Genomic DNA, 143,588 nt, shown 5'->3' on the forward strand with positions numbered 1-143,588 from the left:
ATTTAATAATTTAATAATTTAATAATTTAATTATTTAAAAATTTATTAATTTAATAATTTAAAAATTAAAAATTAAGTAATTTAATAATTTGAAAATTTAAAAATTTAATAATTTAATAATTCAATAATTCAATAATTCAATAATTTAAAAATTTAATAATTTGATAACTTAAGAACTTTCTCATAAAAATAAAAAATAAATAAAAAAAACAATTGTAATATGTTTGTAATTTTTCAACTAAATGATTCGTACTTTTTTACGTTTTTTGAGTCTGTAAGTTTTGGCAATTTCAAATTATGAATTCTATTTTTTTATTATTTGATTATGTAAATTCTGAAATTCCAAATTGCTGGATTCCAGATTTCCTATTTTTTTTAATTTTAACATTACATTTCGCTTTTAGATTTTAGCAGGTTGTTTTTTCAATAAACCAAAAATTTAAAAATTTTAATTTTTATATTGAAAAAACTTAGAAAATCTAAAAAGTTTCATAGCTTAAATTTTTTAAATTCTGTAATTTTTCGAATTTTGTTATTTTGATTTTAATAAAATTGTTATTATTATGAATTTTTAAGCAGATGTTTTAAAAATAATGAGTTGTAATGTTATGTTAAATTTATATAACAAATCTCAATATATTTAATAAAAATCGTTCCTTGAAGATTATTTCAAAGTTTCGTATTGAGAAAAAAAAATCAATAATTTTTAGAAGAAAATTTTCTTCATTAATAACTTTTTAGAGATTGGTGTTTTTGCACTCAACGAAAAAGATTGAATTTATTTAATTCCTAATAATATTTTCCTTTGTAATTTGAAAGAAATTCTATCGTTCTCAATTATGTTGTTTATCAAAATTGCTATCCGCGCGAAATCCGCGCCTAAGCAAAATTAGCCAGCAAATCCGCGCCAGATCCGCGCGATTCGCGCCATCCGCGCCATCCGCGCGATCCGCGCCGTCCGTAACAACCCTGGATGTAATGCTTTGTAAAACTTATGATTTCGTGATAGAAAATACTTGGTGGGACAATTATGCGTAGAAGTTCAACGATGGGACAAACAGACTTGGTGTTGTTTTCAATGATTTTCTGAACAAAGTACTAGATTTTATGTGTTTTTCTGAAAGTATACGAAAAATTAAGCTTAAAAATGATCAAAAGTCAAAATCGTCCAAAAATGACATGGGACAATTATGCGTAGAACAGCAGTACAATACATTGGAGTTTACCAAAAAATCAAGATATTTTAACTCGAGCCTAAATACGCTGAATATGATTTATAATGCAGGAAAATGCATTTAAAATTGTTTTCAGTTGATTGGACTTCTATTTTCATTGAAATTTTGAAGTTTTTCGGAAAAAAATATTTTTTTTGCCTTTGATTTTTTGGGCCGATTTTGAAGGGCAGACCATAAACTTCGAAAAATATTTGCAACGGCCTAAATTGGGAATGAAAAAATCGATTAAAAATAAGACAATATTTTTGAAATATCGAAAATTGGTCATCATTTATAAAAAAATGGTTTTGCTTTAGGAAGATTTATTTTTAGATTTTTTACTTTTGTTACTCAAACAGTGAAATAACACTATTCTAGCAGCTATTTATGTCTTACCGCTAACTTTAAGATTATTCGAAAATACTTTTGCCAACAGTTTGAAAATTTGCGCACGTTTGGAGATTTCTTTTTATTTTAACGTTCGATATTTTTCACAAAAAATAAACCTTTGAGATATTTCATGATATTACTTTAGCTTGATATGGTACGACAAGTTTTCAATTGATTGTGAGTTATTTAAAACAACAGTGTTGAGCAGTCAATTTACACACGTATTTCGGAATGATGCCGATTTTATTTCGATTTTATTGTTCGCACAACACGTGCCATCGAAGAGTAAGAAAAAGTTGCCAATGGCACACAGCTAAAATATTTTAATTTACATCGGAAAAAACGTTTGTTCAAACCTCTTCTAAGGGTAAGTACCTTTTTGGATCTTATCAACTAGCGCTTCAAATATATAAAGTATATAATACTATCAGATCTCTTGTGCACAGAGTTTGCCTTCTTTTTGTTTGTAGGAATCTGTTTCGTTACGCTCTCAGCCTTATACGGTAGGATAGATCAATGTGTGTGTGTGTGTGAGTATTTTCCTTTAGCACAGCTCCTGGTGCTTCCGTTTGACGGAGTTGCTGGTCGAGTGGACCAGCATCGCCGGCGAACCGACAACGGCACCGGTGTCCTTGATGGACCGTCGCTTGAACTCAGTTCCCCTGCTGACCGGGCCCTGCGTTCCGTTTGCCGCGATGGTCGTATCCAGGAGACAACTGCTATCTAACAGATTCCACTGCCGGAACCGGTTGATCAGCAGGGCCGCCTTGTCCTTCTGCAGCTGCAGGTCCTGAATCAGCCCAATCAGGTCCGCGTCGGTCAGCAGGTGTGGCCGCCGTGGCGTCGGAGTGCTCGTACTGGACACCACATTGTGAGCCGCCGCCGCCGCCGGGGGAGTCACTTTGCGCTGCGGCGTCGTCGTCATCTGCTGATGGTGTTGCTGCAGCAGCTGCTGTTGTGAGCGTAGTGCCCCATTCCGGAGTATGGTGGGGACACCATTTGTCCGTGGGGTGGTGGCGGCGGCGGCGTTGAGCTTGTTGGCGACCGACTGCAGTTGTGGCGGAGGCGGCGATGTCACTGGGATGGTTTTGTTCCGTACTTCGGGTTCGTCATCGTCGATCTCGATGGTGATCGGTTCGTTCTGCAGCAGTGTGTAAACTGAAAATGAGAGGGAAAGGAACAAACCATTTTAGAACACTTGCAGAAAGACACGCAGCAAACAAGATGGACAACCTCTGGACAAACGATAGATGTTTTGCTCCAATTTCCGAAGATTTTTCTGCGGCATTTTGTATGAAATATCTTTACACAATTTCAAACGAACCAAACTTGGATACAAGACAAAATTTAGTTTAAAAATACACAATTTAAGAATGCAGAATAATTCAAAACAGCGCGCGTTCGAATGCTTTACACTTGAAAGCCAACACTGAACTGAACCGATCAAACACAATATGGCAAATCATAATAGGACATGGTACAATAGAAGTTAAACAATAGGTTTGGAAACGGTAGAGGCAAAACAAAATATCAAAAGCAAAAGGTTGGCACGACAATGTTGCTTTTGTAGCGATGTTGGCTCATTTTGTTCCATCTACCAAGACTGTTTGACAATCTATCCTTTAATCGCAAATTTTTCTTTTAAATTTCTTATTTTTTAAGAACCTGATTTATATTTTCGCAGATTTTGTCAAGAAATTTTCCTTTTTTGTCAAACGTTTAGACTGATGCAAATATTTTTTTCAAAATACGAGGGTTGAGGGAAGGGAGGCAAAAAAATAAATACATACAAAAAATTAAATTACAAGCCGGAATTTAGACATTTCTATACAAGTGCAGTTTTAAGAATAAGTTTTCGCAATTCGCAATTCGCAATTTTCAGTGTAAGAACGGGCCTTGACCGATCTTATGCACCAGGTTCCCGACGAACTCGCACTGCCCTTACACCTACATCTCACCCTTGCTCTGAGTCAGTACGAGCAACACGCTAGAACACGCTTTGAGTGTTCGTGCCAGGCATGCACACCTTCTTTTCCGGTTACGCATTTTAACTCGGCCGGGGGTGGTACATTACTAGGGTTAGTGAATTTTCACGATTTCGCGGACAGCGTGAAATTCGTGAAATTTTAAGATTTCCGCGAAATCCCGTGAAATTTATCAATTTTCTCAAATTAATTCAAATTTAAGGAACATTTACTAAGAAAGTGAATGCTGCAAAAACATAAAGGATGTTAACAAAAATCATTGAAAGAAAAAAAAAATATTCTCGCATTTGTTTATAAACTTTGTCTTTTTTACCGAAACTTGTTAAATTTGATTGAAGAGGTAAATTGTGATATTTTTTTCAAGATTGCACAGATTTTTTAAAAATATTAATGTTTTTTTTGAGAAATCAATTAAAAGCAAACAATGATTTAACGGAAGAGCAAAAAAAAAATGATCGAAAAATTAAAATTCATTAGAGTAAAGAAAAATATTAAGAAAATAAATTGCTATTTACTTGATACTATTAAAAATATTTTATCAATTTTATTTAGGAAACTAACTTAATTTAGCAATATTTTCATTTGCCGTACTAACAATTTGATCATTATTTTATTTTGAGATTTGAAACATAGAATTTTAAATGAAATAAAAAGATCCATGCTTGGTTTATTGAACATTAAATTAATATTAATTGGTTAGTTTTTTTCGATTTAGTTTTTTATCTTTAAAGTCACTTTTTTAGAAAATTTAACCTGCTTAATTTTTACGACATTTAATTAATCGGGTAAATGGCTCCCGTGGAAATTTAAAAAAATGTTTGTTTTCTGTTCGGATTTTGAATAAAATTTTGAAGATTTTGTTACAGATTAAATTATTTTTGCCTATTGATTTTAAATTTTTGAAAAGTGAGAAAAACTCTAAACATATTTTCAACTGGGCAAAATATCTCAAAAAAGTTATTTTAATTGTTAGGTTTGGGATTGTTTTGATGAGTTTGGATTTGATATGAAATTCAATAAAATTTGAAGAATAAAATAGTAGCAAACTGTTTAGTTATATTATTTGAACATTAAAAAAGCAGTTCAATAAATGACAATACGCATGCCTTACATTTTAGTTTCAAAATAGATATAGAGCCCATCCATAAGTCAAGTGGTTTTTTTTAAATTACTCATAAGTTTTTTTTAGTGCCGCGTTGAAGGTTGAAAGTTAAGATTTTTTTAGGTTTATTGAAAACAATATATAATAAAGCATAAAAAGTAAATTCTAGGTAGGTTCAACATAAGATTTTGATTGTTATTTTAAAATTTTTCACGTTCCGCGAAACTTCCGTGAAATTTGGTGTTTTGATATTAAGGTCCCCGTGAAATTTGCAATTTTTGAGCGTGAAAAATCACTAAGCCTATAACATTACGTAGGTTTTGATGTAAGTATAAGCGCCTAACCATTTATAGTGTGCCTATCAACTTTCATTAAAGCAAAAACTGTTATATTTTTAGTTTGAATTTAAAAACTAATTGTTATTTACTGTGTATTGTTGTCTCCTGAAATCTTTCCTAGTGCTGAATCGTGTTTATATGTAGCTATTTCTTTTGTCGCGGTGTTTTGTTACAATTTTTGGTCCTAAGCATGTTATAAAAGTTTATCAAAAATACAATAGTAATATTTGTGTTAATCCTTTAACCATTCCATAAATTGAGTAAGGGCTCAAACCTCACTTGTTTGAAAAAAGGGTGAAGATTGAAAACAATAGACAGTAAAAGAGAATTTATTTTATAAAAATCAAGTATCAATAGTAAGAGAATGATGAGCGTATTTTGAAGAATAAAAATGAGAAGCTAGATGTATTAGATGTAAAATTAGACAATAGTTAATAAATAGAGATGCAAAACAAGCTTAGATTATGGTAATGATAATTTATAGGACAGATAAAGAATTATTCAAATAAATAAATTCGCAATAAAATCAAAAAAGATTAGGCAAATGAACAATAGACTTGATATTACTAGTACATTAAGGAAAAGTATATTTTTAATGAAAAACACAAAGTTTTTACAGCAGTATCAATTGATAGAAAAGAGTGGAAAAGCATTGAGAGATAAGAGAATCAAAAGTTAGTAACATTAAAATCAAATGTTGGATATTAAATAGAAGAATCAGTGAAGAATTGGGAATCAGAAGAGCAAAACAAAAATAGGAGATAGGTGGTAGCTGAGAATGAAGAGAAGAGAAACCCCGTTGTGCGATGTTTCAGGTACATCCACAGCAGTTGACTCAACATACAGCGAATCAAAACAATACCGTCTACAATCACAAATTACTTCCCTTTCCCACATTGTCGCGCCCCTTTCTTTTAGCCGTCTCGACTCTGACCCGCGGTGGTCAAAGGTTTACGATCCGTTTCCACAGGCCACCAGCTAGGTCATCATGAAAACCAAGCCAACGTGGAGGTAAGAAAATAGGACACTCGCAAGGAACCAGAGCTATACTGTTCTGATCAAGATAGTTCGGATGATCTAACAGAACTACGGATGTAGTTAGTTACGCTCCTTCCAGGATGTTCCTTACGTGGACGTCAACCCAAGAGCACGCAACAAGGTCAGTGCCATTGCATGCTCTTAGGTATCAATCCTTGGCCTGCAAAGTTTTAAGAATAAGTTTTCAAAAAATATACGTTTTGAAATAGTAGTTTATGCAACAAGTTGCAAAAAAGAGGATTTTTTCAGTACGAGTCGTACATTTATCCAACGAGGTTCACCGAGTTGGATAAATACGAAGAGTGCTGAAAAAATCAAGTTTTGCAACGAGTTCCATACAACTGCAATTCCGAAAAACACCCATTGAGTGGAATTATTAGTCAAATTTTCATGTATTCTGTCAATAAATCGTTTAAGGGTGCACAGCAACCAGGGAAGTTGTTGTCTTCTTATTCCAAAATTGTCAATCTTACGGACCCAATCCTGCAAGAATCTGATTGTAAAAATAGTCAAACTTTGTTGTATATAACTACAAAGAAAGTAATTTAGGGGATGAATAAAAAATTATATCGATAGTTCCCGTAGTATTGAAGATACTAAAATGTCTGTAACAGAAATCTGGGTGCAAAAGCTATGGTTGATGTGTACCGTTAAATCAAAAAAAAAAAGTTAAAAAGTGTTACTTTTCGATACAAGTGCTGAAAAGTTCAGCTTTTCAGCACCCATTTCAAGTTCAAATATTTAGCATCCATTTTAGTGCTGAAAATCAAATCTGTTACTATTCGATTCTGTTACGTTTGGTACAGAAAAGTAGGCTTTTTCGTCGTTCGATAATGACAGGAAAAGTAAGTAGTTTCACGACAGAATTGCAAAAAATGCTAGTGTGTGTGTGTGTGTGTGTGTGTGTGTGTGTGTGTGTGTGTGTGTGTGTGTGTGTGTGTGTCCAATCCAATACCCGCTAACCGGTAGCGAAATTATGGGAAAGTTTAATTTGTATCAGACTGTGTATATGCCGAATGCTGATACAACTTATCTCAGTCCCGGGTATTAGGTGGTGATAGCCCTCGCGCTGCCTCCAACGACTCATTTCAGAATGACAGAGCTCCTTGCGGTCCAATTCCGAGGTCGCTGGGCATTGTTCGGCCCCGCCTAAACATAGAAGCAAGCATCTGAAGGAAACTCGATCTATATTTAGACTTCCAATCCCCTCAGGCAAATCAGGGATCAGCGCGTATTTAATATGAGAAGATAACATGTTTCAACACTACGGATCAAATTCACTACTGGAGTGTAAACCATCTGATGGCCGACTGCTTAGCGTCCCAGACCACCAATCCGGAGGTGTGAGTTCGATTCCAACCTGATTCATTTTCGTTTTTGTTCATATTCAAAGTTCAAATTCAGCATTCCAAGTTTCAAAGGTACCTACCGACCGGGATTTGATCCCTGAACCTTCTGCTTGTGAGACAGAAGCCGTAACCATTAAGCCACGGAGCCGGTATAGAATTGCAAAAAATGCTATTGTGTCGTAAAACTACCTACCGTAAACCGGGGTGACATTGGTAGGATTTCAATTTATTTTTGGAATATTTTCCAACTTTTAAGGTTTTTCTCAAGGTTTTTATTTTTAAAACATGTACTAGGGTAGGCCACACAAGGTACATGCAAAAAAGTTTTTTTTTTCAATAATGCTTTAAAAAATAGTTGCGTATAGTCATAGTTTTTCTCGTTAAAATTAAATATAAGGTGTTCAAATTTTATTTCTATGTCAAATTTACTCTCGCTAAGGTGGGTAATATAGTTTTTAAGAAAAAAAAGTTCAAGATGGTATGTCAGAGACATAACCGAAAGACATAGGACCAAACAATTTGAATGTGTTGTTGGATTGCTAGTGAAATCTGGAATAAGATTATTTTATTTTGTTTCATAGATTTGTCGGCAAAATTGTCATAAATGTTCTCCCAAGGTGAACCTTCCATGAGGGCACCGGCAACTCCAGGTTGTGGCCACTACGGTCGAAATGTCAATTTTCATGTTCAGTATCAAAAACCATGAATTTTGATACCCATATTGCCACAACTCGTATGGTTCTGTAAAAGACCCTCTGGGCCCCGGGGGAACCTGCTTTGAGATCACCGGCCACTCCATGTTGTGGCCACTACTGTCGAAATGGCCATTATTATGTTCAGTATCAAAAACCATGAATTTTGATACCCATATTGCCACAACTCGTATGGTTCTGTAAATGTCCCCCAGGCCCCGGGGGAACCTTCTTTGAGGGCACCGGCCACTTCATGTTGTGACCACTACTGTCGAAATGGCCATTATTATGTTCAGTATCAAAAACCATGAATTTTGATACCCATATTGCCACAACTAGTATGGTTCTGTAAATGTCCCCCAGGCCCCGGGGGAACCTACTTCGAGGGCACCGGCCACTCCAGGTTGTGGCCACTACTGTCGAAATGGCCATTATTATGTTCAGTATCAAAAACCATGAATTTTGATACCCATATTGCCACAACTAGTATGGTTCTGTAAATGTCCCCCCAGGCCCCGGGGGAATCTTCTTTGAGGGTACCGGCCACTCCAGGGTGTGGCCAATACTGTCGAAATGGCCATTATTATGTTCAGTATCAAAAACCATGAATTTTGATACCCATATTGCCACAACTCGTATGGTTCTGTAAATGTCCCCCCGGGCCCCGAGGGAACCTTCTTTGAGGGCACCGGCCACTCCAGGTTGTGGCCACTACTGTCGAAATGGCCATTATTATGTTCAGTATCAAAAACCATGAATTTTGATACCCATATTGCCACAACTAGTATGGTTCTGTAAATGTCCCCCCGGGCCCCGAGGGAACCTTCTTTGAGGGCACCGGCCACTCCAGGTTGTGGCCACTACTGTCGAAATGGCCATTATTATGTTCAGTATCAAAAATCATGAATTTTGATACCCATATTGCCACAACTAGTATGGTTCTGTAAATGTCCCCCCAGGCCCCGGGGGAACCTTCTTTGAGGGTACCGGCCACTCCAGGTTGTGGCCAATACTGTCGAAATGGCCATTATTATGTTCAGTATCAAAAACCATGAATTTTGATACCCATATTGCCACAACTCGTATGGTTCTGTAATTGTCCCCCTGGGCCCCGAGGGAACCTTCTTTGAGGCCACCGGCCACTCCAGGTTGTGGCCACTACTGTCGAAATGGCCATTACAGTAGTTGTTCGGTAACTGGGCGTTGTTTAACTGGGCTGCTTTTTAACTGGGCGCTCGATAACTGGGCTGTAGCCCAGTTAAAAAGCAGACAAACGTCAAAAAACCAAAACAAACCAAAATGACCGAGGGGTTAATGGATGCAAAAATCATATTCAATAAATAATAAAACTTTTTTCAAACTTTTGTTTAATTTCAAGTTACAATTAAAGAAATATGAAAAGTAAGCATTGTAAATAAATTTGAATAACTTTTATTTTTATATTTCATCTGGAAAATATTATGCATCGGTGGTCCCCTCGTTATTTTTTGTTCAGCCCAGTTAACGAGCAACATTCGGTGACTGGGCTACGTTCTCAGCCCAGTTACCGAACAACTACTGTATTATGTTCAGTATCAAAAATCATGAATTTTGATACCCATATTGCCAAAACTAGTATGGTTCTGTAAATGTCCCCCCAGGCCCCGGGGGAACCTACTTCGAGGCCACTCCAGGTTTTTTCCACCACCAATTCGACATTTTTCATGAGAACCGCCGCATCATAGTGACTTCAACGCGGTCCGCTTCGCTCGAATTTCCTCCTTCTGCTGCCGGTGGTTCTTCCTTCTGGTTGCTGGTCCTCTTCTTCTATTGGCCGCTGCTGCTGCTCCGCGCCGGCCCGACGTGCACAGTTCGAGTGCTCGTTCCAGTGTGACTTGCTTTTGCTAAATTTTCTGCTTAAATAGCGGCACAGCCGGAGAACGGAACAAAAGGGGCGCGGTCTCGAATGCATACGCTCGCTCTGATTGGTCGTCTGCCCGATTTTTACTGAAAAATTACTCATTTTGATTGCATGTTTTAAGTGCTTTAACTATGTTTAGTCAAACTATCTATGTAGTTAAACAATAGCTGAAGTCTTCCTCTTTCGATTGGTGGTACAACCGTCTGTATTGATTCACAGGGAAAAAAGATATAAGCGTTCAAAATGTCCCCTTTTTTAACGCTTAAAAGTGACGCTTTGGATCGAATTTCTGAACTGGCCCCCCAATATAGTAAGTAGAGACATAGTCCTATGTCAAAAAATCAATGTTTATATTAAGTTAACTTATTAAGTTAACGAATCAAAACTTTTCCCATTATATAAACAAAATTGTTCTACTGAAAATGTCTATACATTTAAAGATTTTTTGAATTATATTTCATAAACACATCAAATTTATTATTCACAAACTTAACTTAACCTTCTCCTAATGGAAAATTGTCCAAAGAATCTCAAAATGCATTCCGTTTTCTGATTCAAAATCATGTTCGTTGAGAAAATCATGACAATTTTAGAATATTTATATCAGATGTAATTTGCCCTTTGGTCAGCAATTGTTTGAAAAAGCCATGGCCCTGGGGAAGGTTCTACCGGGAGGACATTTACGGAACCATACAAAATATGGCAATACGGGTATCAAAATTCATTGTCCGAACAATACTTGTTTTGGCAATATTTTCGTTTTTTGGCAACTTATTTCCACAGAGGTGCCAATGATTGAAAACATTAAATAAGAATTAATTATTAATGATTAAATAAATTGGCCAAGAATTAAAAAAATATAAATAAAAAAATAATACTTTTTAGAGTTTTGTACAAAGTTCTTTGTCATATTGGTCATGTAAAACACCTGAGCGAGTTGTGGCGCTATAACCACGGCAAATAGTGTCCAGGGCATTCGTGGAAATACAATGTCCCATCCCAGAGGGTCCCGGAGTACCAAACCTTCTTAGCATGGTGCTCCCAACGAATACAACCAAATCTCGGAGCGTATGGTGGTGTGTCCCCACGCTTCTTCCTCCCCTGTCGATTCAGAATTGTGTTGTTGTTCGAACACTCAGTGCTCAAACTCAACCCAATTACGAGTCATCTCTGCGATACGGCTTTACGCAGTAGGCCTGGCCGCTTTAACGCTTGTGATGTTTCAATGCATTCGGATGCAATGGCGCACTACAAATGTTAATAAATGACAAGAAGAGTGCTAGGCGTCATCTAACCTAAGGCACTCTCCAGGATCCCTTCGAAAGATTGGCTGCGCTAGGGTCTGATTAGATTAGATTAGATTAGGTATTGGTCATGTAAAACACCTGCACCTTTTTTATTTGAATTTTACATGACATTAGCATGCTAAGTCGCATGGGGTGGATTCATGTGGGATTTAATCGGGCCTAACGTTTAATTTCGTCCGTGGTTTAATATCAGTGAAGCGAAATGTGTTCTGTTATGTGATACAAATATTTAAAAAAATAAAATGTGTAATGAAAGTTGTATTTAAATGAATTCGTGAAATAAATTTATTTGATGAAATTTCCTTTTATTTTTAAAGACACCTAAAAACCACTAGAAAACCATTTGTTTTCCACTAAAAAATCACTGCAAATTTATGAGAAAATCATTCCAAATTCATGTGCGTCGTCACATGAAGCTAACGTGTTTTTCATTTGAATTTACCATGTGGTGCTATGAAAATTTGGTATGTGATTTACACATACCATTCACATGCGAAGTCGAATGGGGCGGATTCATTTGCAAAACATGTGATGTTACTGTGTGCCTTTCTTTCAGTGTACTTTTCAACATTTTTATTTAAACGATTCATTGACGAAATGCCACATTTGTTTCCGGAAAGTCAAATTTTGAAATTTTGAAGTTCAAAGTTTGAAAAAAATAGTGATTCTGAGGGGAGGGGGGGGGGGGGGGTACCAAAAACTTTGAAAAATATTTGCAACAGCCTATTAAAAAAAAGCAATAAGAAGAAAAGTAGATTTCGAGTTCGATTTCGATTCAATATTTGAAATCCAGTATCTTGAGATGGGATTTTCTGATCGATTTGATGACTTCGGTAAAGTTGTAGGTTATAATTAGGATTATTCAGAAAAAAAATTGTTATCTTGTAAAAATGTAACCATTCCATTATTTAACTTTGTGTTTAATAAGCGTTTTATTGCCAAAATAAGAATATTTTAAAATTTTCATTTTTATTATGTTTAATGGTACTCAAAAAAACATCTTTTGTATTTAGAGCCATAGCGCATGATGATGGAAAATCTAGTTCCAGAGATATAAATTTATGAAAACAGGTGGCCAAAAATATTTTTTATAGGCTAAATCACATTTGCAATCGAATAGCACAGAATTGTTGATAAATTGTCCATTTTGAAGTCAGAGCTACTGTTAGTTTATAATTTTAGAAAATTTTACCATCCTAAAAAATGCAAAAAAAAAGTCGCAAAACTCGATTATAATAGCACTTATCGTATTTATCCAATTGCAATTTTAATTGGACGTGCCAAAAAGAAAAACTGGTCACAACTCAAGTTTATGAAATCAATACTTAAATGGTTTGTGAAATTGCTAAAATTTTGAAGCAGACTATCAATAAAATAAAAAAAATACTCACTCGGCACAATCGGCTTCGTCTGCTGTTGCTGCTGTCGATTCTCCAGCTGTGGAATGCCCGCCCCTGCCCCAACTTGCATAACCGTGCCGCCGGCCGTAGGTGTCCGCTGCATTTGCTGCTGCTGCTGCTGTTGTTGTGCCATATGAACCTGCTGCTGCAAAATTCCGACCGCGCGCTGCTGCTGCACCTTCAACGGCTGGGGTGGCGTCCTCGCCGGGGCCATAACCGGCAGCTGCTTCAGCTGGGCATCCGACTTGACCTTGATCTGGCGCTGCTGCTTGACCTGTGGCTGGTGGGTTGCCGCCGCCGCAAGGGGCATTGTCGGGATTTGCTGCTGCTGTTGGCCGTTGAGTTTGACCTTTTTCACGCTGACGGTCCAGTTGGGGGTGGGGAGCGGGGACGGATTGTCTGTGAGGGGGGTGGGTTTTTTGATAAGGAGGGAAGGTGGCGATGTGGGATGGGTAGGGTTGATGTCCGGTTCGCAGGCGATTGGCCGCGTCGCGGATGGCAGAGAGGGTGGGTACTGGGCGAACCGTTTTTTGCCTTCGCCGACGGTTTTCGTGAGGCAAAAGTAGCAATCGGTGGTGTGGTTGCTGGGGGCTTTCCAGATCATCGGAACTATGAACGGGACCGCAGGTTGGCGCGGGTTTTGGCCATTTTTCCACCGCAGCAAACCTTGGTTGCAGTCGTTGCAGACGGAGGCCGGCCCGTGGACATAGTCCTCCTTCTGGGTACGGCCACCTTTGAAGTACGCCTCGTACGCTTCCATGATCGGAATGGTCATGATGGAGCGTTTGTGGTGCGACGGAGTGTAGTTCCCGCACACAAAGCAAAACAGGTTTTTCGGATTGACGCAGGACGACTTGATTGTCACGAACATCTTGCTCGCCGTTGCTGTTGTTGTTTTTGTTATTCTGGATCGAAAGTTTGATCTCACTTCGTTGTCACTCCCCTGTCGTCGTCGCCCTGCCGCAGAATCGATCTTAGTAGTCCACTAGATCTTGTCAGTCTCCGAAAACGAGCTTTCTTTTCAGTGACCACCAGCGGGATCTGTCACACGGAACCACATGCCAGCAGAAATTTTGCACCACCGCACCAGGTAATTTCACTTCAGTCTTCTTCACCTTCCGTTTTTTTTTACTGGAGGAACTTTGTGCGTTTTAGTATAGTAGCAAAATGATGCTACTCGTTCTCTCGCCGTTCTGGATGTCTCTAATACAACACAAAGTTCCAAGTACCAAGTCCTCACTCTCCCGTGTCGTCGTCGTTTTATCCCATCTTTATTCTACATTCTGGAACGAAGGGCAAGGTGAAGGAGAAGAGACGATAAACACACATGGAAAACAGCGGCCACCGTACACACAACACTATTCCCGGTCGCAGGTCCAGTGGTTCTACTATACTGGTCGTAAACGCTAGTGTGGCTAATTTGCAGGACTTGCCAATTTTAGCTTGAAGCTACCGGGAAGATTTTTGAATCCACTCAGGAGATTTAACGAGTTCAATTTCAGCTCTCCAAAAATCAACAACTCTCATACCTGGAGTATTTTTTTGAAAAGGTCCAAAAAACAAAATTATCAGTTCTAGCAAAACAATGCCAAAGGGCCGTTGTGGGTTTGTAAACAAAGAGTGTATCCCTTTCATGCCAGATGTAAACATCCTCTAGCGTGAGCAGGACACACTCTTTGTTTACAAACCCACAACGGCCCTTTGGCATTGTTTTGCTAGAGTTTTTGCTTTTTGGGTGTTTTTTAATACCCCTGACTCAAGGCGGTTTCAAAAACACCCAAAAAGCAAAAACTGGAAATTTGGTTTATTGGACCTTTTCAAAGAAAAAAAAACTCCAGATACACATTTGACTCCAACAACAACTCTCATACAAATTTGTTTACAATCTGCCGGTTTCAACTACGGCTTCTAAAGATTTAGCTAGGGAGCGTTCTTTTATTACGTAACGCAGTAGGGGGGGGAGGGGGGGGTCGGAGGCCGTGTTACGCTCCATACAAAAATTTTAAAATTTGTATGGAAATTTTGTTACGAGGGGGGGGGGGAGGGGGTCTAAAAGTCCGATTTTTCGCGTTACGTAATAAAAGAACGCTCCCCTACAACCTAGGCTACAACAGCATCAGATTCAAGATTCTTTGAATTTTGACACGAATGGAAAAATGTTGTCCTTCGGAAAGTCGCGTATTTGTGTCACCTTTACAAGTGTCCTACAAAGAGTTACAGAGCTCGCGGTCGTGACTGCGTGACTAATTTTCAAAAGGTCCTATCTGCATAGGAAACCCATGACTCATAAGTAGTTTTGAAAATTTACTTTAGATTTTAGCAAGTAATCCACTAGCATAGCATAGCATAGCATAGCATTACGGGTCTGCACCACGCTGTAGGGGGTGCCACAATATTCAATATTCTTAGACAATTTGATTGCTGCCCGGTACAACCAAAAATATCTAAGAACGGAAATTTCCACACTGTGCTCCAAGGCTACGCCCATACAGTCCCGTGGGGATTTGGGAGGGGATGTTTTTGTTCACTAGTGGCAAAAGTGCAGGGAACCCATGCGACTTTTAAAAGTGAACGGAATATTTTTGGGAGGTTTGGAATGGGGGTTAGAGGAATTTCATCGGGCCGATGAAAATGGTTGAATGCGTAATATATTACATGATTTGGATGTTTGTAAGTGTAAATGTTAGTCTTTAGTGTATTATCTAATAAGCATATAGTTTTGTAATAATAATAATAATAAATATTATAAATATAGTAAATAAAATAAATATACATACACTCAACCCCCGGTGGTTGGTCACTTTTTCGTTTGACACTTTTTTAGTTTGTACCCCGTTGGTTGGTCAAAGTCAAACTAAAAAGTGACGAACTGTCACTTTTTACACAGCGCTCACGCACACTATCACAACAATCGTTTGGTAGTGCGTGTGAACTCCGTGTAAAAGGGGTGTCAAACTAAAAAGTGACCCCGTTCGTTTGACAACAGTAGGTGTCAAACCATCGGGGTTTGAGTGTATAATCAAGATGATTCCAGGAAGCTGTAAAAAAATAGCAGTAAATTAAAATCTAAATTCTCCAGATGGTTCCAATGCTGTTTTAGAAAGATTCGTTAATTTAAGCAATTTGATGATATATGGTATGAGGAGATGGTATGTTACAGGAAAGGTATAGGATGAAGAATAATATGAACATGTAAAAAAAATAATCATTAAAAATACAAATGCTCCTGATGGTTCCCTTGCTGTTTTAGTAAGTGTCGTTAGTTTATGTAATATGATCATATATGGTATGAGGAAATGGTGAGATAAAGGAAAGCAATAAGAAAAGAAATAATTTGAACATTCAAATAAATTTACATATCAGCAGCAAAATTGAAATTAATTCCAGGAAGCTGTAAAGAATAGCAATAATTTTAAAACAAATGCTCCAGATCGATCCATTGCTGTTTTTTAAAGCATCGTTAGTTCATGCAATTTTAATGTATATTTTATGGGAAAATAGTATGATAGAGGATTAGAAAAATATAAATAAATCATATAGTGAATGTTAGCAGTTAATGTAAGGAAGCTGTGGAAAATATAAATATATCCCGTGGAAACAACGACGCAGGCCAAACACGATCGAAGCAGGCCTTGCTTCGCAAAGTGCAACGGCGAGACTGGCCAGCTTCTTTCAAATACACTTTTTTCTTCTTTTTCACCCGCGCGAAACAACAACGCAGGCCAAACACGATCGAAGCAGGCCTTGCCTCGCAAAGAGCAACGACGAGACTGGCCAGCTTCTTTCAAATACACTTTTTCTTCTATTTTTCTTTAGATTTTAGCAAGTAATCCACTGATTCAAAAACTATTTTACTTGGATATCTACATATTTTATTAGTAGGGTTAGTGAATTTTTCACGATTTCACGGACAGCGTAAAATTCGTGAAATTTTAAGATTTCCGCTTATAAATAACAATATAATAAATATTTCATCCATTAAGACTTTTTAAGTAAATTTTATCAGTTTTCAATTCAAAAGCCTTTTGAAGAATTGTTAGCAACACATACATTAACATCACATTGTAACAACTTTTACTGAGAAGTGAATACTATGAATACTTAAGTGATGTAGATGAAAATCAGTAAAAGTAAAACATATTTTCTCGTAATCACCAAGTTATCACAAGGATAATATCATCAATCATTTGAAAAGTTTATTTTTTTTTATAAATGTTGGCTTTTTCAAGCAAAACTCATTAAAATTGACTAAACCCTAGACTAAACCAGTATTTTGTGATTAGTTTTTAAATGATCGCACAGAATTTTGAAATTGAATTGTTTTTTTTTTAGAAATCAATTATAAAATTAAATGAATAGTATTTTTGATCTTTAATGAACAAGTCCTGTTAAATTTTCAGGATATTTGTTTATTTGGGTGGATGGATCCTTGGAAGTTAAAAATATCTACATTTTTTTGTTTGTGGTGCTCTGATTTTGAATAACAATTTGAAGGTTTTGTTAATGATTAAATTATTTTTGGTCTTTTTGGAATTTTATTTTAGTTTTTGAAAAGTGAGATGAAACCCTCAAAAAATATTTTAAAATAATTACTTCACTAAAATTAGTTTTGGCTGGTCAAGATTGATAAATCTTGCTTTGATATGAAATTCAATAAAATGTAAAACGTTAAAATAGAAGCAAATTAGCGAAAACTTTTATGCTATATTAGTCAAATATTAAAAAAAAGTATTTTAATAACTGAGAATACGCATGCCATTTCATAATATTTCTAGGGCCCATCCATCAACCAATGGATTTTTTTTTAATCAAGAAAAGTTGATTTTGTGTCACGTTCAAATTAAGTGTAGAATTTTCAACAGTTTATTGAAAAATAAAATACATTGAAGCATAAAAAGTAGTTTCTGTAATTTTAACATAGGATATGCAGGGTTACTATAACATTTTTCACGATCCGCGAAATTTCCGTGAAATTTGGCGTTTTGAAATTAGGATCCCCGTGAAATTTGAAATTTTTAAGCGTGAAAAATCACTAAGCCTATTTATTGGCAACTGGGACCGATTTGCTCTCAACTCCCTTGTAGCTAGTGTATTTATCGCCGATTCAAGCATCAGTCCTGCCTGCGTTAGTAGTTGTGTGCAGCGTCCGACCAAGCTGCCGCTGGCTGGCTGCTAAAACGCGCAAGAGAAAGAACCCAAATCCACGCAAAAGAAGAGGAAGTTCTTCTACCTGCCGGGGACCGTGACATTCACCCTCCTTTTATCCCACGACGATTCCCGTCCAGCAACCCAACCAACTCTCTCGATTAATTCAATTTTCTCTCTCTCTTTCGCGGTACGATAAGTACACTGCTCTCTCTGTATTAGTCGCGTCGTCACTCTTCAATAGTGTGTGTGTGTGTGAGCGGGATGAAACGAGGCAAACGAACTCTCAAGAACCATTACAGATCCATTCTTGGCACAGGCATTAGTGCCATCTGCTGTGCGGGCAGTAGGCTCTGGAACTAAAACATAAACGCACACACACGCGTATCATAGTCAACCGTTTTATGTTGCGAGAGCGCTAAGCAAAACCGGAATACTTACGGCGAAACATGAACGCGTTGGGAAGAGAGTGAGAGAAAGAGACATAAAAATGGCGCGCACGCGACGCAGAGAAGGATGCCATAAAACGACAACATTGAGGCGTGTGCCATACGATGCCATGTGCGCGCAATGCATTTTTTATGGCAACGTATATCGTCGCTTTTGTGTGCCGCTCCGAGCAAGTTCGTTTCACATATAAAAAATCAATTTTTCAACCAATTTTTGACTTTTAAAATGCATTGTAAAGAAGAACTTTTAAAATTTTAGAAAATTTGAGGGTTAGAAGTTTGACTTGTTTTATGTGGCTTTGCCAATGTTTTTAAAAATGTAAATTTTTAGGGGTAAATTTTGGCTGTATTTTTTTGATACATTTCCTATATTTGAATAAAAAAAAAAGAATGCAGTAATTTTTGTAGTACGTCAGACTATGCATCTTTTTACAATTTAAATGATAATGTTGCCATTCTAGAGCAGAAAATGTAAAAAACAAGTAAAAATTGAAAAAGATACTATAAAAACATGAAAAAATTAGAAAGGCAAAATGTAATGATAGGAGGTGGTAGAATAGGCCAAATACTACCAAAAACAAAATAAATAGAGGGTTAACATTCAAGCGGTATACAAAAATGTCATTGAAGGTGCAGGTGCAGATGTTTATGTTACACATTACCAATATGACAAAAACTTTGAAAAAATATATTCATTCAATTTTTTTTATTAAAATATGATTTCGAGGTTTACAATAAAATAAATTGAATTAATTTATTCGTTCAATTTATCCTCATTTCAGTAACAATTCAAAGTGTGTTTTTGCAAACAATGTTGCACTCAACTTATTTTTGAACTTATTTTTTTCAGCACCCGTCTTATTTATTCCACTCGGTAAGCACTTCGCAACTTGTTGCATATACTACTACAGTAGTTGTTCGGTAACTGGGCGTTGTTTAACTGGACTGCTTTTTAACTGGGCGCTCGATAACTGGGCCGTAGCCCAGTTAAAAAGCAGTCAAACGTCAAAAAACCAAAACAAACCGAAATCTCCGAGGGGTTAATGGATGCAAAAATCATGGTCAACAAATAAAAAAAACTTTTTTCAAACTTTTATGTAATTTCAAGTCACAATTAAAGAAATAAGAAAAGTAATCATTGTAAACAAATTTGAGTAACTTTTATTTATATATTGCATCAAATAAATATTATGCATCGGTAGTCCCCTCGTTATTTTTCGTTCAGCCCAGTTAGCGAACAGCATTCGATGACTGGGCTACGTTCTCAGCCCAGTTACCGAACAATTACTGTACCTCGTTGTCCACTATCCAGGTTTTTAAGCGAAGATGGCGTTCGAATTGTGAACGTCCGAATTGTCAAAATCGCTCAGTAGCACCAACATTAGAAAAAAAAATGTGGCTGTCATGCCATAGCACACTTTTTTCATAATGTTGGTACCACTGCGTGACTTTGACATTTCGGGCGTTCACAATTCGATCGCCATCTTCGCTTAAAAATCTGGATAGTGGACATTTATAAATAATATAGCCAAATTCGGAAAACTAAACTTTTATTTGAAAGAATGACTTTGTCCAGTCGGGAATTTGTGTTTTATTGTCAAAAAGTCGGGAAAAGTCGGGAATCCAAGCCATACTTGTTTAAAAATTATTTTGTAACTCTTGAATAATTTTGTTTAATTTTGTAAAATTTAAAAATAATTTCTCTCAATGCAATTTAAATGTAGGCTTCCATTCACTAATTTTGTCGTTTTGAAAATAAAAAGGCTGTTAAAGAAATGATATCCTAATAAATTGTGGGTGATTCTGATGCCATTCATTCATTCATTCATTCATTCAAAATTGTTAGTCAAATGATTTAACAAAAATTATCATCCAACTTCAAGCAACAAATAAGCTAATGAAAAACCAATATAAAATAGAGCTCAATTTGATCGCTTAATTTATGACACTGCTCAAATACCTGGAAAAAACGATTTCAACATGACTTTTAAGTTTTTGTTTGTGGTTCAATCAACATTGATCAAAACAAAAAACAGATTTGCAAAAAATGAAAGGGAACTTGATAAAAAAAATGATTTCTAACGAATTCCCAAATATTTTCAAATGCTTTGTAAGAATAATAACTGTTATCATGTTAAAAGCGTTCCTTGACAAAAAAGTACACTCAACCCACGGTGGTTGGTCACTTTTTCGTTTGACACTTTTTAAGTTTGTATTCCGTTGGTTGGTCAAAGTCAAACTAAAAAGTGACGAACTGTCACTTTTTACACGGCGCTCACGCACACTATCAAAACAAACGTTTTGTAGTGTGTGTGTGAGCTCCGTGTAAAAGGGGTGTCAAACTAAAAAGTGACCCCGTTCGTTTGACAACAGTTGGTGTCAAACCATCGGGGTTTGAGTGTAATAAAATTAAACATTAAATTCAAGATTTAGTTAGTTTTAATTCTTTGCTCTCCCCTTTTCGTTTCCAGTAACATAAAATTGAAATTGTATGTTTCGTCATGTTATTTTTAAAAGACCGATTAGAAATTTTGTTCTGAGTATTGAACATATTGGCGTTGAACATATTTGAACATATTTTGTTCTAAATATTTAACATACACGGCCGGGGCCCGTGGTGCAGGGGTTAGCGTAGTTGCCTCTCACCCAGTCGGCCTGGGTTCGATCCCAGAATTTTTGGCATTTTTCGAGACGAAATTTGTCTGATCACGCCTTCCGTCGGACGGGGAAGTAAATGTTTGCCCTGGTCTAACTTAGAGGGTTAGGTCGGAAGCTCAATCCAGGTGTAGGAGTCGTCTCCCTGGGTCCTGTCTCGGTGGAGTCGCTGGTAGGCAGTTGGACTCACAATCCAAAGGTCGTCAGTTCGAATCCCGGGGTTGATGGAAACTAAGGTGTAAAAAGAGGTTTGCAATTGCCTCAACAATCAAGTCTTCGGACACCTAGTTTCGAGTAGGAATCTCGCCATCGAGAACGCCAAGGCAATGCTGTAGAGCGTAGAGCGAATAATTTGATTTGATTGATTGATTTTTTATAAACAGTTTTTGATTTGAAACCATATTTTAGAAGAAAAAAAATGCCCAATGTTTCATGTTCTTGAAAAATGGGGAATTTGAAAATGGGTTTGCGTGGTCACCCTGCAGTTATGCAGAATGCAGATGGAACATTTTCCATGGAGTGAATTAAAAATTATAACACAAAACAAAGCGCTATTTTAACGTATACGTAGATATAAGCAATTTATCAAACAGTCAATACTCGATATTCCGAAGCCCTTGACAAATTCCGCATAGGATCATCGAATCACGTTTGCATATTATGATCCCACAAATGCTCCAGCGATTCGGCAATTTAAAATCCAAGTTGCCGGGGTAAAATATTAAGAAAATGCCCTCGGCGAGATAGGGGAACAGCATCTAATACAAACGTGCCTCTAATGTTGCCATATCCAGGGTTGTTACGGACGGCGCGGATCGCGCGGATGGCGCGTTTCGCGCGGATTTGGCGCGGATTTGCTGACTAATTTTGCTCAGGTGCGGATTTCGCGCGGATGGAAATTTTGATAAATAAATAGATAAATAGATAGAATCACTTTCAAGTTATTAAGAAAAATATTATCAATAATTACGAGAATTTGTTTTTTTTACATTGAGTGCAATTTCAATTTCTTATTAATAGTTTTTTTCTGAAAATGTTTGTTTTGCTTAAAACGAACCGTCGAAAAATTAAGAGGAAGATTATGTAGATATTATTTTTTAAATGATTGGTTGAGAATTTCTTAAATAAAATTATTACTACAGTTAACTCATTTCTTAATATATCTGGCTCTGAATATGTAATTTCTTTTGAGTTTTGAGTAATGTTTTTTCAACCTTATTTATTTTTAATTTTATAGTGGATATATTCAATTTGCTTTTGAATTTTAGATGGGATTTACCAATAGAATTTTTTTTTTTCTAAATTTAAACATTCTTGGCGAAAAATAAAAAGATCTAAACATTCAAAAATTAATGCTCCATCATTCAAAATTCAAATTTCAAAAATTTTAAACTTTTTTTAACATTCTAATAGTTTTTTAAATTAAATTTTTTTAAATCCAGATTATTTTTTCGAATTTCTAAAATCGTAATTAAAAAAAAACTGAAATTTCGAAATTCAGAATTATAAAAATGTGAAATTCAAAACTACAAAAAACAAAAAAATCAAAACTTCAAAATTTAAAGAAAAAATCCAAATTTAAAATAATAAAAAAATCAAAATTAAAATAAATCTAAAAAATCTCAAATAAAATTTAAATTTTTAGATACTTAAATTCTTAAATTCTTAAATTCTTAAATTCATAAATTCTGAAATTCTTGAATTCTTAAATTCTTAAATTCTTAAATTCTTAAATTCTTAAATTCTTAAATTCTTAAATTCTTAAATTCTTAAATTCTTAAATTCTTAAATTCTTTAATTCCTAAATTCTTAAATTCTTAAATTCTTAAATTCTTAAATTCTTAAATTCTTAAATTCTTAAATTCTTAAATTCTTAAATTCTTAAATTCTTAAATTCTTAAATTCTTAAATTCTTAAATTCTTAAATTCTTAAATTCTTAAATTCTTAAATTCTTAAATTCTTAAATTCTTAAATTCTTAAATTCTTAAATTCTTAAATTCTTAAATTCTTAAATTCTTAAATTCTTAAATTCTTAAATTCTTAAATTCTTAAATTCTTAAATTCTTAAATTCTTAAATTCTTAAATTCTTAAATTCTTAAATTCTTAAATTCTTAAATTCTTAAATTCTTAAATTCTTAAATTCTTAAATTCTTAAATTCTTAAATTCTTAAATTCTTAAATTCTTAAATTCTTAAATTCTTAAATTCTTAAATTCTTAAATTCTTAAATTCTTAAATTCTTAAATTCTTAAATTCTTAAATTCTTAAATTCTTAAATTCTTAAATTCTTAAATTCTTAAATTCTTAAATTCTTAAATTCTTAAATTCTTAAATTCTTAAATTCTTAAATTCTTAAATTCTTAAATTCTTAAATTCTTAAATTCTTAAATTCTTAAATTCTTAAATTCTTAAATTCTTAAATTCTTAAATTCTTAAATTCTTAAATTCTTAAATTCTTAAATTCTTAAATTCTTAAATTCTTAAATTCTTAAATTCTTAAATTCTTAAATTCTTAAATTCTTAAATTCTTAAATTCTTAAATTCTTAAATTCTTAAATTCTTAAATTCTTAAATTCTTAAATTCTTAAATTCTTAAATTCTTAAATTCTTAAATTCTTAAATTCTTAAATTCTTAAATCCTTTGAGTCTTGAATTCTTAGTTTTTTAGAAGAAAATATTTCAAATATTGGAAATGCAATTTGTTTCGGAATGAAATTTTAGTGAGGAATTTGTAATTCAACCGGTATTTAAATTCATAGATTTTGAATTTTTAGAATTTCGAAGTCTAAAATGTAATTTAATTAAAATTTTACATTTTTTTAGCTAATATTTTTGAAGTTAAATTTCATTTATTAGATTTTTAAATTTTGTTTATATTGTTTTATAATTTTCTATTTTGTTTATATTGGTCAAAATTATTGTAGTGTCCCTCTGATTTGCAAAAAGATTATTTTTTTTGTGAAACTTTTTTTGCTTTTATTCCTTCAAACATAAAACGAGTTTAATTTTTTTTATAAAATACTTACTGTATTCGTTTTTTTTTCTTTTGAAATAGCATTTCTTGAATGTTGCTCGCGATTTTTTTTATATGGCGTTAATTGAGATTTCGGTCGGCGCGGTTTTTTTTCGACTTTCCTGTAACAACCCTGCATATCAGCACTATGACAGCACTTAAAAATCATTTTCAACTGAAACATAGTGATAAATAGCTCAATAGGAAGTAAGCAAGTTTCTATCAAAAGTTTTGGGAAATTAGTTTTTTTAAATAGTACAAACATGAAATTAAATAACAGCAAAAAAATAAAATTTTGTTCATTAGACCTTTGAAAAAATAAATAAATAAATAAATAAATAAATAAAACTATTCGTTAGCCCTAACGAATTTTCTGATATTCGAACAAAAAAAAAGCGATTAGGAAGTTTTTTTCTCCGAATCACGAAAAAAAATTTGGATCGTGGAATATTATGGAGTGTTTCGGATATTCATGAAAAGGGAAAAAAAATCGTTAAATTTTTAATGTTTTTTTTTTTGTGTATTTTATATTAGTTTACCTCACAGTACCAAAGTCTGAATAATCAGTGTATCGTTTCTACTAGCTTCTGCTTCCTATATAATGGGGGGGACATATTCAAATTTGAAATTATTTAATATATTGTATGAAAATAAAGAGACAAAAAAAATCATAACGCAACCTCGACGCGCACAACACGATTCTCCCTCACACTCGGTTATTAATTTCCAATTTCCCAGACAGTCTAAAGATTGGTTAGTTTTCGTTATTACAATAACTATTTAAGTAATATTTGAAAAATTATACTTCGATGTAACAACAAAAAATAGTTGAGCCAGATTAACATAAAACCGCATCCAACACAATTTTCACCCGCGGTAGCAGTAGAGAAATTGATTCACAGAGAGAGTTGTTGTAAACTTATGATAAACCAATAAATTAGATATTTTTTTCTGATGATGCTACGGGAATTTCCCTACAGACTACCACTTTTCCCGTACGTTCTGGTAAAAAAAAACATGTTTTACTGCCGTTTTAAAAAGACCAAATTTTCTTACGATAGTTTTACGTGAATCTATTTGCGTTTCATTGTTTTTCTAATATTTATTCCATTAAAGTAGTGAACTTGCTTGTGTAGTTGTTGTTGTTTACCTGTGTCTGCCTGCCGCTGTCTTCGTGGTTGTTGATGAAAAAATGAGGAAATCGGCGGAGTCGACGAGCTCGCGTGCACGCGTTCCGGATGGACCAACTCTCGCTCACTTGATATCGTTAGTTACGAATAGAATTATTATAGTGTTGTGTTTTTTTGTTGTTGGAGAGAATATTGTTTGTTTTTTTTTACGGTAGCAATCTAACTGTAGAGATCGTCATCCCCGTTGTCGCCGGGATTGCTCGTGGGCTGGTTCGAGCCCTGGCCCTGTGAGCTGGAACCGCCCTGACCGCCTGGGAATCTGTTTAAAGGGAAAACTCACTTAGTAAACGATATTTCATACAAGAATCAACCAATCTAACCTGAAGTTGTTTCCGAAGCCACGCGACTGCTGCAGCGTCTGGGCAAACATCTCGTACTTGCGGATGTCGTTGTCCGACACGGAACGGCGCGCAAACTTCATCGCCTCCTCGAAGTGAGCCCGGGTGATTTCCGGCACCGGATCTTCCTCGTCCATCTGGTTTGAAAGGGGGTAAACCAAAATCGAAGTAATAATTTCAGCGTTCGCGATGCGAGACTTTAACCCAGACTACTTACATCCATGGCCGAGCTCTGGTTCTCGGTGCGTTCACGCTCGCGGCGGATTTCGGCCTCGATCGCCTGACGGATGGCCAGCTTGCAGGCACGTTGGCAAATCTCCGTCAGATCGGCACCCGAGAAGCCCTGGGTGACCTTGGCGACGTACGTCAGGTCGACATCACCGGCGACAGGGCTCTTGCGCAGGTTCGCCTTCAGGATGGCCTCGCGGGACTTGTCGTCCGGCAGCGGAATGTAGATCAGCTGATCGAGACGGCCCGGACGCAGGATGGCCGGATCGATAATGTCCGGTCGGTTGGTGGCACCGATGATGAAGACGTTCTTCTTGGCGCCCATGCCGTCCATTTCAGTCAGAATTTGGTTGATGACACGATCGGCCGCACCGCCGGCATCTCCGACGTTGCCACCACGCGACTTGGCGATACTGTCCAGCTCGTCAAAGAACAGCACGCAAGGGGAGGCCGAACGGGCCTTGTCGAAGATGTCACGCACGTTGGCTTCGGACTCACCGAACCACATCGTCAGCAGTTCCGGACCCTTGACGGAGATAAAGTTGGCCTGGCACTCGTTGGCGATGGCCTTGGCCAGCAGGGTCTTACCGCATCCGGGTGGTCCGTAAAACAGCACACCACGCGACGGCTGCATGCCAAACTTCAAGAACTTGTCCGGATGTTCCACCGGATACTGGACCAGCTCCTGCAGCTCGCGCTTGACATTCTCCAGGCCACCAATGTCGGTCCAGGTCGTGTTCGGGACTTCCACGACGGTTTCGCGCAGAGCCGACGGGCTCGACTTGGTCATGGCGTAACGGAAGTTCTCCATCGACACGGCCAGCGAGTTCAACACCTCGGCATCGATCTGATCGTCCTCCAGATCAATCAAGTCCATCTTCTCACGAATCTGTTGCAAGGCGGCTTCCGAACACAGCGAGGCCAAATCGGCACCCACGTGACCGTGCGACTCGGCCGCAATCTGCTCCAGATCGACGTCATCGGCCAGCTTCATGTTCTTGGTGTGGATGCGCAGAACCTCCAACCGTCCGGTGGCGTCCGGAATGCCAATGTCAATCTCACGATCGAAACGTCCAAAACGACGCAGAGCCGGGTCGATCGAGTTGGGTCGGTTGGTGGCGGCCATCACGATCACGTGCGCGCTCTTCTTCATGCCGTCCATCAGCGTCAGCAGCTGGGACACAATACGACGCTCGACCTCTCCGTGGGTCTTCTCACGCTTCGGAGCAATCGCATCGATTTCATCAATAAAGATGATGGCCGGAGAGTTCTTCTCCGCCTCTTCGAACGCCTTACGCAGATTCGATTCCGACTCACCGGCCAGCTTGGACATAATCTCCGGACCGTTGATCAGGAAGAAGAACGCGCCCGTCTCGTTAGCTACAGCCCTGGCAATCAGCGTCTTACCCGTTCCGGGCGGTCCGTACATCAGAATACCACGCGGTGGCTTCACACCGATCGCCTTAAACAGCGACGGATGACGCAACGGCAGCTCAACCATCTCCTTGATCTGGGCCAGCTGCTTGCGGCAACCTCCAATATCATCATAACCGACCGCGTTCAGCGCTTCCTCTTCCTCCTCACGCTTGATCGGATCTCCCTCGCAGTGAATAACCGTGTCCGGGGCCACGATACAGAACGGCGACGGATCCGCTCCGACGACCTTGAACTCAACCGCTCGCATGCCTCCGCGCACGATAAACGTATCGTCCTTGTGGATCGGCCGGTAAGCCTCCAAAAAGTACGGCTTCAGATACACATCGAACAGATTTCCGGTCAGTCCCTCGACCGTGTCGTCGATCGGCAGGATGTGGACCCGCTTGCCGTACTTGACGTCCGGGCAGGACTGAATCGAGACGATGTCCCCGAGCCGGACGCGCAGGTTGTTGCGCACCACGCGGTTCATGCGGATCTTCTCGTCCGGGCAGGCATCGTCGGACAGCACGATGCAGACCGTCTCCTTGCGGCGCTTGCCCTTCAGCAGCACGGTGTCGCCGCGGAACAGCTGCAGCTCGTCCATTTTCGCCTGAGAGATAAGGGGAGATTGTTATTTATCGTTTTTTTAAGTTTCTTTCTTAACTCTCCCCTCAACCTAACCCCGCCTTTAAACGGGCTTCGATCTATAAAATCGCCAAAAATCAATTTGGGCAGTAGAGGCCCTCTACTAGAGGAATCTATGACATTTCCCCGAAACCCACATTCCCGAAGAGACATTTCCCCGAATGCCACATCTCCGAAAAGACACTTTCCCAAAATGTCATTTACCCGAAAATCATTTCCCCGAACGATCCATTTCCCCGAACGGCCACATCCCCGAATGGCGACTTCCCCTAAAAACCATTTTCCCGAATGGCCACTTCCCCTAATTTTCCACATCCCTGAAAATCATTTTCCCGAATGACCATAATCCCGAACGGCCATTTCCCCGAACGCCACTTCCCCGAACCCGGTCAGGCGGGTATGGCCGTTGCCCAGAACCGCGCGCGGTTCTGGACAACGGCCATACCCGCCTGACCGGGTTCGGGGAAGTAGCGATCAATAAAGTATCATGTCCACAATAGACCTTTATGACGTTTCGCGTACGCACACTAGTGCACCATTTGATTTTGCTGGCTGACAAAATTTAACCTCACTTAATTTTTGTGTACGTACACGCAATACAAACGAACGTAGATTACTCTTTTGAACGTTCAAAAAATTCCGAGTTTCACTTGAATTTTGAATATTCAAATTGATGTAAGTGCGACAACTGGCCAAAGGGATTTCAGGTCAGAACGTGTTTGACAGACGTTCAGGCCCGACTACCGCAAAAATTTGTAATTGTTACTCGGGACCTTGGCAACCAAAATCAGCTGTCGAGCTTAAGTATAGCTCCTAAACTACTTTAAAGTGATTTAGTAATTTTAAATATAAAATGGCGGTGATGAAATATTCAAAAAATGCTTTTTGTAATTCAATAATCAACTATTTAGATAAGATTTAAAGGGTTGGTCGCAGAACTCGAATTGGGCGTAAAAAAATAAAAATTAATTGTTCAAAGCCTTCATCCAGCCAAAATTGATAAAGACAAATTAGTTCAGTTAAACAAAATCTAGAACAAACTGAATCCTGCGCATCGAGTCGTCGCATAAAGCTATCGTTGCTGTTCTATCCTTACCACGTAGATACCGTTTTGGAAAATTGTCCTTTGCTGAAAATGGCCTCTACAAAAAAAAATCTTTTTTTATGGAACGTGGATGATCTCAATACCCCGCACTCTTGAAGTATCCGCGTGGTTTATTAATGGCCTTCTACGGCTATTTGTTTTTTTTAATCTTACAAAACACGTAGGAGAATTTAATATTAATGTCATACCTTTTTAAAAAAAATCCCTAAATAACAATTTAGTTTATATTTAGGAAAAAAAAAATGATTTTTTGGTGAAGTAACCATTCGGGTATATTTAAATTCGGGAAAACAGCAGTTCGGTAAAATGGCCATTCAGGTAAATGACATTCGGAGATGTGGAATTTTCGGGAAAACGATTTTCGGGGATGTGGAATTTTCGGGAAAATGATTTTCGGGGATGTGGAATTTTCGGGAAAATGATTTTCGGGGAAGTGGCACTTTCGGGAAAATGATTTTCGGGGATGTGGAATTTTCGGGGAAATGATTTTATGGGATTCGGGAAAGTGGGATTCGGGGATAAGGGATAAAACCCTACTAGAGGGTTAACATGCATTTTTTTCTTTCTTAAATAGATTTTTTTTTGACAGGAGCCAAAAATGCTATTTTTTTTATTTAGTGCCGAATTTGAATTTTTATTTCTTTTATTTTTTTCCAGGAAAAAACCACATTTTATCAATTAAATATTTAAATTCCAACAGTTTTTGTTATAGGGGAAATAAACCCATTTTATGCCTAATAAGCCGTCGTGTTAGAATGATGCTGGATAATCTGGAGTGTTCCTTGAAATTACTAAAACCAAGTACACCAACGAGTAGAGCAACTTAACGTGTACATTTCTGTTTATTTTCACTTTTATTAAAAGTTATGCTATTCCTATTACAACCATTTAAAAAAAAATATTTCCCAAATGTATACTAATAAGTCGAGTATTTTCAGCTTAATTCTTTTTTCTTCCAGCGCTCTTCTGGGACTGCTTAGTGCTGCCAAAATTGATGAAATTTTAAGCGAACACTCACGAAAAGTAGCATTTATAGAGAAAATTTCCTGGCATCACTGGCTCACTCCAACAGGCGCTGCTGATGGTGTTGGTGGCCACCCTTTGTTCTTCGTCTCTCGCTCGGCCTTCGATTGGAATGGGTCGTCACAATTCAAACGTCAAAAGACTTGGCGCGTTTGTTTTTTTATGGCGCTTGCTAATTATTTACATGTTTCGGGATTATTTTTCAAGTGAGTGACTAACTAATGTACGAAAGAACATGTTCTTGCTTGTGGATGTGTGTGCTAAGAAAATTATGGAGATGGTCTCGCCAAATAGAAAATAAGATCAAAAGTGCATTAAATTTAATCTTTTTGGCCAGTAAATGGCATAAATTTGCGTGCTTACTCGAGGCGGTGCTGTTGCTGGTAAGTTCATAGCCTAAATAGCATTTTTGGAGCTTTAATCGAGCATCAAACTCTCCATATGACGAAGAAGGGTTTTTGATTCGAAAGGGTATATTTCCCTTATACACTCAAACCCCGATGGTTTGACATCAACTGTTGTCAAACGAACGGGGTCACTTTTTAGTTTGAAATCCCTTTTACACGGAGTTCACACACACTACCAAACGTTTGTTTTGATAGTGTGCGTGAGCGCCGTGTAAAAAGTGACAGTTCGTCACTTTTTAGTTTGACTTTGACCAACCAACGGGGTACAAACTAAAACAGTGTCAAACGAAAAAGTGACCAACCACCGGGGGTTGAGTGTATCATGATGTTTTCAGGGTTGTTTTGTTACGGAAAAGCCTAGAAAAAAATCAGCGTCGAATTCACACCGATCTAAAAACCAATCAGTGCCACTATTTAAAAAAAAATAGCGGCAAGAGAGTTTCAAAAGAATTATTATTTTCATGAAAAAAATATAGATAAATATAGAAATTCACAATTCTAAAATAAAAATTTTGTAAATTCAAAATATCAAAAAAAAAACATTATAATCCAAAAAACAAAGATATTTTTTCAACATTCCAACGCCCAAGGCTCCGAAAAAGTTGGAACGGTAACTTCAACTCAATGGTTCTTGGGCATAACTCAACCAATCAAGATGATTCTTCTTTCCAGTGATTAGTTAGGATGTCTTGATGATTCTAGAACTTTGCAGAACTTAATTTGGTCAAATGGAGCCTAACATTTCAAAAGGGCACAAAACTTTTGTAAACAATAATGTATCCCTTTTACTAAAATGACAGTTTGCATAAGGTGTGAGAGGGATACACTCCTGTTTACAAAAGTGTTGTGCCCTAATGAAATGGAAAGCACGCAATCTGTTATTTTTGCGATCAAAAACATCGTTCCAACTTTTTTTTTCGCGTGTAAAAAAAATTCGCCAAAAATTCCGCGGAGGCAGTCGTTTAAAAAAAAGGTGGAACGCTGATTTCGGTCGCAAAAATTACAGATTTGCTCAAATCAAGTTCTGCAAAATTTCAGGATCATCTAGACATTCTTACAAATCACTGGCAACAAGAATCGTCCCGATTGGTTGAGTAATGCCCGAGAACCAGCGAGTTGAAGTTACCGTTCCACCTTTTTTGAGAGGCTTGGGCGTTCGTGTAAGTTGGACATGCGTTGGGCGTTCCAGTGTTAATAAAATTCGTACTCGATTACCCGAAATCCCTGCCTAAGTTTCCATTTAAAAAAATCTATACGCGAAATTTATATTTTTTTATTTTTCTGAAATTTTTACATTTAACACATTTTTGACATTTAAGGGGTTACATACATGTAAAAAATCACAAAATTTATATTACAGAAAATTTATTGAACCCACTTAAAAGATGAATTCCAATCACTCCTGAACGTTTCATGAAGATATTACATGATTAAACTGAGTTAGAGACGATTTTTAAACTCAACATTTTGCCGTGCGCAAAGCGGACTGTCAAACTTTCAGAGCGTTTTTTCTCGAAACATCGAGTTGATTTACGGGTGCCACAATATCTCGAGATGGGATGGACCAAATTGGTTGAAATTCGGGGTGAAGACTCTCAAGATAATATTCCGTGTGCATGACGAAGCTCGATTTTGAAATTTTGCTTTTTTTAAATACAAAAATCAAAAACTGACGCTTTTTTATACCAAAACCACAAAAATATTTTAATCTTTTTTAAAATGAGTTTTTTTTTTAAATCGGTTTTCGTCATGCTCACAGGACCGGTTTCACCAAAATTCTGAGCCGATTTGGTCAAGACAGTGTTGAGATATCGTGGCACCCGTTTTTTGAAACTGCCAACTTCAAATAGCTTTATCGCGGGAACGATATAACCAAATATCATCAAATTTGTTTTGGTAATAGATGAAAATGTAAATATTAATGCCCTGAAAACAGATTTTAAATAAAACTAAGTGGGTGCTCACACCAACCTCTGACTTTTTTGTCAATTGAGTGATAAAACCCTATGTAAATTTTTATGTACAACGGTAAAAACAAGATTAAAACCCATTTCCGATCACTTTTTTTTTATTTTAACGCAAAAAAAATGACAAGGCAACATTTTTTCGATGGATCAACTATGGTCCCCTTGGAACGAACTGTCAAGTAGGACCTTTTCTGTCAAGAAGGGCCGTGAAGTAAATTTTTCAAAATTGAATTAAAAATCCATTTTAAATACTTTGCGGTCGCATAAAGAGTCATTGTACTCAGAAAAATAAGCTTTATCGCTGTAATCAATAATATCAGCAATCTTAGCTTTATTTTAGGACCCAATTTACATGTATGTAACCCCTTAATGTATCTAACCTAAAATATGACTCCAAAAATGCTCCACAGCTACAAGTTTTACTGAAATCTAAAACGGAACTAAAGAATTTAAAAATTTTTTTCGATGTTTTATTTCAGAATTTTGATGTTTTGAATTTTATAATATTGTTTTTTTTTTTTAATTTTTAGATTTTGTGATTGTGACTTTGAATTTAAAAATTAATAATTTTTGGGTACCATTGTTTTTTTTTTTTTCAATTTAAAAATCAGAATGTTTAATTTCTGATCCTTTGAATATATTTAAATCTTTGAATTTAGAATATTATAATTTTGTATGCTTCAATCCTTTGATTTTCCCCTACGAATCTCATGCGCACGCACTGTTACATGCGCTCAAACAAGCTGTCAACTATACAAGAAATTCTCAATTACTCAAATACATTAAAAAAAATAAAAATTATTTTGAGTACCAATGTACTTCCTTATAAAGGAAAAAAATAAGCATTTCCAGATTCGCAATTCGCAATTTTCAGTGTAAGAACGGGCCTTGACCGATCTTATGCACTAGGTTCCCGACGAACACGCACTGCCCTTACACCTACATCTCACCCTTGCTCTGAGTCAGTACGAGCAGCACGCTAGAACACGCTTTGAGTGTTCGTGCCAGGCATGCACACCTTCTTTTCCGGTTACGCATTTTAACTCGGCCGGGGGTGGTACATTACGTAGGGTTTGATGTAAGTATAAGCGCCTAACCATTTATAGTGTGCCTATCAACTTTCATTAAAGCAAAAACTGTTTTATTTTTAGTTTGAATTCAAAAACTAATTGTTATTTACTGTGTATTGTTTTCTCCTGAAATCTTCCCTATTGTTGGGTCTGTTTATCTGTTGCTATTTCTTCTGTCGCGGTGTTTTGTTACAATTTTTGGTCCTAAGCATGTTATAAAAGTTTACCAAAAATACAATAGTAATTTTTGTGTAAATCCTTTAACCATTCCATAAATTGAGTAAGGGCTCAAACCTCACTTATTTGAAAAAAAGGGTAAAGATTGAAAACAATTGACAGTAAAAGAGAATTTATTTTATAAAAATCAAGTATCAATAGTAAGAGAATGATGAGCGTATTTTGAAGAATAAAAATGATAAGCTAGATGTATTAAATGTAAAATTAGACAATAGTTAATAAATAGAGATACAAAACAAGCTTAGATTATAGTAATGATAATTTATAGGACCGATAAAGAATTATTCAAATAAATAAATTCGCAATAAAATCAAAAAAGATTAGGCGAATGATAAATAGACTTGATATAACTAGTACATTAAGGAAAAGTATATTTTTAAGGAAAAAAAAAACAAACAAAGTTTGTTACAGCAGTATCAATTGATAGATAAGAGTGGAAAAGCTTTGAGAGATAAGAGAATCAAAAGTTAGTAAAATTAAAATCAAATGTTGGATATTAAATAGAAGAATCAGTGAAGAATTAGGAGTCAGAAGAGCAAAATAAAAATAGGAGATAGGTGGTAGCTGAGAATGAAGAGAAGAGAAACCCCGTTGTGCGATGTTTCAGGTACATCCACAGCAGTTGACTCAACATACTGCGAATCAAAACAATACCGTCTACAATCACAAATTACTTCCCTTTCCCACATTGTCGCGCCCCTTTCTTTTAGCCGTCTCGACTCTGACCCGCGGTGGTCAAAGGTTTACGATCCGTTTCCACAGGCCACCAGCTAGGTCATCATGAAAACCAAGCCAACGTGGAGGTAAGAAAATAGGACACTCGCAAGGAACCAGAGCTATACTGTTCTGATCAAGATAATGCGGATGATCTAACAGAACTACGGATGTAGTTAGTTACGCTCCTTCCAGAATGTTCCTTACGTGGACGTCAACCGAAGAGCACGCAACAAGGTCAGTGCCATTGCATGCTCTTAGGTATCAATCCTTGGCCTGCGAATAGCATAACTATTATTAAAAATTAAAAAAATATTAATTATTATTAAATAAACAGAAATGTTCACAAAAAGTTGCTCTACTCGTTGGTGTACTTGGTTTTAGTAAATTTCAAGGAACACTCCAGATTATCCAGCATCATTCAAACACGACCGCTTATTAGGCCTAAAATGGGTATATTTACCCTATCTGATGAAATTTCAATTTGGCTGATGCTTTGTGAGTACTTTCCCTATAAACAAAAAAAGGTATTTCGCAACATTAGGTCTGTATGAACCATTATCAAAATCAAATCAAATCAAATCAAAGCAAATTATTCGCTCTACAGCATTGCCTTGGCGTTCTCGATTGCGAGATTCCTACTCGAAACTAGGTGTTCGAAGGCTTGATTGTTGAGGCAATTGCAAACCTCTTTTTACACCTTAGCTTCCATCCACCCCGGGAACTGACGACCTTTGGATTGTTAGTCCAACTGCCTACCAGCGTCTCCACCGAGGCAGGACCCAGGGAGACGACTCCTACACCTGGACTGAGCTAACGAACTAACCTTTTTTAGGTTAGTCCGGGACCAACATTTACTTCCCTTCCGACGGAAGGCGTGATCAGACAAATCTCGCCTCGAAAAATGCTACCGGGACCGTCTGGGATCGAACCCAGGCCGACTGGGTGAGAGGCAATCACGCTTACCCCTACACCACGGTCCCGACCATTATACAATGAACCATTATACAATTTTGAAATGTCCATACAAAAAGCTAAACATCAAAATATAAAAAAAAACTTGAACATCTCGAGAACAATTTTATTATCGGTTTCAGCAAGGTTTGAACCAGTATCGTGCCCAGCTCCTTGCGGAAGGTGGGCAATAATATGGACGTTTTGAGCACGTCGTTTGTGGACAACCCCTGACCAAATTTAGTACAAAATAATGGGAATAAAAAAATCAGTTGCATAGATATCGTCATCAGAATTTTTCCCAACAACCGTAAGTAAAATGTACAGCGTAAAAATTAAAAAAAAAATGTAAAAAAAAAATTGGCAGCATTGTCATTTTATATATCTCGAAAATAAATTTTAATATATATTTTTTAAATGGGCATTATGCCCAGTTTTTATTTTACTGATATAAATTGAAGAAAAAAGCTATCGAAACAAATCATTTTTTAAAAAAATGTTGAAAACGCAATGGAATTGCAAGCAATTTCCTGACACCGACGGGAAGTTCAAGTACCTAAAATGCATAAAATTGGCCACCGAAAAAGCGCTTCCCCAACACAGACGTGAACTTCAAGTACCTGAAGTACCTACTTCTCCTACCTAATTCAAGTATCTACATCAGGGGTGACCAAAGTATGGCCCGCGGGCCAAATGTGGGCCGCGAGGTGATTTTTTGTGGCCCGCGGACCCATTTTGAGTGATCATGGAAAATGGCTCTTTGACCAATTTGATAAGTGATTTTATAATTCCTACAATTAGGGTTTAGTTTAAGCTTTTTTTGTGAATCTTTTTTATTTTTTGGTAACAAAACTAATTATTTACCGTCAACGGGGGTGAATCAGAACACATGGGGCGAATTGGGACAGCAGTTTTAACCATGTTGGAGCACAATATTTTGATTTTTCTGATTGGTTTCGATTAGAACAGACTAGAGGTGGGCAAAACCGCTCTTTTTTAGGAGCCGCTCTTTTTCGTTCGCTCATTAAAAAGAGCCGCTCTTTTGAACGGCTCTTTCGTCCTTTTTCAAAATTTGGATGAAAAAGATTTTTTCAAGAATCGTGCGATTTTATTTGGAGAAAATATTCTGTGAACTCTTCTCTACATTCTAATTTAATAGATAAAGTCTATAAACGCTAAAGTTTAATCGGACAAAATGATTAATTTTTTTCCAAAATCTCACAAATATTCAGTAGATTTTTGGTAATATTTGACAAATTATGCTATTTGAAATGCTAAAATTTGTATTCCGGTATTGCATTTTCAATTCCCAAAAACAAATTTAATACTACATTTTTTGGAAATTCAATAAATTATATTTATAACAAAAATCATGCCATATTGAAACGGTTCTTTCAAAAGACCGGAGTTTAAAAAAAACCGCGAACCGCGAATAATTTTTGTTCTATGATATTGAAATGAAGAAAACGTTTAAAAATACATGAATTTTTAAAAACTTCAATTGTCAGATGAATGTTCCATAAAGATCGTTTATTTTATTCAAATAAATAAATTTTCATGTTTGGCCCGCAAGCTCATGTGAGCTTCAAATTTGGCCCGCCATTCAAAAACTTTGGGCACCCCTGATCTACATAAACGTTACGTTATTCAACGCCATTCCGGTTATGTCACGTTAACTACGTTGACCTTTAGAAGATCAATTTCGGTGTTTATGTCTTACCTGCGACAGCGAGATGACCGAGTTGTCATCGTTGACGGCCTCGTCCACGATCAGACGGTTCGGGCGGTCCTTGCGCTTCAGGATCGCGGTCGCCAAATCGTCACTGCGTTGCGTGTGCGTTAATTAACGCCGCCACCATGAAAAAGAGAAGGGAAAGAGAAAGAAAAGGCGATTAGTGAGTTGCCAACATAAGTTTGTTTGCCTTGCTCTTTATTTATGTTGGCCGGCCCTTTTTGAATGCGTTCTGCGAGGGAAATTCTTTCTTTGTTGGAGGTGGCAACTTTTTGTGCACTTGTTAAGCGTTATAAAGTTTAGTTATTTTAAAGCATAGGAAATATAAATTTCAATTTGAATTTTATAAATTTTCAAGAAAAATTTAAATAGGAATTGATTTTTTAAATAATATTAGTTTTTTTTTTTTTTTTGAAAATGTTCAATAAACCAAATTTCCAGTTTTTGCTTTTTGGGTGTTTTTGAAACCGCCTTGAGTCAGGGGTATTGAAAAACACTCAAAAAGCAAAAACTTAAAATTTGGTTCTTTAGACCTTTTCAAAAAAAAACTCGAGAATTGTATCCAATGAAAGTTAGAAAGAGATAGGCGATGTTACCCTATCATTAAATTTACAGGTTAGAATTATCCGGCAAAATATCGGAGAATGTTTTCATTGAATTTTCTGCCAAAATGATATCATTTGGGTAACTTTGTAAAGAATTACAGCAAAAACATGTAAAATTTTGTTATTTTGTTGAAACTTTAAAGATTTTTGAAGACATTTCTCAAACTGAAGTGCCTTCATCTAAACAAAATGGACAGCTTACGTATCATTACGGAAAAGGGAACTTTCTAGACTGAACCCTAATTAACACAAATTGTAATCAATTTCACAATTCTTCCCAACAATCCGGAAGTTCCCCCCGGGGATGTTTACTCATCGTTCACTTCCGACATCGGCACTCGGCCTACTTGTCTTTCGACTTGGTCACATCATGACAAGCGAAAATTGAAGCGAAATGGTGCAACTCCTCCGCCGCTGGGGCAGCACCGTCGTCCCCCTTTGGGCCACCTCAGCGGAACCAGCAAAAACGACAATCTTCCCGACCCAGACTTACTTCTTTCCTTCGGCCATCGTTGAATCCGGCTTATGAACTCTCGCGCGTGGGGACAAAGAAACTCCTGTTTCGACTTTCGAAGCGAAAATTACAACCCAAAGCCGAGAAACCTTTTTTCCTAACTGTTACTTTTTCCTTCAGACAACCAACCAGCAGCAGACACGGGAGACGACGCGACTCTTTTTCTCTTTTCTTCGCAGCACAATGACTCGCCAGCCAACAACGCGACTGACAGAAGGGTCGAGCAAACGTTTGATCGATTTTTTGTTCGTCTTTTGTACGCGATCTCTGCAGCGCGGGGTTGCGTTTTGTCTGTACGGTCAAAGGTGCGCGCGCGGAAAACTCTGCAGTGGGCCACACTGAAATAAATGCCTCGATCGGGGTCATGCATCATGGTCGTAGACTAGTGAGTATTCATGGAATATAGAGAAATTTAATTAAGTCCTCGTAGTTTGAATTTTAGTTTATCATAACATTTCAAAAGTGTAACAAGATTTGAATCTGCACGGAATTCACCTGAACAAAGAAAGCACATTAACATCAGCGTAGTTTACATGTCGGATTCATTATCTGACTCATAATCCCAAAGCGGAACCATCAAATCCAGAAGTTTAACGATGCAGGATAGCAAATCATCACTGATACCTGCTTTGATCTCAATCCCGCGATAGGTAAAACTCTGCAAATGCTTGGAAAAATAAACAAAATCATCCTTCTCCAGGTTCCAGTAAGGACTCTGGAGCGTAAAATGCTTGAGATTGCGGCAGAGCCGTTTCACGTTGTCCGTTGACGCGTGGGTCGTACGTCCGGAAAGCACGGTGAGCCGTTCCAGCTGGGTTAGCGTTTGGCACATCTCCAACACCAGCCCGTCGTCGACGTTCGCTTTGGGGCCAAACCGCAGCTCCGTCAGCCGCGGAAACAGATGGAACAGTTCGTGCACGTGCTCGTTCGCTTGACCCACGTATTCACCAAGCTCGAGGCATCGCAGACTTTCGAGCGGTTGCTGCTGGCAGTGGAACGGTTCATCCTCGAACCAATGCACTTGGAACGAGGTAAGCTTGAGGTTGCGCAACGCGACCGGCTGGGTGATTAAGTGAAGTAGTTGGTGCCAACTCTCGAAATCACACTCATTCAGGGTCATGGAGTGCAGGTGGGGTGAGTTACGCAGAACATCACCCAACGAATCTCCCGCCAGGGTTACAGTCTCGAGGTGCAACTCTCGAAGCATGGGGAATCGAGGAACATTACGGATGCGTAACTTTGGGCCGGAAAGCGGCACGTAGTAGGAAGTATTCCAATCGATTCGCAGGCTCTCCAAGTGGGGCAAAACGTTCGGGATCGCTGGCAACTCTTCGTACTGGGAAATTCCGGATTCATTTAGCTTCAAATTGAATCGCTTGAGCCTTGGCAGGGCTTGAAGTAACTCGTTCAGAAACTGCAATAAAAAAAAAACTTAGCTAAAAGATTGCTTAACAAGATTATTTAAAACTTACTTTATCGTCAAAAACGTTAGGAACGGTAATATCTTCGATGGAAGGATTAAGTCGGGCGAATTGAACCAACATATTCCCGAAATCCGCTTCATTAAAAGCTGGGTTCATGGTCACTCGCTTCAGACCGAGTAAGGTCAATTTCGTAAACTCCTTAAGGTAGATTCGAGGAGCTTCCAGAATCAGATCCTCAATTGTGTTTTTTACCTTGGACTGGACAAACTCAACCATCGTATCGGCAGAACGCTCGCGCGTGTAACACTCGAGGACCTTTAGTTGTGTGATCATGCGACCCAGGTGACCAAGACTTGAATGCTTCAGCGACAACTTCTTCAAGTGGCTCAGCTCAAAATCCAACTCGTCCGGCTCACTGCCGCGTGCCTCCCTTATCTGAGCGACGTTTAGCAGCTCCAGCAACTGCAGGTTCGGCGTGTGGCGCAGCATCGTAACGGGAATCTGGCAATGCGAAAAGCTGAGACAAGTGACCGTCGCCGCGACCTGTGGCCACCACGAGCCGATGTAGCCAATCTTGAGGTAATTATCGCACTTGAAAGCCACGGTCGACGCTGGCACGGCCGGTGGCGGCTTGTAACCGCGGTTGATCACCTTGAACTTGCCGGGGGCAGCACCGTGGGGGTAAACGAGCCGGAACTTGTCCCTGAGCGCAGGGCAGCGGCCGACGGCGTCCCGCCAGAGGTGGCACGTTTCGCGAACGCTGAGCAGATCGTCGAACGAAAGGCGCCCGAAGATTTGCTGCAAAAGCTCCGGTGGCAACGCGCTGATTGTGGTTTCGGTTCGGGCCCGTTTGGCTTGCGACCGGGTCAAGTACTTTCGCTTGGGCATGGTCAACCTGGGTGGGTCAACCAAGAAAAAATCAGAAAACAATGTTTAGCATAGCTTATGGATTATTAAGTAACAAATATTACCTGGCGTGTAGATCTTGACAACTACAAAATTACAGTTACTAACAAATCCAGTAGAAAACGCAACACAAAACACAAAAACTATTCAAAACTTACTTGTTCCTTCCGCCAACGCAAGTTTCGGGCTAAATTTGACCGCTGGCTTCGATGCTGATGACAGTCAAGTCTGCAGGACGAAATCTAGCAACACTGCTAGATCGGCGATCGACGAAGTTGGGGAAAGGGATCATTCAAAAATTCCGTTTTTGTATTTACACTGAGAATCAACATTACACACTGCACAGTTCCCTTTTACACACTTGGGATTCGTGCTCGATCATTGTTTGCATCAGAACACTGTGTCGAGAAGTTCGTCATTTTTTGGTTTAATACATCTGCTGCAACCTTCCATCGGATGAGGAAGTAAAATGTCGGTCCCGGCCTTGGTTGTTAGGCCGTTAAGTCATTCCAGGTGTAGGAGTCGTCTCCATGCCATAAGTACAAACAACACACCAAACCAACCCTACTCCAGTGGAATCGCTGGCGGCGATTGGACTCGCAATCCGAAGGTCGTCAGTTCAAACACTGGGGTGGAAGGTTCCTTGGAGTAGAAAGAGGTTTGGGTGCTCTCCCCATTCAAGCCTTCGGACTCCTAGGTTCGAGCAGAAACTTGCAATAGAGACCACAAAAGACCCGGGGGTCGTTAATGTGGATGGTTCGATTTTTTTTTTTTGGGTTTAATTATATTTTTTTCATTGGGCCATTATTGAAAATTATAAAGTTTAGTTAATTGGGTACTAAAGCCCTATGTCAATTTTTATGTACAACGGTAAAAAACACGATTAAAAACCATTTCTGATCACTTTTTTTCATTTTAATGCAAAATTTTTTTTTGACAAGACAACATTTTTTCGATGGATCAACTATGGTCCCCTTGGAACGAGCTGTCAAGTAGGAGCTTTTCTGTCAAGAAGGATCGCGAGGTTAATTTTTCGAAATTGATTTAAAAATCCATTTTAAACTCTTTGTGGTCGTACAAAGGGTCATTTTACTCAGAAAAATCAGCTTTATCGCTGTAAACAATAATATCAGCAATCTAAGCTTCATTTTAGGACCCAATTGAGCAATTCTCTACGAAATCGGTCTTTTTTCCTAAATTTTAATTTTTGTATTTTTTAAACCCACTGAAACTTTTTTGGTGCCTTCGGTATGCCCAAAGAAGCCATTTTGCATTATTAGTTTGTCCATAAAATTTTCCATACAAATTTGGCAACTGTCCATACAAGAATGATGTATGAAAATTCAAAAATCTGTATTTTTTGAAGGAATTTTTTGATCGATTTGGTGTCTACGGCAAAGTTGTAGGTATGGATACAGACTACACTGAAATAAAATGATACATTGTAAAAAAAAAATTGATGATTTTTTTATTTAACTTTTTATCACTAAAACTTGATTTGCAAAAAAAACACTATTTTTATTTTTTTTATTTTTTGATATGTTTTAGAGGACATAAAATGCCAACTTTTCAGAAATTTCCAGGTTGTGCAAAAAATCTTTGAGCGAGTTATGAATTTTTGAATCAATACTGATTTTTAAAAAAAATTGAAATATTGGTTGCAAAAATTTTTCAACTTCATTTTTCGATGTAAAATCAAATTTGCAATCAAAAAGTACTTTAGTAAAATTTTGATAAAGTGCACCGTTTTCAAGTTAAATCCATTCTAAGGTGACTTTTTTGAAAATAGTCGAAGTTTTTCATTTTTTTAAATTAGTGCACATGTTTGCCCACCTTTGAAAAGAATTTTTTTGAAAAGCGGAGAAAATTCTCTATATTTTGCATTTTTGAACTTTGTTGATACCTGGGTGATGAATAGAGAGAATGCGTAACGTGATTTTCGAATGATCCCACTTTGTTTACATCTACAAAGTAGGAGGTTGTCCAAGCACAAGCATGACTTTTTTTATTATTGATAAATGAGCTGTTTTATAATCAGTAGTGTGTGATTTATTTTGTCTAATTTTTGACATTTTTTGCTGGAAAATTGTGAGGGTTTTCAAGTTTCGATAGGTTAGAAGAGGTTTTTCTTTTTTACGGGTGACGAAGAACTGCGGCGAGAGTGTCATTCTGCGATTTTGCAGATAAATTCCCTGGCTGATTTTGGAATCCTGCAGCACTTCCTGGGCCAGCGATAAAACATCGCTTGTTCTTGTGAGGCTGATCCAACAAACAGAGAAAAATGTCATTAAATTAATAGGTTTTCAAATGGATTGAAACTATAAAGACAGCTTCTGGATAGATACAACCGCATCCACTCCATAATTAACTTCCATTTATGATTATAAAAAATGATATCGACATTAGAAAATGGTGTGTTGTTTGGGTGGGACTTAGAAAACATTAATTTTCCTGTTTCTAAACCTTTGCATGGCAATATCTCAGCAACTAAGGGTCGTATCAACAAAGTTCAAAAATGCAAAATATAGAGAATTTTCTCCGCTTTTCAAAAAAATTATTTTCAAAGGTGGGCAAACATGTGCACTAATTTAAAAAAATGAAAAACTTCGACTATTTTCAAAAAAGTCACCTTAGAATGGATTTAACTTGAAAACGGTGCACTTTATCAGAATTTTACTAAAGTACTTTTTGATTGCAAATTTGATTTTACATCGAAAAATGAAGTTGAAAAATTTTTGCAACCAATATTTCAATTTTTTTAAAAAATCAGTATTGATTCAAAAATTCATAACTCGCTCAAAGATTTTTTGCACAACCTGGAAATTTCTGAAAAGTTGGCATTTTATGTCCTCTAAAACATATCAAAAAATAAAAAAAATTAAAAATAGTGTTTTTTTGCAAATCAAGTTTTAGTGATAAAAAGTTAAATAAAAAAATCACCAAATTTTTTTTACAGTGTATCATTTTTTTTCAGTGTAGTCTGTATCCATACCTACAACTTTGCCGAAGACACCAAATCGATCAAAAAATTCCTTCAAAAAATACAGATTTTTGAATTTTCATACATCATTTTTGTATGGACAGTTGCCAAATTTGTATGGAAAATTTTATGGACAAACTAATGATGCAAAATGGCTTCTTTGGGCATACCGAAGGCACCAAAAAAGTTTCAGTCGGATTAAAAAATACAAAAAAAATCGAATGACCGAAATCCTAGAGAACTGCTCAATTAAAAAACCCACCATGTTACACATTTTTAGAAAGATATTAAAAAGACCATTCCAACGAGTTTAGAAGATTGAAGATCTGACACCGCTATCAAGAGTTATGAGCACTTAAGTGCTATTAATGCACTTTTTGGAGGCCGGATCTCAGATATTTTTCAGAAAACGTTGTCCGGATCTATCATGTGACCTGTCGTTGAATAGGTAATCAAAAGACCCTCTCAACGAGTTCAAAAGATGGAGATCTGACAACCCTATCAAGTTATGAGGATGAAAAGCAAAGCAATCCACTTTAACGACCCCCGGGTCTTTTGTGGGCTCTGTTGCAAGTTTCTACTCATTTCTAGGCGTCCGAAGGTTATGTGTGGTGAGTCACTCAAAACCTCTTTTACGCTAATGGACCGACGTTTTACTTCCCCATCCGATAGAAGGCGAATCATCCGATAGAATTATGAAGATCTGAATCCCAATTTTTTTTTCTAATCTAATGGTATGAATAATGAATCAAATTGATAGAACACTGAAGGTCCGCCCTTTTGTGTCTATTTTGGGTAGCACTACCTAGCAAATCAACGTTTTTAAACTATTAAATCAAGATTATTTTTTTCGAATTTACAAATAAAAACAAAAATTGCATGAATACAGTCAAATATATTTCGAAAAAAAAAAGCCACACAAATTCGGTCCACCCCGCGCTCAATACTTCCTCCGCTTCAGAATCTCCGGCCGCCAGTTGACCGGATGCGACTCCTCCGAGGCTTCGTCGTCTTCCTTGTAGATCTTGATCGTCTTGTCCGCCTCGGTCGTAATGAGTCGCGATCCGGACACGTCGAACGTCATCGAAAAGATGCCCGCCTCGCTGTCCATCGAGCCGGGCTGGACGGCGGCCTGGAATCGCTGGAAGTTGTACCCGGTGCGCCAGTCCCAGAAGAACATGGTCCCGTTGTCGCCTCCGGACACGAGCACACCCTCCGGGTTGACGGCCATCGCGTTAACGATCGCATTGTGGCCGTTCAGGTTCTGGATGAAGTTGCCCTCGGGACAGCGCCACTGCTTGATGTTGTCCGGCGAGGCCGACGCGAACATGTACAGCGACGGATGCAGTACAATGCTGCGGACGCTCTTTTTGTGATTGGTCAGCGTGCCCATGCTTTTACCTGCGGCTAGGTCCCACAGGCGAACCGTCGAGTCGTGGCTTCCGGTGATGACCTGCGGGTTGGCGGCCTGGCAGACCACGCTGGCCACCGTGTTGGTGTGTCCTCCCAGGGTGTGAATGTTGGCCTTGGTGCGCATGTCCCATACGCGAGCGGTAGAGTCACGACCCGCCGTCACGAGGACATCGATCGTGGGATGCAGGGACATCGTGTAGACCGCCGACAAGTGGCCGTGATAATGCCGAATGACCTTGTTGTACTCCAGATCCCAGCACTTGACCTGTCGATCCTCGCCGCAGCTGAACAGGTACGGATGCCGGGGACTCACGCACAGTCCACGAACCGTGCTGACATGACCCGTCAGGGACAGCTTCAACTTGCCGCTTGCCAGGTCCCAAATCTTAATGACCCGATCGGCAGCACCCGTGGCAAACCACTCGTTGCCCGGTTCCACCGCCACGCAGCGAACCCAACCCAAGTGACCGGAAATGACGCGGTACAACTTCCACGGGGCGTGCCACTTGGGCTTCGGAATTGTCGGAGCCTTCTTCGGCAGGATTTGAACCGTGTTGGAGGTTGAGTTTTGTGAACCCGCAGAACTCGTTGGAAGCAGTGCCGTCTGAGTGTTGACTGCGTGATCAGATTCTCCACCGGCGGTGATTGCTAAAACTAAAGAAAGGAATCAAAAAATCGTCTTTCAGGAGATCCCAAAAACGTACCATTGTCCTGCGCGGGATGTTCCGGTCGGCCACTGTCGCCCCGTAAGGCCGCCAAATGTTTGGCCTTCGCGGTCCGGTCAAACACCAGCCCGTACGTGTCGCGTGCCTTAATGTTGAACTTCATCTTTTCCCTAAATAAAAGAAACAATCAAAATTACTTCAATATTTCAAAACTCCAGTTCCTCAAAAAAAAATTAAAAAAAAAACTCACAGCGACTCGTCAATCTCCGGCATCAGCGACTGGTTCGCGACGAAGAAATCGTGGGTTCGCTTGAGCGAACGGAACACCAGCGTGTGCACCGAGTGCCGTTGGACCTCCTCCATCGCGGGGTTGCACTTAAATTAGCACGATTTAGTTAAACTTTAAACGGAATTAAATATTGCGGAAAAACCTGAGAGCCGCGTTTTGGAATCGTTTTTGTGTTTGCGGGGCGCACCGCGAGCAACAACAAAAATGATGCGCGATTCGAGAGAAACGTCAAATGAGTCCGACATTACAGTGGTGCCAGATTTGACAATCATAGAAAGTTAAAAAGGGATATCAGACATCCGAGCAAATTTAAAAAAAAAATCGTTACATAAATAATACCTGGAAATTATTACAGCATTTTCACATAAAATTAAGTCTTGGAAATTTAGTTTTCAGAAACTCCATTCTGGAGTTTTTTTTAAAAGGGTCCAATAAACCAAATTTCCAGTTTTTGCTTTTTGGGTGTTTTTGAAACCGCCTTAAGGGGGGGGGGGGGGGGTATTATTAAAAAAAACTCCAGATTTTTACAATCGAGAAATTTCTTGTTTTCCGTGTAGCACTGTCGGAGTTGAACGAATCGATGCGCTGTCAAAAAGCAACTGTCAAAAAGGAAAACCTGTTTTTTTTTATCAATCGACGACGACAGTCGAGCCAGAGAGTGTCAGTCATCAGTTGCGCGACGACTGTGTGTGTGTGTGGTGCAGCGAAATTTTCATTGATAAAAACAGGATCACTGTCATTCAACAAGGAAACTCCTCTTTTCCAGCCCGAATCGTGCCCATTTTTTTCTCGTGAATCGTGAGTGCGTGTCCGGTGCAGTGACAATGTCCAACAAAATCGAGGAAGCCCAGGAACACATCCGCCAGGCCGAGAAAAGGTAGAGGAGTCCTTTTCACCGAGCCAAAAAAAAGGAGGGTTTGGGGAGGAAAAATCGATGATGTTTTTTTCTGCTTTTCCGTGGAGGCTCTGCCCTGATCAAGATTTAAGGAAATTTTAAATTGTTGGTTGTTTACTGTCTTTGGAGAAAGGCCTAACGAGCTGGGTTTGCCAGTGATACGGCTTGGAAAACAATTAATTTGCATTTTGTTCTATATTTATCATCCACCACACTCTCCGTCCACACCCATCAACCACCATGGACCAACTTTTGTGCCCCAAACAAAAGCCTGAAAACATCACTCCTCAAGTGGAGACCGGATTATGACTTTGCTGCTGACGAGTACGGGAAGGCTGGTAAGTGACAAATAATTGCAGATTCTTTCGAAAGTTGGTTGAAGCCAACATTGAATGTTTTGAGTTTACAGTGCAAATTTACCTAGAAATAACGTCATTATTATCTTATTATAAGATGTGTTGAAATGAAATTTCTTAAAGGAATAAATATATTTTCATCAAGTGCCTAATGTTGAATCATCAGAACTTTGGACGTTCGACTACGCGTTTTCAATCGAATTGTAATTAATCTTATGAAAATTGAAATTAGGACAAGCGATAAACATAAATAAATAGAACAACAGTAACTGCAAATAGAAGTTTTTATCACAGCATTGCATTTTTTTAAAGGAAACTTTAATGTTTGCAAAAGTATCTGTTTTGTGATAATTGTCCGATTGGATGGAAATATGTAAAGATTAATGATCTCCCCAACTTCTCGTGCTGCTACGCAGAAAAAAAAAAGATAGCACATTTACGAATTTTATAAGGTATTTTTTGATTTTAAACTTCAACTAGCTCATTTAGAATCCATTTATCCCTCTTCAACCCGACCCCGCCTCTAGACGATTTTCGATCAATAAATTCACCAAAAATGATTTTTCAACAAATTTTTGATCCTAAAAGTATTACAGTCCAGACTCGATTATCCGAAGCCTCGATTATCCAAAGTTTCGATTATCCGAAGTTCGATTATCCGAAGGTTTATATGAGACTTTGGATAATCGAATAATTTAATTATATATTTTTTTGTTTTTTTCTTGTTTTAAACATAAAATTTGAGTTCTGCGACCCCCCTCTTTATACGCGATGCGTTACGTTTTTTTTCTCTCTTATTTGTCTAATTTCTCTGGAACAACGCAACATTTCTGCAATCTTTTAAATGCAATTTGTAGGTTTTGTTCAGATCTACAAAACGCTTTTTGAAGCTTGTAAACAAGTGTATGGTTTCGGAGAAATCGACGAAATAAAAAGCGTAACGCCACCGCGTAAAAAGAGGTTTCTCTGTTGTTGATTGCCTATTAAATAATAAAATGCATTTTTTCAATATTTCGTCACCGCCATATTTGCCGCCATCTTGGATTTAAAAATTCTAATTCACTTTAACGCAGTTTCCGGCCGACAGTTAAGCCCGACTATCAAAAATTAGACTACCAAAAAATTTTTTTTTCGTGATTTAATGAGGCTGGAACAAATTTTATTTTAAGTTTTTGTCCCCCCCCCCTTCAAAGTTGGCTCAAAAAATCAGGGGGCAAAAAAAATATTTTTTTTTTTAAACTCTAATATTTCAATGAAAATTTAAGTGCAATCAGTTGAAATTAATTTTGAATGTATTCCCCTGCGCTTAAAATCATTTTTAGCATGTTTCGGTTGATTTAAATCATTTGAATTTTTGATGTTTATTATCGCAAAAAGTTTTTTTTTTTGCAAAAATTTTGGTTTTCGTCAAATTTTACATTTTTTGAAAACTAATGATTGCAAAGCAACTGAACTAGTGTAAAATGCATTTTAAAACAACTTTTCCGTGCAAATGTTGAAACTATGGCTGAAATAACATATTTTTGTTTTTTTATTTTTTTGCCCCCCCCTCGAACCCGGCCCGAGCCGAGGGACAAAAACTTTGAAAAATATTTGCATCGGCCTTATCCGAAGTGAATTTTCGAATAATCAAGTCTTTCGGATAATCAAGTCTGGACTGTAGAAAAAAAAACTCTTAAAATATTAGAAAATTCCATGGTTTAAAGATTGACTTGTTTCATGTTACTTTGCCAATGTTTTTATAAATGTTTTTTTTCGGGGGTGAACTTTGGCTGTGTTTTTTTTAATAACATTTCCTAAATTTTCAGTATTTTTTTTGTGTCCCAGACTAATTCCTCTATCCAGGTTTTTAAGCGAAGATGGCGTTCGAATGTTGAACGTCCGAAATGTCAAAATCGCGCAAGAGCACCAACATTAGAAAAAAAATGCGGCTGTCATGCCATGGCACACTTTTTTCGTAATGTTGGTACCACTGCGTGGTTTTGACATTTCGGGCGTTCACCATTCGAACGCCAAAAGCTGGATAGTATACGCGTTTTTTTTACAATTTGAATGACAATGGTATCATTCCATCCAGATATTTAAGGGAAAGACTTCGGATAATCGAATCGCGGTAGTCAAGTCTGGGCTGTACCACCATTAGAAATAATGTGTGGTTGTCATGCCGTGGCACACTTTTTTGTAATGTTGGTACCACTGCGTGATTTTGACATTTCGGGCGTGCACCATCTTCGCTTAAAAATCTGAATAGAAGAAAATGTGAAAAGCAAAAAAAAAAATGATAAATTGTCTCTAAACATATGCACAAAACTAGAAAGTAAAGGGTAATGATAGGATGGGGTAGAATTGGCCAAATACCAAGATAAGTGCAAATTAAATACTAAAAATGAAACAAGAAAAAAATAAAACAAGAGAAGTAATGTTTTTCGTACAACAAAAGTTGCTCAAAATGACTTCCTATAAAAGGGAAAAAATTAAAATTTCGAAAAAAAATTGGCAGTAAAGGGTTATTTTACTTCTAGTTTTCATAAAACCTTAACAAATAGTGGATTCGAAACAAGCCAATGTTCTCCAAACAACCCTAGCTTCAATAAATAAAGAATAATATTTTGTAAAATTTGACGCATTTAACGGAGCTCAAAACTTAAATAAAGCAAAAAATGATTTTTTCGATAATGTTAATATTATTTGTTACATTCATACGAAAAAGAATATTGCGTATATAAGCTATTGTTTCGAAAATTACTAGATTTAACCATTTTTGTCCTCTATTTTTTTTTTGTCATTTTTCACTCAAATGCCGATGGTTTGACACCAACTGTTGTCAAACGAATGGGGCCACATTCTAGTTTGACACCTCTTTTACACGGAGTTCACACACACTATCAAACGTTTGTTTTGTTAGTGTGCATGAGCGCCGTGTAAAAAGTGACAGTTCGTCACTTTTTAGTTTGACTTTGACCAACCAACGGGGTACAAACTAAAAACGTGTCAAACGAAAAAGTGACCACAGGGCCATAGCCAGGATTTTTGTTCGGGGGGGGGCTTGGGTGCAAAAATTCAAGGAGTATAAAAATCAGCAAATCATTTATACCATCACTTGGTTTGTGGTATAATTATTGAGATGAATTGTAAAATTTTAATGTAATGTATGCAAAAAAGTTTTCGAAGATTTTCATATTAAGTTATCAATGTATTTATTGAAGAAACTCGTTCGTCATTTTTTTCTTTATTTTAACAGCTAGTTTGTATTAAAGGAGTAGAGAAAGTGTTTTTTTTTTAACATTTTCTTGAATTGTTTAATTGTAATCCAATTTCGTGATAAACGTCGCTAAATTTAAAATATACTTAACTTGAATCAAATTTTTGAAAGCATAAATTTTTTTTAAAAGAAATATCGATTTATCTAACCATAAGTATTATGTTTTTTGTATTTTATACTGAGAGAAATTTTAAACCGTCTGGATTTACATTTTCAGCTGTGTGATAATTGTGATGGTTTATCTAACATTTTTCATTTTTTCTAGCACAACATAAAACTCATAACTGGAATATTTGTTTTTCTTAAAATTTTATAAACATATTTAAACAATGTTTTATTTTAATTGTTCTAAGCTATTGAACCCATTTCATATTTTGCGAAGCTCCTGGTGCTCTCAAAAATAAATAATTTTAATGAAATACAAAAAAATATAATCGTTGAAATTTCAGCTTCTGAATTGTCTCCATGGCAACAAAAAAAAAAAATACGTCGAATCTCAAGTTTACATCAACTGAGTTTACATGTGATTCATTTTTTCCGTGTCGAGTAAATTCACATTTTTTTTCTGTGTAGGCCTATAATAAATATATATTTGAAGAAAAAAAATCAGTGCCTGTGTTTAATTTGAATGTGTTAAAAAATTTAGATAAAATGTATTAAATTAATTTTTAACGCTAAAATATTCACTGGAAGAGTTGTTAATAATGCATATGTAACCATTTTTAAATGCGTATGTAACCGTTAAAATTTTCCTCGATTGCATCAAACATTAAAACGAATCATGTTTAACTTTAATATTCCGACTAAACGCCATTTTCAAATTCATTACTCATTGTATTCTGAAAATTGGTCCAGAATTTGAGCAAAAATAAAATTTTAAAACATGACAAAAAAATTTAATCAGATCTCAATTCTAAAGATAATTTTTTAATAAAATTTTAATCTATATACATGTTTAATAATTTAGGATTGTAACCATTTATTAAAATCGATGTTTGTTCAAGCAATATCTTGACTCTAGGAACAAAATCCTGCTCATTTTATGGTTTAGAAATTTTATATTTACGAAACGTTGCTAAATTAAAAATAAAGAAAACTTTATGTAAGAATTCATAAATTGATTAGTTTTATCCTGTAAATCAGCGATTCTCAACCTTCTTCTAGGCCGGTACCCCCTGCCATGTAAATCAAGTAGGCCCGGTACCCCCGTTGAGAATCGCTGCTGTAAATCTAATCTTAGTCTGCACTTGAATTCAAACATACCAATATTCGAAGCATCAAAAAAATAAGATTATTAAAACATAATTTATTGAAATGATTGAAAATTATTTTTTGAATATCTTTATTTAAAAATGATAAAAAATGTTTTTTTAAATTTAAGGATTTTTTTAGTTGTAATTATTTTATATTTTTTTATGTATTTGATTTTTTTCATTTTTGGAATTTCTGATTTTTTTGAAATTATCATGTCTAATTATTATCCTAAATTTTTGTTTTAAAAGTAAAGAATAGGGGAAATATGCCCATTTTAATCACTCTAAGCCGTTCGACCAATTGTCATCACTTTTGCCGTTTTCCGCTATTAAATCAACATTTTCAGATGAATCAACCAACAATGGAGAGTTGCTTGCTCACTTTTATTTGAGCTATTTATTACTTTGGAACAGTCAAAAACACATTATGAAAGCTGTAATTCGTGATCAAAGTGCTGATAGGCCGATAATAGAAATAGGCTGAAAAAGGGTATAGTTCCCCTACTTTATGTAAGAATTCTTAAATCAATTACATTTTTCCTGTAAATCAAATCTTAGTCTGAATTTTGCTACAAGAACTATATTTTACTTTCAAACGAAAATTTTAAAAAATGTCCTGTAGTACGGAGACTCTTAAAACTCCATACAAAAAAATCTCAAGGAACGGTCAAGAAAAGGTTTACGAAAAGACTTCTCTTAAGCGGTACGCAGCTGAAAAGAAACAGAAACAAAAAGCGTCGTTTGATATTTCTTCGGGAGCAATATGTGTTGATGAGATTTTGATTTGTTTATTTGGATGCGACTGAAAATAACGTTTGAAAATAATGTATTCGCTTAAATAATATTGAAGAATTGCCTCATGAAGCTGACTATCAAAACGCTGAATCTTAAAATGCTGAAATAAGGGAAAAGCCATTACAAAAATCACTTAATTTTCTGGTAAATATATATTAATTTAGGAATACTAGATTTCAAACATAAAAATATTTAAAGCATCCAAAAATTAAGATTGAAAAAACATAATTTATTGGATTTTGAATAACTTAATTTTAAAATGATATTTTTTTTTAGTTTAGGATTTCTTAAGTATCAATTATTTTATTAATTTTTCAGTTTTAGATTTTTTAATTTTTGGAATTTCAGATTTTTTGATATTATTCTGTTGAATTGTTATCTTAAATTTTTTATGTTTTTATTATTTTTATTTTTGATTTCTGGCATTTCTTTGTCTAATACCAAAAAAATTTAAATCAAAAATTATGAAAATTTAGAAATTTGAAAGTGTAAAATTTTTAAATCTTCAATTAGCCGTTGCGAATATTATTCTGAAGTTTATGTCACTAAACTCTGACCAAAGTTGAGAGGGTTACAAATCAAAACTACAAGCTATGGTTTTATTATTTTAAAAGTGTTCAAAACACACTTTAATTCAGTACAGTTGTTTTGCATCATTAGTTTTCAAAATATCTAGCTGATGGCGAAATCCTTTTTTCGTGAGAAAAAACTTTCCGCGGTTCCGCGACATGTTACAAAAATTCTAAATATTTTTAAACGAGCCCAAACATGTCGTATATGATTATCAAAGCAGGAAAAACATTTCAAATTTGTTTTCCGGACCGACCTGGTCGCTGGTCCTAAAAAGACTTAATCGAAATAAGTTATTTCCATTAAAATTGTGAAGCTATTTTTTTTTAAATCGACGGTAACATTTCAAAAGGCATCATGTACATTTTGACACTTTCTGGGTTATTGTATATTCTAAAAGTACTTCTAATAAGCTACCTCTCCACCAAAAATGAGCAAAAGTTACTTCAGTAAAGTCTGTTTAATCATGATTTTAAATAAAGTAACATAAACAAAATCTCTGCCATCAGCAGTCCCTGTTTATATAGCCCTGTCAACCTGTCAAACAAAAGGCTACATAAACCTCGTGACGAAAAAAAAGCAACAAGAAAAAAGCGCCATGTACATTCGGCGAAGAAAAACGAATCATAACAAAGCGCCCCCCTCAGTGACAGCAGGGTGATATCGACGTTGGTGATTTCAAAAGAAGTTATGTTTGTTTTTCTCAAATAAAATTACGGAAATAATGTTTTATTGAATTTGGATAATCAAGTATCAATAAAAGCAACGTTTTTCATCGTTTGTTATCATTAGAACATCATATTTTGCTTTTATATTAAAATAGGAATTGAAAATGTATGCTCAACATTCAAATGCGTTTTTCTCAAAACGCATGGTTTGTACATGATGCTTTTTGAAATGTTGGCATCGAAATATTGTATTTGCTCTCTGTTTTTTGGTCCATTTTGAAAAGGTGGCAACATAAACTTTGGAAAATATTTACAATTGATATTCAGAAATAAGAAATTATAAAAAATAATAAAGAAATTTTAAAATTTTCAAAATGCAAATTCTAATCTGTAAAATCCAAAAAATAGAAATTAAATAGTTTAAAAATGAATTATTGATCAGAAATTATATAATTTGAAAGTGATGTTTAATTAATCTAATTTCAGAGTTTTTGAATCCAAGCTTAAATTTTTTTAACGTTTTGAATATTTTTATCATTTTATTTCTTCCTTTAAAAATCGCAAGCTCATGCACAAAGTGAAAATTAGTTGATAATAAGTATTCACTTAGTTGATCTTCCGATTTTTGATATATTAAATGAAAATTGGAGATTGGCCACGGTGGAAACTAAAAAATGTGACCAAAAGAAAGCATTTTGGACGAGTGGTTTCGGAAAAAAGGTTTACGAAAAAGTAATAAAAAAATACACACAGATATTTCTCAAGCATTTTTCTCTAAGGTCTTAGATATGTAACTAACCATATTCTTAAAACCAAAACGATAAAATTAGAATTGTATTTCTGATAATAGTCAAAATTCACTCAAATGTTTTTCATATTAAATGCTTTCGTTTTTGAAAACAAAATCTAAATATTTTTGAGAAATTATGATAAATTTTGAAAAATGTAGAGAAAAAACATGTATTAACAGTTTAAAGGTTTTAATGCAAATAAAGGAGGGCTATTAACTTTACAATCCAAATTCGACTAGCCGAAGCCTCGATTATCCAAAGTTTCGATTATCCGAAGTTCGAAGGACTTCGGATATTTATTTGCTTGTTTTTAACATCAAATTCGGCATCTGTTTTTTTAATGGTCCAATACACCAAGTTTTTGCTTTTTGGGTGTTTTTTAATACCCCTGACGGTTTCAAAAGCACCCAAAAAGCAAAAACTGGAAATTTGGTTTATTAGACCTTTAAAAAAAACACCAGAAATATTTCTTGACCTCCATTTTGACCGCCACATTGAATCCAAAAATTCTAAATTATTTTATGGTTCTTCAGGGGTCATACTTAAGTTCTACAATCAAAAATAAGACAACAAGATCTAAGGATTTTTGCTGTCCCTATTCAGACTGTAGTCCCGATTCGCCCCAGATGACGGTAATTATTTCTATGTAGCCCCTTAGAGCAGTCCGCTCGGAAATTGCTATTTTCGAAGGTTAATAACTTTTTAGCAAAAAACCCAAAAAAATAAGGTGTCTTCGGGAAAGTTTTTCCAAATTTAAAGAAGATATTAGTTCTGAAAATTGATAAGAATTAGATAGTTATTGCGCCTTCCATTGGTCAAAAACTGAAACAGTTGCTTTTCTCCATACAATTTGACGATTTTGCCCAAACTGGCTACGGGCCTGGTGACCAACCACCGGGGGTTGAGTGTATTTTTGTAGCGGTTTCAAGTAAAATCTAGGTACGAATCTCGGTTCAAAGTGTTGCAGCATTTTTTTGAGTAATATTTTAGATTAGAGACCAAAATTTTTGAGAAAAAAATAATGTTTGCTCATAAAATTTGCTCATTTTCGATTTTTGATTTCGATTTTATTGATTTTTTTACTCTTTGAATTTTTGAATAATGAAATTTAAGAATGTCTTAATTATTAATTTTTTAAATTCTAAATATTCCAATTCGTATTTTTTTATTTTTGTTTTTTTTTCATTTTCTTATTTTAATACTGTGATTTTTTCTAAATTTAAATTTTAAGGTTTGGTAAATCTACCCTTTCTCGGATATTGCAGAACTTTGCATTAAAGACCGCCAAGACAAAGTTGAAGAACGAACATTTAGATTTTTTTTAAAGTTTTCCATATTTTGTTGTTACTGTAATTTTACATAACTTTTCACCAGCAACCTGCTTCCGAAATGCAAAGGCCCTGGACCAGAGCAAGGAGTGCCTGCTGAAGGCGTCGAACTGCCACCGCCAGAACCGGGCCATCTTCCACGCGGCCAAGTGCCTGGACCAGGTGATTCTGATCTGCAAAGACATGAACGCCCTCACGGAGGTACGGACGTACGCCGAGAAGGCCTGCCACCTGTACCAGCAGCACGGATCACCCGAGTCCGGCGCGGCCACGCTGGACAAGGCGGCCAAAATACTCGAGGGAACCCGGCCGGAGGATGCGCTGGCGCTGTACAAGCAGGCCGTCGATGTGGCCACGGTATGGGAATTGTATTTGTTTGGTTTTGTTTTTTGAGAGCAAATTCATAAATGAAATTATTTAACCTTCCAGATTGAGGACTCCTCCCGACAGGGTGCCGAGTACGCCAGCAAGGTGGCCCGGATCATGGTGAAGCTAAAGTACTACGACGAGGCGGCCGACGCCATCCGGCGCGAGATCGGTCTGCACCAGCAGGTGGGTTCGGACGGGGCCATTGGTCGGTTGGCGGTGGGGCTGGTGCTGGTGCAGCTTGCCCGCGGCGATTACGTGGCCGCCGAGAAGGCATTCAAGGAGTGGGGCAACTGCTGCGACGTGGCCGAGGTTCAAACGCTGGAATCGTTGCTGCAGGTACTGTTTCAAACGTGACAAACGAATAAATGAGCCCAGAAGTGATTAAAACATACAATCTTCCCTCAAATTAGGCCTACGACGACGAGGATCCGGAGCTGGCGGCTCGCGCCCTGGCCTCACCCTTCATCCGGCACATGGACGTTGAGTACGCCCGGTTGGCGCGGGATTTGCCGTTGCCGAAGGGGGCAACGATTGCACCGAAGGCGAACGTGATCGAGAATGCGGCCGCGGAGTACATTTCGCCAAACGCCGGTGGAAGTGGTGCTCAGGTGAGCATTTTCCTTTTTATATATATTTAAAGGTGAAGGCGTTGATCATTTTCGTAAAAAAAACTGATCATCACTTTAAATTTCTGCACAGAAATAGTCCAGCATGTGCCGGTTGTTGCCTTCTTGAAGCCACTGAAGGAAAATAGAAAAAAATAGAAAAATTAAAATTACGAGCCATGCTTTCAACATTTTCATGAAAAAAGTGTTTTAAAATACACCATACACCTGTCCAATTGTTTTGCCATCATTAGTTTCCAAAATATCTAAGCATTGAGAAAATTTTTATTTTTAGCGAAAACTTTGTTTTTTTGCGGTGCTGTACATTGGAATTGCATAGAAATTCTAAACATTTTGAAACAAACCCAAACATGGTATATATGACAATCAATGCAGAAAAATGCATTTTAGATTGTTTTCAATGGAAAGATTTCTATTCTCATGGAAATTTTGAAGTTTTTTGGAATTTTTTTTTGCCCCCAGATTTTTTAGACCAATTTTGACGAGGGGAGGGGGGGGGGTGGGGGGGTGACATCCACTTTGAAAAATATTTGCAACAGCCTAAATAACACAAATTAAAATTTTCAAATTACAACCAACATGATTTGTAGGGTTAATGATAGGGTTTCTCTCATATTCCGGAAGTGTCCCCAAGGGGCCACCGGGAACCAGTTCCAGAATTGCCAGAATGGATAAGCGATCAATGGCATGACCGTTGATAGACATAGCTTTCATTTTCATAAAGTTTGATATGTCGGATGATAGGATTTCTCTCATATTCCGGAAGTGTCCAGAAGGGGCCACCGGTAACCGGCTCCAGATTGGCCAGAATGGGTCAGCGAACAACGGCATTACCGTAACTTGACATATCTTTCAATTTCATGAAGTTTGATATGTCGGATGATAGGGTTTCTCTCATATTCCGGAAGTGTCCCCAAGGGGCCACCGGGAACCAGTTCCAGAATTGCCAGAATGGATAAGCGATCAATGGCATGACCGTTGATAGACATAGCTTTCATTTTCATAAAGTTTGATATGTCGGATGATAGGATTTCTCTCATATTCCGGAAGTGTCCAAAAGGGGCCACCGGTAACCGGCTCCAGATTGGCCAAAATGGGTCAGCGAACAACGGCATGACCGTAACTTGACATATCTCTCAATTTCATAAAGTTTGATATGTCGGATGATAGGGTTTCTCTCATATTCCAGAAGTGTCCCCAAGGGGCCACCGGTAACCAGTTCCAGATTGGCCAGGATGGCTCAGTGAACAACGGCATTACCAAAGATGAACATATCTTTCAATTTCATGGAGTTTGATGTGCAACATGATGACCCATTCACCAAAAAAGTCAAGTTGGCCGTTTATCGGATACCCGGGAACCGGTTCCAGGTTACCCGGAAGTGGCCACTAACACTCCAGAGTGGTTTTGGCAATCGTGTTTTGTGTTTTTAGTAAGTTTTATGGATCAATTTCAACTATCATGAGAGTATTGGTATCACATATGTGTGAAAAACAGTAAAACATAAACTTTTCGGATGTTCCGGATTTCCGGAACCGGTAGGTCACCTGGCCCTGATATTAATATTTGTGGTCAAAGTACAGGTAAATACCTGTTGAATGCAACCCGGAGCATCCTGATTGGTTGAAATTTGCCGGTGATACAGGTCGTCAAATCCGGTTTTCCAGGTCGGTTTCGGAAAAGGGACGTTCTAAGCTTTCATTTGTGACCAAAAGAACCGGAATCGGTCAAAATCTGGATTTTTGACGATGTTTTAAAGTTTGGGGTCGAAAGCTTTAGCAAGGCTTTAGCATGTATGTAGCCAACGTTATGGAAAATTTAATTTTCAAATAGGCCGAAAAGGACCCCAATACCGTAGGAAGGTTAAGGTCGTATCAACAAAGTTCAAAAAAGCAAAATGTAGAGAATTTTCTCAGCTTTTCAAAAATATTTTTTTTATCAATAGTGGGCAAACATGGATACTAATTTTAAAAAATTGAATAAACTTCGACTATTTTTTAACTAACTTGCAAACGGTGCACTTTACTTTTTGATTGTAAATTCAATTTTACATCGAAAAATGAAGTTGAAAAATTTTTGCAACCAATATTTCGATTTTTTGAAAAAAATCTGTATTGATTAAAAAATTCATAACTCGCACAAAGATTTTTTGCACAATCTGGAAATTTCTGAAAAGTTGGCATTTGATGTCCCCTGAAACAAATCAGAAAATAATAAAAATAGTGTTTTTTGCAAATCAAGTTTTAGTTACAAAGAGTGAAATTAAAAATCACCAATTTTTTTTACCGTGTATCATTTTTTTCAGTGTAGTTCTTATCCATACCTACAACTTTGCCGAAGACATCAAATGGGTCCAAAAATTCCTTCAAAAGATGCAGATTTTTGAATTTTCATAAGTCATCTTTGTATGGCTAGCTTTGTAAAGCTTCAGCCGGTTTAAAAAAAATCGAATGACCAAAATCTCAGAGAATTGCTCTATAGCAAAAGTGGTTTGTCAGGCGACTCTTAAGGAGCTATTACACTACGGCAAACGAACAAACAAACTCGCAAACTTGTTGTTTGCGGCAAACAAAGCATGCAAACTGACAATAAGTGCGAGTTTGTTTGTTTGTTTGCCGTAGTCGAAATGTCGCAATGTCAATGTATCTCTCAAGTAGGTATTAGACTATGACAAACTAACTAACGAACAAAAAACTCGTGCTGTTTCGTGTTTGAAAGTTGACTGAAGGATTATTAAGTCCTGTAAATTTTTATGCACAACGTTAAAAAACACGATTTAAAACCATTTCTGATCGCTTTTTTTATTTTAATGCATTTGCTTGCATTTTTTTTAATTGATTTAAAAATCTATTTTGAATTCATTGCGGTTGTATAAAGTCTCATTGTACTCAGAAAAATAAGCTTTTTCGTTGTGAACAATAAAATCACAAAATTGAGCTTAATTTTAGGACTCAATTAAGGATTTCCGTTGCAATTTGAATTTTTTTTTCTGAATATTATATTTTATAACCTTCTACAAACAGGGTGGCAAACCAGCCGCGAATGACGACGACGAGGAGGAGGGCGGTCTGTGTTAGTGTGTCTGCAGCATGGTGTGCGTTTGTTCCGCAGAAGGTGAAGCCGAAGCAGCAGCATCGTGTTGGGTTTTTGGTGTGATAACAGAAGGCGAAGCTACCTATTATTACAATTATTATTGTTATATCGCTAAGTATAAAGTAAAAAATATATATATTTATAGACTTTACGTAGATACAGTATAAATTTTAAATCCAGAGCAAAATATTACGAGAGGCACGGAAGAATGCGTTATGTTTTGCTGAAGAATTTATTTTTTTGGTGCAAATAATTACATTAACGAAAGCTTGAAAGTCTTGCTTGTATCACATCTCCTTGGAAAGAATAAACTTAAGCCTAATGTAAATTATGAATCATTCACTCTCGTATCCAGTCTATCAAATCTTGTGAAGATCTAAAGAAATAAAGAAGTAATTGAAATGCAAGGCGCTCACAAGTTAATTATGTACAAAAAGTCCGCTTAGTTTATTCAGCTTACTCTATCAATTGTCAGAGTGTGTGTGTTATAACTTATTAGAAATACGATTTAACGAAAAAACGGTCCGATAAATGGTGTGAGAGGTAATTTCCTTATGCCCTTTATCGAAACTCTGAAATTGTTCCCCCGTAACTGTTTTGTAAAAAAATAAAGTCTAATTGTTTTCCAAGATATTTCTGTCGTGTTTTGCCAGACATGACAAAAGCAAAAGATTTCCATCTGTTTTTTGCCACAATTAAAAAAGGAGGAATGAGTGTCGTGAAAACTGAGAAGGAAAGGGCAAATGTTAACAACAAATAAAATGAAGAAAAACTTTAAACTTTGTAACGGGTTAACAGAAGCAGATTGATTTGATTGCAAGCAAGCTAAGCTAAAATTTAGTGGCATTTAAAGTCCCCGACACATACACACACATTCACAGAGTTTATATTAGTAAACCAGCGCTAAAACTTAATAAAAAACAAACACAAGCAGAGTGTATTTTAATAGAATTTAAACTAAACAGAAATCGCGCCAACGCAAACAGTTCAGCATTCTAATCAATGAAAACTTAAAAAAATATTAAATAATAAATAAATGAAAAATAACAACTCTAATTCCGCTCGCTTCTCGAGTAAATTGATTGAACTAGTTGCTCTAGCAAAAAAAGTGCAATGCACGCACACACACCGATGATCGAATATCAAAGCAAAAAAAAAACATGAATAGAAAAGGCTAAAATTGACGACTCAAAAAAAAAATCCGTACTCATTAAGCTCGTAACAAGGAAACCATGTTGATACATTCAAATTGTATTGAAAAATAAAATTGATAAACAGTATTAAACCGTTCTTTTCTCTCTTCTGGGTGGCGAAACAGCTGACGCATCTCATTAATGGTCCTTCCTTTCCTCGTCGTGTCGTCATGTTCTTCGACCACTTTTAGGTTCTAATATGCGTTTATTGGTTCATTGCTCGTGTCCGGTTCAGCGTTCACAGGATCACAGAGAGCGGTTGCCGCGGCGGCGGCTTTCGCTCAACCTTTTGAACCTTTTTTTTCGGCGTTCTTTGCTTTGTTACGGGATTTCTTCACTCATTTTTTCAAACTGTCTTTTCATTCTGTGCGTTTGAACTCATCGATAAGTGCAGACGTGAGTAAAGTGACTGACGGTGAGTATTTTGGTGTTAGATTTTGAAATAAATGTAAACCCGATTTTACAAATTTTAATGGTAAACATATTTTGTTTGAATGATAACAATTGATTGTGGATTATATTCTAATAATATTTAAAATATTTAAAACCCAAAATTTAAGTTTTCAGCTAACGGTTATTATAGAAATGTAACTAAATAGTATTAGTACAGCCAAAGTATAAAAATTAATTAAAATCGAAAGCTGACGAATTTTTAAACCTATCTAACATTTTTCTATTATGATATCTAGCATTGGCAAATTCTGATTATTGATTAGAAATCGATTTGAAATTGACAGGAAACTATTTACTCAAAGAGTAATTTTCTACGTGTTCGAAAATCGGTTATTCTTTGTTATTTTTGGTTTGGATGAATTTTTGCATTTTCTAGGTCAGAGAAGCAATTTTTCATGATTAGTTTTTCCATGCAAGTCTCCATAAAAATTGCCGCTCAACAAAGTTAAAATAGGAAAATTGCTATAAATTTTCACAGCTTTTCAGCAATATGTTTTGCAGTGGTTCTATTTCTAAACAAAATATTTATAAATCGTAAAACTTTTTTAAACAAATTAGGAAGAAATGCCTATTATCGCAAAAGCGTACAGCGTAAAAAGTACAGTAATTTTTCAATGGAATACCCGATTCGAGTGGTAGTTTGACAGTTCGCTCCATAAGAAATGCATTGCTCACTACCAATCGCGTCGGGTACTCCATTGCAAATTGAATTTTGCGTCCTTAAATAAATTTTGAAATTTGTTTGACCTTATTTTATCATTTTTTTTTTTTGCAAAAATCAACACTTTTTCGAAAAAAAATATATATATAGCTCCGGTAACGTCCGAATTCCCGGACGCTTCGAAACCCGGACACCTCATCTTGGTTTATCAATTATTTGGATATAAGTTCGCATTATCAATGTAAAAACTGTGTTATTTGATGAATTCTAATATCAACTTTCATTTAAAGTTTGTTTGAACGCTGTAGTTAATGTCAAAACAGTTTAATACAATAAAATTATAAGATTATCAAAACTGCGAAACATTTCACGTGAAATATTTCATAGGCGTCCGATGCACCTGGAAGGCAAAGCAGAAATTTATGGTTTTGATTTCCTTAAATTCAAGCAAATTTTTATATAAAATATCGATTGTTTTAATGTTTACAGCTTATTTGAGACCTAAAGAATGCCATTCACTAACATTTCAGTCCAAATTTGTGCGATTCATTAGCAAAAACGAGTGTCCGGAATTCGAAGCAAAAGTGTCCGGCTTTCGAATCAGCTTTTATCAGTGTCCGGGATTCGAAGCACAACAAGTCATTTTAATGTTCAAATTCTGATGAAAAATTGTTAGAAAAGACATATTTTGCAGGCATTTTCTTAAAACTGACTGTTAATACTACATCCTGATGATATTTCTTCATTTCCAACTTATTACATGATTTTTTGTCAGCTATAACAAAAATGGTATGCTACTAAGTGTCCGGATTTCGAATCATGAGGGCTTTTGTTAATTTGATTTGGTTAACCGTGGTGGATTTTCTTGAAATAATTCGAACTGTCAAAAATCCACCAAAGCATTTACCGGTGGATACTTTTCTACCACAGATTTTTGTGCGATCAATGTAGTAGATGCTTTGGTGGATTTTTGACAGTTCGAATTATTTCAAGAAAATCCACCGCGGTTAACCAAATCAAATTAACAAAAGCCCTATGACGTTATAAGATTACTGAAAAAGCGAAACATTTCACGTGAAATATTTCATTGGCGTCCGAAGCACCGGGAAGGCAAAGCAGAGGGCTTTTGTTAATTTGATTTGGTTAATCGCGGTGGATTTTCATGAAATAATTCGAACTGTCAAAAATCCACCAAAGCATCTACCGGTGGATAGTTTTCTACCACAGATTTTTGTGCGATCAATGTGGTAGATGCTTTGGTGGATTTTTGACAGTACGAATTATTTCAAGAAAATCCACCGCGGTTAACCAAATCAAATTAACAAAAGCCCTCAGAACTTTATGGTTTTGATATCCTTAAATTCTAGCAAATTTTTATATAAAATATCGATTGTTATGATGTTAACAGCTTATTTGAAACCTAAAGAATGCACTAACATATCAGTCCATTTTTTGCGCGTTTTATTAGCAAAAACGAGTGTCCGGAATTCGAATCAGCTTTTATTAGTGTCCGGGATTCGAAGCACAATAAGTCATTTTAATTTTCAAATTCTGATGAAAAATTGTTAGAAAAGACATATTTTGCATGAATTTATTTCAAAACTGACTACATCCTGATGATATTTCTTCACTTCCAACTTATTACATGATTTTTTGTTAGCTATAACGAAAATGATTTCGAATCATGACGTGATATTCACGTTTATTGTGCAAATCTGGAGTTTTTTTTTTAAAAGGTCCAATAAACCAAATTTTCAGTTTTTGCTTTTTGGGTGTTGTTTTTAAAACCCCTTACTCAAAAACACCCAAAAAGCAAAAACTAGAAATTTGGTTTATTGGACCTTTTTTTAAAAAAAACTCCAGAAATGCATTATAGGGTATAGAGTAGTCATCAATGAGACACGGGGAACAATGATAAAATGGCTCTCACAAGTCGTAGTTTCAACCAATCAGGCTCATATTTGGGGGAAAGGTGTGTCTACTGGATACACGTCTGCCATAATAGTGGCTTTGGTTATGGACGCTCCCTTGACAAGTTATTCATAAATGTTAGATTCTGGGGTGTAAAAGTAAATTATGGACAAAACATATTTTTTCGCTCGTAGGCTGCCATTTACACCAAAACTAATATTTCTTCAATTTTTTTTCGACGTTCCATAGGGATTAAGTTGGGCTACAATGTCCTTTCATTAGATTTGGCCAAAATTTAGAATATACCCAGAATCCAGGGCTGTCTCATTGTTCCCCACCCATTTCAGCCCATGGGTAACAATGAGACACTTTGATTTTTCTTCAATAAACTTTTCAAAATCGATGAAAATCTTTCAAAACATGAATTAAAAGTGATTTTTGGCATATTTATAGAGTTTAAACTTCATTTAACCAAAAATACAAAGTTATTTGGTATTAATATATGGATTTTACAAAATTTAAATACTTTTTAGTGTAACTTTTGTTAATAAAAGTTTCATGTTTGCAAAATTGCTCTAAAATGTTCAAGGCAAGTCACCTGCAATGGAACAATACAAAAACATGATGTTTTGCTAGAAAAATGTTGATTTTCGTAGAGTGTCTCATTGTTCCCCAGCTGTCTCATTGTTCCTGCCAAGTGCGTCTACAATGAGACAGTTGAATAACTCTGGCTGTAGACGTCAGATCGATCTCATATTTTGGTCAATATTAGAACACATTAAAAGAAAGATAATGCAACTAAAAGCTCATTAAAACATGCTGATTAAAAAATTAGAAAAATCGTTGAAAGTTGAAAACCAAAAGTGTCTCATTGATGACTACCCTATAGGGTATACCCTACTCATGAATAAATTCCTTCGGGGTTCTCACATTCGTGAACTTTATTCATGATAACGAGAATTGAACATCTATTTCACTACTACTCTTGCAAAATAATTTTTAGTGGAGCTAACAAGCAAAATCATAAAACATCCTTTGCGTGTTTCGCCTCCTCGCTCTATCGTGGGTGAAGAAATTTCCACTGTACCGTTTTGTCCGGGAAGTTCGCAAGTGAAAAAGATATTTTTGCGATGTTCCTATCCCTGTCGGACGCAATTATTTTTGGGGAAAAAAACTTCTTGAAAACATAATTTAGACTAATTCCGTAGTAACAGTTCAGTAGGACGAATCTGCGTTTGTAAACAAGCAGTCTATCCCCCTCTTACTTTACGTGAACTGTCACATGAGCATAAGGGATAGACTGCTTGTTTACAAACGCAGATTCGCCCTATTGAACTGTTACTACAGAATTGTACTGGGGCGTTTACTTAAAAAAATATAAATATAAATAATATCTACCAATATAAGAAACATAATACCAATTTCTTCACCCCGATCAAAGGTTAATTTTCAAAGTGTTTTCAATAAAAAGTATCATAACAATTCTTTCTACATTGTTGCAGATCTGCTATTGCAAAGTTTTAGGAAATTATCAATTAATTCATAACAATACTTTTCTTTTCTAAGTTGTAACGTCTACTTTCTAGGTGTGGTCTATCTGGATCAACTCGGAGTGTTTTGCACCCTTCGACAAAGTGGTAGAAAATAGAATTTCCTACAAGAATTTCACACTTGGAAAATTTTGGGTGAGACCTGCGTAACCTGCCGGCTAAATTATGAAGCGATATTTTTTCTCATTATTTTTTGCAATACAAACTTTAACGATCAACAGTGACCATAGTGACCCCCAAACCTTAACCGATTTGGCTCAAAGTTGGCACAGTTACTAATTTTTGCCTAAGAAATCGAGTCAGGGGGTATCCCTAATGTCGATTTGTTTTATAGTCACCCTAATGATACATTTGTCATACTGTCAAAAATATTGCTGAATTGGTAGGAGTTCGTAAATAACTTTTTTTTCGTTCTATTTTTTATGTTAGTTCCAATGTGATCTCAAAGTTCAAATATAAATTTGTTGAAGAAATTGAATTCGAATTTAAAGAAGAAAAAGACACCAAAATTCAGTAAAAACAGATAACTCTTATACACGCAGAAAAAATTGCATATTTGAATAAACAAATTCAGGATAATTTTAGTTTTATCAAACCATTCAGGCAAGTTATCCGTTTTCAAACGAAAATTTGTAAAATGTGATTAAAAAAAAACCTCCAAATGATCACACCGCAAAGCGGTCTCAAACCTTGGGACACAAAACCGCTTTATCTGTTCTTCTCCTTTCAATGCAGGCAGCTTAATCATTCATCATCATTAGAAATACAACAAGCATGTGCGATGGTAAGTGTGTGCACCGAGGTTCGAATGTTGCCTTAACCCATCTAAACAAGGAACCCCCGACTCATGAATGGAGCTGCACCTTTACAATTGTCCATAAGGCACACACACACGAGAGCAAACGTGATGAGATGACGAATCACTGATGCAGCAAGGAAGGTGGCTTAACGAGTCCGGACTTAAGCCCGACCACCATCGAGTCAATTCGGCTTGGCTTATTATTAATCGGCTTATTAAGCGCTCGTTTAAACGATAATAAGACAAGATTATCTGCGTGTACAAGCCGCGGGTGAGTACATGGTGATGAAACTGGAAGCTTGTCTTTTTGGTGGATTTTATCGAGGTATTTGCCTTTATGACCGAGCCACGTAGCCCAGTGGTAACGCTTCCGCCTCGTAAGCGGTAGATCGGGGTTCAAATCCCGGCTCGGACCAACACAACTGGTGATCTTTTCCCTTCTGGAATCGATTGCTTAGTAAAGGGAAGGTAGTGTATCGTCACAAACTGGACCTTATCACGACACCTTAGGGAGGCGACCTATGGAATGTTAACATTAATCTTAACATGTTAACATTAAGTTGAGAATGAAACTGCCACTGAATCCGCTTTGTAAATGCCGGCCCCGATACTCTTCAAGGGTGTTCCCTTCAGGAACTGGGAAAGATTTACTTTTTTACTACTATTTGCCTTTATGTGGGTAATGACCGCATTTGCATCTCCACCAAACTTAAGGGGCTCGGGAACTTGTTAACTTGTACCAATGGTGAAGGTCTGAGCAAATTTAATCCATGCAGTAGGCTTAAGCCGCTGTGAGTAATTGGTGCCTTATTTGGATGTAATCAAGCATAAGGAGCCCTTTTGTAACGTAATTATCTGGAGTTACATGCTCCAACACATTTGATGATCAAGACTATTTAACTAAATAAGTTTAAAAACTCAAACTGAAGTTAAAGCATATCGTTTCTCGGCCTAATGGCTAAGATCAAAGTGCAGTAAGCATGTAGGTTTATTATATTAGTATAGAACCCATTTGAGTGCTGAAAAGTTAATTTTTTCCGCAATTATCGAAAAGAAAATCGTCATTCAAAATGTAATATGTTTGCATAAATGGCAAAAACTGAGAAACCTTCAGAAGCGTGAGTTCTTTTTTTATCTGAAGGCATCAACCAATACACACCGGTTGCAATCCGGTACACCTTTCTAATGGCAAAGTCTACAAAGCAACTTCTTAAAAGGCATTAGCGAAACCGATCACCGACCGAACTTGTACTGCTCTCTGTAAGTGTTTGTAACGTAATAAAAGGAGCCGATGAAAAATCTCACCTGAAAGGGTCTCAACGATTCTGTGATGGAGAGACCACCTTGCTTAGAGATGGTCAAATTTCTTTTTTTTATCTGGAATTGAAGCTTGAATCGAAAAAAATCCAACTTCCGTGTGAAATTATGTGTTGCCAAAAAAAAAACAAACTGTTATTTTTTGTTAAAAATAAAGATCACCTTTCTCACCAAGATTATTTTTTTACAACCTCAACTAAGCCCTCAGAGCTCAGTGGAAACTTTGGAAGTTCAAGCAAACACCTTCAACATCTTTCATCCACTCGTCAGCAGCATCCAGAGGAGCGAAGAAACATGGCAAAGGAGACACACAACATTATTAGCCAGCTCGTCGTAGGCCGAAATGCCCGACTTCATAAATGCAAAAGATCGACTAAGATTTTTCCCTTCATTCGAGAGAAATCTTTCTCTTCAGCTCTCTTGCCGTTCCGCAGTTGGAGTTTGTGAGCTGATACGGAGAGGCAGGGCACTTGGCTGGAATGGGAAACGGAAGAATAAAAAATGTCAAACCTGAGGTTAAACCATAGAGTTAGATAACGTGCGTATGTATTGCGTGTACGTACACGAAAAAGATTGAGGTTAAATTTTGTACCCGCCAGCAAAACAAATGGTGTGCTAGTGTTCGTGAGAGCAGGCTTAGATAACTCTATCAAAAATGGTCCGTTGACCGTTGGTTAAATGATTTTATACTTTTTAAAATGAAATTTAACTTTTTTATGTTTATCTTTTTTCTTTTGGTAATTATAAAACTAATGATTTATCAATTTTATAAAACCCATCTAAGACACAAATATGTTGTCTAAAAATCTTTCGAATTGAAACAATTTTGCACGTTCCAATGTTAGTGATACGAGAAAATATTATCAAAATTTTCATCAAACATTTTTAGAAATGTTTATGAAACTTTCAAATTTGACTTAGGTAGGAAACTGTGAAAATATTAGTATTATATATTAATTTGAAAGTCATTATGACCCTTTTTATAATCTGAGCCTCAAACTTACTTTGAACTTGGAAACCTCCCACCACGGAATTCGAACTCATGACAATTAGATTACGAATCTTATTAACTACCATCTGATTCAGACAGACAAAATGTTGAATGCGGAGGAATAAGGCTGTTGCAAATATGTTTCAAAGCTTTTGTCACCACCCTTCAATATCGGCTCGAAAAATCAGGAACAAAACATATTTCAAAATAACTTCAACATTTAAATGGAAATTTAAGTGCAGTCAGCTTAAATTCATTTAAAATGCATTCCTGTTCGGGTTTATTCAAAAATTATTTGAATTTTAGTTAATTGAAAAAGTGAAAACAAAAAGGAATTAAATAATGGCATCACTAGTGCGCTGACCACGGCGACGCGCTGTCTTGTTTTTGCATGCTCATTTTCATTTCTTTTGTGCCGCTGTTTGTGTGCTTGGGTGCTTGGTTATTATATATAGGTGAAGGGATTTTATTAAATGATCATTATATTGCATTATTATATTTAATTGATTATATAACCACACTATATTTTACACTTAACACATTATACAAAACACATATGAAACTGTAAACAGGAGCGTTTGGTACGGTATGTCCACGCATCCTTCCTCCCCTGTAGATTCTTTGAAATGTGATCCGTTCTCAGAATCCACTCTGCGGTAAACACACCGTAGTAGGGCTGGCCGCTTTAATTTTTGCCATACACTTTCGGGTGTTCTCGGATGTACTGCAATTATTAATATTGACAAGAAAAGTGCTTGTGGCGTAATCTAGTCACTAGACTTTCCAGCGTGCTTTCATCGGACTGGCTGCGTTTGTGTTAGATTAGATTAGATTAGATTGAAAAAGTGAAAACAAAAAGTGTTATATAGCTAAAATGTTTTTTTTATTTGTCGAATTTTACGTTTTTGAAAATAATGATTGCAAATTAATTGTACGCGTGTACAACATTTTCTAACAATTTTTTCATAGAAATGTTGAACTTCTGGCTGTAACTGTAACTGAAATTTTTATATTTTTTTCAATTTTATTGCCTCTTCTCGACCATGGCCAAAGACAAAAACTTTTATTTATATTTGCAGCGGCCTTATTGTTGGAATATTTTTGATTATTTCGTAACCAATGTTCATTAATAACAATTAATTGACATCAGATAGAGTCGAGAGACATCATAATACAAAATAAAACATATTTTCAACGCCACAAAATTTGATTCATATTTTGTGAAGAAAAATGCTTATTTTATTAACATGACATTACGTTGCGTTCTTCTTTGTTGAACATTTCAAGAATGGAATGTTTTTTTTATTTGTATTTTTTTGTTTTATTTTATTATTTTTTTTATAGTGCTAAATAAAATTTAACATTTCTAGAGTTTTTTTTGAATAGGTCCTATAAACATATGAAAGACAATAGCTTATAGGACCTTTTCAAAAAAAAAAGTCTAGATTTGTACACTGGTAAACATTTAATTCTGGGAGGCATAATATTGTTCGGTGTATATTTACATACATAATTTACCGAAATTTTGGTAACAAGCTCTTATTTTTCAACATTTTATTTGTTTAATTTGTTCTATACGAAACTCGTCAATAATATTCAAATATTTTTCAGTAACAATGCTAAAACAGCTGTCCCAATCTGCCTCAGGTGCCCCGTTTCGCCTCAGATGACGGCAATAAAAACATGTGATTTTTTTGTCACTTGATTTTATTTTGTCATTTGATTTTATTTCAAAAGCTTGTACGACACAAGCTCGAAAGAGGTACGTAAATCTGATTCTATTAAATAAATATAAATTTGACAAAATTCAAAAACTCATGGAATTGGCACTATTAAAAAAAAAATATTTAAAAATTAATGCAAAGACGTTTAAAAATCAGATATGTTTTTAAAATGATTTTTAGATCATTTTTATCATAAAATGAAAACAAAATAGCCGAACCGTTGTTTTTTTACATCCATTTGTTCTATTTTAGATAAAATAATAAAGTTATATAACAATAAGTATGTAATAAAAAGCTTCACTGAATATTGTTATTTTAAAACCGGAGTGACATTGAAAGTTAGGGGAAGGTGGGGCAAGACGACCATATGGGGCAAGAAGAACAATCGCTCGTACGGCCGTAATTTTTACAATTTTGATTATTTCCACTATGAGGAATTGTTGCTAGCAATGCAATTAGCTGATTTTACTACCACATAACCGCCAAAACGACGTAAACGCCACGGGGCATAAGATTAAATGAAGTTTTTTTTCACAACCTGCGTTTTCTTATAATATTTGGAAAGTACAAAATAAGGCTTAGGGTTCGTTTTAAGGCTCATTTTATCAAAATGCTATTTTTCCTAGATCAGTAGTGTCCCTACCAATGACTTGCACCTATTATAAAGTATGATTTAACTTTTGGTTATTTTTGTTGAGAGCTTTTAAAAAATCTTGTTTAGGTGGGGCAAGTATATAATATGGATTTTTAGTATGGAGAAAATTACGAATTGCTGCAACAACATATTTTATTGGGAAATAAATACATCAAAGTACTTAAAAACTGATAAACAATTGTTAAAAAAAAAAATGTCCATAAAAATATAGTGATATTATGAAAATTTACTATTTATCATCTGAGTAATATTTTTTATTCGTAAAAAAAAGATTTTTTTAGTAAAATATTTTTATTTAATCTAAAAATGGAAAAAACCTTTCAAATACATTCTAATCTGATGTATCTAAGTGATAACAGTTCAATTGTTAGCAAATTAACATGTTGTTTCATGCATTGTTCCTCTTGCCCCAACGGGTTGTTCGTCTTGCCCCACTAGTTGAGTAGAACGTACGGAAAATTAAAAATTTTGAAATCCATTTTTTACATTAAAAAACTGGATTTTTTTAAAAACTTGTTTTATCAAAGTCTTAGTTAAGACCGCCTGTGTGCTGTGTGGATCAATCGGACCGCGCACTGGACTCACAATCCAGAGGTCGCCGGTTCGAATCCCGGGGCGGACGCAAAAATTCTAAGTGTAAATATAGGTATTCGGTGCCCTCTCCCCGTGCCCATACCTTCACACTTAGGAGACCCGGGAGGCGGAGTCTTGTCGCAAAAAGAACGATACACGCCTGTGGATCCGTTGACGAAACCGCAAGGTTTAAGAGGGCCACATTATAAGGTGTTACGTTCCGTTTTTTTTTTAGTTAAGACCTGAAAAAAGATGATTATGAAAAAATCCGACAGATTTTTTAACGTTTTCAGTAAGTTATAACGAACATTCCCTTAGCTTGTTACACTTGCCCCACTTTCCCCTACTGTGCTTCTAACAAATTTTTGCCTGAAAGTGTTCAAATTTAATTGATTACCGTCATCAGGAGTAACATTGGGTCTGGGGGTGAAATTGGGTCATACAAATTTCTGGATTTTTATATGACCCAATCTCACCCCCAGACCCAATGTCACCCCTGATGACGGTATGTCGAATTCATCATTAGTAAGGTTAATGTTAATATTTATTTTGGGAAATTCACCATGGAATGTTTAAACTAGAGGTGGTCAAAAAAGAGCCGTTCAAAGAGCCGGTTCACTAAAAGAGTGAACGAGTCATGGCTCCAAAAAAAGAGCCGCGGTTCTTTTTGAAACTTCGGTCTTTTGAAAGATCCGTTTTAAGTTAAAAAGATTTTTAAACTAGGGTATTTTTTAGAGTTTTAAAATATAATTCATTAAATTTCCAACAAATTGTACTATTTAATTTGTTTTTGTGGAATGAAAATTTAATTTTAAATAGGGGGTAGTATATTGCAACTTTCTCATCAATTTATACTGAAAGACTCTCAATAGCACTTGTACCAATAATTGAACACCACATAAATATTTTCAAATCCATATTTTCAGTTTTTCATGTTTACTTTGAATGGTTTTGTAACAAAATAAAAAAAACGTTACTTAATCCACCGGAAGGTGGTTGCTGCCTTCCTCCTAAAAGCCTTGCAACCACACACTACGAAAGCTTTGGCTAACGCTTACTTAGTAAAGACACTATACATCTGAGTGCTGCCATCTAGGTATGATAAATTTAATGAACCATTTGAAAGCACTGCAGTGTTTGTATGCGTGCACTGAGCGTAAAGTTCCGACAGCTATCCGCCGGAGCTTTCAAATTATGTAAATAATGACCCTTTTTAGTATCAACCAAAACAGTTTTTCGAACATATCTTTTAAAGTACTGCACCAAGCCGGATGAAATTTAAAAAAGACTTAAAGAACCTGAAGGCAAATCCAAAAACATAGATCCGGACAAAATCGGTCGAGCCAGTTCCGAGAAAAGTGAGTGAGAAAAAAAATTCTACGTCCATCCACACGCACAGACATTTGCTCAGAATTTGATTCTGAGTCGATATGTATACGTAAAGGTATATCTGGGAGGCTTATTTAAAAAGTTCAATTTTTGAGTGATTTTATAGCCTTGCCTCAGTGAGGTGAGGAAGGCAAAAATACTCTAAGAAATTTAAATATAAATTTGAACAATTCAAAATGCCTAACAACGAAAATTTCCTAGTTCCTATGGTTTGTATGTAAATGTTCACAATTTTAGTAGATTTTTTTCAAATAATTTATGAAAATCAAAGTGGAGTGTCGGAAAGCATAAAAACACACCATGCTATAAAAAAGCTTTTCATTTAAATTTTGAAAAAGGGCGAAAGAGCCGTTCAAAAGAGCCGCTCATTATAATGAGCAAGTGAAAAAGAGCGGCTCCTAAAAATGAGCGGTTTTGCCCGCCTCTAGTTAAAATTAAGCTTTTTAACTTTCTAAATATTATGTATACAAACAAGAAGTGTCAATATTTATTTTAAGAATATTTATTTTAAGGAATTCACTATGAAATATTTAAACTAAATTCCTTATTTTTTATACAATGTATATGAATTAGAGGTTTCAATAAAAAGATTCAAGTTTGATCACAATTCATCTAAATATATTTTTTTCATAAAAATATTAATTTTTTGTTGCCACCATCAAGAATTCATCAAGAAACTTGTTCTAGGTACTAAAAATGCCTATAAATCTGAAGATAACACTCAAAACTCAAGTTAAAACTTGTAGCTTTAAGAATTACCAACTGTTATTAGAGTAGATATGTCCAAAGAAACCGGAAATTCAGTGCATTGTTCGATTTAAATTCATTTCGATTGAGAAAAAACATGAATCTTTGAGTGTATTTCAGTAATAATATTTATCCATGTTTTCATTATTCTAGTTAGCTAACTTTTTATACTTTTTAAAAAAATGTTGAAAGCTTCTTTTTTGGGGTACTTTGTTCACTTCCCCAACAAGGTCAGTATTGTTTAAAAATATTTTGTACAGTATCGTTTGTTTTTAATTCGTATTTTTCATTTTGCCAAAAAATGATCGATGAACATTACTAATATTTACCATAAAAGCTACACTTGTTAGTGTCATTGAATGATTTTTTGGATCACAAATCGCAAACAAAAGTTCAGACCACCTAAAATTCATGGTTTTTTTTAATTTAAGACTGTAGTAATGTATTAAGTATTTTGCGCTGAATATCTGATTAACATTTGAATGACATGATTTAAATGACAACATACCTAATTATTTAGAAAAACTTTTTTGAGCTTGATTATAAACCTAAAATTAAGGTTCACATTTCCACCCAGTGCCATCACGACAACCACTCCGCTGAATGGTGGTCAACGTCGTCGTCACCGATCCGAGCTGCTGAACACCCAACATCGCTTCACCATGATCCAGAGGCCTGGCCGGAGCACAGAGCACATGAACGGCGCGAAGGAACAAACCAAAAGGAATTCCACATCAACATCGCGCGAGAGTAAACTGCTGCTGCTGCTGAACGCCAAGTAAACCAGTTTTCAGTTCAGCTCGGTTCGTTGCTCGAAACGGAACGATCGTCGCGTCGGTTGAGGTCGGCGTTACACCAAGGTGTATCCACCGGAGTGGGTAATAAAAACGGAGTTTATTTCTTGGAGGAAAAAATAATAGCAACAAAAAAATCCTGGTGTAACCTTTGGGTCTCGAGGCTTGAGCGCGACTTGGTTGTTCGGGGTGTTCTAGATTCTCTCGAATCTGCATGACGAAGCTGTTGCTGGAGGTCGGAGGAATATTGTTTTAATTCCCTTTGCCGGACTGGCTGCTGGTGCTGCGGCAGAAGATGGAGTTTCGTTTTAGCATTTTCATTGCTTAATTATAGCTGGCGCTTTTGGGATCAGAGCGAATCTCGGACGGATCGCGGGAACCGACTTCCGGTGGGGCCCAGCTGTAGACCAGAGGGGAGATTTTGAGTTTCAACTCATAAATTCCCATTCTAAACACTGTGCTGAGAGATCTTTGGAAAGATGGCTCGTGCTATTTCGTCGGAGGAAGATCGCACAGGCTGGCCGGGGTCAATTAATTAAGAATCTCTAAGAAGATATTAAATGTGACGAAGAAATGCTCGTGCGGCGCGTGTTTCGAATGGTTATTAAATTACTTAATTAAGAGAGAGATATGTAGTGCAGTGAGCTCAGTGGAGTGTCTAGCAACCGTTCCGAGAAGTCTGAAAATATCTCAGCGCAAGTCACACCGTCATCATCGCCAGCCAGTAGTGAGTGTCCCGAAACCAGTTTTAGTTCAGAAGAGAGGAGAAATTTATCAGTTAAAAATTGCTCAACGGTCAGCCCGAAAAAGAAAAAAAACACCATCGAAACTGCATCCAGCTGTACCGGAATACCCACAGAGCGTACAAAGTTTTGTCATTTTTCTGCCTGATCGGACAGCAATTGTCCACCACCGGCGTGAAGGGACACCCTCGGTGCAGGAGGTCCCTGGTCATCGAAGTCACGTCGCAGCAAGAAGAAGAATCGAGCAAGTAAGTTGGGTCCAAGCAATGCAAAGTAAAACAAAACCGGGAAGAAGATGAGGTCCAAGCTGTGGACGGTTTGGTCCATCTTCATCAAGCTCTCTTTCTCTCCATACACCAAGAAAGGGAATCTCGGGCGAAGGGTCCGATCTTTGGGTTCGGTGCAGGTACTCGTGCGGACTGGGCTTTTTTGTGGGAATGCATGTGAGCAATGCAGGGAAAAATGGGTATTGTTACAGGAGAAATTCGATGGAACGAACTTGGTGCATTCGTCATTTGTACGAGATGCAGTTTTGGTAAAGACGTTTTTGGGTCAGATTTTCTGAACAATCGACTCGTTAACCGAATTTTGAGGAGGTCATTAGGCCAATGCGGGAACGAAGTCATAATTTTTCATTTGGTAACTATTATGTTTATAGATTGATTGCAAATTGTTATCCAAAATTATATAACAGACCTTCTCACAGATAAATTGAGGAAATTTTCCTTTTGGCTATTAATACTATTTATCAGCAATTCCCCACGAAAACAGCATGGAAAAAAACAAAAGTGCTCGGATCGGGCTCAAAATTTTTCTGGGGGTTCCCTGGCCGAAATAATTAGACCCGTATTTTTTTGTTTGGCCATTAGGGTGACCTACGCCGTGTTAGGGTGGTCTAAAAAATGGCCATTTTCGTCGATTTTCGCAAAAACCACTTTTTTCGAAAAATCATAACTCCTCGCCATTTCAACCGATTTCAATTGTCTTATACGCAAATGAAAGGAAAGTTTAAAGTTATCGCAGTTTTTGTGAAAAAAGTTGATTTTTTGCCAATTTCGTCATTCTCCGGTTTTTGCGCGCGGCGCGTCAGAAAACACGGATTTTATTTTCAAAAAATCATATCTCGGAATCCTGTTAATGAACTCCTCCCATTTTTTAGTATGTTATGTAAAAATGTCCGGGTAATCCGATAAAATTATTTCCAGACATAGGCTCTTTGGTCCAGACACTGTCAAAACGACATTTTAAAGTTTCATACGCCCTTTTCATATGTTAGGCTAGATTTTTGAAACTTCTTATTATTTTTCTTTGAAAGGCCAACTTATCACCTTTCATTTGCGTATAAGACAATTGAAATCGGTTGAAATGGCGAGGAGTTATGATTTTTCGAAAAAAGTGGTTTTTGCGAAAATCGACGAAAATGGCCATTTTTCAGACCACCCTAACACGGCGTAGGTCGCCCTAATGGCCAAACAAAAAAATACGGGTCTAATTATTTCGGCCAGGGAACCCCCAGAAAATTTTTGAGCCCGATCCGAGCACTTTTGTTTTTTTTCCATGCTGTTTTCGTGGGGAATTGCTGTATATTTTATTGTATTCCGAAAAAAGTTTCCTGAGTGGTTTCTAATAAAAATCAATGTTTCATTTTAAATTAGTTATGATGTTTATTGCCTTTAGACAGAATTTAATAGAAAAAACACATTTTAAAACAATTTTTAATCATGACAAAGCATTGAAAAAAAGCTCCTAATTTTTTGGAAAAATCTCTGATTAGGTGATTTTACTTGTGAATAATTCCACTTATAGGAAATTTGACGGGCTTTCCGAAAAAAATACACTGAAACAAAAAAACACTCCACCTTTATGATTTTTTTTTTGATTTTTTTGTTTAAAAGCCAAAATTTAAGGTGAGCCCACGATTTTTTTTCGTTAAAAATTTTTGTGAAGATAGCCTGACTTGATACAAAAAGACTCACAAAAAATGCAGGATGGAGCAACTCACCTAAAAAAATACAAAAATCATCTACTAAAACTGTTTTTTGTTTTTCAAAAGTTTTCTAAACATCAAAATTTGCAAAAACCGATAGTGGGAATCGATTCTCCAGACAATTTTACATAAATGTCTCCATATTGACCATTGTCCTAAGTCCAATCCTTGTAAAGTTACATAATAAATAATAAAAATAATAAAAAATGTTTAAAAAATAGGGTTTTTATGGTTTTGGGCAATTTCTAAATGACAGAATTCATTTTTCAGTATCGAAAATATTTTTACCGAAAAGCTCGTCCATTTTCCCATAAGTTTGTCTTTGACCACATTTCAACTGGATGTATGGGCTTACAGATATAAAAGTTTTGCCTTCCTCACCTCAATGAGTAAAGGCTATAAAATCATTCGAAAAATGAACTTCTTTATTTGACCTCGTAGACCCACTTTCACGTATACATATCGACTCAGAATCAAATTCTGAACAATTGTCTGTGCGTGTGTCTGGATGTGAGTCCGTGTACCGAAAAATATGCACACGATTATCTCCGAACTGGCTTAACCGATTTGGACCGTTTTGGTCTCATTCGATCCGTCTTGGGGTCCCACAAGACCCTAGTTAATATTATGAAGTTTAGCACTTCAAAAGTTATGCTAAAAAACGATTTCAGCTAAACTTCCGAAGATTGTAAAAAGGGTGGTTTTTGTAAGAAAACCTGTCATGCTATACATTTTTAGAAAGATCTTTCCAACGCGTTGAAAAGATTGAAGATCTGACAACCCCATCAAAAGTTATGAGCACTTAAGTGTTATTTATACACTTTTTGAGGCCGGATCTCAAATATTTTGATGAAAAAGTTGTCCGGATCTATCATGCGGCCCATCGTTGAATAGGTAATCATAAGACCTTTTCAACGAGCCCAAAATATTGAAGATCTGTCAACCCTATCTAAAGTTATAAGCACTTTAGTGTTTTTAAAACACATTTTTTGGCCGGATCTCAGATATTTTGATAAAAATAAGTGTTATTTATACACTTTCCTGAAGCTGTGTAGTGTATTCAATTTATGAATGCGAGGAAGGCACCAACCACCTAAAGGTGCATTAAGTAACGATTTTTTAACTTAACTTCATCATCCCGGTACGAGAATCGAACTCACGACCTCTGGATCGGAAATCCAGCACGCCGTTAGTCGAAACCCATCCCCTACCGGTCAGTATTCCCAATCAAAAAAATCAAAATCAAACCATCCACATTAACGACCCCCGGGTCTTTTGTGGTCTCTATTGCAAGTTTCTGCTCGAACCTAGGAGTCCGAAGGCTTGAATGGGGAGAGCACCCAAACCTCTTTTTACTCCAAGGAACCTTCCACCCCAGTGTTTGAACTGAAGACCTTTGGATTGCGAGTCCAACCGCCGCCAGCGATTCCACCGGAGTAGGCTTGGTTTGGTGTGTTGTTTGTACTTATGGCATGGAGACGAGACTCCTACACCTGGAATGACTTAACGGCCTAACAACCAAGGCCGGGACCGACATTTTACTTCCTCATCCGATGGAAGGTTGCAGCAGATGGGTCAGTATTCCCAGTGAGCGGATTTACTCTTTGAAGGGATCTGACTTTGCCGAGCCAGACAGGAATCGAACCCATCACCTTCCGCTTACAAGGCGAAACCCGTAACCTCACGGCCACGGAAGCTCGGCCTTTAGAAAAATAGTTACGTTAAAAATTCTTAGTTTAAATTCCGGGGTGACTTTGATAGTCATAGTTTTTCTTGTTAAAATCATATTTAAGATGTTCAAACATTATTTGTACGTTAAATGTACCATCACTAATGTAGCTGATATAGTTTTTAAGAAAAAAATCAATGTTTATATTTAGTTAACTATGTTTATAAGCTTTTTAACAGGTAAAATTGTTAAAAAGTTGGAATTTAATACTAGTATTGTTTATAAAATTATTGATTTACATTGCAATTTATATTGAATTTGAATCACGAATCACAAGTTTTCACATTTGACATGAAACTTGTTCAACTGAAATTGGTTTTAAATTTTGAGATTTTTTTTAATTGTGTTTCAAAAACACATATTATTCATTATTTACAAACTTATTTAACCTTCTCCTAGTGCAAAATTGTCTAAAGAATCCGAAAATGCATTCCGTTTTTCGATTCAAAATCATGTTCATTGTGAAAATAATGACACTTTGAGAAGTTTAAAATAATGACTTTCATCAACAATTCCTTAACTATAGTAAACTAACTTTTTAAACTTTTCAAAATTTTATGAAAAGTTCTTTTTGAGGTACTTTGAACACTTCTCTACCATCGTCAGTATGATTCTAAACCATTCCGTAGGGAAGAGTGGGGAGACTTGATCCCCTTTTTTGTATCGCACATAACTCTGTAAATTTTTCACAAAGCTATAAACTTTTTGCATGAATTGAAAGCTTAAACATTCATCTATGTTTGGCTAATAAGGGTATTTCATCAGATGATCTCTTCAAATCATGCCAAGCGCTTTAAAAAAATATTTTAAACCGGCATTTTAAAAATGTTAGGTGTAACTTGATCCCCCTTTCAACATTTAGAAGAAATCTTAAGCAAAATGTTTCTTATTCATTCAAACTTTTAATTTTCTGTAAGTTACAGCAATCTCACATAAAACCTGTACGTTTGTGTTAAAAATATAACAGGTTTAGTATTTTAAATATTTAAAAATTTAAAATATTATTTTTTAGACCAAAATTAAGCACGTTTACAAAAGCTGGAAATTTTTGTTTACAAAACTTTTGAAAAAAAGGATCAAACTGCAGTTAGTTATGTACAACTATACTAAAGGAAACTATGTATGAAAACCCAGCCCAATCAATTAATCTTGAGGCTGATTCCAGTGACTTTAAAAATGCAGGGATCAAGTCTCCCTAAACGCATTTTTTTAAACAATTGATTGTAAAAATAGTATGACGATAAATTTAACATCAAATGCGTAAGGGTTTTGTAGTTGATAAGTTTATCAAACAATTCATGTATAAAAAATATTTTTTGAATAATTTTTGAGTGTTTTCCATACATATAAAATCAAAGAAAAAAAAGATCTCTTGGAAGTTTTTTGCAGTTCGTTATAGAAAACTGTGTGTAATTCAATCTAAACATTTTTTAATTTTTTTTTCTTTGTTTTCTACAGTGAGTTTTAGTTATTTTCGCATAACTTTCTAGGACAAAGCTAATTGTTTTACCCACATGCTGACGAGATACAGGCTTGGGATCAAGTGTCCCCGGGGATCAAGTCTCCCCACTCTCCCCTACGTATTTTAATTGTACTCTTCATTTTGCGGAAAATCTCAAACCGATAAAAGTCACCCCGGCTATCAAAGTCACCCCGTTTTACGGTACATCAAAAGCTTCGTTTTTGCACCAGGAACAGTAATCCGATGTAAAATCGCACTGCAAGGACCGGAAGATCCGGATTTTTGGAATTAGTATCAGATTTAGGCAATTGTGAACTGATACGCTTTCTTCTTCCATGAATCAAAAACAATAAAAAAAAAACTCTAGGACCCATCGGAACCGGTTCCACCGATCTCTGGTGGCCAAATCCGGAACCGAATTAGGAAACAGCATAAACCAGTCATGCGAAGTATCAAACTTCAAAGTATTCAAACTTCTAACGTTAATAAAGCAATCTTCTTAAAAAACCCTAAATATTAGTTTAAACATAAACATGTACCATTGTTTTATCTTGCCTCTGATCGAGGATTGTTCTGAATTGAACAAACTGAAGAACCAGCACAGCTCTGGCCACCCTAATCTGCCTGCTAACTGAAAAGTAGAAGCTACCAACCAACCACAAGTGGTTCTTGCACTCTCGACAACAAGAACACCAGAGCAGAAAAAAGGCATCAAATTTCAGTGCACTTCTTTTACGCTGAGTTTTTTTTTCTCACTCCGTTTCACCCTTGTCTTGGCTTGATTGTTACTCATAATCAAGAAAGCTACAGTTATCGGAATGATGGCGTTATAGGGCGGCTGATAGTACTATACAAAGCAGATTGACGTAACTGTAAAAACTTAATCGATCTTGGAACTGCATCTGGATATCCTGAAACAGTGCAAGATTGTTTCAATTGTGGATCGTGAGACTTCAAAAAACCTATACAGTCATCCCACAAATTCGGAACGGTTTCCAGATTGGCCAATGTTCAAAAAATCATAGCAAATCGATAATTGAACTTAATGATTCGTTTTTACCTTCATTTGAAAGCTTTTCTTGCGATCTTTCGAATGATGTATCGAACATCAGCATTTTTTTTACTTTTATATGAAGTTTTTGAAAAATTGCTTTGCCCCTCGAAATCCACAAATTCGGAACACTTTTTTCTTACGAATGTAAACAAATTTTGGATCTCTCCAGGAGTACATATTTAATACCAAATAATGATTTCACACACTGAAACCAATGAAACTCAAGCTTAGTAATGTTTTATACATGGTTTGATATCTTTTTTTGTGAAAATATCAGTTAAATTCAGGTGTTCCACATTTGTGGAAGGCACAATAACATCCCACAATTATGAAACAGGCCATTTGGAGGCAGTGTTTTGCTGCTCTGGACAAAATAGTCTTGAAATGAAGTTTTTTGTTCAAAAAGTACATCTTTTACTAGTGAAATAGCAAGATAATGTCCAAATGAAGGTTCTAAAAATAGTTAGGTCGACAGAAAAGCTACTTTTGGCATGCTATTGACAAATTATCATAAAAGTGTTCCGAATTTGTGGGTGTTCCGAATATGTGGGATGACTGTACGTTTAAAAAAAATAGCTGCTCCGAACATGAAGGAATATATAGAACACATTCACGTCCAAAATAAACCGTTAATGACTTTCCACCTGCCAAAATCAGGCAATGAAGTGTAACGACTTTTATTGCTCGTTTTTGTCTAGTCTTGTCTTGCTTCTAACGAACCAGTCGCAATCTTCTATCTAAGGTATGGTCCGCGGCGGGCTACGTCCCGCGTGGTGAAGAGTTAATCAAACAAACAGGTTCTACATCACACCGCCACCGAGGCCATTAACACCGGACTCTCGATGTGCAGAAGGTGTGTAATTTCTCCGGCTAGAACCTGCTCGATCGTTGTCGGATGTGCTTGATTTGCATTATTTCACTTGAATCGGGTTTTCCAGTATGTTACTTTGTCCTTCAGGTGTGTAATTATGTGCGATCTTGAACATTCTTGTAGGTTCTTATTAGGACATGGAATGGCATATTAATGAGGTACAATTATGCAGCTGATTTGCTTGGTTTATGTTTAAAAGAACATTATGATAACTATAAGTGAGAATCTACTGTATTAAGCTATTCTAGAATTTCATCCTATTTCAACAATCGCGTGCAGACTAACCTACGATCATAAATTTTAACGAGGAAGCACGCGACGCACCTCCACGTGATAAACGCTGGTTGGAGCGAGAAGGGGAGATCAAACGCGGAGCTCGTTGGCAGCCGTCTTAACGAAGCAATGCAGTTTTAATTGCTTTCATCAAGAAAACTTGCAACTTCTTCGCCCCAAGAAGGTATTTATAGCCCTGCCAGTTGGATTTGCAGATGCGACTTAACGTGTGTCGGCCTCGATCCCAGAGGGAGGAATTGGACGACGTGCTCTACTCCTAAAGGTATTCAACGCCCAAGAAGTCGTCATATACGCGACGCTTATGCTTGATGGTGGGGCTAGACTGCGTGACGCAATAATTGAATTTTTCCCTCTGCTAATTGTTACACAATTACCACCGCTGTTGTGCATTGTTCACAGTCGATTTAACCGAAATTGCTCCCCCGCCGAGCGCCTTCCCATGTTGAAGGTGTTCTTTCCGGGGGGATCTTTCCGAGAACAATGTTCTTCGTAACAATTTCACCACACAGGTAATGGCAATAATTCGTCACGCAATGCTCCAACATCTGAATGGGGTAATTCTTTTTGTCAAAGACCGCAAATTAGAGAGTCTCGGAACCATTTGCCATTCAAGGCAGGGCAAGAATAAAACCAAAAAGAAAGAAAGATAAAAGTGCATCCAACAGAATAAAGAACACATGTGCGTAACCACCATCTGGAAGTGGGTTCATTTAATTTTTAAATTAATTCCGCCAGACCTTGCGCATTTCAACGGCCGTACGGTTGCGTGATGGGACTGCAGCAGCGCTGGCATTGCAATGGAAGGTAGGGAGCTCCAGAATTCGCAAAGTTGTGCAACTTCGCAGACGATGCATGCAAGCAATGTCTTTTAGTCAGTCAACGGTTCGAATTGGCATTTCTATTTGAATCGGACTAGTAATTATCTAACATTAAATTTGTGCCGTAGAATTCTTATCTTGAAGCTTTGATTAAATTCGTTAGAAAATGCTTAAATACCTATTCTAAATTTTAATAATCCTCGACTATTTTAAGCTCTTGACATTAAAAGTGAAATGTTAATGAAAAACGTGTTTCAAAATGCATTTTACACCATTTCAATTGCTTTGCAATCATTAGTGAAATTTCTAAGAACTGACGCAAACTTGTAACTGTGACTTGGGCGTCATCCATAAAGTACGTACGCTCAAAAATCACTTAAAGAAAAAGTGTTTATTTAATACGTTAAACTGCCTTACCCAAAGCGTTCTCAGTCTCAGATGGTAGTAGTTGAAAATTATGCTATTTTTCACTAAAATGCCAATAACTCCCTTTAGATTCAACCAATTGGGATGCTTTTTCCTGCATTTTGTTGCATTTTTATGCCCTTTCAGATGCATTTTAAATTTTGAAATTAAATTGAATGTTGCCTAAGTTATAGCCTTTTTAAGATTTTTGACGTTTTTGAACCACCAAACTTTGTGTTCCGATTTGCCCCACTTCCCGTTGACCTAGAGTGCTCATATTTTGGCCAGTTGCTAGTTTTATATGTACAAACAACCCCTGAAAATTTCAGGCAGATTGGTGAGGTCGATGCGAGATGGGTATGCTTTGCTCGTGGACTCGCTCATAGGATGCTAAGCTGAGAAAAACATGTTTCTATGATTTTTGAATACTTGAAAGTTATTCCAGGTCTTCTAATTTTTATGAGGTACAAATCTGTTTTTATATTGCTATGTTAATTCTTTAAAAAAATAATTGAGTGTATTTTATTACACAACCTATTATTTTTTCATATTAAAATTGACAAAAATACCAAAATTATGAGAGTTTAAAGAAATAAAATTAAAATAAATTCTATAAAAAAATCCCATCGAAAACAATGTGAAGTACTTTTTGAGGGGGGGTACCTTGCGTGAAAAAGTGTGACATAGGGGGGAGGGGGGTTAATTTTGGCCGATTTTTGCGTGACATACTTTATGGATGACGCCTTGTTACAAAGACGAGCTCATTTATATAAATAAAATCTAGAGTTTTTTTAATAGGTCCTATAAACAAATTAAAGACAGAGATTTCCAATTTTTTTTGCATGGAACTGCTTTATAGACTAAATAAATCAGGCTAGAATTTTTCTGTAAACAATTTTTTCAATATAATTTTCCATACAAATTTTGGCAGCTTTCCATAAAAAAATTACATGTGAAAATACTAAAATCTGCGATTTTGAAAAACAATTTCATCGATTTCGAAAATTCAGTATAGTTGTAGGTATGGATGACGAAGGACTATAATGAAAAACAAATATGCAATGATATTTTTAAGCTGATTTTTAAAATAACTTTTTGCAATTTCGTCGTGAAACTACTAACTTTTCCTGTCATTCTCGGACGATGAAACAGCCTACTTTTCTCTACCAAAAATAACCGCATCAGTGAACCTCATTGGATAAATGTACGACTACGATGCTGAAAAAATATTCTTTTTGCAACTTGTTGCAAATGCTGAGAAGTTGAATTTTCCAGCACTTGTATAAAAAAGTATGACTTTTCAAATTTGTTTGATTAAAACGGTTAATTGATTAAATACGTGAACTCAAAGCGTGTTTTTCGGAGATGCAAAAAAAATGTGTGGCTCTCGTTGCAAACCTTGATTTTTTCAGCATTTCCTCTTTTCAGACAATTACAAATGAGGAAATAGTAGTTTATGCAACAAGTTGCAAAAAGAAGATTTTTTCAGCACGTGTCGTACATTTATCCAACGAGGTTCACCGAGTTGGATAAATACGACAAGTGCTGAAAAAATCAAGGTTTGCAACGAGTTCCATTCATCATTTTTTGCATTTCTGAAAAAACACCCATTGAGTGAATAAGTCGAATGTTCATGTATTTTGTCAATAAATCGTTTAATTAAAAAAAATGTTGAAAAGTATTACTTTTCAAAACTAGTGCTGAAAAGTTCAACTTTTCAGCATCCATTTCAGTGTTGAAAAGTAGAACTTTTCAGCATTTGTTTTGAAATGTGTTTTTCTATTCGATTCTGTTATTTTTAGTAGATAAAAGTAGGCTATTTCGTCACGCGAGAATGACAGGAAAAGTAGAAAGTTTCAAAACGGAATTGCAAAAAATATCTTTTTGTAATTCTAACGTGAAACTACTTACTTTTCCTGTCATTCTTGAACGATGAAAAAGCCTACTTTTCTGTACCAAAAATAATAAAATCGAATAGTAACACTTTTTAATATAAATGCTAAAAAGTTCTACTTTTCATCACTGAAATGGATGCTGAAAAGTTGAACTTTTCAGCACTTGTTTCGAAAATTAATTGACAAAATACTCGGTAACTCGGTGAACCTCGTTGGATTAATGTACGACTCGTGCTGAAAAAGTTTCTTTTTGCAACTTGTTTCAAAAACTACTATTTTTCAATTTTTCAAAAAAATGAGAACGGTTGAAAAATGATTTTGAAGTGTAGTAAAATTCAGTACATTTTGTTTTTTTTTTTTTTGATTTTGTTGATACGGCCTTAGATTACTGAGACTGTTCATACAAAGATAAAAAAATAAACAAAAAAGAATAGATTTTCTATATGTTGTTCCTTCTTGAAGATCACCGATACCTCAAGTCCGTCTCAATTCTCCAATGTTCGATTATCCAATGGTTTGTTTGGGGCTTCGGATAATCGAATCATGAACAACATAATTTTGCTATCATATTTTTTGTATTTTCTTAATTTTAATATTTCATCACTGCCATTGTGGTCGCCATGTTAGTTTAAAAATTCTAAATCACTTAAAGGTGGTTAAGGGGTTAAGCTCAAGCTCAATAAGAAATATAAGATACCGTCAGTAGGGATGACTATGGGTCGACAACGATACACCTCTCGTAATTTCTTAATATCAAAAACAATTTAAATAACAGCGAAAATCCTTCAACGTTGATTTAATTAGATAGTTTACTCAAAGTTTACTAACATTTTCCCAAAATATGGAGGATTTTGATGAATACTACCTTAAATGCCAATAATTTGAAAATTGACCCAATCTCACTCCTTAGAGGGGGTGACATTGAGTCAAATGAAACTAAAATGATGCTCAAATACAACGATATTGTAAAACAAGTCATTCAACAGTGTTTCTTGTTCGAGGGAATCGTATTGACATGCTACAGTGTTTTAAGTAAATATTTACAAACATTTGGGTAGTTTTCGAGCAATTCCAACAAAAATATTAGAAAAAGAGAAAGTGCAGTGCTTCTGGGGACGCGCAGTCCTGTTTTTTCGTGATAATTTTCGTCTCTTTTGTGTCGCTGTTTGTGTGCATGGAGTGATTGGTTTTATGTGACTAGGTTTTATTTTTTATGTTATTTTCTTTCTCTCCATTTCCTCAGTTTGATTTGCGATGCCTTTCCGTCGGGTCGTGTTTTTTTTTCGCGTTCGTCGTCGGTGTGTTTTTCGTTTTTTTTTTCGCTTGCGTGTATGTGTGTAAAAGTGCGGCTGGTTCTGGTTGTCATCGATGACAATTGAGCCAGTCTTATTTGCGATGCCTTTCCGTCGGGTCGCAGGGTTTTTTCGCGTTCGTCGTCGGTGTGCAATAACAACAAAACCTTATCATACCATTTCAACTCGATAAACATCTTAACTCGTCGTTCGCTTCGTTAATCAGTACCCCACTAAACATGAATCATGTAAAACTCGTAAAAACATCTCAATTAAAAAGTCAGACTGTTAAATCCTTCATCATTTAATTACAAATAATTTTGGTTCTATCTTTCCACAGCCGGCTGTCTAAGATTAAACCATTTCAATTAAAAGTTAACAGCCAATAAACGGGAAATGTCTCATCCGCAGCATCCGATTGCTTGCCTTGAGAATAAAACATAATACCTTTCAACAAACACTATGATTTTAGGTCGCATCATCATCTTCTATGATGAATCCTGACCAAACACCCTATCCTACTAACAAATTTTCAGGTTCCTGGCGCTTGTGGGGTGTAAGCACAGAGTAAATCAGCTGCCCTAGTAGCAACCTGCGCTAACTAACATTCCCGTCCCTTAAAATTGAGATCTACAAACTGACATGGCGGGCGCCGTTGGTGGTCAATGACTGTTACCTATTCGCATGGTGTTTTATCTTTTCGGCGCATTCATACATGCTGTTGATAAGGGAAACACCACTTGATTGTCGAAGCCTATGATCAGTAGAGCTGAAAGGATATTACGGTCCTGTTCAGCAAAGGAGAAGGGCAACCATGGGTGGTCTCTCATGCTCATGCTCATGCTCATGCTCAATTCCAACAAAATATTAGAAAAATGATTTTTCGAGAGGTCGTTTTTGGCCAAAAAGGTACCTCAACTTTAGAAAGCTGCCAAAATAACAGGATTTGTTCTAAGAATGAGCTTTTTTCAGCGAAGTCATCTTAAGATGTCCCCTACACAACCCTTTTAACAGAATTTAGTTTCATTGAGAAGAACCTGAGAATTTGACCAATTCGCGATGAATTTGAGAAAAAAACTTCTCCATTAAAATAATTGTCTCACCTTCCATTCATGTTTCGACACTCGCAAACCCCTCAATTCTAAGTTGTTCTCGCGTGTTCTCACCTTGTGCTACTGCGCGTTCGGACACTCCCACTAACAACACTCGAAGGTGTGCTTAAAAAAGGGGGAGACCGTATAATAGCATGGAAAAAGGCTTAAACTTTAAACAAAATACGCGCTCCGCTCCGCTCTGTGGTTTAGAACGTCCCACTAACAGCTGGCGATCACGATCCTCCACCAAAAAAGAAACCAACGACCAAATGACGATGACGACGGCCGGCCGCCACCGCGTCAACATCTGAACCCTTTCCTGTTCGGTTTTGTTTGTTTGTTTGTGAATGCGTCGAACATGCAATATTTGCAATGGTTTTCGTGTATTTTTTTTAACGCTTTTATTCTTTCTCGGGAGCGAAAGAGCGTGGCCGGCCACTCCAAGTGGGGAGTGGTTTGCAATTTATGAAAACAAGTCACTGCCGTGGAGAAACGAACTTGAGACTTTTTTTATATGTTTTTTCCTGTTTTTGTTCAGAAACTACATAATCGACTACGGGTGGCTTTTTGCAAAATGCATAGTGGTCAAAACAAAATTTGTAAAAAAGTTTTTTACTATTTAAACTAAAATAATATTTAAAAATAATATGGTAATGTTACAATTTTAACTTTTTCCATCGATTATTTCGTCCACATTTTCCCCCAAACTGTCCCACAGTCCCTCTGGAAGTCACTGCGGAAAAGTGTGTCACTCTCGTCAAAAACTGCGACATCGACGACCGTCGACGTTCTGCGCGACGTTGCGTTCAAGTCACCTTTGCGCCACCACCACCGCACTACCAGTTTTGCAGATGTGTACGAATATAAATAAATAACTGTACTGATGGCCACGTCTCGTCCCTTGCGATCAACCGGCTTGGGACCGACGAGCAGGGCCTGGCCGTTGGGACCATATACGTGTGGTACGAAAAGTTCACTTTTTTTTGGCTTCCATTGATTACCGGTTCTAGATTAGGGGCTTTTCTTTCCTCTCGCCGTGTTTTGTTTTTGCTGATTTTATGTGCATTTTTTCTCGAAGATTTTGATTACGCCTCCGGATCAACGGAAGAAGTGTGGCATTTCACTAATCAACTCATAAGTAGCTTGAATAAAAAACCTAATTTAATGGTCGACCTCGTGACCATCACAAAATTGGAGGAAATAGCTGTTTTGGCCATTCCTGAAATTCATAAGCGAAATGGGAGATACGCTTCCAGTAACTGTTAGCGTATCTCCTATTTCTCTTATGATATTTATATAATTTGTGAAAAAAAAAAATCAAAGAAATCTATTGAAATTATCGTTATTATTTGAAATTATCTTAAACGATATCCTATAAAACTGAGAGTTTTTTGCAACATGCACAAACAATTTGAGATAAACAGATAATATCGTCAAAAGGAGTTACTATGAGTCAAAAACGTCATATTTTGATTATTTTAGTTAACCAACTTTTTTAATATACTGATGTCAAACGAAAGAGGTCGCTTTTTATTTTGACACCCCTTTTATACGGAGTTCACACACACTATCAAACGATTGTTTTGAGAGTGTGCGTGAGCGCCGTGTAAAAAGTGACAGTTTGTCACTTTTTAGCGGGAGGATGGCAAACCTATTCCGACCAAAGCAAACTGACAGCAGTCGGGAAAAGGGCCTAAAAAATTAACGCAACATGATTTCGCGCAAACCATCGATTGCTATACACCAAAAGCTTCGTTTTTGCACCAGGAACAATAATCCGGTGAAAAATCGCATTGCACGGACCGGTGGTCGGAGTTCAGAACATCGAAAGATCCGGATTTTTCGAAAATGTATTTGATCCTTTTCAATATTTCACAAAAGTACTTTTCATTTCGGATTCCATTTCTCCTTTATTGTTTTTTTTGTGTGTGGCTATTCAATACTTTACAAAAAACACATTTTATTCAAAAAAAATCATAATAACACATTCGTCATACCCTATAGCTCAAAAGATGTCACTTTTTGTCTACCAAAAACATATCAACAAATGAGTGAAATCGCGGGCCTGGTAAAGTCGAGTGTTTGGGATTTTTATTATGACAGATCGATATAATTTTTGGAGTGTTAAAATTTGTTTCCAAATAGTCCTAATTGAGCAATTCCAGCTCAAACCATGATTTTTTCTGGGATTTTTGTACCCGACCCTCTCCATTTTCAATAAAACTTTGTAGACATGTTATCCTAGGCCTATATAAGCCTTTGTTGTGTATATGGAGCCAATACTACTCGAAAATAACATTTGAGAAGGGCGTAAGGTATTTAAATATTTTTGTATTTTGTAATTTTAAAATTACTGCATCTCGATGCCGTTGCGTCGTATCAAAAGGTGGTCGAAGACAAACTTGTAGGAAATTGGACGGGCTTTCTGAAAAAAATACACTCAAACAAAAATACACGCCACATCTATGAGATTTTTTTGATTTTTAAGTCTAAAAGGTGATGTCACGATTTTTTTTCGTTCAAAATTTTTGAGGAAATAGCCTAAAATGTTACCAAAAGACTGACGAAAAATGCAGGATGGTATGTCTCCTCCTTGTCTGCCTGTGTGGATCAATCGGACCGCGCACTGGACTCACAATCCAGAGGTCGCCGGTTCCGGGGCGGACGCAAAAAATTCTAAGTGTAAATATAGGTATTCGGTGCCCTCTCCCCGTGCCCATACCTTCACACTTAGGAGACCCGGGAGGCGGAGTCTTGTCGCAAAAAGAACGATACACGCCTGTGAATCCGTTGACGAAACCGCAAGGTTTAAGAGGGCCACATTATAAGGTGTTACGTCGATTCCGTTTATGTCTCTCCTAAAAAAATACAAAAATCATTTACTAAAACTGTTTTTTTGAAAAGTGGTCCTAACGTCGAAATTTTGAAAAACCGGTAGTGGATTCCCACTTTCCCCAGACAATTTTACATAAAAGTCTCCATATTGACCATTGTCCTATGTCCAATCCTTGGGAAGATACAGCGGTTTTAAAAATAAAAATGTTGAAAAAACGGGTTTTTTGGTAGTTTTTGGCAATTTCTTTATGACAGACTTGGTTTTTCAGTCTCGTAAATATTTTTACCGGAAAGCTCGTCCAATTTCCCATAAGTTTGCCTGTGACAGCTTTTTGATTTGACTCCTTTTGATATTTAAGTAAGCTAATTTACTATCCAGGTTTCTACCACACTGCAAAAAACATTCTATTTTCAGTTGTTAGCAATTTAATTAACATTCCAACGCCCAAGGCTCCAAAAAAGTTGGAACGGTAACTTCAACTCGCTGGTTCTGAATAACCAAGTCTGTCATATAGAAATAGCCAAAATCTACAAAAAAAAGCCGTTATTTCAACATGTTTATTTTTAAACCGCTGTATGTTCCCAAGGATTGGACATAGGACAATGGTCACTATGGAGACTTTTATGTAAAATTGTCTGGGGAATCGATTTCCACTACCGGTTTTTTCAAAATTTCGACGTTAAGACCACTTAAAAAAAAACAGATTTAGTAAATGATTTATGTATTTTTTTAGGAAAGAACATTTGTAACATTTTCTTGGAATTTTCCCTGTACCGTACCATGACGTTCTGGTCCAACGTCCGTACGGCTACATTTTGCATTTTTCGTCAGTCTTTTGGTAACATTTTAGGCTATTTCCTCAAACATTTTGAACAAAAAAAATCGTGACATCACCTTTAAATTTAAGTTTTAGACTTAAAAATCAAAAAATCCCATATAAGTGGAGTGTATTTTTGTTTCAGTGTATTTTTTTCAGAAAGTTCGTCCAATTTTCTACAAATTTGTCTTTGACCACTTTTTGATACGACGCAACGGCTTCGAGTAACAGTAATTTTTAAATTGCAAAATACATTTTTTTAATTAACTTACGCCCTTCTCAAATGTTATTTTCGTGTACTATTGGCTCCATATGCACAAAAATGGCTTATATAGGCCTAGGATAACATGTCTACAAAGTTTCATTAAAATCGGAGAGAGTCGGGTACAAAAGTCCCAGAAAAAATCATGATTTGAGCTGGAATTGCTCAATTATAACCTACAACTTTGCCGAAGACAACAAATCGAAAAGAAAATCCCTTCTCGAGACGTGTATGAAGAAATTAATTATGCAATATGTTTTATTTGGACACAAGGAATCGATGGACAAAGTTTCGTACAAATGAAAAATAATAAAATCAACATTCAATTAAATAGCCAAAACTGAAAGTGGATTGGTTCAAACTTTATTTCAGTCTTCTACTTATCAGCAAAGCCAACATTTAAACTTATGCAAGGTACCCACCCAGCACGAGTACCCGTTTTGGATCGGTCCAAGCCATGAAGAAGATCCCAGCAACATTGCTTCTGCCTCATTTGACTGTTAAGAGCTGCTCTAATGCTTAATTATAGTGCCTCTTCAAGCAGGTACGTCAAGATGCACATTCGGGGCGCTAATGAGAGAGATTTATGGGGCCTCTCGTTCATATTTGGGGTGCGCTTTGTTTTATAATCAGCAAGTGGAGCCAAAAGATATAAGATTTTTTTTATTATATTTCAACTATAATTGCAGACCTTTGTTTGGCTGAAACAGTTTTTCTCTTTTTTCCTCTAACAACGAATCGTTCCAAAGATGTGAACCGAAGCAAATGACTCAATAATTTTCTCTAGGACCCTAACCCCTCCCCTCTGCCCGGGTCTAGCTTTGCGACTTTGTCAGTCGTAATTCACCTCAGAGATGTCCTCCTACGAACGAACCAGGGTACCCGGTAGGGATTGCAATAAATTATCCCCCGGCGGTTCTTTAGCTCTGCTGGAGAATCAGGACAGTTCTCTTTAATTTTGTGCTGTTTCGCCGATTTCTCACGTAATCCCACCGGGATAACAGGCAATTGAAAATCAAACACAACATTTCGTTACCTGAGGATCGATTGGGCTTTTCGAAAATTTGTAAATTCACAGGTCCTAGCGCAAACAATGGCTCTTCTTTTTGGGTTTTCTTTTTGCGTCAGTGTATTCAGGACTCAGGTAGCGTTGAAGATCGTACATTTCTGTTTCGTTTTCATGGTGCTCAGTTGAGAATTACACACTTTTTTTTTAAAAAAAGGACTGTGTGATGAATCGATTTTCTAACAAAAGATATGACGACTAGGGATTCTAAATCCAAGAAAAGAACGTTATTTAAAATTTTACAAGTTGCCAAAAATACATTTTCCAACCAAATTAATATCAAATGATTCTTGGAAAATACTAAAATTTACGAGAGTTAAGTTTGAGTGTTAAAAATTAAAAATTGTGAATGATAAATTCAATACGGCAATCACAAAATTCGTAGATCGAACTTCTTTCCCGGGGGTAATTATCTTTAGCCAGTTTCTCCTACAACTGCTTCCTGTGTGCCTATACCAATCTCCCTCGAAAGACAACCTTTTCACGCTGTCCTTTTTCTTCTATTCAATCTGATTCCAGGTAGAACCCACCATTGATGTTGTTGCTGGTTCCTAGCGAGAGGGTGTTTCAATGAATGGTTGAAGAAGTCAATTTCCCCGATCATCATGACCATGACGATTCAGTCGAATCTGGACTCGCCCAGGATGCACCACCAACACCACCAGCAGCAGTCGCATCGTGCCGCCATGGAACATGGACAGCAGCAGCAGCAGCACAGGTTCCATCAGCACGATCCGGCCTACAACATAACCAGTGCCGAGGGCGATGAGTACAACAGTGACAACAGCATAGCCGTGCTGCAGCATCACCACCGGTACATGCCCTCGAACAGTTCCAGCTCCTGTGATAATACCAAACACCATCCGGGACCGGGTTCCAGCAGTGCCGGACACGGTTCCTGCGACGAGAATACGCCCAGTGTGCTGGACATTAACCTAGATACTAAGAAGATTGCATTAACAAATGCGGCCAACAACTCGAGACTGAATAGCCCCGCCAGGTTTGAGAACGAGCGCAAGTACACGAACCACATCGAGGTGTACAGCGACAACAGCACCAACAAGCTGGAGGAGGAGATCTCCGAGGACGACCGGGGGCCACCGTTGCCGCCAAGGCCGGCGCCGCGAACGCGAACCCTGCAGCGAGCTGAGAGTGGTGAGTTCTTTATGATTTTTCATGGTATTGGTCACCCAAATGTGTGGAATATTCATTCAAATTCAAATATTTGCAACTTGCAACTTTGAAAACAATTTTATTCGGAGTTATGCTTCCGAGTAATTCTCTACGTTTTTGAAATTCGACTATTCTTTGTATTTTTTTTATCTTAATGAAACTTTGTCCATGTGTCAATTGAAGTCATTTTGCATAATGAATTCTTCCATACTATTTTACAGGTTGGTCATACAAAATGTTAGGGTTAGTGAATTTTCACGATTTCGCGGACAGCGTGAACTTCTTCTCAAATCAATTCTTTGAAATAACAACATAATAAATAATGCATCCATAAAGTCCTTTAAAGTAAATTTTATTATAGTTTTTAATTTAAATGCCTTTACTGAGATAATAATGTTAACAAAAATCAGTCAAATTTAAAAAAAAAACATAAGGATGATATAATTAATCATTTTATCGCAGATCTTCTGATAACAAAAGTTTTCATTTTTACAAATTTTGGATTTTTCACCCAAAAACTAAATAAAATTGATAGAACAAGTGTTTTATGATATGTTTTTGAAAGATTGATTTTTACGCTTCAAATATATTTGATTGAATTTATTTCAAAATCAAATTATTCGCTTAACAGCATTGCCTTGGCGTTCTCGATTGCGAGATTCCTACTCGAAACTAAGTGTCCGAAGGCTTGATTGTTGAGGCAATTGCAAACCTCTTTTTACACCTTAGCTTCCATCCACCCCGGGATTCGAACTGACGACCTTTGGATTGTGAGTCCAACTGGCTACCAGCGACTCCACCGAGGCAGGACCCAGAGAGACGACTCCTACATCTGGACTGAGCCTTTGGGTTAGACCGGGGCCAACATTTACTTCCCCCATCTGACGGAAGGCGTGGTCAGACAAATCTCTTCTCGAAAAATGCCACCGGGACCGCCTGGGATCGAACCCAAGCCTACTGGGTGAGAGGCATTTTTTTAATTTATTTTTAGTAATTATTTAAAAGCATTCATGTAAAAGTAACATTCAGTAGAAACAGTATCTTCCCTGAGTCTATATGTTATTGACCAGAAGGAGATAAAAATATTCAAAAAAATGATTGCTGTTTGGAGTATCAACAAAAGTTTTTTGCAATTCCGCTGTGAAACTGTCAACTTTTCCTTTCCTTCTGGAGAAACGAAACGGCCTACTTTAACTATCAAAAATAACAGATTTGAAAATCAATACCTTTTAATACCAGTACTGAAAAGTCCTACTTTTCAGCACTGAAATGGGTGCTGAAAAGTTGAACTTCTCAACACTTATATCGAAAAGTAACATTTTTCAATATTGTTTTGTTTTTAACGATGAATTTACTTAACACATGAATATTTGGCATAAAATTCCATTCAAAAAGCGTTTTTCGGAATTGCAAAAAATGTTTTTTGCAATTCCGTCGTGAAACTATTTACTTTTCCTGTCATTCTTGAACGACGAAATAGCCTACTTTTCTGTACCAAAAATAACAGAATCGAATAGCAACACTTTTCAAAATAAATGCTGAAAAGTTCTACTTTTCAGCACTCAAATGGGTGCTGAAAAGTTGAACTTTTCAGCACTTGTTTTGAAAAGTAACACTTTTCAACATTTTTTTGATTTAAACGATTTATTGACAAAATACATGAAAATTTGACATAAAATTTCATGGAACTCGTTGCAAAACTTGTTTTTTTCAGCACTCTTTGTATTTATCCAACTCTGTGAACCTCATTGGATAAATGTACGACTCGTGCTGAAAAAATCCTCTTTTTGCAACTTGTTGCATAAACTACTATATTTTTAGGAAACTAACTAAATTTAGCAATATTTTCATTCGATGTACAGTCCAGGCTCGATTATCCGAAGGCCTCGGAAAAGTTTCACTTCGGATAGTCGAATCACGAAAAAACAAATCTGGAGTTTTTTTTTAAACGGTCCAATAAATCAAATTTCCAGTTTTTGCTTTTTGGGTGTTTTTGAAACCGCCTTGAGTAAGGGGTATTAAAAAACATCCAAAAAGCAAAAACTGAAAATTTGGTTTATTGGTCCTTTAAAAAAAAACTTAAGAAATTTTTCGTTGTCTAATTTTTGACTGTCGAGCTTAGGTATGACACCTAAACTATGCTAAAATGATTTTGAATTTTTAAATCCGAGATGGCGGCCAAAATGGCGGTGATGTAATATTGAAAGAATGTTTTTTATTTTTTAATAGGCAATCAACAACTCAAATTCGACCAAAATGGGGTCGTAGAACTAAATTTTTATGTTAAAAACAAGAAAATGAAAAAATACGAAAACGATTTTTTTGTTCGTGATTCGATTATACGAAATCCCATACAAACCTTCGGATACTGTTAATACATACTAATTCTATGAAACGTTTATTTAAGCAGCCTCATTGTTTTGAGGAACTATATGAAACTTTTGATTTTTTTTCTGAATCTGCAAAAACAAAATCGTTTCTTGAGTTTTTTAAGACTCAAAATTGCAGTTTAAAATATTCACGAATCTTAATCCGTACTGAGTGATTTTTCAAAAGGTTCACTAACTTTTCTAGGAGGCTGAATTAGCAAACAAGCAAGAAACGTCAGCAAACCAAAATAGGGTAGGACGAAGTTTGCCGGGAAGAGCTTGTAGCTTGTTCCCATTATTGGAAATTTTGCAATATGATAAACAACGACTCAAAACAATAAATTAAATTGTTTTTTGTAATTTTTAAGTTCAACATTAAATGTTCATTGAAGAAATATTTACAGTTATTAGGAAAACCCAAATGTTTACAAAAAACTAGATGCTATGCTCAAGAGAAGATATGGAAATTGAACTTTACCTTGAAAAAACTTTTCCCTTTTACAAATAATTAGAAAAAATATTAATATTTGAAAATAAAGCATATTAATATTTGAAAATAAAACATTTGATTTCATATCTGCGGGGTAATTGCTAAATTATTTTTAAGGTAAATTTTGGGGTCCACCCTTTTTTGGCTTCTCTAAATTATAGTTGTTGGAATTTTTGACAAGTTGAAATTTACACTTTCAAAATAAGAAGAGAAACATTGGTTAATCAAACTTGAACATCGATCATTGGACATTCAATGCTCTAAACAATTTTTCAAATGTTTTTCTGATGATATTGTTTTGTTTCGATATTTATAAGTTTAAATTTCCCAGGATTCAAGAGGTTCAAAAATGGTCAATTTCCCGGGAAATTTTTCCCGAGAATTCCCGCTCGTCACCCTCTAATTGTTGTTATTCATAATTTGATCTATAAAATCACCTTTTATGAACATTTCAGATTTTTTCGGAGTCCTGTTGAATTTTCACGATATTAGATTATTTTCGGTGGATGGTTTCAGTGGAAGTTGAAAAAAAAACTTTTTTTTGTTTTCAGTTCCGTTTGAATAAAATTTTGAAGATTCCGTTACAGATTAAATTATTTTGCCTATTGATTTTTAACTTAGTTTCCGAAAATAGAGATGAAAATCTTAAGAAATAATTTTACTGGGCAAAATGTCACTGGATTTGCTGGAAAAATCATTAAAATTTGCTATGATATGAAATTAAATAAAATGAAAAAATAAAAAATAGAAGCAAATCAGCGAATCAGCGTTTTTTTATTTATTGAATATGATTTTTGCATCCATTAACCCCTCGGTTATTTTGTTTTTTTAACGTTTGTCTGCTTTTTAACTGAGCTACGGCCCCGTTATTGAGCGCCCAGTTAAAAAGCAGCTCAGCTAAACAACGCCCAGTTAGCGATCAACTACTGTATAACAAAAACTGTCAAGGAATTATTTAGATAAGTTAAATTAAATTAATTTGAGAACTACAAATATAAAACTGTGTCGTTTTTACAGCTAACAAATTGCACAAAATTCTATCAGAGTGCTTATGACTTGCACTTTTAAAAGTATTCATAAAATAAACCGTGATTTGAATCAAATCATTATTGTCTTCAATTTTTTTTAAATTTTACGAAATGTCAAGTATGCTTTTACGAATGATATCGTTCTCAGTGTTTTCACGAACACTTTTCCAGAGTTTTATTTATTGAAAGGTCCTATAACATGTGAAAGACAACAGTTTATAGGACCTTTAAAAAACTATAGATATGTTAATTCAAATGTTCAAAGGTTTTCACAAGTTTTAGAAAGCCTTTGAATCTTTTTATGGATAAATATATTTAGTAAGGAATGTCTAAAAGAACAATTCTAGAGTGTTTTTTAAAAAGATCCTATTAACATATGTAAGAAAAAAAAATCAAGTTTGAATTGAGAAAAACCCGGAAAACTCTCCCTTTTTAAATCAAACTCACAGTTAAATTAAAATGTCTAATTAACAAAAGCTTTGACCAAATCAAAAAAGCAATTCAATGTTCGAAAATTGTCAAAATTCCATACAAATCCGTATTATGCGTGAAATTCCCTACAAAAATTCCGGCCTGTTAAAAATCCGCGAAGAGGGTCGAAAATCCGTATGGTAAGGAAAAAATCCGTACAGTTGGTACCCTTATATATAATATAGCAAACAAAGTAGTTTCTGTAGTTTTAAGATAAGATTTTCAGAGTTTTTTTTTACATTTTTTACTTTCCGCGAAATTTCCGTGATATTTGGTGTTTTGAAATTAAGGCAATTTTGAGCGTGAAAAATCATTAACCCTAAAAATGATACATACAACACATGCAAACAAAAATCACGAGTAGGGATTTTCTGATTGATTTTGTTTCTTCGGTTGTAGGTTGTGACTAGAACTTTTCATTAAAAAAAATCGGTACACGTAAAAAGTTTCATGATTTTTTTTATCATTAAAAGCCAAATTCCCAAAATACTTATTTGTTTATTTTTTTTTTAATTTTGGATATTTTTTTAGGAACCTAAAAGGCATCTTTACTGCCAAACGACATTTCAAAAATTGAGTCAAATTTATGAAAAAGCACATCGCAAATGAAATGAACGTTTTATTTTTTTTCACTACAGTTTTCTTTTAATCACTTTGTTGATCGGCCTTCTAGTTGCCAGATTTTTAAAGTTTATTTTTGTTAGAAATGCATTTTCCGCGTTGATAGTCATATTTAGCATGTTTGGGTAGCTTAAAAATATTGTATTATGTTGGATTTTCCGATGAGCAGTAGATATTTTGAAAACTAATCGTTGCAAAATGACTGGACATTTGATGTATTTTAAAATACTTTTTTTTTCAAAAAATAATAACATGGATTGTTATTTAAATTTTATTTTTTTATGATATTAGTAGTTTATGCAACAAGTTGCAAAAGTTTTTTTTCAGCACGAGTCATACATTTATGCAACAAGGTTCATCAAAACTGAAAAATTAAAGTTTCATAGTTAGTTGCAACAAATGTACATGTGTTTAGTTTAGTCAGTTCGCCAAATCATAACAATATTGAAATATATAGCTTTTTGATACAGGTGTTGGAAAATTCAATTTATTCTTTTTCTATATTGTATTGATTTAAATGGTGCATTGACTACATACATGAACATTTGATTTAATTTTCCATTCAAAAGGCGTTGCAGTATCAAACAACCTTATCTATTATCCTATTTATAATTCTATATATTTATTTAATTTAGCCTAACGCTGTCTTTGTTAATCATTATCAATAGTTGTTTTGCTGCTTGGAATATTAATAAAAAGATTTAAACCTTTTCAGTTTCATTAGTTTGGTAATTTATTGAAAAGAAATGATAGTTTAGTATAGTTTCAACAGAAAAAAGTAGAAACTACCAACCTCAATTTCAAACTCCCACTCACAGCATCCTGCTGCACCTGCCAGCATCCCAGCAGATCTGTGCCCCCCAACAAAATTGATGGTGTGTTGTTGACTTTTGATTTCGCGCGTCTGCGCCGCAAGGACCCGCGTCCTGATTCCACTCACACCAGCACACAGCCATTTCGAAGCATTCCCAAACAAAATCAGTTCATAAATGCCATCACACACGGGACCTGTGTCGACCAGACGAGCAGAGTAGGAGGGAAAATTCTGTCAAAATATAATAAGATGATTTTTCCCGCACGCGCGCGTGTGTGTGTGTGTGTGTGAGTGCAGATTAGCGTCGTCCTGGAAAAGCATTTCCAAGTAGAGATAGAGGGAGAGTTCACTTCACTCGGAAGGTGGAAAAGTGAAGGAAAATTGCTGGATTTTCTTCGTGGGCATTTTATGTGGTAGCTAAAAGTTATTACAGAAATGTTCAAAATTGGTACCGCGGAGTTGTCGACCATTGGAAAATCGACATGATGTTGAGCATCACGTGGAAAGTGAAGAAAATTGCGCCCTTATTCGATAAGCTTGACGTGGTTGTATAATAAGTATTAGTGGGCGAGAAAATTTTCATTCTGAGTTGATTTTCCCCGTGGTTGAAAAAATGTGATTAATTACTTGTTTACTGTGAAAGTAGTTTGGAATATCTCTCTCGGAAAAGACAATAAAAATGACAAACCAGTAAATAGATAGTACAACGTAGCTGTAGGAATATTTGTTGAGATATTTACGCTTGATGTTGTGGGAAATCGACGAGGAAACGAGATAACACAAGCTCAAGTGGGTTTCGTCGAGGAAGAATGAGTTTTGCGTGGGAAGTTTGAGTTTGGAAAAATTAGGAACCCCTCCGGTGCAATCAAAAGTCTAGTCAAAACACAGTATTACGAATTCAGAAATAGTTAACGTTAGTTCAAACGACACGCTGGACACAATGCACGGATACCCGTTCATGCAAGTGGTGCAGTACAGTGTGCCAACCTGCACGTGGGCTCCACCTCCCGTGGAACCACCCCGTCCTCCGTCGGCCAATGCTGGTTAATATTAATCCTCTCTTTACCAAAATTTCCAGAAAAAAAACAATCAATTAAATTTAGCTCATTCTTCAACAGCTCCCACGACGTCCGGCGTGCGGAAGTACGTCATCTGGTGCCTGATATGTGGTGGAATCTCCTGCCTGCTGGGAATCCTCTTCCTGGGGATCTACTTCCTGCTCAGGTCGTACACCAGCACCGTTGGGTACTTTGAGACGGTTCCGACGTTCGTGCCGGCCACGCTGGTGAGTAATTATTAATTTTTGTTTTGTAAATGTTTTATCTAACAATTTGAAACGCTCTTTCCAGCTTATGGTCACCGGAATTTGTATCATGAGTCTAGCCAGGAGGCGGAATCGATACAGTTACTTGGTGAGTATTTATGAGAAATTAGCAAGGACATCCAAAACCATTTCACGGCGTGTTTTCTGGGCAAAATTAAGGAAAAAAATAGTCATCGCTACTATTAAATGTGTCTTATAGGAAATTTTCTCAGCTTTCCAATGCTTCTTAGAGCGAAATATTTCATCGGGAAATTTCTGAGATATCTCTATTTTAAGTTTTTTGCTTTAAAATCCTTAAACATTTGTTGGAAACTTTTAAATAACAGTCCAAAAACTTGTCAAATTATGTGTTTCATGTGTCATTTACTCATCAAAATGTGCAAAATAAGACAAGAAACAACTTTGTAGAAGGTTGCAAACCGCTTAACATTTTGAAAATGAAGTTTATACCGATTTTATGAATATGTGGGATTCATTCAGAAATTAAAATCATAAAACCGCATTGATATATTTTTTTTACAAGAACAACTAGATTATTACATACACATACATCAAGATTTTTATGAATTAATATCATATTTCCTCAATCAAACATTAACCAGTTGCATGGATACAATACATGTTAATGTTTAATACTTGAAATTAAACTGCAAACTAGTGTTGCAAGCTTTAGCAGAAATACTCTGTTTGAATTTTTTTCGTTGAAATGATGAATAATATTGTTCGAACAAAAAAAAAAAGTTTGTGACGGTGTTTTCAGCATTCTGAATTGGAAGACTCGAGTTTTATTGTTACTTTTTAAGTGCACTTTCAAAAGTAAACATTATACAGTAGTTGTTCGGTAACTTGGCGTTGTTTAACTGGGCTGCTTTTTAACCCAGTTAAAAAGCAGCCCAGTTAAACAACGCCAAGTTAGGCCGTAGCCCAGTTAAAAAGCAGACAAACGTCAAAAAACCAAAACAAACCGAAATCACCGAGGGGTTAATGGATGCAAAAATCATGGTCAACAATTAACAAACTTTTTTCAAACTTTTATGTTACTTTAAGTCACAATTAAAGAAATATAAAAAGTAATCATTGTAAATAAATTTTAGCTACTTTTATTTTTATATTTCATCAAATAAATATTATGCATCGGTGGTCCCCTCGTTATTTTTCGTTCAGCCAAGTTAGCGAACAGCATTCGATGACTGGGCTACGTTCTCAGCCCAGTTACCGAACAACTACTGTATAACATTTTATATTTATTTTAATCTCATGAAAATATGACTTTTGAAGCTTGCAACAGGAATATATAGTACATTTTCGATTTTAAGTCATATTTGTATTTATGTTCCTGGTTAATGTTTGTTTAAGAAAATATCAAATTTATTCATTAAAATTCAATGATATCATTCACAATCACAAACCTGCCAAAGTTTCGGTTGAACAAGCTAAATTAGAGCAGACACGTGATATTTGTACACCAAAAATATGTAACAATCTAATAATTCTTGGTAAAAAATATATTTTTACACTGTTTTATTATTTAAATTTCTGAATAAATCCCATATATTCAAAAACTCAGGCAAAACATAATTTTTAAAATGTTTAGCCGTTTGCAACCTTCTACAAAGTTGTTTCTTGTCTTATTTTGCACATTTTGATGAGTAAATGACAAATGAAACACATTATTTGATAAGTTTTCTGAACTGTTAGTATAAAGTTTCTAATAAATAATATAGAAATTTAAAACCAAAAAACTTAAAATAGAGATATCTCAGAAATTTCCCGATGAAACATTTCACTCTTAGAAGCATTGGAAAGCTGAGAAAATTTCCTATAAAACACATTTGAAAGTAGGGGAACAGCATCTAATTCCAGCGTGCCTCTAATGTTGGCAGGTCAGAACTTTGACATTCAAATAAAGCTAATTAAAAGCGTTTTCAACTGAAATCGAGTGATAAATTGCTCAATAAGAAGTGAGCAAGCAAGTTTCTATCAAAAGTTTTGCAAAATTAGTTGTTAAAATAGTGAAAATCAGCAAATTGGATGGAATTAGGAGCGAGTGCTTGACCTGCCAAACATACGAGAATTTCCCCTAGCGATGACTATTTTTTCCTGAAAAGTTTGTTCTAGAAAACACGCCGTGCATTTACATCTAAACACAGCTGGCCAAATCTTCAAGTTTTATAGACTTGTTTTCAAAGGCAATACAACCAAATTACTTTATTGATTACCTTAAAGATAATAACACCAACTTTTGAACAACCATGCGCCTCCTCAAAACATATAACTCATAGAAGAAAAATGGAGCCGCATGTTTTTTTTCTGTATTTTAAAGGGAAACCAAACAACAACTCAAACCACAATTCTACCCTTTCCAGATCAAACTGTCCGGCGCGTGCGGGCTCGCTTCCGCCCTGACCTGTGCCCTGGTCACCGTCACCACGACCGTACTCCACATGAGCCGTCTGCAGGTACTTCGCGAGTGCGAATACACGCAAAAGACCCGCACCTGCACGTGCTACTCCGTGACGGCGGACAAACAGGCCGAGGGTGTCGACGACAACGTGCGCTTCGTGTTCGATTCGACGGCCGATTGCGGAGTCGTTCATGGGGCACTGTACTCGTGTCTGCGGGCCGTGTTTGGACTGTCCGTGGCCGGGGTGCTGGTGGCGGTGTTCAGCTGCATGTTGGTGTACCAGCTGTTGAGTCACGAACGCAAGAAGATGTACTGGGAACAGCTGGAACTGCGGTGCCGTTCGTTGTACTCGGGCCAGCAAGGACCGACGGTGCTTCCGTCGGGACCGATGCTGGGTGGGGGACGGAATGGAAATTGCAGGTGCTGCGAGCAGTGCCACGCCCATCGGAATGTGCTTCCATCGGCTTACCCGTGGGAGGGGGACCAGCGGTTCTGGACGCCCGGCCAGGCGGGGAACTTTTATTCGCCCAATCCGGGCGGAGAGGAGAACACGGGGAACAGTAGGTTGAATGGCCAAAATGGGCGACGAATGCCCGGTTGGAGTTGGCCTAGGATGCCATGGCAGAGAAATGACTCCCAGCGAATGTCCCCGCACAGTCCGGATTCCCAGTACGGGTTTTCAAACCGGACGAACGGAGCAGATCAAGCAGCGCTTGCCGCAGCTCAGCCAAGGTACAATGTAATTGAGCAGCAGTACGGCATCTGGGGTCCACCCCCACCGTACAGTGATCCAAATAGTCCGGCCCGCCGTGGCCGTTATCAGTACATCCATCCAGCACAGTGCCAAGTAATGCCCTTTAATGCTGAGGCGAATGCTCCACCGAGTAACATCGCAATTCTGGAGTGCCACCAACACCCGATGGCGACGGTTGAGAACCATTCCATCCAACAGCAGTACAACAATCCGGTCCAACAGAACGGTAATGCCGCCTTCCGGAATCCAGCCAAGCGGCAGCAAGCGTTCAAGCCTACAGCCGCCGCTAAAGATAACTACGAGAATACCCCATCGGACAGTGACGTTCCGAGGGATCGATTCTCAAACACACTTCCTCTGCGAAAAACCAAAAAGCGCGTGGAAGCGGGTGCGAAGAGCATCGGACCAAACCAACCGGCCCCGCGGGTCAACGTGCAGAACGTGTTCAACTCAAACGCACCCAACGGACAGCAACACTCGGTTGAGACGTCCGAAAACGAGTACAATGAACCGACGCACCCGAACAATGAACCGGGTTGCAGCAGTCAACCTGCGCCGACGCACGCCAAGACGAGACGGATCAAGGCCGGCGTAGAGAACACCGGATTCCAAACGGTGGAAGCTCTCGAAGCGGAAGGTAAAATCATGGAACCGACCGAGTCGGAAGTGTACTTTGCGGATGTGAGCAGCTGCTGCAACATGTCCGTGAAGAACGATAACTACTACGAGGACGCGAACCAAAGACGGAAGAGTATGAAGGACAAGAACAAGCAGATCGAGCAGGATCAGCAGCAACAGCAAGCGGACGATTACATCGCGCAACGCTTCGGCAAGCGAGAACCGTCCGTGCGGAGTCGGTTGCCCTTCCCGCAGATCATTCCGGAGACGTACGAGAAGCCGATGGTGATGCCACGGCCCTCGCTTATGCATAAGGATATCTCCCGCCAGAGCATGTGTTCAGTGGAGTCGGGCGAAAAGACCGACTATACGGATCTGTCTCCGGCCACTCCCAGTACAAACTTTCCCTCAGTAGTAACATATCCGTCGGCATCGTCGCAGCAAGATGCTCGCCAGTCGGTCAGTCCTTCGATTCCGAGTGTCGCGGACTTTGCGTCCGAGCCCAACAGTTCCAACTTTATTGCCTCGTACCCGTACTCGTCGAACGAGCAGAGTCAGGAAGCGCACCGGCGCTCGACCAAGAACCTGCAGGACATCTTCCTGGCACCCGACTCGCAGTACGAGGTAATCAAGGAACCGTCCGTCGTCGTCAGTAAGTACAATGAAACCACCCCGCTAACTCTGTCCTACATGACCCACCAGCAGGACATGTCCGCCCAGTTTGGCTACCTCCCGCCGAGCAAACCGCTGCCATCGTCGCAGACATCCTCCATCAGCTTCCAGCACCAGCATCCGACGGTGGCGCAGCAGCAATCCCAGCAGCAGCTGAAGCCCAAATCGCCCAAAAATCTCAACATCACTCCGATCAAGCGACAAAGCTTGGGGACCAACATTAGCTCGATCATACAGAACCTCAGCGGAAGCGAGTCCGGGCTGCTCTACCCGGACGGACGCCACAGCTCTCAGGATCCATCCGGAAGCAACAATGCCAGCACCAACACCAACCCCGGTGGACCAAGCGGACTGCGCAGTCTGGACCTGGTCGGACGGAACGCCCACGACGATTCTGACGACGACGACGACGTTACCAGCATCGAGGATAATGACGACCGGAAGCGGTTGTGAGACGAAGTGTATGTGTGAGTAGAGCCACGTTTGAAAGCACATACCGTTGCCGCCGGTTCTAGGCGGAAACCGTTGGCCGGTGTCCGCGGACCAAGGACCTAACAGTCAAGCCTGACAGTCAACAAAGTCCTTTCCTGATTTTGGTTAGGGAGAACACGTAGTTAGGGTGCTTTATAAGGCTATTAAAATTTTATGTTTTGTCTTAAAAAAATATTGTTTCAAATGCAAAAAAAAAAAACAATTTAAAAGTTCTGAGTACAAAGCAACGTTTTCTTTCGCAGTTGCCATTAAGCACATCCTTAATGTACGTGTTCTTATTGTTGTTAATAGTTTTACATTTTGGTTTTACCTTCCCGAAGAGATAACAGTCTTAGTGACAAACTGTACAATACAAGTTTAGAATACAAAAATGTCTGGCTAGATAAAAAAAAAGTAGCATAAACGTTAGGCCAACCCTATGCGATAGAACTTTTAATTTCGAGCAAGACAAACCTATTCGATTGAGCTACAAAGCTTGCCAGAAATGTGAAATGTTTCCCCCCATTCAAGGAGCTTCAAATATTGAATTATCCAGTTATAAATACATGGATAGCTTATTACGCCCGTTCGTTCGTTGTTTGGATCATTATCTGGATCGATACTCTCCAACCAACTAGTGAAAATTAGTTCTAAAACAATGATGTTCATTTCTGGTAGCGCCTTTTAATATCATACCTCCCTCCACAAAAGAAAAATGGCGGCAGTTAGATCTGTTAATCAAATTCATTAGAGCCAAGACTGCTGCAGTCTGATAGTTGATCCGTAATGTGAGTATACATATAGTTGAATGTAGCCGAAAGTGTAGATTTAAGATACAGTTTAAAATTTTGTAAAGCAACAGATCTCCTCAACTTTATTTCCCGTTCATAGCTTTAACACTTCAATACGATTTGAGTAAATGCGAGGACTTCTGGGCGCAGTGACTGTTCCCCTTTTCGTGTTTGATTTCAGCAGCCAACAAGAGACAAAAAAAAAACAAATTATTGCTGTTCGTGCGATAATTATACGATCGTAAAATATGTTGTACATAAATCTATAAAGAGCAAAGTTTGTGCGAAGCATGCATTCATCGATACCCATTAACATAACCTTAACCCATAACAAATAAAGATCTTGATTTTTCACGCAATCATGTGTTATCGAATAATTGTTACATGTAATATAGGAAAGCTCAGTGGAAAATGAATGTTTTCGTTGTTGAAATACAGGCAAACAGTTGGATCCATCTTACAACATCAGTTGAAATTAATTTAACGCATTTAAAAAAATTCTTCATTCTACACACAAATTTAGTTAGGCCATTTGACGACTGCTCTCCAAAAGTATTGTAATCATACATAAAGATAAAACAGAAGAATACGTTATTTACGATTACAGCGGTGTGCTATAGATTGAAACTATCATGAGAAATGATATGCGCTCACGAAATTCTTATACAAACAAAATGTATTAATTTGTTAACAAAAATCAATAAAAACAACGGATACAATTATATGCAAACAAAATCGGGAACAGTTATTTTCAATTTTATCAACTCCGACAAGCCATGATGCCGTGAAAATGATCAAAAAGCAGATCGAGCTGAAGGTGTGACGGACGTGTGGCTGCCTCGCGCTCGCGGCTTTGTTTACGTTTGGAGGTGTCGTGTTTTGCGGGTCAAAAGAACCGATAGTGGCCGTCGTGGTTCTTTCGGTGGACTTTCCGCCCTAACATTCCAAGGAATGGAGGCGAACGAGCGCAAAAGGAAGAAAGAGGACGATAGCAATGTGGGGCAGAATCTGCTAAACAACAACAAGTTCAGCCCGCTAGCGGAAAACAACAACAATGACAGCCCAGCAGGAGGAGGGGACGCCCCGATGGTTCCAGCACCCGGCCGGTCGGCAAGTAAACAAAAGCAACCACCTTTGATGGTGAAGAACAGTACGGACTTTTACAAGATCGTGGCGATAGTGGAAAGTTGTAAATTTGGTTTCGACCCGATTTACAAACTAACCCGATTTGGAACCAAGATGACCTGCTGATTTTGACAAGTTGCAAGAGATCCTCAAGAAGAAGAAAGTGGAATTCTACACCCACGGCCGAAGAAGCGAACGATCTCACCGGGTCGTTGTTCGTGGTTTACCTGATCAACTGAAACCGGATGAGGTCAAGTACCTGCTGAAGAGGGATCTCAAGCTGGACGCGCTGGAGATGCATGTCATCAAGCGGAAGGAAACGTCCACCGTGGACGAAACTCCGTACATTGTGGTCTTCCCCAAGGAATACACCAATCTGAAGAAGCTCTCTGCAATAAAGGTGCACCAAATGTGGGGGTCCCCACAAGACGGACGAGTGCAAAGTCCAAGAAGCAGATTTGAAGCGGTGTGCCAACTGCTCTGGAGCTCACGAAGCCACGGACCGCAGCTGCCCCAAGCGTGCGGACTTCATCCGGAGGTGCCAGCTGGTGTCGAAACCACCGGCTAGGAAGCAGTTCTGGCGTTCACACCGGCTGAGTTCCCTCCGCTGCCGGGCGCAGTTCCGGACGGAAAATCGAAGAATCGCCCTTGACCAGCAGGAAGCAGCTAAGGTGGCTCCCGAGACGGTGGAGCCACGGAGGAGGAAGCCGGGGAGGTGCTCTACAGTTCTGTTGAGCTTAGGGGCATTTTCTCCAAGTACATCGCCAGGTTCAAGACCTGCTAGACCCGCTTGGACCAAGCAACCCTCGTCAGTTACATAATCTCGAAGTACGGAGTACAAGGAGTTATTTTTGTTATTATTATATATTTAATTTTAAACTGATCTTTGGTCCCAACCTGGTCGCAGCACCTAATAGGACCCTAATAAAAATAAGTTATGAAAAAAAAGATCGAGCTGTGGGAGTTTGCCCTACAATGGTGATGACAGCAGCAGTGACTTCAATGCGGCAGTAAGCGACGAACTTGTTTTTTTTACCAGTATTGAGAATTGTATATTTTTATTTGTTTATCTATCTCCCTCAACAATATTCAGTTAAAAATTAAGAGGGAAAAATATTTTGAATTGTTTGTTGATATTTTTAGAAATCATCAAAGAAAAAAGAATAGAAATATTTTTTAAATTTTCAAGCGGTCTTGTTTATCTTTAGCACAATTTCAGTAGATTTGCAAATGTGGAAAATGTTTCAACTTTCACGCATTCGGCAATATAAGATATTTTTTACCAAACTCGTAGTTGAATAATTGGTAAATTCCAATCGCAGAATAGTTACTAACTGTCTAAATTTACCCAACAAGTTACCGACATAATTCAATCTAATAGAGTTTATTACTTTGATTTATCATTAAACAAATAGTTCTGAACATAGCAATATTGCTAATTATACACAGTTTCTTTGTAATATACATATTTCTACATGCCCCAAAATCGGCCAGAAAAATCAGGGGAACAAAATATTAATTCAAAATACTTCAAAATGTCAATGGAAATGGAAGTGCAATCAGCTATATTCAATTTAAATGCATTCCTCTGCGTTAAAAATTAGCATTTTTAGCATGTTTGGATTTATTCCAACATCTTTTAAATTTTTGAAAATTTCGATGTACCGAACAGCAAAAAGTTTTTTTTTCGCTTAAATTTTTGTTTTCGTCAAATCTTACATTTATTTAAAACTAATGATTGCAAAACAACTTAATTAACTTTTTTCATTCAAAAGTTGAGAGTATGACTTATTTTTTCCTTTTTTCCACTACCTCGACCTCAGCCAGAGCCGAGGGACGAAAACTTTTTAAAATATTTGCATCGGCCTTATATTGAAAAAAAAAATAAAACTCAAAGTTTTAAATACTACCATATTCGAATTTATTTACAACTTCTACTCCCTCTTATTCCTTCGAACCATCTTTTACACAAAACTGACCCTCAAACTCGCCACCAGCACCATCGCCACAACACTCAACACACTGAACCCAGCCCTCTTCTCAGCCGCACTCGTCGGCGCCTTGTGGGTCACTCCATCGCCTTCCTCATCCGGCACGTTCGAGATCTCGTTCTCCTGGTTCAGTTCGTCGATGGCCACCACGATGGCATCGTTCACCGTTCGCAGCAGCTTGTACTTGCCCTGGACCGCCGGAGGAACGGTCAGCTTGACCTTGTCTCGGTCACCAAAATCGTCATAGGTTCCCTCTTCCGGATTGCACAGCCCGTTGAAGTCGTCCGTGTCCACCGACCAGATCATCAGACCGCCCAGGTTCTGCCGGATGGCGAATCGCACCTTGTTGGCCATCGATCGCGTGTTGTCGTAGATCACTACCCGGGTCATGTTTCCGTCCAGGATGGTGGCGATGGCTTCGGATGCTTCCGGATCCCAGGACACGTTCCAGCCTTCCGGGTTGGCCTTGAGGGCTTCGCACACTTCGTTGTATCCCATGAATCCGTTCTCGTTGGTTGATGGACCGGCGAATCCCTTGTCGTCCGATTCGTCACCGATCTTCGCCCGCTTTGACGGAGTTACGAAGGTGCGGCCGTAGAAGGGCAATCCCAGTACGATCTTGTTCGATGGTGCTCCCAGGGCCAACAGGTGTTCGATTGTGTACTCGACGTTCAGGACGTCACGGCTTTGGAGAGGGGCATTTGGACCAATCTTGCGGTTCCAGCTGCCGTTGTAATCGTAGCACATGATGTGCAGGTAGTCCAGGTACTTGGACAGCGTTTTGATATCGTACGCGGCGTCGATCGTGTCCTTTCCAGCTCCAATAGCCGACGTCACGAGCAGGTTGTTACGCTTAAACTGCTGGCTCAACTCCTTGACCAGCGACACAAAGTTCTCCCGATCAAACGGTTTACCACCCCGCTGCGTTGGATACTCCCAGTCCAGATCCAGACCGTCGAAGCCGTATTTTCTAAAAATAAAAGCAATATTAACTCTCTAATTCAAATCCTCCCAACAATCAATCTTACTTGACAAACTCCAGCGCGTTCTTCACGAACGCTTGCCGGCGTTCCGGGTTGGCCGCCAGATCCGAATAACGCTCGGAGCCCTCGTTCCAGCCGCCGATGGCGATCAGCACCTTCAGGTGGGGGTTCGCGTTGCGCATTCCAACCAGCTTCTCGTAGCCGCCCTTGCCCCAGTTGTCCTTCAGGTCTTGCCAGGGATCTGGAAAAAATCAAGTTACATCCATATGTAATGATTTGAAGACTTATCAAAAAGCAAATAGTTGAACCCATTAGCAAACTACGTTGTTTGACCGATACTTGGAATGGTAAACAAATATCAGTGAGAATTGGTTAAGTACATAAGTTTGTTGAGTCATTTCACTTGTTCAGTTCTTATCTCATAATGGTGATGATGCGTATGTTCTAATTTAAGCTAGTGATAAAATAAACTTGCTATTAATATATTCACGTTAACATTACTTAACGTATTTTTATTTGATTCTAGATCAATTCAGAGTTCAAATTTGTCTGATCCTCCTTTCGGATTAGGAAGTAAATGTTGGACCTGGCCTGATTGTAAATAGGCCATCAACTTAACCTTGGTTCTTACGATGTTTTGGCAACATCATATTGTCTATGTTGGCAGGGTAATTAAAAGTGACAACTACGTAGACTGATTGCATGAGAAGCCATAACCTAATAGAGGCATAGTCGTTACTCGCTAGGTCAGTCCAGCTTTAGGAGTCGTCTCCCTGCAAGATTAAACCCGATTATCTGATGTTTCAATTATTACTCTAAAAGCTGCTTTTACCCGGTCACGAAAATTTGTAGCAGAGCTGGTGAATGATTTTAGCAAGCCTGCCAGAGCTCTTTTAAATTTTTTCTAGAAAATTTTGACAGTAAAATTTGTCAAAAATGACGTAATTTTAGCCTAACCGTTTTGTGGCGAATTTGATTAACACCATCTTGTAAATTTTCACTTTTTTCTGTTTGTATATATTGTATATATTTTTTATTTTGTTTCAATTTGCTGGAAAAAATCTAGCAAACCTTCTCAAGAAACCCTTAAAAAACATCTTTCTTGAAAAACTGTATACGTTCAATTCTAGCTAAATTCTGGCAGGATTCTAGCAGAAAATTTGAGCCATTTCTTTCTAGCAAAATTCTTACAGAATTCTAGCAGGAGGCCTGTCAGAATAGTTCTAGCAACATTCTAGCAGGATTCTTACAGAATCGATTGATTTCACCGGCTCCTGCTACCCAGTCACGGCGTTCTCGCAGGATTCTTAGAGAAATCTTACAGAGCGAAAATGTTCTTACTAGCCCAGTCACGACGTTCTAGCAGGATTCTAGCAGAGTTCTCACAGAGCTGGATATTCTTACAGCATTCTAGCAGAAATGTTCCACCGTTCTAGCAGGATTCTGGCAGAACCAGCTCTGCTAGAATATTTCGTGACTGGGAGAACGCTGCCAGCATCCTGCTAGATTTTCTGTAGAATTCTTTGAGAATTCTAGCTCAAATGCAATAACCGGTTCTAGCAGAAGCCGGCGAAATCAACCGGTTCTGTAAGAATCCTGCTAAAATTTTGCTAGAACTATTCTGACAGGCCTCCAGCTAGAATTCTGTAAGAATTAAGCTAGAATGAGATGGCAAAGAATTCTGATAGAATCCTGCTAGAATTTTGTTAGAATCAAATGGCAGAAAATTTTGATAACAACCAAACAATTAAAAATATTCAATTTGAAAAACATGACACAAGAATCTTTATCAATTTATTAAACACTCAATTTTCAATTACACTTCATCTTCACTTCATCTTCACACACACATTTCTTCGTTTTTCCTGTGACTTTTGGTGAGAAATCAGTAGTGCTGAGGGCAAATATAGTCGTCTTTCGGCAGGATGCCGGCGGATCCGGGAAATATGCCGTCCAACTTGACATGTCCAACTTGATTCCAATTAGCGGCCGCCGGAGTTGAGGGTGCTGGTGGTGAAGTTCCATGTGGTTCTCGCTGACATTTTTTCTGAAAATTGATCGAGCCTTCCAGGTCGAGGCAATGGAAACCGTGCCTGTGGAATTGAAATTGAATAATTAAAGTAACTTAAAGGAAAAAAAATCTATAAGTATTTTTCTTACCATATTCGGATTGGCCAGGCGGCCATCGGAACGACGCCGACGCTACTTTTTTTTATGGCAACTTTTTGTCACGCAATTTCTGACAAGATGGCGGTCACATTGTAGTTTGGCGAAAATGACGCCATTTTCGACGAACTTTGCGCTGCCTGATTGTTCTAAAAAAATTCTTATAAAATTCTAGCAGATTTCGCTCTGTCAGAATATTCTAACAAAAATCTTACAGAGTTCGGACAGCCCTGCTAGAATCATTCTAGCAGGATTCTAATAGAACCAATTCTGCCAGAAATTTCCGTTTCTGGGTAGAACCGAAGAGTAAGAATATTTTCGCTCTGCTTGAATTCTGTAAGAATTCCGTGAGAACGCCGTGACTGGGTAATCTTTCCCGAAGAGTGAGTTGTGCTAACTTCCGTCTTAAAAATGATACAGCTTGCTAAAAAACTTATCTAAAACGTAATTTGAGAGCAAAAACAAAATTACAATTATATTAAAACATTGACAAAAAAAAGCGAATGATCATCAAACTACACTCAACCCCCGGTGGTTGGTCACTTTTTCGTTTGACACTTTTTTAGTTTGTACCCCGTTGGTTGGTGAAAGTCAAACTAAAGAGTGACGAACTGTCACTTTTTACACGGCGCTCACGCACACTATCGAAATAAACGTTTAGTAGTGTGTGTGAACTCCGTGTAAGAAGGGTGTCAAACTAAAAAGTGACCCCGTTCGTTTGACAACAGTTGGTGTCAAACCAACGGGGTTTGAGTGTATACAAATCAATGCGACCCCTTCTGTATCCGTTTCTTATAACGTTTTTGCCCTCGTGAACTAATTAAGTCCCCGTATTACAAAACCAAATCCGGTTACGATGGCTCTCACGCTCCACTTCCCTCAAATGCGGTCCCTTAAGCCGGGCGGTCGACCGGTGGATAACAAAACAGGAAAACGTGTAATTCGACACCAAGTACAGTGGTTTAACCCTCAATTGATCAGGTATTGTTGGATTTTTGTCTTCTTTCAACTTGCAATCCAAATGAGATATGAGAATATTCGTAATATTTTTAAAGAAAAGTTTCATAAAAATCTAGTGTGAGTGAAACGATTATTTAGAATTAAAAAAATCATGAAGGTTGTGAAATTTTACATTTTTTTTGTGTTTTGTGATTGTGATTGCAATTTAGTTTCGCTTAGAATTTCCAATAAGTAGTTACTCCTTAGCTTCGTTTTTTTTTTGTTTTATTCAAGACTTAAGAGGCAGTATTTGTAAATATTGCTCGCTTTGTTCTAGAGGTCGTATCGAGGTGCTCCAATTTGGATGAAACTTTCAGCATTTGTTTGTCTATACATGAGATGAACTCATGCCAAATATGAGCCCTCTACGACAAAGGGAAGTGGGGTAAAACGGGCATGGAAGTTTGAGGTCCAAAAAACATAAAAAAATCTTAAAATTGCTCACATTTCCATTAAACTTCATCAATTCCAATTCTCTTAGATGCATTCGAAAGGTCTTTTGAAGCACTTCAAAATGTGCCATAGACATCCAGGAGTCTATGTCCGAGGATTCCGAATATGACAAAATTGAGACCAAAAAGTGCCGCTATGGCGGCCTACAGGGCAAAAACTAACGTTGTAAAATGTTTGTTCTAGAAAAATCGAAAAACTATGAGAAAAACTGCGATTGGCCAAAAAGTTAATGACATAGGCTTATAGTTCATGAAATTTACCTATCTTTGTCCTATGGGAGTATGGGTGTTGGAGGCTGTTGCAAAAAGATATTAAGGTTTTAAAAAAATCCATTTTTAACAGTAATATGCAAAAGCTATGAGAAAAAATCAAACCAATCCTGGAAGTCTATGGCACATTTTGAAGTGCTTCAAAAGACCTTTCGAATGCATCTTAGAAAGTTGGAATTGATGAAGTTTTACGGAAATGCGAGCAATTTTAAGATTTTTCATGTTTTTTTTTAACCTCAAACTTCCATGCCCGTTTTACCCCCCGTCGTAGAGGGCTCATATTTGGCATGGGTTCATCTCATGTATAGACAAACAAATGCTGAAAGTTTCATCCAAATTGGAGCACCTCGATACGACCTGTTATACATTGGTGAAAAACTCGCTCTTAATACACTCAAACCCCGATGGTTTGACACAAACTGTTGTCAAACGAACGGGGTCACTTTTTAGTTTGACACCCTTTTTACACGGAGTACACACACACTATCAAACGTTTGTTTTGATAGTGTGCGTGAGCGCCATGTAAAAAGTGACAGTTCGTCACTCGTTTTAGTTTGACTTTGACCAACCAACCGGGTACAAACTAAAAAAGTGTCAAACGAAAAAGTGACCAACCACCGGGGGTTGAGTGTAACTAACTTTTGAAAAAAATATTACATATTTGCCCAATACGTCAATTTGAGAAAATATTACGAATTTCGTGAGATTAATTGAGGGTTAACTAACATGTTTAGCAAATCCCCTCTGGATCAATCGAATCAAATTCCCCTCAATATAGAGTGTAGCTTCCCCTTCTCTTTCCATACTTACCAAGTGATTTCATGGCATTGTTCTCGATGTCCAGGCCGGCAAAGGCGTAGATGGCGTGCGTGCAGAGCTTCGGGTCGAAGGCATCCAACCCGTACGAAGCGGTTCCCTTCCGGTAGACGGCCCACGTCGAAATGTAGCATACCACAACGCGATCGTGGTCGGTCACTGGACGACGGCCAAGGAAAGGTGATGGTGATGGAACGTGCGAAAAATAAAATATATGAGAAAACGGAAGAAAATCAGACTATTTTGTTGCGGTAGGGTCGAGGGTGATATGTTGGACCTGTGAGCTAAAACTAGGGTAGCGGTAAATTTGAAAAAATCTTATTCTGGCAGACGAAGCACCAATCGCCAACAATTAATTGTTTATAAAAGGAAACCATAATGTTAAAATTAATCCATAAAAGGATCAAAATTGAATGTGTTACCTTAAAAATTTGCGGCATAATCAACGACCGTGCAGAAAGAAATCGAAATCGCGCCGGTGAAGCGTGTGCAGAATGAGTCATGAAGTTACGGCAAGCATGTGAAGAAAGTCGGTACACAAAAACAACAAGATTGGAATATGTGCAGCCAAACAAAGATCGATTTTGTTTCTTTTGTTCGGATCGGATCACTGTCTGATAACGGCAGAGTCCATCACCGCCTCGATGGCATAACATGACGGGAATGGTAAACAATGATAATAGGTTGTTAACCATGACAGACAGACAGATGCCATAACGGCGTTGATTGGTTTTGACAAATCGCCATAATGGCGCCTTTTTATAGCGAAACTTCTAGGAGCTTCTAGCTTTGCGGTTTGTTTCTGTTCTTCTGTTCCAACCACAATTACCACTGATTTGAGCTGCTCCCCGATTCTCAAATGTGTATCATTATGTTCTTCCCATCACCAGAAGTAATTACGCGTGGTCAAAGACTTTGGCTTCTGAAGCTCTACCAGGACAAGCTATGGAGTTGTGTCGTTCCTCCTGAGCGGAATCTTCTACTAGAAACCCTCGGGAAGAAAACTATCGCTAGCCCAAGAAGCAAACAGGAAGCCAGCTAAAGAACCAAGCAGTTCAAGGCCAAATCAAGCCAGTTTATTCATCATCACCCTGCCTGTGGGAACACACAGGGGTCCCCCTCTTGCTATTAGCAGTCGTGTGTGTCGTGCCATGGATCTTGGTCTTGGGGCTTCTTCGGGTGTCTTCCTTGCGGTGGCGATGGCGGCCACATGAAACCTGTCTTTGAGGTGAGTTTGGCTGGGAAGATAAAGAAAGATAACTGATTTTACGATGCCTCGTGTGGTTTTTGCTCATAAAAGAGATTGGGCTTCTAGAATGGAATCTAGCGCTGAATCTAGGAGATGCTAATTATACGACTGTTGGAAACAGGATTTTGACTGTTTTACAGTTGCCTAAAATTTTTGCCATCGAAATAGTTATGTCAATTGTAATTTTCATGGTAATATATATTTTGTCTAACCGAATTTTAAACCTAGCGCAGCCAATCTTTCGATATATTTTGTCTAATCGAATTTAAAAAAAACTACATAGTAAAAAAGTTAAATTTGAAAAGTTGCAAAAACTCAACCTTTTTTGAAAACTAAGTAAAAAATGTATGTGGAATAAGTAAAAATACACATGAAAAAATGAATGGTGTAACCCATATTCAATTTCCGTTATTATTTTTTTTTAAATTTGTACTAGGTATGTTAAGATATATTTTCAAAATCTGCATCAATGTCTTCATGACTCAAATCACCATTATTCAAATGTCATTTTAAATAAAATAATGGCTCATAGAAGTCATTTTTATGCTTAAATAGTATGAAACAAATAATAGTACAAAACATCAAACATATATCTAAACTTATTATAATAAATCAGAGTCTCTCTTTTATGATTAAATTAACTATCCAATAATTTTTTTGACTGTTTATTTCACTTAAGTAAATCGAAATAATGTTAATTCGAGGAACATATTTAACATAAGTACAACCCAAAACTTCCCAAATATCGAGCAAAATTAAGGGGGTTCAATATCAAATCAAAATCAAACCATCCACATTAACGACCCCCGGGTCTTTTGTGGTCTCTATTGCAAGTTTCTGCTCGAACCTAGGAGTCCGAAGGCTTGAATGGGGAGAGCACCCAAACCTCTTTTTACTCCAAGGAACCTTCCACCCCAGTGTTTGAACTGACGACCTTTGGATTGCGAGTCCAACCGCCGCCAGCGATTCCACCGGAGTAGGCTTGGTTTGGTGTGTTGTTTGTACTTATGGCATGGAGACAACTCCTACACCTGGAATGACTTAACGGCCTAACAACCAAGGCCGGGACCGACATTTTACTTCCTCATCCGATGGAAGGTTGCAGCAGTTGGGAATCGAACCCAGAATCATCCGCTTACAAAGCGGACAGCGTAAGGGGTTCAATATATGACAGCGAAAAAACTACGTTTTTCAATAATGGACCCTTGTTAATTTGACTAATAAAAATGAAAAAACAAACAGAAGAAAAATGTACCTTATAGCAATACATTTTTTAAACATACGTTAAAAGTTTGTTTTAATCAACTTAAATGCATATTTGTTCAATCATGGCTATAAATATAACTGTTTAGTCTTAAAAGTAAAAAAAGTTCCTGAAATCGTAAGAATTGACAATAAATCAAAACTATTGTTTTTTACTTCACTTTTAAACATCATAATTGATGTTTTAAATGTTATTTTCTAATTATGAAACACAAACTAAACTTTTTTTTGGAAATAAAATACCATGTTTTTATCAGCAAGTGTAAACAAATCTATTGTTTTGTTTTGGCGAACTATTTTACTAATTGATATGGAACTATTTGCATCAAAATGAGTTTTTTTTTAATAAAATTAATATTGACATATTGGAGATAACATTACTTTTTGACACTTTATTTTTTTGGTTTTTGTCGTTTTTACATTGCTTTAAGCCATGTTTTTAAACAAAAATCATATTTTTGCGATAAAAAGTGACCAAAAGCCCTTTTTGATTCATTATATCTATCATGAGAATCACACCATGAATTAAAACACAGATATCAGTTAAATTTGATATAAAAAAAAAAACAATTTTCCTATAGTGGACCCGGGACCACAATCGGATTATGGACCCGGGTCCACAATAGGAAAAGGGGGTCCATAACTGAAAAAAAATCAAATGGCTATATTGCTGCATAAAAGCAATTATTTGATGAAAAATAATCAGAATTGTTCGAAAGTCTGCAGATTTCATGGTTCCGTACAATGAGATATAAAATAGTGCTTAAAATAGTGATAACTTGTGAAAAATGCTGATCGGCTCTACTAAGGTGTCCCTTATTGGTTAAAATACGATTACGATTTTGGAGAGGACATTCTGCCGGGTCGATGGTTGTATAGAAGTTGGTACTTTAGTCGAATGTTATGTACTTTTACATAAAAAAAAACTTTAAGTACAGGGGGTACGGACAAATTTTTGACACACTGTATCTAAGTATTGACGAAATTTGTTGTTTGCGGTACTGTACATTGGATTTTTAGAAAAAAAAAATAAAAATATATTTAGAAGCAAATAGTGACTACCAACGCAGGAAAATGCATTTTAAAATGTTTCAAGCTAATTAAACGGCTTTTTTTACTTAAATCTTGAAGTTTTTGAAAAAAAAAGTTGTTTGGTCCCCTGATTTTTGTGGGTGACATTAATTTTGGAAAATATTTGCAACGGCCTTACGTTGCTTTCACTATTAAAATGAATGCAGTAATTAACATAAGCTGAGATATGCACTACTTCAAACAACTGTTTTGTTCAGAGTAAGGAAACTTGCAAGAACTAAGAAGATTGAAAAAAAAATCAGAGAAGGAATACAAAATATCCTTCGAAACAAACTGTAACTGTAACTAAAAACCATAAAAGCAAATAAAAAATGATTATAAACAAGCAAAACCAATTTCTTTACTATAATCAACCAAAAAAAAATCCAATAAAATAACGTCATGATCCGAATTCCCGGACGCTTCGAAACCCGGACACTTCAACTTGTTTTATCAATTATTTGGATATAAGATCGCATTATGAATGTCAAAACTGTGTTATTTGATTAATTCTAACACCAACTTTCATTTAAAGTTTGTTTGAACGCTGTAGTTAATGCCAAAACAATAAAATAAAACAAAATTATAAGTTTACCAAAAATGCGAAACATTTCAACGGAAATATTTCATAGGCGTCCGAAGCACCGGGAAAGCAAAGCAGAAATTTATGTTTTTGATTTCCTTAAATTCTAGCAAATTTTTATATAAACTATCGATTGTTTTGATGTTAACAGCTTATTTGAGGCTTAAAGAATGCCATTCACTAACATTTCAGTCCAAATTTGTGCGATTCATAAGCAAAATCGAGTGTCCGGAATTCGAAGCAAAAGTGTCCGGATTTCGAATCAGCTTTTAACAGTGTCCGGGATTCGAAGCACAACAAGTCATTTTAATTTTCAAATTCTGATGAAAAATTGTTTGAAAAGACATATTTTGCATGCATTCTCTTAAAACTGACTGTTTATACTAAATCCTGATGATATTTCTACATTTCCAACTTATTACATGATTTTTTGCCAGCTATAACAAAAATAATATGGTACTAAGTGTCCGGATTTCGAATCATGACGTTATGTCATTGACCTTTATTTGCTTGTTCTATAAACTAATATTCGAACGATTGCCTCCTTTCCTGACAACAAAAACAATTTAAAAAAAAAATGTTCATACCAAACAATACCATCCGCACATATTCAATTTCAAGTTCGCCCCCGCCATCATCACTGTCGAGGTCTCCCGGAGCACACTTTAAGTTTGGAAAGTGCCGGTCACATTGTCCCAAATAATTCCCACCCGCACACGGACACCAAGTTCCGAATTCTTCAAAAAATACCGCTAGTAGGCACCACAAGCTGAACATTCACCAACAGTCCATGTACGGCGCAAGCTGCTGTTTTGTTGTTGTATATATCTTCCACTCACCCAAACTGGCCGCCGTGAGTCCATTGTTGATGGAGTTGAATGCTAGCAGCAGCAGCAGCGAAACTGCCGAGGTCCAGCAGCTGGATACGACCATTGCCAAACCGAAGGCAATATCTCACACCTTCGTCGGTCAGAGATAACAATCACACACACAAACACCTGATGTTGGTGTTCTCGATGTTCAACTGCCGCAATTACGTTGATTAGGTTGCGGCTAGAACTCGTCGTCGTGCCTTCTCCGACGGAAAGCGAAAGTGCCGATTTGGTATTTTCCACCGGGGATCGGTTCAATAAAATGCCACGATTGCACTGCACCAACACGAACACCGAATCAATCTTTGTCTCGGGTACAACACAACAACACAACGACCGCTCTATTTCTTCACAGGCTTCAAGCGCGAGCGCGCGCACAGAACACTTAAAATTGCGCGAACCAACCGTAGGGCCACGTGCGCACCGGGCCGACTCTCAACGCAGACTGACGAAGTCTTTCCGGGGGAGAGCGTAAAGTGGTTCAACACCCAACCTGCCGTTGCGTTGAGCTTGAGTTGGGAGTTGGTGTACAAAGTCCTCGTGAAGTTTGGCTTGATTGAGCAGAATGGAACACCGACGGCGCGGTGGCTCTTTCGCGCTCTCTTGTGCGGTTCGGGAGGTGTTACGCCGAAGGGGAAATAGAGGAACGTTGAAATTTATTTTATGTTTAATATTTTATCTCGATTCAAATTTTATCTAACGCAGACGATTGCCGGTCTAAGGAACGAATTGGAACAATTCTCCCCGAATTCCGGAAATGGATTTTATGGATCACTCGAAAAATGAACTTCTTAATGCGAGTTCCTAGACCCACCTTCACGTACACATATCGACTCAGAATCAAAAACTGAACAAATGTCTGTGTGCACCGAAAAATTGTTACTCAATTATCTCAGCACTGGCTGAACCGATTTTGATCGTTTTGGTCTCATTCGATCAGTCTTTGGGTCCCATAAGTCCTTATTGAAAATTATGAAGTTTAGTAAAGTACTTCAAAAGTCATGCTAACAAAACCATTTTGAGGTAAGTCCGGAAGATCATAAAAAGAGTGGTTTTTGTGAGAAAACCCGTCATGTTATACATTTTTAGAAAGGTATTAAAAAGACCTTTCTAACGATATTTAAAAGACCTTTCTAACATCCAAGATCTGATAACCCTATCAAAAGACATTAACACTTAAGTATTATTTATATACTATTGGAGGCCAGATCTTATATATTTCAATGAAAATTGTGTCCGGGTCCATCATGCGACCCGTCATTAGTTAGAGCCTAAAACATCGAAGATCTGATCAGAGTTCGGAAACTCACTCACGAGTGAGTTCCTCAACCATGAGGAAACACTAAGTTACCTGCGAGTAAATTACTGAACACTCTCGGTGAGTGTGAGGGCCTCCCTCATTTACTCACAAAGAGGGCTTTGAGGGCTCACGAGGGCTATTTTAGGAAACAAATTTCGAGATGTCAAACTCTACATTGATGAATTTCTTGCTCACTCAACAGCGGAAAAAAGTCCTGGTGGTAGAGGCGCAGTGCTATCAAATAGAAGTTTTTTTATTACTGTGGTTCAAATCCTGATTTTTAATTGTTTTTTTTTTTCAACGAGTTTAATTTTTTTAATCACAAAGTTTGTTGTCGGCTTCCAGTTGTCCTACCTTCGGATTTTTAGACATTGACACTACCTCAAATGTACAACCGATTGATAAAGACGCTTGATTTTGGATTGATGTGGTCATTGATTTTGTAAATAACAAATTGTTGGAAACGGCCTACTCACACCCTCATTTTACTCAAATATGAGTAAATTTACTCAGCCCTCACACTCACGGTGAGTATCGAGAGTGTTTGCTGTAAGGAAGCCTACTCGAGTTGTGTGTGTGAGTGGTTTTCCGAACTCTGGATCTGATAACCCTTTCAGAAATTATTAGCACTTAAGGCGAAACGGGAGCTAGAACCAATGTTTGTCGTTATTTGGCGCATCTCACTTTTTGATTTTTTTTTTAAATCGATTTCAACGAATTTCAAAAAACCATGAGCATAACGATGTTGTCCATATTCTAACGAATCACTGTAAAAAAATCAAGTCTCTAAGTCAAAATATGAACAACTAGTTTAGTTTTTCAGTTAAACTCGCGATTTTTATACTTCTCCATACGATTCCCATGGACTTTGCCGAAAATCAGTGGAGCGCAATTCCACCCAAGATTTTGTTAATATATTCCATTATTCAGCTATATTTTTATATACCGTTAGATTCGTTAGGATTCGTGTTCTTTATACACATTTTGAAGGCCAGATCTTTCGACATTTCAAAAAGTCGTAATATTTGATATTTGGCTACACAATTTCTAAAATCTTCAGATCAGAAATATCACAAATGTTTCACTTTTCAACATTAAAAATTAGACATTTAGTTGCTGAGACATTGGCATAAGAAAATGGGGTGCTTTTTGGTTAGACTTTGACAACTTTATTTTTCTATTAGTTTTCTTTTATCCGCTGTATCTCAGAAAAAAATCAGGAATTTTTCTGGACAATTTAATTATGTGGCCACTATTATTGTGCTTCTATTTAAAAAAAAAAACGAAAAACAGCAAATTTTTAGTTAAAATCAAACTATGCTCTATATTAAAAACGCTGTATGCCAGTATTTTATGGATCAATGTTTTGGAACCAACATTGGGGTAGTAGAAGGATAATTTATTTTATAATATTTTCAATCAAATAACTATTGCAAACTCTTTTCTAAAGTTTGTGTCCCTTGAATTTGACTCCAATCGAGAAAGCACTAAAAATTTTAATCTATAAAATTTTAATGACATGTCATGGTTTCAACACTTCAGTGAAAAAAGGTTAAAAATGCATTATAAATTTTAGGACATATTAGTACATACTATGGGACATTTATGTGAAAAGAGCCAGTAGAGTTGTATTAAAATCATTAAGGCCGTTGCAAATATTTTGAAATTTTTTTTTGAAATTAAATATGTCTTTATTGAACTTTCTTATAATAATTACATTTCATTTACATTCTTAGTGGTATGGCTAAATGCTCTTCATCTTTGTTGTATTTTTCTTTTTATTATTAACTGTTCACATTCATTTATTTACTTCCAATTGTTTTACATTTTTGCATTGAATCGAATACATTTGGGTAAAAAAGAAAAAAAATCACTTTAACAACTACCGTCAGTGGGGGTGACTATGGGTCAAAAAACGAAACACCTCTCGTAATTTCTTAATAACAAAAACAATTTAAACAACATCGAAAATCTTTCAACGTAGATTTGTTCTTAGATAGTTTACTGAAATTTTCCCAAAATAGTGCATAATTGGCAAAGGGAGCGCGTGGTCGTAAAAAATATTCGGAGTGAAAAGTGATTTGTTTTGTGTGTGCCTTTTGTTTCGCATTTTTGTCGTGAATTGTGCGCTGCGAGAAAATTACCCTCCGAAAATGCAGCGTCATCAGAGCATAATTGGCAAAGGGAGCGCGTGGTCGTAATAAAAAAATATTCGGAGTGAAAAGTGATTTTTTTTGTGTGTGCCTTTTGTTTCGCATTTTTGTCGTGAATTGTGATATAGTTTTCGATAAAAACGATCTAAGTTCGTTAGGTTTATCGCGCAGCAAAATTATTTTGATTCATTAAGAACGTCGTGTGGTGCGCGAGTCTTTTTGTGTTGAAAAGACCTTCCCATAGCTCCGTAGCTCGGAGGGCTCGACGTCGGTTGTTTGTGTGTTAAGCCCTCTCCATAGCATCGTAGCTCGAGAGGCAACGAAAATCAATACCTTATCTAGCTAACAGAAAGAAGATCGGAAGGCACTTGATGATTGAGTTCGTCGCGTCTATTCCGTTGCAAATTCATGAACTGAATGATTATATAATTAAAAATCAGACTACGCTATCATTGCAGCATTGCGTTTAACACCTCATTTTATAAATAAATATTATTTGGTTTTATCTTTCCACAGCCGGCTGTCTAAGATTAAACCATTTCATTTAAAATTTAACAACAGTTAAACGGGAAATGTCTCATCCGCAGCAACCGATTGTTTGCCTTGAGAATAAAATATAATACCTTTCAACAAACACTATGATTTTGGGTCGCATCATCATCTTCTATGATGAATCCTGACCAAACACCCTATCCTACTAACCAATTTTCAGGTTCCTGGCGCTTGTGGGGTGTAAGCACAGAGTAAATCAGCTGCCCTAGTAGCAACCTGCGCTAACTAACATTCCCGTCCCTAAAAATCGAGATCTACAAACTGACATGGCGGGCGCCGTTGGTGGCCAATGACTGCTACCTATTCGCAACTGATCTTGTTTTGGCAATCATGGTGTTTTATCTTTTCAGCGCATTCATACATGCTGTTGATAAGGGAAACACCACTAGATCGTCGAAGCCTATAATCAGTAGTGCTGAAAGGATATTACGGTTCTGTTCAGCAACGGAGGGGCAACCATGGGTGATCTCTCATGCTCATGCTCATGCTCAGATAGTTTACTGAAATTTTCCCAAAATATGGTGGATTTTGATGAACACTACCTTGAATGCCAATAGTTTGAAAATTGACCCAATCTCACTTCTTAGAAGGGGTGACATTAGGTCAAATGAAACTAAAATGATGCTCAAATACAACGATATGGTAAAAACAAGTCATCCAACAGTGTTTCTTGTTCGAGGGAATCGTATTGACATGCTACAATGTTTGAAGTGGAGATTTTCAAACATTTGGGTAGTTTTCGAGCAATTCTAACAAAAGTATTAGAAAAATGATTTTTCGAGAGGTCATTTTTGGCCAAAAACGTACCTCAACTTTAGACAGCTGCCAAAATAACAGGATTTGTTTTAGGAACGAGATTTTTTCAGCGAAGTCATCTTAAGATGTCCCCTACACAACCCTTTTAACAGAATTCAGTTTCAATAAGAAGAACCTGAGAAATAGTAAAATCCGTAAAAAATCACTTTGACCCAATCTCACCCCCCAGACCCAATGTCACCCCCACTGACGGTAATCCTAACTTAAAGCTAAAAGAGTAAATTCATTGAAATATTCAAAATCATTAGAACGAGTAAACTACGAACTGTATTTTAAAATGAATCCTCCAAGCGTTCTTACTTGTTCCGCACGAGTTTTGCACCCACGCAGTGTTGTTGTCATCTCGATGAAAATGTTCAGAAGTTTTGTGGTGAAAACAGGTCACTACTGCCTTCACCCGTTGATGTTGGTTGGTTTTCCCTCGGTTGCTGACTGAAGCCAGGAGGTGTTGTATTCTCTGCAACTTTTGGCCGCTGATTCAACGGCAATGGCCGTGTATGCTGGTGGTGTTTTGCGACGATTTGGTTGGTGCCTCGTCGTCGCTTGCTGCCGAATTTTTACAAACTCAGCACGTTTTGGGCAGCTTCGATTCTTGGTAGAATGGTCGCCGCCGCAATTGAAGCATTTGGCTTCGATGTTCTCGTTGATTGTTTCGCAAGCTTGAGTTTTGTGCTCACCTCCGCAGGTTGCACAACGACTCTTGATGAAACAGTTCCTTCCACCATGTCCAAACTGCAAACAGTTCAAACACTGTGTCACGTCACGGTGCACTGGACGATAACGTTCCCAAGTCACGATGATGTTGAAAATTGCCCGAACTGCCTTCAGCTCAGACGGCATTGTCGATCCTTTCTCGAAATGAACCAGGTACAGTTGATCACGATACTTGATGTCCTTGTTGTGTCTCGGCATCTTGAAGACTTCGATCACGTTCAACTTAAGAGTTTTGAGCTCTTCTTTCAGCACACTCACATCCATGTCGTACAAGCCACGGAGGACCTGTTTCATGGGGCGTTTAGCTGGATCGTCATGGCTGTAGTATTCAATCTTTGTGTTGTTCAGGAAATCCCGAACGTAGTTGTAATCCTTTCTGGTAGGTAGCAGAATTTTGAGTCCATCAGCACACAAGCGAATGGAAGCTCGTAAAGCACCAGATTTGATAAATCCGGTCAGCCACTTCCGCACCGAATCCGATGACGATGTTTTCACAAAAATGGGTGGCAACTTCTCCTGTCGTTCAAATTCTTCCTTCTCGCTCACGTCCACAGGGAGGGTAGCGAACTGGTTTCCAGACAATTTTTGAGCGTCCTTGCTCAAACTGCCTGGCTTTGCAGGTAGCGCTTCGGCATTCTTTAGCTTCTTCAAATCTGCCGATCCTGCTGGTGAGGACCGCCTCTTTTTCTTGCCCTGAGGCATTTTTGCACTTTTTAAGCACTTTTCAGGAGCTAAAATCCAGGAGTACCTCACTGAATGATGGTCCACAAAGGAATGATCATTTTGCAAAGTTGCTTAGAATGGTGTTCTCTACAACTTTTCTAAAGACACCAAAGCGCTATCGCATCATCCCGCAAAAATAAAAATTCTGAACCACCCTAAAATTTGGACCACCCTAATTTCCACCATACCAAAAGATGCCCCAATTGACCCTGATTATTTGTCCCCATGACACCAAAGCTCTAAATCTTAACGTGTGGCCGCTATCAATTTTGTCACGCTAGATTTCTGTTTCGGACCACTGTGCAATGGTGAAAGATATTTTAAAAAGATAAATAATAATAATATGTAATAATAGTAAATTAACCGGAATCCCAGACGGTCCCGGTGGCTTTTTTCGAGACGGGATTTGTCTGAATGTTGGCCCCGGTCTAACCTAGAGGGTTAGGTCGTTAGCTCAGTCCAGGTGTATGAGTCATCTCCCTGGGTCCTGCCTCGGTGGAGTCGCTGGTAGGCAGTTGGACTAACAATCCAAAGGTCGTCAGTTTGAATCCCGGGGTGGATGGAAGCTAAGGTGTAAAAAGAGGTTTGCAATCGCCTCAACAATCAAGCCTACTGACACATAGTTTCAAGTCGGAAACTCGCAATAGAGAACGCCAAGGCAATGCTGTAGACTAGACTGTAGAGCGAATAATTTGATTTAGTAAATTAAAAATTACGAATAAAGTTTGCGAAATTATACAGAATTACTCGAATGCAAAACAACTGTACTGATGGTGCTGGTGCATATGTAATGCATTCTCAACTCTTTTTATCTCCAATATTGAAGCCATGGCTTGTCATTTCAATACTTTATTGCTGCTGAAAATTTAAAATCTTATTATATCAAACCAATCCACTTCCTTCAACGCGCCGTCACCGTCAACGAATTCATATTCCTGCGAGAACCTCGAAACGACCCATCAGGGAGGAAACCGGTTTGATTCGTTGGGCTCGTCGGTGCAGGGGTCTCTCTCACAAGACCCGCTCGTGAGGTAGCAAAAAAAAAGAGCTTCCTTTGGCCTTTATGGAACCTGTCCCGCAGAGAGTCTTGCTGCTGGTCGTATATTGTGAGATGCGTGCGGTTGTTAATTCATACTTGCAGAACCGAGCGCAACTAAACACGGCGAGATGTTGAACAGCTCCATCATGCACGAGCCGCGCGTTTGAATTCTCAATGAAAATGGATCAACACTACGTCACGACTTGTTCAATGTATAAGGCGTGTCAGGCAACGTAATCGAGTCTTGCAAAATTACATAAAATTATATGAATTTCTTGAACTAATTTACAAAACAACAACAAAAAATAAAAATGTTAATAAGACACAACAAAACTCACTTTGACATGACGCATCTTATAACCAATGAATCAAGCAAAAATGCAGTGAACCGTTAAAAGATCGAAACAGTTCCACTGCGTTTACGCTTGAAATTGCAAACAAAAAGAATGATTCATCTTTTTTTGCTTTCGCTTTCAACGCAAAGAGATTGCGCCTGGATCAAGGCGCTTCAAGTTAGGCGGAAATGATTAACCGGTTTTAGTGAACCTGATCGCTCCTTCATGTATCAGCAAGAGAGCGAACAAAAACAAGAATCGAACCAGATAAGAGTCCACGATCGACCTGTGATGAATAATGCTGGAGGGATCCATTCCTGGAAAATCGCAATCAATGATTCACGTTAGAATATTCCTATTCTGGCAATGGCTCTAATTTTTCGAAAAAAAAAATCAACTGCGCATCATGAATAAGACCTCGGCCACATGCTACGATCAGGTGTTGGGTTAAATGAAGCGGAAATATTCACCACCTGCGCATGGACCACCATGCATGACTGATAAAATAGATAGGGGAAATATACCCATTTTAATCACACTAAGCCGTTCGACCAATTCTCATCACTTTTGCCGTTTTTCGCTATTAAATCAACATTTTCAGATGTATCAACAATGGAGAGTCGCTTGCTCACTTTTATTTGAGCTATTTATTACTTTGTAACAGTCAAAAACACTTTATTTAAGCTGTAATTCATGATCAAAGTGCTGATAGGCCGATAATAGAAATAGGCTGAGAAAGGGTATAGTTCCCCTAAATGATGGTGCGCGAAGGTAGCATATTGGTTGTTGTCCGTAGTCAAAATAAAATGAAACGATGGAAGGAGGCGAATTTTGAAACTGGTTTATTGGTGTGAATTGATGTCAAGTTATGCAATCGATTGAGATGGTTTGACCTTCTGATTTAAACAGTAGAAATGATGAGCGAATCGAAACAAGTTATAACAAGTTTTCTGTTAACACTAAATAGTGAGTACATTTACAAATTTGACATAGCAAAGAATAAAAACTGTGAACAAATATATTTTTCAGCGTTTCTCAAATATGTAGTCTTTATTTTTGAACTGACGATAACACGGCAACTGTTGGTTCGACTTTCATTGTTGAACATTTAAAAAAGCAAAAAAACTAATTCAGACGATTTTGAAGTGTTAGGTTTGAAAATATGTTTAATCGAAACAAATTTGATGGTGCTTGATCATATTATTATTTAAAACAGACAAATTAAAGCCTTTATTCAGAGAGAAACATTAGCAACCAAACCAGCGTTTAAAAAATAATAAAGAGATATAAATCATCCAAAATATAACAGATTTCCACGTTCATTTAAATTTCCAAGCATTGGTAACATTTTTCCCTTAGTTTTGCCAGAAAAGGCAAAAGGGGTGGTAAAGTTAGAAAAATGTACAATTTATTCATTAGTCTAGGGAGAAATCCAAAAAAGCCTAAAATATGACTTCGGTTATTATTGTGCTTCAGAAAAATCAAATAGGGTATTTGTCCCTATTTTGGGCCTAGTACCTATTTTGGGTCTACCAAACTTAATTAAACGAAATTGAGCATTTCATCAAATCTGGCAAGAATCTGCCATGAATGCAATGATACGTGCAGTCATTATCTTCATTTTGGTGGGCAAGAATAATTCACTTTTTCCTCCTAAACGAGAAATAAAGCAATAAAAATTGCACTCTTCACTTTTTTCTTGGAAAATCGCTAGTTCCCCATTAGGTCGAAAAATTTCAACACTTTTGCTTACCGCTTGTTGACACTCAGTGCCCGGCTTTCATCGCTCAGCACACGAATGAGAGCCGTCCCCCGAATCTCCAACCACCGGCAATATGTTTTGCCTTCCTCACCTCACTGAGGCAAGGCTATAACATCACTCGAAAAATGAACTTCTTAAATACGACTCCTAGATATACCTTCACGTATACCTATCGACTCAGAATCAAATTCTGAACAAATGTCTGTGGGGATGTGTGTAGACATGATTTTTTTTCCACACGATTATCTCAGAACTGGCTGTACCGATTTTGGCCGGATCCGGCTTATTCTGTTCGTTTTGGGGTCCCCTAAGATCCTATTAAATTTTATTCTGTTTAGTGAAGTACTTTTAAAGTTATGCCAAGAAAAAGTTTTTTTGTAGCTACAAAAAAGGGTGATTTTTGCATAACCTCAAAGGCCGGGTCTTTTTGCTTTTTTGACTTTTTGACCACGCGGGGGATTGGCAGCCACACCCCCTTGCATGCGTATCGCCCGGTTGCCACATCGCTTAAGCAGTGTCTGCGTCTCTTCTGGAAAAAATCTGTATTAATTATGTTGCTGCATCATTTTGTCTCGACAACGATTTACACGAACTTTTTACTGAAATATATAACTCATGATACTTTTCACCTTTATTTTGAAGAGTTGGTAAAAAAAGAATTGAAAATTGCTGTTCAAGTAAAATAAATAAATAAAAAAAACAAATAAAAAAAATTAAAAAAAATTTAAAAAAATATTAAAAAATTAAAAAAAACTCTTAAAATAATTTGTAAATACCACCTAAAATACAACATGAATGCAAGGAAGGCACCAACCACCTTAAGGTGGATTAAGTAACGTTTTTTTTTTTTTTTTGTGGGTTGCACAATCCCGTTGCAAAAACAATCGCTTAACTGCCACCAAATCAATAAAATAACTGATTAATAACTTCGTCCATTTCGGAGAGGATGGCTCTATATTCAGTCCATTTGACATTTCTACAAATTGTGAGAGTATGTGTGCGCTTTTCACAAGTTACAGTGATTCTTGCATATCACGGGCTTGTTGTTGGCTTGTTGGCTACGTAACAAATGTTTAATTATGTTTAAAACTCGTAAAGAATGATATAAATCATGTCCAAGCTAATTATGCACGTAATGCAAGTGATATCAATCGTTCTAATATTTATTTGTGGCTTAAAACATCACAATGATTGAGCATGTTTGTCGACCGAATTAGTGCGGCTGTGCTGTACGAGCTGGGGCTGAACCGTACGTCAAAAAAGTTCGCCACGTGCTTCGAGATTTCAACCAATCAGACGGTAGGCCGAAAATATGTACAAAGAAGGTCGTATGCTAGAAGCAATATCCCCAAAATAGGGACAAAAAATGTTTCAGTTTCTTGGGCTTATACAGAAATATAAAGTATTTTCGTCAAAAATGTGATTAAGTAAGAGCATTGAAAAAACAACTTATTCATGTAATAATAGCAAGGCTGCCTATAGCAGCCTTTGAGAATACATCAAATAAAAAGTGCGCTCGGCTTAGTAGGCCCAAAATAGGGACAAATACCCTATCTAAGAATTTGTGTAAAAATATGTTTTTATAGGGTTTGCTTTTTGCATTGTGAGTCAAAACCAGACATGCATCGGCCCTGTAAGCTCTACCAGCGATCTTTTCGGTTCTGAGAAAAATATGAAGAAATAATAACATTTAATTAAAAACTTAAGTTTTGTCTTGTAGACTTCACCCAAACAGCACTAGTTTTTTTTCTTTTTTATTATTTTTATTCTTATACAGCAAAACCAATTCTATGAGACTTTGACTAATATTTCAAAAGGGCGTAATATTGAATGTTTTGTCCTTTTAAAATGTTAGTCTTGAATAAAAAAATCAAAATATTGTTTTCGAAAAGATCGAAAAATTTCACGAATGTTTCATGTCTTAACATAGAAAATCGAATTATTAGTTACTGAAATATTGACATTAGAAAATGGTGGGTTGTTTGGGCGAGACTTAGAAAACATCAATTTTTCATGTTTCATTTTCTTTAAGCAGCTGTATCTCAGCAACCAGAGGTCCAATCTTCAATGTCTCTTAGACAATTTCATAACAAATTTTCTGAACTTTTCTAAAAAATATTTCTAAATGAGGTCACTCATGGTAACTATTTTTTAAAATCAAAAAACTGCTAATATTTCTTTAAAATCAAACTTTCGGTGGCTATATCTTGAAAACCGAGCCCTTTATCAAAAAATCTGTTAAGTACTTTTTGGTTGCAAATTCTATTTTCATAAAGGTCATTTTTTTTTGTATAAAATTTCGATTTTTTTCAAAAATCACTATTTAAAAAAAATATATAACTCGGGGGCAGATTTTTTGACCACACGCCTCTAGAGCTCAAAAGTAGCGGATTGTTGTCCCTAAAAACACATCGAAAAATCTCGAAAATCAAAAAATATTTATTTTGGGAAATTGAGTTTTTTGTAAAAAAATGATAATTAAAAAATCTGCAAAATATTTAATAATCCGTGTACCTATTTTACCTCAATAGTCCTCAACAATACCTACAATTTTGCCCAAGACACCAAATTGATCAGAAAATTCAATCATAAGTTACAGTTGTTTAAATATTTACGTACTATTTTTGTATGGACAGCTGCCAAAATTGTATGGAGACTTATATGGGTGTACCAATGGCACAAAATAGCTTCTTTGGTCATGGGGAAGGCCCCCACAAAGTTTGAGCCAAATCAAAAAAATACAAATAAAATCCATTCCCGGTTTTGGTAGAGAGTTGCTCAAAAGTTCTCTAAACTTATTCGTAACAACTCAAACAAATTCTTCGCAATTCGCAATTTTCAATGTAAGAACGGGCCTTGACCGATCTTATGCACCAGGTTCCCGACGAACACGCACTGCCCTTACACCTACATCTCACCCTTGCTCTGAGTCAGTACGAGCAGCACTCTAGAACACGCTTTGAGTGTTCGTGCCAGGCATTTATTTATTTAATCAAGCCAATACAAATTTTAATACAATTTGTCCCGTCATTTAAAAAACATGGAAAGTCTTTTACATGTTATTTAATTTTGAGAGTACGAAAGAGACGTAAAACTTCAGAAAAAAACAATATTTAGGAACTAATAATCAAATATAAACTTTGATTCAAATTTGTACCAGCCTTATTTGCAATTTCAAAATGTTTAAAATATTTTCAAAGCGTATTTTTTTCCTTTTTGCCTTCCTCACCTTACTGAAGAAAGGCTATAAAATCACTCGAAAAACTAAATTCTTTATTTGACGTCCTAGACCCACCTTCATGTATACATATCGACTCAGAATCAAATTTTGAGCAAATGTCTGTGTGTGTGGTGGGATGTTGATCAAAAAAAATTGCACTGAGTTATCTCGGCACTGGCTGACTCGATTTGGACCGTTTTGGTCTCATTTGGTCCGTCTTGGGGTCCCATGAGTCGCTATTGAAAATGATTAAGTTTAGTTAAGTACTTCAAAAGTTATGCTTAAAAAAACGAATTTAACAAAAGTCCGGAAGATTGTAAAAAGGGTGGTTTTTGTAAGAAACCTAGTCATGTTGTACATTTTTATTAAGGTATTCAAAAGACCTTTGCAACGAGTTCAAAAGATTGGAGATCTGACAACCCTATCAAAAGTTATAAGCATTTAAGTGTTATTTATGAACTTTTTAGAGGCCGGATCTCATATATTTCGATGAAAACGTTGTTTGGATCTATCATGCGACCTGTTTTTTGAATAGGTAATCAAAAGATCTTTTCAACGAAATCAGTAGATTGAAGACCTGACGACCCTATCAAAAGTTATAAGCACTTAAGTGTTATTTATGAACTTTTTAGAGGCCGGATCTCAGATATTACCTAGCATTACACTCAAAATGTGAGGAAGGCACCAACCACCTAATGGTGGATTAAGTAAAGTTTTTATTTTAGAACGAAAAACCTTTTCATTTTTTTTCGATATTAAGGCCGTTACAAATATTTTCTGAAGTTAATGTCCCTCGACTGTGGCCAAAGTCGACTGGGGAGGACAACAAATAAAAAAAATATATATATATATAAAAATTCAAATAAAAAGCCAACCACATTTTTTCATTCTCAACATTTGAATGAAAAAAGTGTTTTAAAATGCATTTTACACCTGTCCAGTTGTTTTGCAATCATTAGTTTTCAAAATGTCCAAATATTTAGAAGATTTTTTTTGCGGGGCTGTACATTGGAATTTCACATAAATAAAATGAAAATATTTTTAGCGATCTCAGACATGCTAAATATGATTTAAAACGCGGAAAGATGCATTTAAAATTGGTTTAAATTGTTTAGATATCTGTTTCCTTTCAAATTTTGAAGACTTTTGAAGAAAAAAAAATCCCCCTAATTTTTCGAAGCGTTTTTGAAGAGGGGTTGGGGGGACATAAACTTTGTAAAATACATATTTGCAACGGCCTAAAGTTATTCGAAAACTGAAAATCAAGCTTTATCTATAGTTTTGGTACCCATAATCACACAAAAGTTTAAGGGAATCAAACATTTGGAAACAATTTTTGAAATGACTGAATTAATTAAGTTTAAGAATACTTAGGCTATTGCAAATATTTTTGAAAGATTATGTCGCCCTCCCTTTCAAAATCGGGCCGAAAAATCAGGGGGCAAAAAATGTTTTCATAAAACTTCAAAATTTCAATAGCAATAGACTGCCGCTCCAATCTAGTCCGTCCCATATGTATTTTTGTCAAAAATGAGATAAACTTAACAAAAGTCTTGTTTTCACATGTTCTTTAAGCATATTGAATAAAAAATTTATGTTTGTTCTAATAATTTCAAAATAAATATGACTTTCGTGCTGTCCCATATGCAAAATAAAGGCAAGTCAGTTCCTCATATAGAAATGTCTCTCAAATCGTTTGAGTGAATGCAGAATTATTTAAATTTACAGAGTATGTCTTTCAGAATAAGTAAAGCTAAAAATATTATTATCTGGTAATTTCTGAAGAAATATTTCAATATTAAAAACGAAAAATCTCTAGCTTTTGTGCTTTTTTTCTTGTGTAAGGGAAAACCACGGATGGAAAAAAATAAAATCATGCCATTATGGCTAATACATACACCATACAATTAGTTATATTTTGTCTTGAATGAATAGGCTTGATCCTGGTCCTGGAAGAGATCCCACCTCCGGCAAGCGGAATTTCTGAAATTAATTCCATGGGTTTAGCAGCTGAGACTTGCAGTCACATGTAATTTGCCTCTGTATTATTTGAACAATTTCTGGTGTCGTAGCTGGTCATATTTTGATATCTTGAAATTATATCAAAATCTGAAATAAACATTTTTTTATCATTTGGTGATCAATATTCAAACTTGGAAAACTACCAAAACAAACCTGGAAATGACAGTTGAACCAGGTTGAACCTCTGGTGTAAATGTTCAAGCCTACCTTGATACCATGACTGACCTGCCTTTATTTATGGACAAATAAAGTCAAGTCGGTCCTTTGTTGAAAATTCCACAAATTTACCTCAAAATTTTTAGTTTTTTAAATCAAATTTATGATAGTGGGGTTTATTAGACTGATATTGAAATAACTATATGAAAAATTGTATAGAAATTGTTGATTTAGAATGAGAAAAATGGTGAAACTTTTTTTGGGCTTCTAACAGCGTTATCTCAGCACTCGCTTTTTACATATGGGACGCACTAGATTGGAGCGGCAGTAGAGGTCTAGTCAACTGAAAACGTTTTGAAATGCATTTCCCTGCGTTGAGAACCATATTTATCATGTTTGAGTATTTTGAAAAATATTTGGAATTTTCGTGAAATTCCAGTGTACAGTATTGAAAAAAACACACAACATTCAATATTTATTAAAATTTTTATGTTTTAAATAATCTTTCCATTCTCATATAGATTGAAATAGTGAAAGAAACCCGAAATGTAAAGTTAGATGCTGAAGACGAATTGAGAGAAACTAATTCCAAAGGTGTACAAAATATTGCAAAATTATTCAAGAGTTAGAAGATATTTTACAAACAAGGATGCTTGCGATTCCCGACTTTCTAACAAAAAAGAACAAATTCCCGACTTTTTCCTGATTTATCGTGGATTTTGACGAATTTGCGTTATTTTCCCGACTTTCCCGATTTCTCTTAAGTGGCCACCCTGCTCTCAATAAGAAATAATAAAAACGACCATTATATTTTTACATAATGAAGATAATATATTTTCTCTTTAAAAGTGCATTTATAAAGAATCAACTAAGTTCACCATATCGCCTGCAAAAATAAGATGTTTTAATCGCCTATCTCTGCAGCGCTGCCGATAAAAAATAGTTTGAAAAAGGAAAATACAGTGAAAAAAAAAACAAGTTCAAACTTTTTAATTTACTTTTGTAACTATATATAAAACAAAAGCTACTACGAGCGGTTATCGCAACACGACGGTTCCTAGTATTTATATTTAAGCCGTTTAGAACGCACTCGGTACATTCGAAAAAGGTGTTCGATAAAATCACATGTTTTAAACTCTCTGTTTGCCCTCGGCCTTTCCCTGCTGCTGCTGCTTTTACGACGGATTACACCGCAGAATCATCCGGTTGTCGTCGTCGTCGCCCCGGCCCGAACCGTCCCCGTCTGGATTTTCGCCACCGCCGCCGCTACCATCTCCACCCGCTGGACCGTCGCTGTCCGAGGAGAAGCGGCGGCGTAACCGCCCACCAATCCCCGGCCGACTGAGCATGAGAAAATCCAGGATGCGGTTCTCGCTAAACGACGTGCAGCGGTTGTTCTGGCGGACGCGCAGGTTCCGCCGGACGCACTTTTCCAGCGCCTCGCGTGAAAAGACCGGCGCCTCGTGCTGGGAAAGACAAGTCCTTGTTTATTTGAGAGGAATTCTTGCAATAACCACAAACCTCATCGTCCGTTCCGTTCGGGACCCAAATTTTGGCATCGTGGTCCAGCCCGGATGTGGCCAAAATGGGAAACTCCGGATGCGGCTCCAGGCAGTTGACCACCCCGGCGTCGTCTCCCTTCAGCCAGTTGACGATGATTTCGCTCTGCTTGTCCCAGAAGAAGATGTTGCCGCAATCGCTGCCGCTCACCACAAACTCCGACTGGGGGCCGAAAAAGTTGACGCCCTTGATCGTTTTGACGTTGCTGAGAGTTGACAAAAAAAGATCAAAAAAGTTTAGGTAGTTGCAAAAAATGATTTTTCAGCACGAGTCGTACATTTAACCAACGAGGTTCACCGAGAAAGGAAAAATACGACGAGTCCGGAAAACAAGTTTTGCAAAAATGAATGCTGAAAAGCAAATTTAAAATTTGAGAATTTGAGAGTTTAATAATTTGTGAATTTAAAGATTAAAAAATTTGAATATTTAAAATAATAAATTTTTAAAAACTTTAAAAATTTTAAAATTTAATTTTTTTTTTTTTTAATTTTAGATTTGAAAATTTGAGAATAAGAGAATTAGAGAATAAGAGAATTTGAGAATTAAAGAAAGAAAATTTGAGAATTTGAGAATTTGAAAATTTTAGAATTTTAGAATTTGAGAATTTAAGAAAGAAAATTTGAGAATTTAAGAAAGAAAATTTGAGAATTTGAAAATTTGAGAATTTTAGAATTTAAGAATTTAAGAATTTAAGAATTTAAGAATTTAAGAATTTAAGAATTTAAGAATTTAAGAATTTAAGAATTTAAGAATTTAAGAATTTAAGAATTTAAGAATTTAAGAATTTAAGAATTTAAGAATTTAAGAATTTAAGAATTTAAGAATTTAAGAATTTAAGAATTTGAGAAATAAAATTTGAGAATTAGAGAATTTAAGAAAGAAATTTGAGAATTTGAAAATTTGAGAATTTGGAAATTTAAGACAGAAAATTTGAGTGGAATTTTGGAATTTTGGAATCTTTGGAATTTTGGAATTTTGGAATCTTTGGAATTTTGGAATTTTGGAATTTTGGAATTTTAAGACAGAAAATTTGAGTGGAATTTTGGAATTTTGGAATCTTTGGAATTTTGGAATTTTGGAATCTTTGGAATTTTGGAATTTTGGAATTTTGGAATTTTGGAATTTTGGAATTTTGGAATTTTGGAATTTTGGAATTTTGGAATTTTGGAATTTTGGAATTTTGGAATTTTGGAATTTTGGAATTTTGGAATTTTGGAATTTTGGAATTTTGGAATTTTGGAATTTTGGAATTTTGGAATTTTGGAATTTTGGAATTTTGGAATTTTGGAATTTTGGAATTTTGAAATTTTGGAATTTTGGAATTTTGGAATTTTGGAATTTTGAAATTTTGGAATTTTGGAATTTTAGAATTTTTGAATTTTAGAATTTTAGAATTTTAGAATTTTAGAATTTTAGAATTTTAGAATTTTAGAATTTTAGAATTTTAGAATTTTAGAATTTTAGAATTTTAGAATTTTAGAATTTTAGAATTTTAGAATTTTAGAATTTTAGAATTTTAGAATTTTAGAATTTTATTATTTTAGAATTTTAGAATTACAATTTTTGAAATTATGAACAGATACATGATTATGAAAAATATGAACAGATACATGTGTTTAATTACTTCTTCTACTCACCAGTGACCGCTGTACCTATGCAGATACTTTCCCTCCTCGTGATGTACATTGTCGAAGAGATAAACATCCTCATCCGAATAACTGGCAAGAATTTCCGTTCCTGTGTTGTTGTACACCGCGCAGGTAACAGTAAAAAACTCCTTTTTCTAGAAAAAAAATATCAAAATTACAAATTTACCAATACACCCAGCAAACCTCCGAACCCACATTCGCATTCTTCATGTGCACCGGGTACAAACTCTTCGCCGGCCTGGCCGGATTCCTCCGGTCGTACACCAGCACCGACTCGTCACTGCCTGACACGCAAAATTCATTATCGAGCGGATGCGTCGAGATGCTATAAAGTCGCTTCCTGGTGTGGGTCACCTTTTTCGCTACGTTATCCCGCAGATCGTACCCCTTGACGACGCCGTTTTCGCACGCCGTCAGAAACTCGTACGGTGACCGCGCCGGAATGGCAATCTTGTGAATCGGCTGGCTGTGCTTGAACAGCACCGCCCGCTTGACGTCACCTGCGGGGCCCACGCGAAAGTGACGGACCTGGAACAAAGTGGTGGGATGAGAAATTGAACTTAATTTGTACTAGCAGATTCTAACCTGTCCATCCCGTCCGGTTGAGATGAGTTCAAGCTCGCTCCGGTATCCGCTGGCCTCGACAAACTTGGTCTGGAACACGTTCGACCTGTGGCCACTGGCGATGTTATGCGCCAGCCGGTTCCCCGTTTCCCAGTTCCAGATGTTGATCTTCAGGTCGTCCGAACCACTGGCCAGCAGCGTTCCGGCCGCGTTGAAGTTCAAACTGTTGACACAACCGCCGTGTTTGCGCAGTCGGTGGGCCAACGCTAGTCGTTCGACCACGTGTTTAGACCCGTAAGCCCGCGACTGAAACTGGCTCGAATTGTACCGGACTCCACCCAGCGACGACTTGGTCCGGTAGGACAGTCCAAGCGATCGCAGCTGGATCTCGCGAAAGTAGTCCCAGGTGCTCCTGGGAGAGGTTCGGAAGCGGAAAACAATAAAAAATGCCAACGTCGCAACCAGCGACCGCCGGAGTACTCACTTAACGTTGGCAGTTTGCATGAACGGGAGATTTGACACGTCCACCGGAGCATTCGCGTTGTTGTCCGAACCTTCCTCGTTGTCATCACTGCTATCGTCATCGTCGTCGTCGTCGATTGAAACGGCCGGCGAAGACGTATCCGAATCATCGGAATCTGCCGTCGAGGACAGCATGCTATCTTCATCCCTTTCGTTATTGTCCTCCTCGTCGTCGTCCTCGCTGGCGTCATTGTTCTACAAAACCACAAACAGTTCCGTAAACAAAAGAAGAAAAAAAAACCCTCAAAATCCCTTACCTCCCGATTCATCTCATCAACCAGTCGACGGATCATCGCCTCGACGTCCGGGTCTTGCTCGCCGTCCTCGGCCCTGCCCTCGTTCTGCTCCGAGCTGGACGAATCCGACCGCTGGCGGTAGCTTCGTCCGCGGAAACGGTTCCGAGTCCTGGCACTGCGCTCCGAGGAATCTACCACCTCGTTGGAAGCTACCTCTCCGGTGGGAACGCTGTCAGCGGACTCGGGAGGGGCGTCGGTGGATGGCTCGGCAATAACGGCTGCTGCAGCGGCACTGCTGGACGCAGCTCCGTCCTCGGTGGAAGGAGATCCAACGTCCAGGTCCATCTTGGTCGAAGGACCCTGCTCTGGGGTGGCGATTGGGACGGAATTTATGGGGGATTCCGGGTCGACCATTTTGGTATCACTGGATGGACATTTATAAATAACAGTAATGATTTTTTACTTTTAAGCTACTTTTTTTAGTTATGAGTAATGAAAAAAATCTCTATAATTTTTGTTTGAAAAAACATTCAGATTCAATGCTTGCTGAAATACATTAATAATTAACCTTTTTTTAATTAAATTAAATTCGCAATTCAGTGTTAAATTTTAAGTGTAAGAGCGGGCCTTGACCGATCTTATGCACCAGGTTCCCGACGAACACGCACTGCCCTTACACCTACATCTCACCCATGCTCTGCGTCAGTACGAGCAACACGCTAGAACACGCTTTGAGTGTTCGTGCCAGGCATGCACACCTTCTTTTCCGGTTACGCATTTTAACTCGGCCGGGGGTGGTACATTACGTAGGGTTTGATGTAAGTATAAGCGCCTAACCATTTATAGTGTGCCTATCAACTTTCATTAAAGCAAAAACTGTTTTATTTTTAGTTTGAATTCAAAAACTAATAGTTATTTACTGTGTTTTGTTTTCTCCTGAAATCTTTCCTAGTGTTGAGTCGTGTTTATATGTTGCTATTTCTTTTGTCGCGGTGTTTTGTTACAATTTTTGGTCCTAAGCATGTTATAAAAGTTTTTCAAAAATACAATAGTAATATTTGTGTTAATCCTTTAACCATTCCATAAATTGAGTAAGGGCTCAAACCTCACTTGTTTGAAAAAAGGGTGAAGATTGAAAACAATAGACAGTAAAAGAGAATTTATTTTATAAAAATCAAGTATCAATAGTAAGAGAATGATGAGCGTATTTTGAAGAGTAAAAATGAGAAGCTAGATGTATTAGATGTAAAATTAGACAATAGTTAATAAATAGAGGTACAAAACAAGCTTAGATTATAGTAATGATAATTTATTGGACAGATAAAGAATTATTCTAATAAATAAATTCGCAATAAAATCAAAAAAGATTAGGCGATTAAAATTGCAAAATAAAAATAAGTGATATATAGGAGAGGAGACTTAAGTTTTGGCTGAATATTTTCAGGAATAAATTGTATTATTGAAGTATCAATGGCGGTATGCGATTTTTTAACATTTGAAAGGATTAATTAACCATATTTTCAAGTTTCAGCCAAATGTTGCCAGACTTTCAATTTTCTGCCAATTTTGAAGATCTTTTTGATCCAACCTTTACATTCAACCTTTTTTCAAGCCAAAAACCGTCAGAAATTTACAAGCTTTTGAATAAATGCATCCATCTTCTTCTCCATTCATTATTATAAGAATTTCGTCTGTTATTTTTTTCCAAATATTTAATCGGTACTTGGCCAGATTTTTCTACTTTGATCCGGCACTCTGAGTATATTGAGAAAAATAGCTAATAATATTATGTAATATTAAAAATGGTCTTCGAAAAAACAAATCATGGGCGATACAACATATTTAATTAAAAAAAACAATAAGTATAATGAGTAATTCTCGTTGAAAGTGGACCACTATTTACACAAGGTGCTCAAAAATCAAAAGCAATGTACTTTTCCAATAGCCCCCACCAAGTTATGAATGAAACCATGTTTGGTTGGTTGAATTTGTCCTCACCTCGGCGCCACGAAGCTAATACATTTTTTTAAATTGGTAATTTTTTGACTTAGGCGCGTCTACAAAATTGCTAATAACTTTGCAAAACTTCAACGAACCCTTGATGTTTAGGGGTGTTTTGGAAAGGAAATGAGCAGAGCTTTCGAATGCACTTGTCAGAAAAATACCGTTCCATACATTTTTTAGCCATAAAACAACAATGTATTTTTAAAAGTCATTTTTGAAGGCCGGCGCCCCGCTTTATCGAAAAACTGACAAATCCATTCGAAAGCTGAGACGATTTCACATAAAGGACCAATAAATCTAAGGTGTATGTTCCTCCTATCTTTTTTAATCTAATTTTGTATCTGAGAGCGCAGCGCTCCGTTCGTATTTCGGGCGCCCAAAATGTTGCATTTGCTTGCCCCAATTCAAGGTTTTGTCAAACAATATAGGTGCTCACTTTTTAAATGATAGTTTATTGCCCAAGGATCAAGATGCACTATCGATAATTGACCAATATTTAAGTTTTTGGGTTCTGCCAGGCAATTTAATGTCGAAAAGTTGTTTTTGTTTACGTTTTTTGTTGTTAAATGCTTACTTACAATTGGGTGGACATTTTTACAGTAAAACTAATGAATGTAGCATGTAGAAAATTTTACCACGAACATTTTTCTCTAGGAGAAAACGTAATTTCGATACTCCAACGCAAAGATATTTGAGTTTTAGTGAGAAAAAAAGTGCCAATTTTACAAATTTTTCAGAATTAACAAGCACGGCCTATTATTTACATGCGGCATATGTATTGGAAGCCAAAGTATGGTTTCTTATAGTTATTTAGGTCGCTGAATTCGGACCTGCAATCAAATTTCAGGTAAACAGTGAACAGTGATATTTCTGGAGCAACATTTGAAAAGGGCGCATAAGCATTTTGACAGCTAAAACTATTTCGCAAATTATGAGACAACAGGTAACTATTTAACGAAAGCTGCGGTAGAAGGTAGCTGGGAAGACTTGCTATTTTTTAACACTTTGAGTTTTGGGAAAAAGTTACGTGTTGTCTTGTAGTTTTGAAAATAGTTTCAGCTGTCAAAATGCTTATCCGCCCTTTTCTTATGTTGCTCCAGATTTGAGCCACGCTCAAATGTCATTTGCGTGTAGTGAAAATGGTTGGAAGCGATTTTCCTATTCCTTAAAAAGTTATGGAAATCGTCATTAATTAATGACTGTCAATTTAGACGTAAACAATCGTACCCAAAA

General features: G+C 37.0%; 8 protein-coding genes across 17 annotated transcripts in view; 2 read left to right on the forward strand and 6 right to left on the reverse strand.

The window, feature by feature from the left end:
- Positions 1-1,749: 1,749 nt before the first annotated feature.
- LOC120420097 (uncharacterized) lies at positions 1,750-13,896 on the reverse strand. The gene is made up of 2 exons (XM_039583043.2): positions 12,707-13,896; positions 1,750-2,762 (listed from the first exon to the last, which is right to left on the reverse strand). The coding sequence occupies exons 1-2, from the start codon at positions 13,584-13,586 to the stop codon at positions 2,149-2,151; spliced, it is 1,494 nt and encodes a 497-aa protein (XP_039438977.1). The 5' UTR covers positions 13,587-13,896; the 3' UTR covers positions 1,750-2,148.
- An 11,164-nt stretch (positions 13,897-25,060) lies between these two features.
- On the reverse strand, positions 25,061-38,315 carry LOC120420063 (transitional endoplasmic reticulum ATPase TER94). The gene is made up of 5 exons (XM_039582977.2): positions 38,103-38,315; positions 36,993-37,095; positions 25,724-27,760; positions 25,489-25,643; positions 25,061-25,427 (listed from the first exon to the last, which is right to left on the reverse strand). Exons 1-5 carry the CDS (start codon positions 38,117-38,119, stop codon positions 25,328-25,330), a joined length of 2,412 nt encoding a protein of 803 aa, XP_039438911.1. The 5' UTR covers positions 38,120-38,315; the 3' UTR covers positions 25,061-25,327.
- A 234-nt stretch (positions 38,316-38,549) lies between these two features.
- LOC120420126 (uncharacterized) lies at positions 38,550-40,673 on the reverse strand. Of its 3 annotated transcripts, none has more exons than XM_039583075.2 (3): positions 40,612-40,673; positions 39,596-40,442; positions 38,550-39,537 (listed from the first exon to the last, which is right to left on the reverse strand). In XM_039583075.2, exons 2-3 carry the CDS (start codon positions 40,433-40,435, stop codon positions 38,653-38,655), a joined length of 1,725 nt encoding a protein of 574 aa, XP_039439009.1. In that variant the 5' UTR covers positions 40,436-40,442; positions 40,612-40,673; the 3' UTR covers positions 38,550-38,652. The 3 variants fall into 3 exon arrangements, with proteins under 3 accessions (XP_039439009.1, XP_039439010.1, XP_039439008.1); XM_039583076.2 differs by having other exon boundaries at positions 39,800-40,442; positions 40,519-40,654; XM_039583074.2 differs by having other exon boundaries at positions 40,519-40,654.
- Positions 40,674-44,308: 3,635 nt separating this feature from the next.
- Positions 44,309-46,020, reverse strand: LOC120420112 (pleiotropic regulator 1). Of its 2 annotated transcripts, XM_039583061.2 has the most exons (4): positions 45,943-46,020; positions 45,762-45,886; positions 45,551-45,681; positions 44,309-45,500 (listed from the first exon to the last, which is right to left on the reverse strand). In XM_039583061.2, the coding sequence occupies exons 2-4, from the start codon at positions 45,872-45,874 to the stop codon at positions 44,374-44,376; spliced, it is 1,371 nt and encodes a 456-aa protein (XP_039438995.1). In that variant the 5' UTR covers positions 45,875-45,886; positions 45,943-46,020; the 3' UTR covers positions 44,309-44,373. The 2 variants fall into 2 exon arrangements, with proteins under 2 accessions (XP_039438995.1, XP_039438994.1); XM_039583060.1 differs by having other exon boundaries at positions 45,762-46,007.
- Positions 46,021-46,438: 418 nt separating this feature from the next.
- Positions 46,439-61,091, forward strand: LOC120420100 (gamma-soluble NSF attachment protein). Its single transcript, XM_039583047.2, has 6 exons — positions 46,439-46,677; positions 46,966-47,033; positions 55,765-56,075; positions 56,148-56,423; positions 56,498-56,695; positions 59,737-61,091. Exons 1-6 carry the CDS (start codon positions 46,625-46,627, stop codon positions 59,788-59,790), a joined length of 960 nt encoding a protein of 319 aa, XP_039438981.1. The 5' UTR covers positions 46,439-46,624; the 3' UTR covers positions 59,791-61,091.
- Positions 61,092-74,418: 13,327 nt separating this feature from the next.
- Positions 74,419-107,928, forward strand: LOC120420093 (uncharacterized). Of its 7 annotated transcripts, none has more exons than XM_052710124.1 (6): positions 74,419-75,554; positions 93,708-94,343; positions 101,273-101,439; positions 101,504-101,566; positions 103,845-105,878; positions 105,957-107,928. In XM_052710124.1, the coding sequence occupies exons 2-6, from the start codon at positions 93,794-93,796 to the stop codon at positions 106,377-106,379; spliced, it is 3,237 nt and encodes a 1,078-aa protein (XP_052566084.1). In that variant the 5' UTR covers positions 74,419-75,554; positions 93,708-93,793; the 3' UTR covers positions 106,380-107,928. The 7 variants fall into 7 exon arrangements, 6 of the variants coding, with proteins under 6 accessions (XP_052566084.1, XP_039438960.1, XP_039438961.1 ...); XR_008212453.1 differs by having other exon boundaries at positions 74,420-75,554; positions 103,845-106,522; positions 106,661-107,928; XM_039583026.2 differs by having other exon boundaries at positions 74,420-75,487; positions 75,528-75,554; positions 103,845-107,928.
- A 2,282-nt stretch (positions 107,929-110,210) lies between these two features.
- On the reverse strand, positions 110,211-121,486 carry LOC120420111 (probable chitinase 2). The gene is made up of 4 exons (XM_039583059.2): positions 120,996-121,486; positions 115,985-116,149; positions 111,333-111,528; positions 110,211-111,274 (listed from the first exon to the last, which is right to left on the reverse strand). Exons 1-4 carry the CDS (start codon positions 121,087-121,089, stop codon positions 110,278-110,280), a joined length of 1,452 nt encoding a protein of 483 aa, XP_039438993.1. The 5' UTR covers positions 121,090-121,486; the 3' UTR covers positions 110,211-110,277.
- A 15,139-nt stretch (positions 121,487-136,625) lies between these two features.
- Positions 136,626-143,588, reverse strand: part of LOC120420083 (DDB1- and CUL4-associated factor 8) — a 9,080-nt gene continuing 2,117 nt past the window's right edge. Inside the window, exons 2-8 of the mRNA XM_039583012.2 lie at positions 140,373-140,775; positions 140,078-140,310; positions 139,615-140,005; positions 139,225-139,557; positions 139,018-139,163; positions 137,342-137,585; positions 136,626-137,286 (exon numbers count right to left, since the gene is read on the reverse strand). Of these exons, the coding sequence (XP_039438946.1) occupies positions 136,996-137,286; positions 137,342-137,585; positions 139,018-139,163; positions 139,225-139,557; positions 139,615-140,005; positions 140,078-140,310; positions 140,373-140,775 (2,041 nt within the window). The 3' untranslated portion in view covers positions 136,626-136,995. The remainder of the gene's footprint in view (positions 137,287-137,341; positions 137,586-139,017; positions 139,164-139,224; positions 139,558-139,614; positions 140,006-140,077; positions 140,311-140,372; positions 140,776-143,588) is intronic.

The sequence above is a fragment of the Culex pipiens genome, chromosome 3 (assembly GCF_016801865.2).
Source record: "Culex pipiens pallens isolate TS chromosome 3, TS_CPP_V2, whole genome shotgun sequence".
Taxonomy (NCBI): Eukaryota; Metazoa; Arthropoda; class Insecta; order Diptera; family Culicidae; genus Culex; species Culex pipiens.

What these genes read in the sequence shown, in the direction of transcription:
- LOC120420093 (XM_039583027.2), top strand. Translation starts at nt 93,794, where the DNA reads ATGACCATGACGATTCAGTCGAATCTGGACTCGCCCAGGATGCACCAC. An exon ending in CCTGCAGCGAGCTGAGAGTG is followed by an intron (nt 94,344 to 101,272) that starts GTGAGTTCTTTA and finishes ATTCTTCAACAG; the next exon opens with CTCCCACGACGTCCGGCGTG. An exon ending in GGAATCGATACAGTTACTTG is followed by an intron (nt 101,567 to 103,844) that starts GTGAGTATTTAT and finishes TACCCTTTCCAG; the next exon opens with ATCAAACTGTCCGGCGCGTG.
- LOC120420112 (XM_039583061.2), bottom strand. Translation starts at nt 45,874, where the DNA reads ATGGAGGAGGTCCAACGGCACTCGGTGCACACGCTGGTGTTCCGTTCG. An exon ending in CCGGAGATTGACGAGTCGCT is followed by an intron (nt 45,682 to 45,761) that starts GTGAGTTTTTTT and finishes TCTTTTATTTAG; the next exon opens with GGAAAAGATGAAGTTCAACA. An exon ending in ACATCCCGCGCAGGACAATG is followed by an intron (nt 45,501 to 45,550) that starts GTACGTTTTTGG and finishes TCCTTTCTTTAG; the next exon opens with TTTTAGCAATCACCGCCGGT.
- LOC120420097 (XM_039583043.2), bottom strand. Translation starts at nt 13,586, where the DNA reads ATGTTCGTGACAATCAAGTCGTCCTGCGTCAATCCGAAAAACCTGTTT. An exon ending in GACGAAGCCGATTGTGCCGA is followed by an intron (nt 2,763 to 12,706) that starts GTGAGTATTTTT and finishes TCTCATTTTCAG; the next exon opens with TTTACACACTGCTGCAGAAC.
- LOC120420063 (XM_039582977.2), bottom strand. An exon ending in CGGTCATCTCGCTGTCGCAG is followed by an intron (nt 27,761 to 36,992) that starts GTAAGACATAAA and finishes CTTATCTCTCAG; the next exon opens with GCGAAAATGGACGAGCTGCA. An exon ending in ACCAGAGCTCGGCCATGGAT is followed by an intron (nt 25,644 to 25,723) that starts GTAAGTAGTCTG and finishes CTTTCAAACCAG; the next exon opens with ATGGACGAGGAAGATCCGGT.
- LOC120420111 (XM_039583059.2), bottom strand. Translation starts at nt 121,089, where the DNA reads ATGGTCGTATCCAGCTGCTGGACCTCGGCAGTTTCGCTGCTGCTGCTG. An exon ending in CAATGCCATGAAATCACTTG is followed by an intron (nt 111,529 to 115,984) that starts GTAAGTATGGAA and finishes GATTTTTTCCAG; the next exon opens with ATCCCTGGCAAGACCTGAAG. An exon ending in AACGCGCTGGAGTTTGTCAA is followed by an intron (nt 111,275 to 111,332) that starts GTAAGATTGATT and finishes TTTTATTTTTAG; the next exon opens with AAAATACGGCTTCGACGGTC.
- LOC120420100 (XM_039583047.2), top strand. Translation starts at nt 46,625, where the DNA reads ATGTCCAACAAAATCGAGGAAGCCCAGGAACACATCCGCCAGGCCGAG. An exon ending in ATCCGCCAGGCCGAGAAAAG is followed by an intron (nt 46,678 to 46,965) that starts GTAGAGGAGTCC and finishes CCCAAACAAAAG; the next exon opens with CCTGAAAACATCACTCCTCA. An exon ending in CGCTGGAATCGTTGCTGCAG is followed by an intron (nt 56,424 to 56,497) that starts GTACTGTTTCAA and finishes CCCTCAAATTAG; the next exon opens with GCCTACGACGACGAGGATCC.
- LOC120420126 (XM_039583075.2), bottom strand. Translation starts at nt 40,435, where the DNA reads ATGCCCAAGCGAAAGTACTTGACCCGGTCGCAAGCCAAACGGGCCCGA. An exon ending in CTAACGTTTTTGACGATAAA is followed by an intron (nt 39,538 to 39,595) that starts GTAAGTTTTAAA and finishes TTTTTATTGCAG; the next exon opens with TTTCTGAACGAGTTACTTCA.